Source organism: Ranitomeya imitator, chromosome 9, assembly GCF_032444005.1.
Source record: "Ranitomeya imitator isolate aRanImi1 chromosome 9, aRanImi1.pri, whole genome shotgun sequence".
Classification (NCBI taxonomy): domain Eukaryota; kingdom Metazoa; phylum Chordata; class Amphibia; order Anura; family Dendrobatidae; genus Ranitomeya; species Ranitomeya imitator.
Window position 1 is genome coordinate 155,744,250 of NC_091290.1, and position 142,476 is coordinate 155,886,725.

Below are 142,476 nucleotides of genomic sequence, written 5' to 3' on the forward strand. Positions count from 1 at the left end.
CTCTGTTTGGTTGCTGTGTACCTCTGTGAGGTTAACAGGGCACAGCATCTTGTTTCTAGCGAATCTGTGGAGTTAACAGAGTTCGCTTATACCACCATATAGTGCCGCCATTTGCCAGCAGCAGGTTCCTCTCCTGCACGTTGGACCCCGGGTTGCGAACGCACCTATTAATACATATATATATATATATACACTCTGCGTTCCGCCAAGCCTAACAAGAGATCACAAACAATTGGAGAGTGGACCCTAATCTCTTCATTCAAATGACCAGAAGAAACAAAGGGAAGAAGGTGTCCAAAGCTGCTCTAGCTAGATGGATTGTCAACTATCAGGGCAGCCTATATCTCCGCAGGGTGACCCCCACCAGAAAGTCTCAAAGTGCACTCGCTGAGAGCAGTCTCGGCCTCATGGGCAGAAAGCGATGGGGCTTCAATGGACCAAATATGCAGAGCTGCAACTCTGTCTAGATCAAATTCTTTCTGTAGGCATTATAAATTGGACGTTACAGCAAACCAACAAACTACATTTGGGAGGAAAGTCCTCCAAGCTGCAATCCCGCCCTAAAATAGGAGTTATTTGGTATTTCTCCTGGTGGTGCTGTCAGGAGGGACGTCCTGGAAAGTAGGAATTAGTCCTACCGGTAATAGTGTTTCCAGGAGTCCATCATGACAGCATATACCCTCCCTTGAGTTCCTGTCTGATATGTGATGTAAGTATGTGTAGAAAGGAATTTCAATAAAATAGCGTTGCATCCATCCTGTGTGGTACTTGGGAAAACCACTGAAGGGTAGAGGTGGGGAGGGGCTATTTAACCTCTTCTGTGTTTCCTGTCCCTATCAAGGATACGAAGGACAACCTCCTGGTGGTGCTGTCATGATGGACTCCTGGAAACACTATTACCGGTAGGACTAATTCCTACTTTTTATCGCGTCTTATTCCACTTTTTATTTCGCGGTATGATAATAAAGCATCGTTTTTTGCCTCTTTTTTTTATGGTGTTCACTGAAGGGGTTAACTAATGGGACAGTTTTACAGGTCGGGTCGTTACGGACGCGGCGATACTAAATATGTGTACTTTTATTCTGTTTTTTTATTTAGATAAAGAAATGTATTTATTGGAACAATATATATTTTCTTTATTTAGAATTTTTTTTTTTTACACATGTAAATATTTATTTTTTTACTTTTTTACATTGCCCCGGGGGGGGGGGGGGGGACGGGGACATCACATTATAGTGACAGATCTCTGATCTGCCACTTTGCAGTGCACTGTGTCAGATCAGTGATCACACAGGCACTGCAGAGAGGCTTCCCGGCACCTGCTCTGAGCAGGCACTTGGAAGCCACCTCCCTGCAGGACCTGGAAGACCCCCTGCAGCCATTTTGGATCCGAGCCTGCAGGGAGGAGGAGGTAGGAGACCCTTGGAGCAACGCAATCACATCACGTTGCTCCGAGGTTCTCAGGAAAGCCCGCAGGGAGCCCCCTCCCTGCGCAATTCTTCCCTATGCCGCCGGAACACTGCGATCATCTTTGATAACAGTGTTCCGGGGGTTAATGTGCCAGGAGCGGTCTGTGACCGCTCCTGGCACATAGTGCCGGATGTCAGCTGCGATAGTCAGCAGACACACGGCCACGATCGTCCGCGCTCACGGGGGAGCGCGGCTGATCGCAGTATACGTACTATCCCTTCGGTGGTCATACGGGCCCATACCACCTCGACGGGATAGTACGTCTCCTGTCAGAAAGGGGTTAAAAACAACATCCAATCTATTGTCGTGAGTGGAGCGATCCGGGTCAGATGTTTATCAGCGACAATAAATCATCTAGAAAACAACAAAGGAGACAGAAGCTGTCCCTCCGTCCCCTACCTGACAGCGGAGGTTGGCACCCTAGGGGATTGGTTACGGTGCTCTGCTCCTTGTAGGCTGTTCCTAACTGACCCTAAACGGACCTCCCTCACCATAGTAAACAATGTACACATCTTATGAGAAAACTTTGGGCATTAATACAGGTTGTATGGCCGTCTATATAGCGTGAGAACATTGCGCTCACTGCATATAATGGATTAGCGTAGCTACTGGGAGGCAGAGCAAGAGGTCGCTCTTGTGCTCTGAGGGGTCCACTCTGAGCAACTGTATTGGTGTGTACAGTGCTCCCATACAGTTACTCTGCGGCAGAGCAGGGAGACTATCTTTCTGCTCTGCTACTTGGCCACTATGGGCCCGTGACCTGGAGGACCCATCATCAAAAGTTCAATGGTGTTGGCTGGATGCCTATGTAGAGTGCATTATACTGTAGAATCCGCCTATGGGGGTGCAGTATACTATATAGAGTCTGCCTATGGGGGGTGCATTATGCTGTATGGAGTCTGCCTATGTGGGTGCATTATGCTGTATGGAGTCTGCCTATGCGTGTGCATTATACTATATAGAGTCTGCCTATGGGGAGTGCATTATACTATATAGAGTCTGCCTATGGGGCATGCATTATACTGTATAGTCTGCCTGTGGGGAGTGCATTATACTATATATAGAGTCTGCCTATGTGGAGTTTGTGTTGGACAATGTGCCTCTGAGGTGGCTGAGGGAGAAGAAGGGTAAGAATGCCCGGGTGACTAGGCAGTTCTTAGCCCTTCAAGACTTCATGTTCCATGGTCTGGCCCAGGAGGATACATGGTAATGCAGATGCCCTCTTCCGAATTCCCTGTCTGAAGGTGCCAAAACCTCTGGCTTTGGGCAGAGGGGGGGAATATGTGACAGGGTCACAGCACAGTATGTGGAGGAAGATACGTGTCGCTACACATACTGCGGTCAGTGATGTAAAACTAGAGTGTTTTCTCCCCCAGCACACTAAGTGCTGAGAGGGTTAATAGTAACCTATGTTATGGTCTGGGTTTAGCAAACATTCATAGATCGGGTGGGCGGAGGTCCACCATATCCCCACATGAAGAGTCCTGCCAGGGCATGTGTGAGGTCAAGGTCATGTGACCATCACATGGGCGTTAAATACCTGGCCATGAGAGTCAGTGGGGTGTTGTGTGTTGAGAGAGCCGAAACTCCCACATAGCTCCTGGAGGAGCTAAGGACTGTACAGGATAACTGCAGGTGAACCCTGCAGGGAATGGACTCCTAAGGACTTTGCAGGATAACTGCAGGTGAACCATGCAGGGAATAGACTCATAAGGACTGTGCAGGATAAGAGCGGAAGAACCCTGCAAGGAATGGACTCATAAGGACTGTGCAGGATAACTGTGGATGAACCCTGCAGGGAATGGACTCCTAAGGACTGTGCAGGATAACTGCAGGTGAACCCTGCAGGGAATGGACTCCTAAGGACTTTGCAGGATAACTGCAGGTGAACCATGCAGGGAATAGACTCATAAGGACTGTGCAGGATAAGAGCGGAAGAACCCTGCAAGGAATGGACTCATAAGGACTGTGCAGGATAACTGTGGATGAACCCTGCAGGGAATGGACTCCTAAGGACTGTGCAGGATAACTGCAGGTGAACCCTGCAGGGAATGGACTCCTAAGGACTTTGCAGGATAACTGCAGATGAACCATGCAGGGAATAGACTCATAAGGACTGTGCAGGATAAGAGCGGAAGAACCCTGCAAGGAATGGACTCCTAAGGACTGTGCAGGATAACTGCAGGTGAACCCTGCAGGCAATGGACTCCTAAGGACTGTGCAGGATAACGGTGGATGAACCCTGCAGGGAATGGACTCCTAAGGACTGTGCAGGATAACTGCAGGTGAACCCTGCAGGGAATGGAGTCATAAGGACTGTGCAGGATAACAGCAGATGAACCCTGCAGGGAATGGATTCATAAGGACTGTGCAGGATAAGAGCGGATGAACCCTGCAGGGAATGGACTCATAAGGACTGTGCAGGATAACAGCAGGTGAACCCGGCAGGGAATGGACCCATAAGGACTGTGCAGGATAACTGCAGGTGAACCCTGCAGGGACTTGACTCCTAAGGACTGTGCAGGATAAAAGCAGATGAACCCTGGAGAGAATGGACTCCTAAGGACTGTGCAAGATAACAGCGGATGAACCCTGCAGGGAATGGACTCCTAAGGACTGTGCGAGATAACAGCAGGTGAACCCGGCAGAGAATGGACTCCTGCAGGATAACAGCGGATGAACCCTGCAGGGAATGGACTCTACAGGAAAACTGCAGGTGAACCATGCAGGGAATAGACTCAAGGACTGTGCAGGATAACAGCAGATGAACCCTGCAGGGAATGGACGCCTAAGGACTGTGCAGGATAACAGCAGATGAACCCTGCAGGGAATGGACGCCTAAGGACTGTGCAGGATAAGAGCGGATGAACCCTGCAGGGAATGGACTCAAGGACTGTGCAGGATAACTGCAGGTGAACCCTGCAGGGAATGGACTCATAAGGACTGTGCAGGATAACAGCAGGTTAACCCTTCACAGTCCTTAGGAGTCCATTCCCTGCAGGGTTCATCCACAGTTATCCTGCACAGTCCTTAGGGGGTGACTCTGTATTTTGCGGTGGATGCTGTATTATTATTATTATTATTATTATTACAGCACCATTTATTCCATGGCACTTTACATGTAAGGAGGGGTATACATAATAAAAACAAGTACAATAATCTTAAACAATACAAGTCATAACTGGTACAGGAGGAGAGAGGACCCTGCCCACGAGGGCTCACAATCTACAAGGGATGGGTGAGGATACAGGAGGAGAGAGGACCCTGCCCACGAGGGCTCACAATCTACAAGGGATGGGTGAGAATACAGGAGGAGAGAGGACCCTGCCCGCGAGGGCTCACAGTCTACAAGGGATGGGTGAGGATACAGGAGGAGAGATGACCCTGCCCGCGAGGGCTCACAATCTACAAGGGATGGGTGAGGATACAGGAGGAGAGAGGACCCTGCCCGCGAAGGCTCAATCTACAAGGGATGGGTGAGAATACAGGAGGAGAGAGGACCCTGCCTGCGAGGGCTCACAATCTACAAGGGATGGGTGAGGATACAGGAGGAGAGAGGACCCTGCCCGCGAGGGCTCACAATCTACAAGGGATGGGTGAGGATACAGAAGGAGAGAGGACCCTGCCCGCGAGGGCTCACAATCTGCAAGGGATGGGTGAGGATACAGGAGGAGAGAGGACCCTGCCCGCGAGGGCTCACAATCTACAAGGGATGGGTGAGGATACAGGAGGAGAGAGGACCCTGCCCGCGAAGGCTCACAATCTACAAGGGATGGGTGAGGATACAGGAGGAGAGAGGACCCTGCCCACGAGGGCTCACAATCTACAAGGGATGGGTGAGGATACAGGAGGAGAGAGGACCCTGCCCACGAGGGCTCACAATCTACAATGGATGGGTGAGGATACAGGAGGAGAGAGGACCCTGCCCGCGAAGGCTGACAATCTACAAGGCATGGGTGAGGATACAGGAGGAGAGAGGACCCTGCCCGCGAGGGCTCACAATCTACAAGGGATGGGTGAGGATAGAGGAGGAGAGAGGACCCTGCCCACGAAGGGTCACAATCTGCAAGGGATGGGTGAGGATACAGGAGGAGAGAGGACCCTGCCCACGAGGGCTCACAATCTACAAGGGATGGGTGAGGATACAGGAGGAGAGAGGACCCTGCCCGTGAGGGCTCACAATCTACAAGGGATGGGTGAGGATACAGGTGGAGAGAGGACCCTGCCCACGAGGGCTCACAATCTACAAGGGATGGGTGAGGATACAGGAGGAGAGAGGACCCTGCCCACGAGGGCTCACAATCTACAAGGGATGGGTGAGGATACAGGAGGAGAGAGCACCCTGCCCGCGAGGGCTCACAATCTACAAGTGATGGGTGAGGATACAGGAGGAGAGAGGACCCTGCCCGCGAGGGCTCACAATCTACAAGGGATGGGTGAGGATACAGGAGGAGAGAGGACCCTGCCTGCGAAGGGTCACAATCTACAAGGGATGGGTGAGGATACAGGAGGAGAGAGGACCCTGCCCGCGAGGGCTCACAATCTACAAGGGATGGGTGAGGATACAGGAGGAGAGAGGACCCTGCCTGCGAAGGGTCACAATCTACAAGGGATGGGTGAGGATACAGAAGGAGAGAGGACCCTGCCCGCGAAGGCTCACAATCTACAAGGGATGGGTGAGGATACAGGAGGAGAGAGGACCCTGCCCGCGAAGGCTCACAATCTACAAGGGATGGGTGAGGATACAGGAGGAGAGAGGACCCTGCCCACGAGGGCTCACAATCTACAAGGGATGGGTGAGGATACAGGAGGAGAGAGGACCCTGCCCGCGAAGGCTCACAATCTACAAGGGATGGGTGAGAATACAGGAGGAGAGAGGACCCAGCCCGCGAGGGCTCACAATCTACAAGGGATGGGTGAGGATACAGGAGGAGAGAGGACCCTGCCCGCGAGGGCTCACAATCTACAAGGGATGGGTGAGGATACAGGAGGAGAGAGGACCCTGCCCGCGAAGGCTCACAATCTACAAGGGATGGGTGAGGATACAGGAGGAGAGAGGACCCTGCCCACGAGGGCTCACAATCTACAAGGGATGGGTGAGGATACAGGAGGAGAGAGGACCCTGCCCACGAGGGCTCACAATCTACAATGGATGGGTGAGGATACAGGAGGAGAGAGGACCCTGCCTGCGAAGGCTGACAATCTACAAGGCATGGGTGAGGATACAGGAGGAGAGAGGACCCTGCCCGCGAGGGCTCACAATCTACAAGGGATGGGTGAGGATAGAGGAGGAGAGAGGACCCTGCCCACGAAGGGTCACAATCTACAAGGGATGGGTGAGGATACAGGAGGAGAGAGGACCCTGCCCACGAGGGCTCACAATCTACAAGGGATGGGTGAGGATACAGGAGGAGAGAGGACCCTGCCCGTGAGGGCTCACAATCTACAAGGGATGGGTGAGGATACAGGAGGAGAAAGGACCCTGCCCACGAGGGCTCACAATCTACAAGGGATGGGTGAGGATACAGTAGGTGAGGGTAGAGCTGGTCATGCAGCGGTTTGGTCGATCGGTGGTTACTGCAGGTTGTACTCTTGTCGGAAGAGGTGGGTCTTCAGGCTCTTTTTGAAGGTTTCAATGGTAGGCGAGAGTCTGATATGTTGTGGTCGCAGCTCTGTGTATAGGGGCAGCTCTGTGTGCGGTGGTCTCTGTGTATAGGTGCGGCTCTGTATATCAGGGTCTCTGTATAGAGGCGGCTCTGTATTTCGGGGTGGACTCTGTATGGTCGCAGCTCTGTGTTTAGGGGCGGCTCTGTATGCGGGGGGCTCTGTGTATAGGTGTGGCTGTGTATATCAGGGTCACTGTGTAGGGGCGGGTCGAGCAGTGATGGGATTACTGGGGGGGTTGCACACACCGGACTCTCTGGCTACTACTGTGAAATCCATTTATCACAGGATCAGACTTTGCTGCTTCAGCAGAAGAAGGATTTGGTCAAGGACTGTGCAGCTCTTGAAGACGACGAAGATAAACGAGCCCCCCAGTGCCAGGAGGTAAATGTAGGGGCACACAGACTCCAGACAATGACACAGGACAACTAAACCAAAGGAGCATCACAGAGACCCCCGACTGTAACTGATAGGACCACCAGAGGTAGGAGCATCACAGAGACCCCCCGACAGTGACTGATAAGACCACCAGAGGTAGGAGCATTACAGAGACCCCCGACCTTCACTGAAAAGACCACCAGAGGTAGCAGCATCACAGAGACCCCCGACTGTGACTGATGAGACCACCTGAGGTAGGAGCATCACAGATAACGCCGACCGTGACTGATAAGACCACCAGAGGTAGCAGCATCACAGAGACCCCCGACCGTGACTGATGAGACCACCAGAGGTAGGAGCATCACAGAGACCCCCGACCGTGACTGATGAGACCACCAGAGGTAGGAGCTTCACAGAGACCCCCGACCGTGACTGATGAGACCACCAGAGGTAGGAGCATCATAGAGACCCCCGACCGTGACTGATAAGACCACCAGAGGTAGGAGCATCACAGAGACCCCCGACCGTGACTGATAAGACCACCAGAGGTAGGAGCATCACAGAGACCCCCGACCGTGACTGATAAGACCACCAGAGGTAGGAGCATCACAGAGACCCCCGACCGTGACTGATAAGACCACCAGAGGTAGGAGCATCACAGAGACCCCCGACTGTGACTGATAAGACCACCAGAGGTAGGAGCAACACAGAGACCCCGACCGTGACTGATAAGACCACCAGAGATATGAGCATCACAGAGACCCCCGACTGTGACTGATAAGACCACCAGAGGTAGGAACATCACAGAGACCCCCGACCGTGACTGATAAGACCACCAGAGGTAGGAGCAACACAGAGACCCCCGACCGTGACTGATAAGACCACTAGAGGTAGGAGCATAAGAGATAACCCCGACCGTGACTGATAATACCACCAGAGGTAGAGGCATCACAGAGACCCCCGACCGTGACTGATGAGACCACCAGAGGTAGGAGCATCAATGATAACCCCGACCGTGACTGATAAGACCACCAGAGGTAGGAGCATCACAGAGACCCCCGACCGTGACTGATAAGACCACCAGAGGTAGGAGCAACACAGAGACCCCCGACCGTGACTGATAAGACCACCAGAGGTAGGAGCATCACAGAGACCCCCGACCGTGACTGATAAGACCACCAGAGGAAGGAGCATCACAGATAACCCCGACCGTGACTGATAAGACCACCAGAGGTAGGAGCATCACAGATAACCCTGACCGTGACTGATAAGACCACCAGAGGTAGGAGCATCACAGATAACCCCGACCGTGACTGATAAGACCACCAGAGGTAGGAGCATCACAGAGACCCCCGACCGTGACTGATAAGACCACCAGAGGTAGGAGCATCACAGAGACCCCCGACCGTGACTGATGAGACCACCAGAGGTAGGAGCATCACAGAGACCCCCGACCGTGACTGATGAGACCACCAGAGGTAGGAGCATCACAGAGACCCCCGACCGTGATTGATAAGACCACCAGAGGTAGGAGCATCACAGAGACCCCCGACCGTGACTGATAAGACCACCTGAGGTAGGAGCATCACAGAGACCCCTGACCGTGACTGATGAGACCACCAGAGGTAGGAGCATCACAGAGACCCCCGACCATGACTGATGAGACCACCAGAGGTAGGAGCATCACAGAGACCCCCGACCGTGACTGATAAGACCACCAGAGGTAGGAGCATCACAGAGACCCCCGACCGTCACTGATGAGACCATCAGTGGTAGGAGCATCACAGAGACCCCCGACCGTGACTGATGAGACCACCAGAGGTAGGAGCATCACAGAGACCCCCGACCGTGACTGATGAGACCACCAGAGGTAGGAGCATCACAGAGACCCCCGACCGTGACTGATGAGACCATCAGTGGTAGGAGCATCACAGAGCTGCTGTATCTAATCCTCTCCTGTGTGATACTGACTGCTGAGCCGTGTATCTAATCCTATCCTGTGTGATACTGACTGCTGAGCTGTGTATCTAATCCTATCCTGTGTGATACTGTCTGCTGAGCTGTGTATCTAATCCTCCCCTGTGTGATACTGACTGCTGAGCCGTGTATCTAATCCTCTCCTGTGTGATACTGTCTGCTGAGCTGTGTATCTAATCCTCTCCTGTGTGATACTGACTGCTGAGCCGTGTATCTCATCCTCTCCTGTGTGATACTGACTGCTGAGCTGTGTATCTAATCCTCCCCTGTGTGATACTGACTGCTGAGCTGTGTATCTAATCCTATCCTGAGTGATACTGACTGCTGAGCTGTGTATCTAATCCTATCCTGTGTGATACTGACTGCTGAGCCGTGTATCTAATCCTATCCTGTGTGATACTGTCTGCTGTGCCGTGTATCTAATCCTATCCTGTGTGATACTGACTGCTGAGCTGTGTATCTAATCCTATCCTGTGTGATACTGACTGCTGAGCCGTGTATCTAATCCTATCCTGTGTGATACTGACTGCTGAGCCGTGTATCTAATCCTATCCTGTGTGATACTGACTGCTGAGCCGTGTATCTAATCCTCTCCTGTGTGATACTGACTGCTGAGCCGTGTATCTAATCCTATCCTGTGTGATACTGACTGCTGAGCTGTGTATCTAATCCTATCCTGTGTGATACTGTCTGCTGAGCCGTGTATCTAATCCTCCCCTGTGTGATACTGACTGCTGAGCCGTGTATCTAATCCTCTCCTGTGTGATACTGTCTGCTGAGCTGGGTATCTAATCCTCTCCTGTGTGATACTGACTGCTGAGCCGTGTATCTCATCCTCTCCTGTGTGATACTGACTGCTGAGCTGTGTATCTAATCCTCCCCTGTGTGATACTGACTGCTGAGCTGTGTATCTAATCCTATCCTGAGTGATACTGACTGCTGAGCTGTGTATCTAATCCTATCCTGTGTGATACTGACTGCTGAGCCGTGTATCTAATCCTATCCTGTGTGATACTGTCTGCTGTGCCGTGTATCTAATCCTATCCTGTGTGATACTGACTGCTGAGCTGTGTATCTAATCCTATCCTGTGTGATACTGACTGCTGAGCCGTGTATCTAATCCTATCCTGTGTGATACTGACTGCTGAGCCGTGTATCTAATCCTATCCTGTGTGATACTGACTGCTGAGCCGTGTATCTAATCCTCTCCTGTGTGATACTGACTGCTGAGCCGTGTATCTAATCCTATCCTGTGTGATACTGACTGCTGAGCTGTGTATCTAATCCTATCCTGTGTGATACTGTCTGCTGAGCCGTGTATCTAATCCTCCCCTGTGTGATACTGACTGCTGAGCCGTGTATCTAATCCTCTCCTGTGTGATACTGTCTGCTGAGCTGTGTATCTAATCCTCTCCTGTGTGATACTGACTGCTGAGCCGTGTATCTCATCCTCTCCTGTGTGATACTGACTGCTGAGCTGTGTATCTAATCCTCCCCTGTGTGATACTGACTGCTGAGCTGTGTATCTAATCCTATCCTGAGTGATACTGACTGCTGAGCCGTGTATCTAATCCTCTCCTGTGTGATACTGACTGCTGAGCCGTGTATCTAATCCTCTCCTGTGTAATACTGACTGCTGAGCTGTGTATCTAATCCTATCCTGTGTGATACTGACTGCTGAGCCGTGTATCTAATCCTATCCTGTGTGATACTGTCTGCTGAGCCGTGTATCTAATCCTATCCTGTGTGATACTGTCTGCTGTGCCGTGTATCTAATCCTATCCTGTGTGATACTGACTGCTGAGCTGTGTCTCTAATCCTATCCTGTGTGATACTGACTGCTGAGCCGTGTATCTAATCCTATCCTGTGTGATACTGACTGCTGAGCCGTGTATCTAATCCTCTCCTGTGTGATACTGACTGCTGAGCCGTGTATCTAATCCTCTCCTGTGTGATACTGTCTGCTGAGCCGTGTATCTAATCCTCTCCTGTGTGATACTGACTGCTGAGCCGTGTATCTAATCCTATCCTGCGTGATACTGTCTGCTGAGCCGTGTATCTAATCCTCTCCTGTGTGATACTGACTGCTGAGCCGTGTATCTAATCCTATCCTGTGTGATACTGTCTGCTGAGCCGTGTATCTAATCCTCTCCTGTGTGATACTGACTGCTGAGCTGTGTATCTAATCCTATCCTGTGTGATACTGTCTGCTGAGCCGTGTATCTAATCCTATCCTGAGTGATACTGTCTGCTGAGCCGTGTATCTAATCCTACCCTGTGTGATACTGACTGCTGAGCCGTGTATCTAATCCTCTCCTGTGTGATACTGACTGCTGAGCTGTGTATCTAATCCTATCCTGTGTGATACTGACTGCTGAGCTGTGTATCTAATCCTATCCTGTGTGATACTGACTGCTGAGCCGTGTATCTAATCCTATCCTGTGTGATACTGACTGCTGAGCCGTCTATCTAATCCTATCCTGTGTGATACTGACTGCTGAGCCGTGTATCTAATCCTCTCCTGTGTGATACTGACTGCTGAGCCGTGTATCTAATCCTATCCTGTGTGATACTGTCTGCTGAGCCGTGTATCTAATCCTCTCCTGTGTGATACTGACTGCTGAGCCGTGTATCTAATCCTATCCTGTGTGATACTGACTGCTGAGCCGTGTATCTAATCCTATCCTGTGTGATACTGACTGCTGAGCCGTGTATCTAATCCTATCCTGTGTGATACTGACTGCTGAGCCGTGTATCTAATCCTCTACTGTGTGATACTGTCTGCTGAGCCGTGTATCTAATCCTCTCCTGTGTGATACTGACTGCTGAGCCGTGTATCTAATCCTCTCCTGTGTGATACTGACTGCTGAGCCGTGTATCTAATCCTATCCTGTGTGATACTGACTGCTGAGCCGTGTATCTAATCCTCTCCTGTGTGATACTGACTGCTGAGCCGTGTATCTAATCCTCTCCTGTGTGATACTGACTGCTGAGCTGTGCATCTAATCCTCTCCTGTGTGATACTGACTGCTGAGCTGTGTATCTAATCCTATCCTGTGTGATACTGACTGCTGAGCTGTGCATCTAATCCTCTCCTGTGTGATACTGACTGCTGAGCTGTGTATCTAATCCTATCCTGTGTGATACTGACTGCTGAGCCGTGTATCTAATCCTATCCTGTGTGATACTGACTGCTGAGCCGTGTATCTAATCCTCTCCTGTGTGATACTGTCTGCTGAGCCGTGTATCTAATCCTCTCCTGTGTGATACTGACTGCTGAGCCGTGTATCTAATCCTATCCTGTGTGATACTGACTGCTGAGCTGTATCTAATCCTCTCCTGTGTGATACTGTCTGCTGAGCCGTGTATCTAATCCTATCCTGTGTGATACTGTCTGCTGAGCTGTGTATCTAATCCTCTCCTGTGTGATACTGACTGCTGAGCCGTGTATCTAATCCTCCCCTGTGTGATACTGTCTGCTGAGCCGTGTATCTAATCCTCTCCTGTGTGATACTGACTGCTGAGCCGTGTATCTAATCCTCTCCTGTGTGATACTGACTGCTGAGCTGTGTATCTAATCCGCTCCTGTGTGATACTGTCTGCTGAGCTGTGTATCTAATCCTCTCCTGTGTGATACTGTCTGCTGAGCTGTGTATCTAATCCTCTCCTGTGTGATACTGACTGCTGAGCCGTGTATCTAATCCTCTCCTGTGTGATACTGACTGCTGAGCCGTGTATCTAATCCTATCCTGTGTGATACTGTCTGCTGTGCCGTGTATCTAATCCTATCCTGTGTGATACTGACTGCTGAGCCGTGTATCTAATCCTCCCCTGTGTGATACTGACTGCTGAGCCGTGTATCTAATCCTATCCTGTGTGATACTGTCTGCTGAGCCGTGTATCTAATCCTCCCCTGTGTGATACTGACTGCTGAGCCGTGTATCTAATCCTCTCCTGTGTGATACTGACTGCTGAGCCGTGTATCTAATCCTATCCTGTGTGATACTGTCTGCTGAGCCGTGTATCTAATCCTCTCCTGTGTGATACTGACTGCTGAGCCGTGTATCTAATCCTCTCCTGTGTGATACTGACTGCTGAGCTGTGTATCTAATCCTCTCCTGTTTGATACTGACTGCTGAGCCGTGTATCTAATCCTATCCTGTGTGATACTGTCTGCTGAGCCGTGTATCTAAACCTATCCTGTGTGATCCTGTCTGCTGAGCCGTGTATCTAATCCTCTCCTGTGTGATACTGACTGCTGAGCTGTATCTAATCCTCTCCTGTGTGATACTGACTGCTGAGCCGTGTATCTAATCCTCTCCTGTGTGATACTGACTGCTGAGCCGTGTATCTAATCCTATCCTGTGTGATACTGACTGCTGAGCCGTGTATCTAATCCTCTCCTGTGTGATACTGACTGCTGAGCCGTGTATCTAATCCTATCCTGTGTGATACTGACTGCTGAGCCGTGTATCTAATCCTCTCCTGTGTGATACTGACTGCTGAGCCGTGTATCTAATCCTATCCTGTGTGATACTGTCTGCTGAGCCGTGTATCTAATCCTCTCCTGTGTGATACTGACTGCTGAGCCGTGTATCTAATCCTATCCTGTGTGATACTGTCTCCTGAGCCGTGTATCTAATCCTCTCCTGTGTGATACTGACTGCTGAGCCGTGTATCTAATCCTATCCTGTGTGATACTGTCTGCTGAGCTGTGTATCTAATCCTCTCCTGTGTGATACTGTCTGCTGAGCCGTGTATCTAATCCTATCCTGTGTGATACTGACTGCTGAGCTGTGTATCTAATCTTATCCTGTGTGATACTGACTGCTGAGCTGTGTATCTAATCCTATCCTGTGTGATACTGTCTCCTGAGCCGTGTATCTAATCCTCTCCTGTGTGATACTGACTGCTGAGCCGTGTATCTAATCCTATCCTGTGTGATACTGTCTGCTGAGCTGTGTATCTAATCCTCTCCTGTGTGATACTGTCTGCTGAGCCGTGTATCTAATCCTATCCTGTGTGATACTGACTGCTGAGCCGTGTATCTAATCCTATCCTGTGTGATACTGACTGCTGAGCCGTGTATCTAATCCTCTCCTGTGTGATACTGACTGCTGAGCCGTGTATCTAATCCTATCCTGTGTGATACTGACTGCTGAGCCGTGTATCTAATCCTCTCCTGTGTGATACTGACTGCTGAGCCGTGTATCTAATCCTATCCTGTGTGATACTGACTGCTGAGCCGTGTATCTAATCCTCTCCTGTGTGATACTGACTGCTGAGCCGTGTATCTAATCCTATCCTGTGTGATACTGTCTGCTGAGCCGTGTATCTAATCCTCTCCTGTGTGATACTGACTGCTGAGCTGTGTATCTAATCCTATCCTGTGTGATACTGTCTCCTGAGCCGTGTATCTAATCCTCTCCTGTGTGATACTGACTGCTGAGCCGTGTATCTAATCCTATCCTGTGTGATACTGTCTGCTGAGCCGTGTATCTAATCCTCTCCTGTGTGATACTGACTGCTGTGCCGTGTATCTAATCCTATCCTGTGTGATACTGACTGCTGAGCCGTGTATCTAATCCTCCCCTGTGTGATACTGACTGCTGAGCCGTGTATCTAATCCTATCCTGTGTGATACTGTCTGCTGAGCCGTGTATCTAATCCTCCCCTGTGTGATACTGACTGCTGAGCCGTGTATCTAATCCTATCCTGTGTGATACTGTCTGCTGAGCCGTGTATCTAATCCTCTCCTGTGTGATACTGACTGCTGAGCTGTGTATCTAATCCTATCCTGTGTGATACTGTCTCCTGAGCCGTGTATCTAATCCTCTCCTGTGTGATACTGACTGCTGAGCCGTGTATCTAATCCTATCCTGTGTGATACTGTCTGCTGTGCCGTGTATCTAATCCTATCCTGTGTGATACTGACTGCTGAGCCGTGTATCTAATCCTCCCCTGTGTGATACTGACTGCTGAGCCGTGTATCTAATCCTATCCTGTGTGATACTGTCTGCTGAGCCGTGTATCTAATCCTATCCTGTGTGATACTGACTGCTGAGCCGTGTATCTAATCCTCTCCTGTGTGATACTGACTGCTGAGCCGTGTATCTAATCCTATCCTGTGTGATACTGACTGCTGAGCCGTGTATCTAATCCTATCCTGTGTGATACTGTCTGCTGAGCCGTGTATCTAATCCTCTCCTGTGTGATACTGACTGCTGAGCCGTGTATCTAATCCTCCCCTGTGTGATACTGACTGCTGAGCCGTGTATCTAATCCTATCCTGTGTGATACTGACTGCTGAGCCGTGTATCTAATCCTCTCCTGTGTGATACTGTCTGCTGAGCCGTGTATCTAATCCTCTCCTGTGTGATACTGACTGCTGAGCTGTGTATCTAATCCTATCCTGTGTGATACTGTCTCCTGAGCCGTGTATCTAATCCTCTCCTGTGTGATACTGACTGCTGAGCTGTGTATCTAATCCTATCCTGTGTGATACTGTCTCCTGAGCCGTGTATCTAATCCTCTCCTGTGTGATACTGTCTCCTGAGCCGTGTATCTAATCCTATCCTGTGTGATACTGACTGCTGAGCCGTGTATCTAATCCTATCCTGTGTGATACTGTCTCCTGAGCCGTGTATCTAATCCTATCCTGTGTGATACTGTCTCCTGAGCCGTGTATCTAATCCTATCCTGTGTGATACTGTCTCCTGAGCCGTGTATCTAATCCTCTCCTGTGTGATACTGTCTGCTGAGCCGTGTATCTAATCCTCTCCTGTGTGATACTGTCTGCTGAGCCGTATATCTAATCCTATCCTGTGTGATACTGTCTGCTGAGCCGTGTATCTAATCCTATCCTGTGTGATACTGACTGCTGAGCCGTGTATCTAATCCTCTCCTGTGTGATACTGTCTGCTGAGCTGTGTATCTAATCCCCTGTGTGATACTGACTGCTGAGCTGTGTATCTAATCCCATCCTGTGTGATACTGACTGCTGAGCTGTGTATCTAATCCTCTCCTGTGTGATACTGACTGCTGATCCGTGTATCTAATTCTCTCCTGTGTGATACTGTCTGCTGAGCCGTGTATCTAATCCTCTCCTGTGTGATACTGACTGCTGAGCCGTGTATCTAATCCTCTCCTGTGTGATACTGACTGCTGAGCCGTGTATCTAATCCTCTCCTGTGTGATACTGACTGCTGAGCCGTGTATCTAATCCTCTCCTGTGTGATACTGACTGCTGAGCCGTGTATCTAATCCTCTCCTGTGTGATACTGACTGCTGAGCCGTGTATCTAATCCTCTCCTGTGTGATACTGTCTGCTGAGCTGTGTATCTAATCCCCTGTGTGATACTGACTGCTGAGCCGTGTATCTAATATACCCTGTGTGATAACTTCAGCTGCGTCATGTATCTAATCCCATCCCGTGTGCTACCGTCTGCTGCGCTGTGTATCTAATCCTCTCCTGTGTGATACTGACTGCTGAGCCGTGTATCTAATCCTCTCCTGTGTGATACTGACTGCTGAGCCGTGTATCTAATCCTCTCCTGTGTGATACTGACTGCTGAGCCGTGTATCTAATCCTCTCCTGTGTGATACTGTCTGCTGAGCTGTGTATCTAATCCCCTGTGTGATACTGACTGCTGAGCCGTGTATCTAATATACCCTGTGTGATAACTTCAGCTGCGTCATGTATCTAATCCCATCCCGTGTGCTACCGTCTGCTGCGCTGTGTATCTAATACCTCCTTATTCCGGTCCTGTCCGTGGGTCGTGATCTCTCACAGGTTACAGGATGCTTAGCTGGATTGATAAATTAATTCCCCAACCTCCGGAGACCCCCAAGAAGGCTCCTCCTGATGGTGCGGATGTGGTCCCTGCGGCCCCTTCCTGTTATGATGAGGTGAGTACAGTGGTGGACACTATGGGGCCATCGGTGGGCGTAGGGGGCTCTGGAAGGAAAAGTATACATCTCCCCTATTATTATCAGTGTGATGAGACGTCCGTACCTGTTTTATGTTTCAGAACGTGACCTGTACAAAGAAAGAGGCCACAGACGCCCCCAAGGGTAAGCGCGGCCCCTGCTCCCCCACTATCGGACCACTGCCGCTGGTCATGTTATGTGGATAGTTGGATGGACGGTCACTACAGTAGGGGTTATTGGTAACATCTTGGTGGCATGGTTGGCTCTGGGCCCCTTTCCTCTTTGTGGTTCAGGGGTTACTTGGTGGCACGGCTAGCTCTGGGCCCCCGTCCTCCTGGTGGTTCGGAGGGTTACTTGATGGCACGGCTGGCTCTGGGCCCCCCGTTCTCTTGGTGGTTACTTGATGGCACGGCTGGCTCTGGGCCCCTGTCCTCTTGATGGCGTGGCTGGCTCTGAACCCCCCATTCTCTTGGTGGTTTGGGTGGTTACTTGATGGCATGGTTGGCTTTGGGCCCCTGCCCTCTTTTTGGTTTGGCTGGTTCTGGGGGTTACTTGATGGCTTGGCTGGCTCTGGGCCCCTGTCCTCTTGATGACTTGGCTGGCTCTGGGTCCCCTGTTCTCTTGGTGGTTTGGGTGGTTACTTGATGGCATGGTTGGCTCTGGGCCCCTGTGCACTTTTTGGTTTGGCTGGTTCTGGGGGTTACTTGATGGCTTGGCTGGCTCTGGGCCCCTGTCCTCTTGATGGTTCGGGGGTTACTTGATGGAACAACTGGCTCTGGGTTCCCGTCCTGTTGATGGCACGGCTGGCTCTGGGCCCCCATTTTCTTGGTGGTTCGGGGGTTAATTGATGGCATGGCTAGCTCTGGGCCCCCATCCTCATGGTGGTTTGGCTAGTTCTATCAAGGCCTCTGTTCTCTTGATGGCGTGGCTGGCTCTGGGCCCCCCGTTCTCTTGGTGGTTACTTGATGGCATGGTTGGCTTTGGGCCCCTGTCCTCTTTTTGGTTTGGCTGGTTCTGGGGGTTACTTGATGGCACGGCTGGCTCTGGGCCCCTGTACTCTTGATGGCGTGGCTGGCTCTGGGCCCCCCGTTCTCTTGGTGGTTACTTGATGGCATGGTTGGCTTTGGGCCCCTGTTCTCTTGATGGTTCGGGGGTTACTTGATGGCACAACTGGCTCTGGGTTCCCGTCCTGTTGATGGCACGGCTGGCTCTGGGCCCCCATTTTCTTGGTGGTTCGGGGGTTAATTGATGGCATGGCTAGCTCTGGGCCCCCATCCTCATGGTGGTTTGGCTAGTTCTATCAAGGCCCCTGTTCTCTTGATGGCACGGCTGGCTCTGGGCCCCGGTTCTCGGTGGTTCAGAGGGTTACTTGATTTCACGGCTAGCTATGGTCCCCTGTTCTCTTGGTGGTTCGGGTGGTTACTTGATGGCATGGTTGGCTCTGGGCCCCTGTCCTCTTTTTGGTTTGGCTGGTTCTGGGGGTTACTTGATGGCTTGGTTGGCTCTGGGCCCCCGTCCTCTTGATAGTTCGGGGGTTACTTGATGGCACAGCTGGCTCTGGGTCCCCGTCCTGTTGATGGCACGACTGGCTCTGGGCCCCCATTTTCTTGGTGGTTCAGGGGTTAATTGATGGCATGGCTAGCTCTGGGCCCCCATCCTTGTGGTGGTTCGGGGGTTACTTGATGGCACAGCTGGCTCTGGGTCCCCGTCCTGTTGATGGCACGGCTGGCTCTGGGCCCCCATTTTCTTGGTGGTTCGGGGGTTAATTGATGGCATGGCTAGCTCTGGGCCCCCATCCTCGTGGTGGTTTGGCTAGTTCTATCAAGGCCCCTGTTCTCTTGATGGCACGGCTGGCTCTGGGCCCCCGTTCTCTCGGTGGTTCAGTGGGTTACTTGATTGCACGGCTAGCTATGATCCCCCATCCTCTTGGTGGGTCGGAGGGTTACTTGATGGCAAGGCTGGCTCTGGGCCCCTGTCCTCTTGGTGGTTTGGGGGGTTACTTGATGGCACGGCTGGCTTTGGGCCCCTGTCCTCTTTTTGGTTCGGCTGTTTCTGGGGGTTACTTGGAGGCTTGGCTGGCTCTGGGCATCCATTTTCTTGGTGGTTCAGGGATTACTTGATGGCACGGCTGTTTCTGAGCCACACGTCCTCTTGATGGTACAGCTGGCTCTGGGCCCCCGTCCTTTTGATGGTACAGCTGGCTCTGGGCCCCCGTCCTTTTGATGGTATGGCTGGCTCTGGGCCCTTGTTCTCTTGGTAGTTCGGACTCCGGAGCATACTTAATGGCACGGCTGGCTCTTGGCCCCTGTGTTGTTGGTGGTTCAGCTGGTTTAGGGGGTTACTTGATGGAGAGCCTGGCTCTGGGCCCCGTTCTCTTGGTGGATCGGGGTGTTACTTGATGGCATGGCTGGCTCTGGGCCCCTTGTCCTCTTTTTGGTTCGGCTGGTTCTGGGGGTTACTTGATGGCTTGGCTGGCTCTGGGACTCCCGTCCTCTTGATGGTTCGGGGGTTATTTGATGGCACAGCTGGCTCTGGGTTCCATTTCTGTTGATGGCAAGGCTGGATCTGGGCCCCCATTCTCTTGGTGGTTTGGGGGTTACTTGATGGCTCTGCTGGCTCTGGGCCCCCGTCCTCTTGGTGGCTCGGGTGGCTGTGGGCCCCTGTCCTTTTGATGGCACCGCTGGCTCTGAGCCCCCATCCTCTTGAAGGTACAGCTGGCTCTGGGCCCCTGTTCTCTTGGTGGTTTGGAGGGATACCTAATGGCACAGCTGGCTCTGGGCCCCTGTGCTGTTGGTGGTTCAGGGGGTTACTTGCTGGCTCTGGGTCCCCATCCTCTTGGTGTTTCGAGGGGTTGCTTGATTGCACGGCTGGCTCTGGGTCCCTGTCCTCTTGGTGGTTCGGGGGTTACTTAGATCAGAGGTGTCAAACTGCATTCCTGGAGGGCTGCAAACAGGTCATGTTTTCAGGATTTCCTTTTATTGCACAGGTGATAATTTAATCACCTGCACAGAATGATTCCAGCACCTTGTGCAATGCTAAGGAAATCCTGAAAACATGACCTGTTTGCAGCCCTCGAGGAATGCAGTTTGACACCTCTGACTTAGATGGTACGGCTCGCTCTGGGCCCCCATCCTCTTGGTGGTTTGGCTGGTTCTGGGGGTTACTTGATGGCACGGCTGGCTCTGGGCCCCCATCCTGTTGATTGCACGGGTTGTTCAGGGCCCCTGTCCTCTTGGTGGCATGGCTTCCTCGGGGCTCCGTCCTCTTGGTGTAATGGCTTCCTCAGGGTCCTGTCCTTTTGGTGTCATGGCTTCCACAGGGCCCCATCCTCTTGGTGAGATGGCTTCCTTGGGGACCCGTCTTGGTGACATGGCTTCCTCAGGGCTCCGTCCTCTTGGTGGCATGGCTTCCTCGGGGCTCCATCCTCTTGGTATCATGGCTTCCTCAGGGTCCTGTCCTTTTGCTGACATGGCTTCCACAGGGCCCCATCCTCTTGGTAAGATGGCTTCCTTGGGGACCCGTCTTGGTGACATGGCTTCCTCAGGGCTCCGTCCTCTTGGTGAGATGGCTTCCTTAGGGACCCATCTTGGTGACATGGCTTCCTCAGGGCCCCATCCTCTTTCTGACATGGCTTCCTTTGGGGCCCTGTCCTCTTGGTGTTATGGCTTCCTTGGGGCCCCGTCCTCTTGGTGGTGTGGCTTCCTCAGGGCCCCGTCCTCTTGGTGGTGTGGCTTTCTCAGGGCCCCGAACTCTTGGTGACATGGCTTCCTCGGGGCCTCATCCTCTTTGTGACATAGCTTCCTTTGGGGCCCTGTCCTCTTGGTGACGTGGCTTCCTTTGGGGCCCCGTCCTCTTGGTGCCATGGTTTCCTTGGGCCCCCCATATTAGTGACATGGCTTCCTTGGGGCCCCTGTCTGGGTGACATGGTTTCCTTGGGGCCCCATCCTCTTGGTGTCATGGCTTCTTTGGGGTCCCTGTCTTGGTGTCATGGCTTCCTCAGGGCCCCGTCCTCTTGGTGTCATGGCTTCCTTGGGGCCCTGTCCTCATGGTCTCATGGCTTCCTCGGGGCCCCATTCTCTTGGTGTCATGGCTTCCTCGGGGCCACCTCTATAGACCGACATTGCCATGTGGGTGTAAGTGTCGCTCCATGTTGGAGGCTGCCACATCTCACCTGGGCTTGAGGGTCTCACGCTGGCCCTGGGAGCAGCTGACTGTTATACATGATTTGGCCTCGGCGGCCATCACTGAGGCCATTAACCCTTCGTTCACGGGTGATTTTCCATTTTTGTGTGTTGGCTTTTTGCTGTTTCCTAGAGCCATGGCTTCATTTCTCCACGGACGAGGCCGGACCAGGATCATATTATGTGCTGAAAGCAGGAAAAAGCTTCTACGTGCAGGAAAATAAATTCAGAAATTTAAAAAAGCACAATCTTGCAATTTGTTTTTTGGTTTTGGGTTTTGCAGCCGTCATCATACGGTAGAAATAACTGATATCCAGGTCAGTATGATCACAGCCATACTAAACGTGCAGAGGTTTTTGTTTTTGCTTTTATTAAAATTTCAGTTGTGAAAAAATAATTTGGAAATTCATTTTTTTTTTAAATTTGCTTTTTTGAGACCCAAAATATTTTTAATTTTCGGTTGATGGGGTTGCATGAGGGCTCTCAGGCGCCATCTAGACCACACCACACCCCAGGCCGCATGTTCGCTCTACTGTGAGTGCGTGTGGCCTAAACCTGCTCCCACGGCTGCAGTGTCACCATTGAGCACATCGAGGACGCCATTGGTCGGTGATTACACAAGCGCTGCCGGCAGCGTCTCCAGACTTGTTTCCATCGAGTACATGTGGACATCGTTGGTCAGTGATCACACAGGAGCTGCCAGCAGCGAAGCCTGATGATTTCCTCCCTCAGATGACCATTAATGACCTTAGTGTCCGCGGCCCAAGCCAGAGCTGGATACAACCAGATGTGATGATTGTTGCTTCCATTGTTCACAGATCAGTGACATCTCCATCCGATGATTCCACCTCCTCCCTCTTTCTGTGACATCATTGGTGAGAGGGCATACATAGACTTTATGGGGTGGTGGTCATGTCATTCATGGCAGATCTTTGTGGGGTATGGTCGGGTCATACATAGCAGATCTTTGGGTGGGTGGTCATGTCGTATATAGCAGATCTTTGTGGGGTGGTGGTCATGTCATACATAGCAGATCTTTGTGGGGTGGTGGTCATGTCATACATAGCAGATCTTTGTGGGGTGGTGGTCAGGTCGGACATGGCAAATCATTGCGGGGGTGGTCATGTCGTACATGGCAGTTCTTTGGGGGGGTGGTCATGTCATACATGGCAGTTCTTTGGGGGGTTGGTCATGTCATACATAGCAGATCTTTGGGGGTGGTGGTCATGTCGTACATGGCAGATCTTTGAGGGGTGGTCATGTCGTACATAGCAGATCTTTGTGGGGTGGTGGTCGGGTCATACATGGCAGATCTTTGTGGGGTGGTGGTCGGGTCATACATGGCAGATCTTTGTGGCGTGGTGGTAGGGTCGTACTTGCCAGATCTTTGGAGGTGGTGGTCATGTCGTACATGGCAAATGTTTGTGGGGTGGTCATGTCATACATAGCAGATCTTTGTGGGGTGGTCATGTCATACATAGCAGATCTTTGTGGCGTGGTGGTCGGGTCGTACTTGGCAGATCTTTGGGGGTGGTCATGTCGTACATGGCAGTTCTTTGGAGGGGTGGTCATGTCGTGCATGGCAGATCTTTGTGTGGTGGTCATGTCATATATAGCAGACATTGTGGGGTGGTGTTCGGGTCATACATGACAAATCTTTGTGGGTTGGTGGTCATGTCATACATGCCAGATCTTTGTGGGGTGGTCATGTCATACATGGCAGTTCTTTGGGGGGGTCATGTCATACATAGCAGATCTTTGGGGGGTGTTAGTCATGTCATACATAGCAGATCTTTGGGGGGGGGGTCATGTTGTACATAGCAGATCTTTGGGGGGGGGTCATGTTGTACATGGCAGATCTTTGGGGAGTGGTCATGTTGTACATAGCAGATCTTTGTGGGGTGGTGGTCATGTCATGCATGGCAGATCTTTGTGGGGTATCGTCGGGTCATACATAGCAGATCTTTGGGTGGGTGGTCATGTCGTACATGGCAAATCTTTGTGGGGTGTTGGTCATGTCATATATGGCAGATCTTTGTGGGGTGGTCATATTGTACATAGCAGATCTTTGTTGGGTGGTGGTCCGGTCATACATGGCAGATGTTTGGGGTGGTCATGTCGTACATGGCAGATCTTTGGGGGTGGTCATGTCATACATAGCAGATCTTTGTGGGGTGGTGGTCATGTCTTAAATAGCAGATCTTTGGGGGGTGGTCATGTTGTACATGGCAGATCTTTGGGGGGTGGTCATGTCGTACATAGCAGATCTTTGTGGGGTGGTGGTCGGGTCATACATGGCAGATCTTTGTGGGGTGGTGGTCGGGTCATACATGGCAGATCTTTGTGCGGTGGTGGTCGGGTCGTACATGGCAGTTCTTTGGGGGAGGGTCATGTTATACATAGCAGATCTTTGGGGAGTAGTCATGTCGTACATGGCAGATCTTTGGGGTTGGTCATGTCATACATGTCAGATCTTTGGGGGAGTGGTCATGTCATATATGGCAGATCTTTGGGGGGGTGGTCATGTCGTACATGGCAGATCTATGTGAGGTGGTGGTCATGTCATACATGGCAAATCTTTGTGGGGTGGTGGTCATGTCATACATGGCAGGTCTTTGTGGGGTTGCATGTTGTGCATAGCAGATCTTTGTGGGGTGATGGTCGGGTCGTACATATCATATCTTTGTGGGACAGTTGTTTCTTCTGATTCTCTGTGTCTTTTCAGTTGATGTCGGCACTCAGGATGGGGGTACAGCAACTGACAAGAGGTACGATGTCTTCCGTTTGATCTTGGCCTCCTCTACTCATCCTCCATAACTAGGGGTCCTTTGTTGGCTTGCAGTTCTGGGAGTGTTCTTGGCTGGCTAACACAAGGACTGGGGAAGGTGGTCCCTAAACCTGTGGACAATGCATTCTTGGCAAGAGGAAACCAGGAGGTGACGGAGTCGGTTGTGGAACAAATATTGGACACCCCTAAATCGAGCTTGGTAATAATGCGTCTGGTTTTGCTGAAGTGCTCTGTACTGCTGTTGCCCCTCCTCGGTTTGACGGTCATTCGTACTCCTATCATGTGGTGTGTTTGGCTGGGTGTCAGTAATCGTTGCCTGTGATGTTGCTGCAGCCCCTCAGTTATCACTTTTTTGTTTCGGTTTCAGATGGTGGTGGCGGTCAGTGACTCAAGTAAGGAGCGATGGACATGGCGAAGGTCTGCTCTTCCACTGGGAAGCACCACCAATCACACTTCTTTTTGCTTTCTTTCTCAGTGGACAATATGGTGGAGAGCAGAACCCCCGTGGAACACAGTGACAGGTACAGGCACACAGCAGGACACCCCACAGTAAACACATGGCCTCCTGTCATCCATGACCTCAGTTCCATGGGGGGTACAATGTCTGCCCCCACCTCTTAGTGATATAGGAGCGCTGTGCTCGTGGCCCTATTAGCCGTCAGCCACCATTCCCATGACCTCACACTGTCACCGCCACTCACCAGCCTCTTCGTGCCACTGCAGCTCCTCACACCGCGTCCTGTCCTGGTTGTCCCACGGCCTGGAGAAGGTCATCCCTCAACCAACATGGAGCCTGAGGGCGAGTCCAGGTGCCGGTCCTGAGCCAAGTGCTGCCACTGAAGAGCAGGTACATGGCGTTGTATGCAGGCTGGACCTGGGGAATCTTTTGCGCCCCTCTAACTGTCCTCTCTTCTGATTAATCAACAGAAACCACAACCAGAAAAAGTGGAAGGTGGGTGCTCCGGACCCTCAGAAGTGGCGGAAAGAGTGTATGGATGGAGCATAGACCGCGAAGGACCTAACATGGGACCAAGGGGAGGTTATAATTTGACGGAGGAGACTGGAAGTTATAATGTGATGGTGGAGACTGGAGGTTATAATGTGGTGGTGGAGACTGGAGGTTATAATGTGATGGTGGAGACTCGAGGTTATAATTTGACAGTGGAGGCTGGATGTTGTAATGTGACGGGTGGATGTTGTAATGTGGCGGGTGGATGTTGTAATGTGACATATCACTGGTGACAGTTTTTTTCACCAGAAGTGATTGTTGCTCCGGTGACCCAGGCTGTCAGTCCCGTTCCACCACCTCCACCTGTCACCGCAGAGGTACAATCAGTGGTCATCTCAGAAGTGGAGGCTGCCTTAGTGGACAAAACGCCAGAATCAAGGTATGCCCTTAACGGCTCCTAAGAGGAGCCCCGCGTTCCTGCACGGTGAGGGCTCTGAAGAGAACGTCCCCTTGCACTGGTCTCCGCCCTCTTACACCACATGTCACACCCCTCTCTTCTTTGCTGCCCCCGGTGGTTTAATAGGGAATGACCTTGTCTTGCAGTGCTGGTAGCGGAGTATTAAACTGGCTCAAGCTGGGATTTGGAAAAGTGGTGCCACAACCAGAGATGGCAGCTGTGGCCCCAAAGAACGTGAAGGTAAGTGATGGCCACCAGAGCGTGAGAAGCAGCACCACTCCATGGTGTGTGCACAGCTCCTCTTCACTGTATGCGTGGCACCACACTTGTGTGGCTATAACACCCTGATGAGCAGAAAGGTAACCATGTTCTGAGGGTCTGACTCTCAGGCTCCTCGTCTCACCATCTACGACTGCTTCTAACGTGAGGCGCCATCATTTTATACAAACACACATCTCATTAATGAAGTGCCAGTGCAGAAGAAAACCTCGTTCAGACACCTGTCCTCAGATTCACCCCCAGAAGAAGCGAGCAGTGAAACGCCATCCATGGGGTGGACACAGCCTCCTGTCGGCATCTCTGACTCCCCTTCAGGTAATATACCGCAGATCATCAGTGCCGGGTAATGTCCGGGATCTTCTCTTCCCTTTTGTCTCTGATCTGATGTCTAAGGTGGAAAGATGGAGAGACAGTGTGTGGTTGGTTGTAGGATCCATCCTCTAACCCAGCCATGTCCTCACACCTGACCCTGCTCCATGGAGCATGCCTTGTGTCTGAGGACGAGTGTCTGAATGAGGGTTGCTTTTGCACTGGCATTTCACCAGTTAATGTGTCTAATGGTATATTTCGGCATTTCTTCTACTGTTGACTTTTTGTATTTGTTTGTAAACTCAAGCCGACACTTCTTGTGACGATATTGAAGTGGAGTCGTCTTCACCTTTTCTCGGGCCACCATTCCCGACTTGTGTAACGCGCGTCGCAGGTTGCTTGCATGGAAGTCTGTGATCTCACTATTATGAAGCATACGACCCACCTCCACTGCCGTGTTTGTTGCCCCAGAACTTATAGACCTTCTGATGAGCCGACTTGGTGACTCCGTTATTTTGCCTAGATGGCCACCTCTTGGCTTCTGAATGGATGGACGGACTTCATTTCATCTTCTCCCGTCTGGTCTGTAATGGCGCTCACATCATGCAGTTTGGTAATTTTCTTGGCCGAGAGACTGCTATCGATGAGCTGGATGATGCGTTTCTCTTTTCTTGGGAAATCGTCTTCATTTCGGCTCCTCGATTCCAACCAGTGACCTTTCACTTGAGAATCGACCTAATAACACACGGAGCTATTATGGAAGGTGAGGACAGGTTGTATGTTGTAGTATTCTAGAAGAAAAAGATTCTTCCACCACCAGGAGCAAAACAGTAAAAATGACATGACGAGAATCTGCAGAACTAATCATGCTAAATAGCTGCAAGTCATGTTTATATCCGAGATATCCAAGATGGGTGTCTATGAGATGATGGCGGTCTCACGTCAGAAGCAGCAGTGGATTTTGAGATATGGAGCCTGAGGGTCAGGTCACAATGTATCTCTGTAGTGTCCCCCTCTATAAGATGATGGTGGTCTCACGTCCGAAGCAGCAGTGGATGGTGAGATATGGAGCCTGAGAGTCTGGTCACAATGTATGTCTGTGGTGTCCCGGTCATGGATCCCACCGTGCTGCCACCAATATGTCATGGATCCCTCCGTATATGTCAGGGATCCCACCACTATGTCACAGTTCATGGGAAAGATACCTTTATCATCCCCACCACTCACACCAATTTGTCACGAATCGGGGTTGTTTCGTTGCCCCTGGTTCCTTCTGAAGGGGATTTATCTATATCCCACTTCCGGTTTGGAACTTGCAGCTCTCTGGCCCCCTCTTACCCTCAGGTCAGTCAGGGTACTCCACCTAGGGTAATTAGTCGCCAAAAAGGCTGCCTGCTATGTACTGGCTATTGGACTCGCTGCAGCAAGGGAGATATAACTACTCCAACTCAGGCGGGAACAATAATTATCAATGCCGCCGTCACTACAAAGCCCCCCAAATGCACAGAACAAATTCTGCTGCCACCAGCTACGATTTTCAAAGTATTGACGGGTCCAGAGCCAACCCAATCAGTAGCGTAATTCACTTCAGAGGACGCAACAGTTCATTTAGAGCATGGAGAGACAAGCTAATAATTTTATATTTTACTCCAAAAAAAGGTAGGCAGTGTTTACAAGGTATAAAAAAATATTATAAAGAAGACAAAATCATGTGTACATTACAATTACAAATAAAAGAAGGATTAAAATTGAAAAAACACTTACATAGCGTTCAGATCATTTCATCTCCTGTTTGCCCATGTGCTCAGGAGATACATCAAGATGCATGTCACATCTATAGAGCAGCTGGACCCTGGGCAAAAAGACTTCAGAAGACTGCTCGCTTCACAACTTGTTTCTTAGCCTAAAACCCAGGCACCCCCCCCTGCAGTGACATCACTAAGGGGCTGAAACCTCCCCTTTACTTAGACTTGGGAATTCACCCGGATCACGAGGTGCGCCATATCAGTGCGATTCTTTTAAGTGTAAACACAGAGCAATTACCTGAACCGTTTACTTTGCCCTCATTGCGTTTAGCTGCTAGCGGTTTCAGGGAGTGCTAGATCTATCAATGGACATCCAGAATATACAATTCTTATATCTCTAGCCCGGATCGGTGCCAGAATATATCACATTAATAGAACAAAGAATCTCAACAAAGAAAGTACCAGTTTGGGCCAGTTTTCAAATAATTTTTTATAGCTCTATGCTGGGCATACAATTTTCCCTAGACAAAAGAATCCGTACACCCTTATTACAGCTAATAAGGGTGCACGGATTCTTTTGTGTCTAGAGCCAGCACCTTCCTTCCATCCATTTGTGCTGGCCAATTCTTAACTGTTTCTTTTCACTCACCATTTTTTGTTCATTTATTATGCGTTTATATGTTTAGTATTTGATGTACATTTGATATTTGAATAAACATACATTTATTACTTGCCGATACCTCTATTTCTTTCAGCGTGCATTTCTGGGCATTATGGTTAACCAGTTATCTGATACTGGTGATTCTTCCACAGCCTAGAACATTATAGGTTTATATCTAGTACAACACTAGTTGACCTTCAGGTCTTACAGAAATGGCCTGAGGTGCCTCTTAGTTAAATGTTTCTTGCCATATTGCGGCTCACGGCAGTTGTAGACTTGGCTCATTGCTGTCATCAGCTGTGCACCTTCACTGCCCCTGCAATACACCTGCTGGGTGCAGACTATTTTGGAGGCTAGGGATCCCACACGTGATGTATGGGGCATGCAAATCCGTCTATTGGAGCCACTCAAGGTGATGACCAATAAAGCCACTGGGAGAAACTTAGGGGAGCACAACGGGGGGGTGCAGTAGGGGCCTGAGGGGGCGCTGGAGGGGTCTGAGGGGGCATAGTTTGCTCTGGGTCCACATCTGTTCCTTTACTCCTTGTTTTTTGTTGTTTTGCTGCTCTGTTTGAATCTACAATGTGCACATGCCCAAACAGGATGGGCATGTACACTAGACGTTTTAGATAGTAAAGATGTGTTTTCATGTGAACAGGTGGAGAAGCCATCAGAAGAGGAGGCGCCATCAGAAGAGGAGGCGCCCTCTGAAGGTGAGGATCCTCACACAGGTCAGTCTCATTGCTGGAAAGGGTTTGCACTCAGACTCTGTCTTTTGCTTGCAGTGACCCGGAAGGACTCTAATCGCAGGTGAGTGACCCTGCCATATGTGGCTGACAGCTCCTGAGCCTGATCACATGTGTGACCTGACGCTTCTTTCCCTTCTTGTTCCATGTGCGGGATGCAGTTCTGACAGCATCAGGTATTCACCACACTCGTTTATCACAATTGCTGCCCTCATCATTTGTGTGATTGGATAATGATTATTCACACTCACGTCCTTGGTGACTGATGCCATCATTCCCCACACACAGGAGACTCGACTATTTACATGTCTTGGGAATTTAGGTTTATTACCTCTCTGTCACGAGGTGTGGTGAGGTCACAAGTTGCGTGGATGGCGTTGGGTGAGGTCAAACGGTTTGCTGGTGTCGTTGGGTGAGTTCACAAGATGTGCTGATGTCACGAGGTGTATTGATGCCATTGGGTCATGAGATGTGGTGAGGTCACGAGGTGTGCTGATGTCACAAAGTGTGACAAGGTGTGCTAATGCCATTGGGTGAGGTCATGAGGTGTGCTGATGCCGTTGAGTGAGGTGTGGTGAAATCATGAGGGGTGTTGAGATTGTTGGGTGGGGTCACTTGGTATGGTGAGGTCATGAGGTGTGCTGATGTCACAAAGTGTTAAGAGGTGTGCTGATGTCATTGGGTGGGGTCATGAAGTGTGCTGATGTTGTTAGGTGAGGTAGCGAGGTGTGTTGAGGTCACTATGTGTGGCGAGTTGGCGAGGTGTGCCAATGCCATTGGGTGAGGTCACGAGATGTGGTGATGTCATTGGGTGAGGTAACGAGTAGTGATGAGTGAATATACTGGTTACTCGAGATTTCCCGAGCACGCTCGGGTGTCCTCCAAGTATTATTTAGTGCTCAGAGATTTAGTTTTCATTGCCTCAGCTGAATGATTTACAGCTATTAGCCAGGCTAAGTACATATGGGGGTTGTCTGGTTGCTAGGGAATCCCCACATGTAATCAAGCTGGCTAGTAGCTGTAAAACATCCAGCTGTGGCAAAAAAAAATAAATCTCCGAGCACTAAAAAATACTCAGAGGACACCCGAGCATGCTCGGGAAATCTCGAGTAATGAGTATATTCGCTCATCACTAGTAACGAGATATGGTTGTCACGATAATATAAAATACCATGGTCTGAGAGATTTTTGCACATGTGACCATGGTCCTAGACACACGCTGCAGCTTCGACCCCCCCCTTCCCTTCCAACCCCTCTGCATTCGCTGGTATAGATACAAAGCCCTATGGCAGATACATTGTGTAACTGGAGACTCCAGTGTGGGGCTCTGACCCCCCTCCTTTTCAAAGCCAGGAATGTGTGTACGTATCCTTTGTCTGAAACCCATGTGCTTGCTGTATGCGGGGGAGATATTAAAGAATCCATAATGCGACTCCAGTGTATGATAGAGTTATGACAGTTACATATTTGGAACATGCTTTGACAGAGCTTCGCTACAGCGCCTTTTGCTAAATTCTAGCACTATAAGAACCCGAGAAATGGATTTCTCCTGAACAGAGTGGAAGAGCTAGTCTGAGTTTGGAATAATTAGAAAGCTAATTTCAATATAAGATGAGTGATGTGTGTGCCGTTATTCTGCTAGGTTCTCAAGCCCAGTTATGAGTATTATAAGTTTTCTTACCAAAATGTGCACCCTGGCAGCTAGGGGAGGGTGCAGGTAAACCAGCCCCTTTAGTGATTTCACAAGCCCAGAAGTATAAGTTACTGCACTCAGCCCAGCCTTCATTCTTGCCTGTGACTGCAACAAGACCCTCTGTAATGCATTGTGATGTCTGGCTCCTCCCACCAGCATGGTTAGCCTGGAATGATCTAAGCAAAATGTGAGTGTTCATTTGTTTTAATCCTCTTTTATTTGTAGTTGCAATGTATATATGATTGTCTCCTTTATAATATCTTTTTATACTTTGTAAACACTGCCTAATTTTTATGGTGTAAAATATATAATTGCTAGCTTGTCTCTCTCTGCTTTATAACGAACTGCGTGTTCTCTGAGGTGAAGTGCGTTACTGATTTGGGTTGGCTCTGGACCTGTTAACCTTTGGTGCAATCGGAGCTGGTGGCAGCATACTTTGTTCTGTGCGATTGGGAATCTTTGTAGCGACGGTGGCGTTTATAATTATTGTTCCCGCCTGTGTGGGAGTAGTTATCGCCCTCGCTGCAGAGCCCAATATCCAGTATATTAGCAGGCAGCCTTTCTGGCGACTAATTACCCTAGGTGCAGTACCTAGTCTGAGCTGAGGGTAAGGGGGCGCCAGAGAGCTGCAAGTTCAAAACCGGAAGTGGGATATAGATAAATCCCCTTCAGAAGGAACCAGGAGCAACCCCGGTTTGTGACACATTGGTATGAGTTGTGGGGACGATAAAGATATCCTCCCTGGGATCCCTGACATATTGTTGGGATCCCTGATATATTGTTGGCAGCACGGTGTGAACCGTGACAGTGGTGATGTCATGAGATGTGTTGATGCCATTGGGTCACGAGATGTGGGGAGGTCACAAGTTGTCTTTGGGTGAGGTAACTAGGTGTGCTGATGTCGTTGGGTTAGGTGACGAGATGTGCTGATGTCTTTGGGTTAGGTCACGAGGTGTGCTAACGTCGTTGGATGAATGTGTGCTGATGTCACATTTCCTTGCAGGGTCCTGAGCTGGATCAGTCAGGGTCTGGAGAAAGTTATTCCACAACCAGTAATTACAGCAAAGCAGGTACCATCAGCCAGCACAGGGTGTGTAGCCAGCAGTCTGGGAACCAGAGGGTTAACTCCTGGGATCCAATGCAAAGTCTGTACCAGCCCCATCCATTCCCAGCATAAGTCCCTTATAATAGTCTTCTCCTGGGGCTCCCCAGACATCAGGGCCCAGTTTCTCTTCCTCACGCCCCCGATACTTATACCATGGATGCAGCACTGCGCCCATCACCACTTGGCCATCACTGGTGACACCGCCTCTCCTAGCCATGATGGCTGCAACTATTGCAATGGTCACTACACCCCTCTCGAGTCCCTATCTCCATTGACCACAACATCCATTCACACTACCCCTAGCACTGGCCTCTGTCCCTGTCTCCTCTCTACGTTGTGACGCCCCCTACTGTGTGATGCTCCCTACTGTGGTATGCCCCTTACTGTGTAATGCTTCCTACTGTGGTATGCCCCCTACTGGGTGATGCCCTCCTACTGTGTGATGCCCCCTACTGTGGGGTGCCCTTTACTGTGTTTTGCCCCCTACTCTGGTATGCCCCCTACTGTGTGATGCTTTTTACTGTGGTATGCCCCTTACTGTGTGGTGCCCTCCTACTGCTCGATTCCCCCGTGTGTGCCCGTAGTCGTGCGTGCAGACTGTGCACATGCTGTACATTTACATGACTTTAACAAATGTTTCCTCTCTCACAGGACTCTCACAACCTCACACTGTGTCAGGTGGAAGGAAGTAAGTGCCCCCCGTGCCCGCGTCTCTTCTGTTCAGTCATGTTTACTCTTTATACTTGTTATGAAACACTTTCATATAGACCTAGCAACCGACAAATCTTGCCCGTGTTATAGCGGCGGTGGTTACGTGTCGGCAGATGTGCCCGTTTATTACAGCAGTGGTTATGTGCAGGCAGATATGCCCATGTTATAGCGGCAGTGGTTACGTGTCGACAGATGTGTCCGTCTTATAGCGTTGGTGGTTACGTGCCGGCAGATGTGCCCGTGTTATAGGGGCGGTGGTTACGTGTCAACAGATGTGTCCGTCTTATAGCGGCAGTGGTTACGTGCTGGCAGATGTGCCCATGTTATAGCGGCGGTGGTTACGTGTCGACAGATGTGCCCGTGTTATAACGGTGGTGGTTACGTGCCGGCAGATGTGCCCGTGTTATAGCGGCGGTGGTTACGTGTCGACAGATGTGCCCGTGTTATAACGGTGGTGGTTACATGCCGGCAGATGTGCCCATGTTATAACGGTGGTGGTTACATGCCGGCAGATGTGCCCATGTTATTACGGCGGTAGTTACGTGTCGACAGATGTGCCCGTGTTATAGCGGCAGTGGTTACGTGCTGGCAGATGTGCCCATGTTATGACGGTGGTGGTTACATGCCGGCAGATGTGCCCATGTTATTACGGCGGTAGTTACGTGTCGACAGATGTGTCCGTCTTATAGCGGCAGTGGTTATTCAGTGTTGTCACACATCTCACTGGACCGAGGGGGAAGCGTTCTCTCTGTGGATGGACGGACATATTCATGGGGTGTGATGCAGAGCGTCTCGCCAGCTCATGGCCCGAGACGGCGTCTCTCTTGGCAGCACATTCTCTATTAATCGTTTTCTCTTCTCCTTTGTTTCAGGGGGGAGTGGGGTTTAATTATCCCTGAAACAAATGGAAAACAGAAGATGAAGGAGCCGCTTCCGATCACCGGCCGCCCGTCTCTGCCTTCAGCTGTAGTCTGTTGTATGTAGTCAGGCTTCACCAATATCACCAGTGTGCACTGCACCACAGATGTGACTCCACTACTGCTTCTGATCAAATTATATGTAGCCCCCTCCTAGTCACGGCTGCGTCCCTTCCTAGTCATGGCTGTGCTCCCTCCTAGTCATGGCTGCGCTCCCTCCTAGTCATGGCTGCGCCCCTTCCTAGTCATCGCTGTGCCCCCTCCTAGTCAAGGCTGCGCCCCCTCCTAGTCATGGCTGCGCCCCTTCCTAGTCATGGCTGCATCCCTTCCTAGTCATGGCTGCGCTCCCTCCTAGTCATGGCTGCGCCCATTCCTAGTCATGGCTGCGCCCCCTCCTAGTCAAGGCTGCGCCCCCTACTAGTCATGGCTGCACCCCTTCCTAGTCATGGCTGCACCCCTTCCTAGTCATGGCTGCACCCCTTCCTAGTCATGGCTGCGCCCCTTCCTAGTCATGGCTGTGCCCCCTCCTAGTCATGACTGCGCCCCCTCCTAGTCATGGCTGCGCCCCCTCCTAGTCATGGCTGCGCCCCCTCCTAGTCATGGCTGCGCCCCCTCCTAGTCATGGCTGCGCCCCCTCCTAGTCATGGCTGCGCCCCCTCCTGTGCATGGCTGCGCCCCTTCCTAGTCATGGCTGTGCCCCCTCCTAATAATGGCTGCGCCCCCTCCTAGTCATGGCTGCGCCCCCTCCTAGTCATGGCTGCGCTCCCTCCTAGTCATGGCTGCGCCCCCTCCTAGTCATGGCTGCGCCCCCTCCTAGTCATGGCTGCGCCCCCTCCTAGTCATGGCTACGCCCCCTCCTAGTCATGGCTAGGTTGGGCCTGCGTGCGCCACCATTTTCTCCGTTCCGACCTGTGTGAGCCCCCCTATTCCCCGGTCGGGCCTGCGCGCCCTCTTTTCACCGGTCGGGCCTGCGCGCCCCTTTTCCTTTGCGCGCCCTCTTTTCGCCAGTCGGGCCTGCGCGACCCCTTTCTCTTTGCACGCCCCCTATTCCCCAGTCGGGCCTGCGCGCCCCCCTATTCCCCGGTCGGGCCTGCGCACCCTCTTTTCGCTGGTCGGGCCTGAGCACCCTCTTTTCGCCGGTCGGGCCTGCGTGCCCCTTTCCCTTTGCGCGCCCTCTTTCCCCGGTCGGGCCTGCGCGTCCTCTTTTCGCCGGTCAGGCCTGCGTGTCCCTTTCCCTTTGCGCGCCCCCTATTCCCCAGTCGGGCCTGCGTGTCCCCTATTGCCCAGTCGGGCCTGCGAGCCCTCTTTTCGCTGGTCGGGCCTGCGCATCCCTTTGCGCACCCCCTAATCCCTGGTCGGGCCTACGCGCCCTCTTTTCGCTGGTCGGGCCTGCGTGTCCCTTTTTCCTTTGTGCGCACCCTAATCCCCGGTCGGGCCTGTGCGCCCTCTTTTCGCCGGTTGGGCCTGTGCGTCCCTTTCCCTTTGCGCACCCCCTATTCCCCGGTCGGGCCTGCGTGCCCCCTATTGCCCAGTCGGGCCTGCGAGCCCTCTTTTCGCCGGTCGGGCCTGCGCACCCCTTTGCGCGCCCCCTAATCCCTGGTCGGGCCTACGCGCCCTCTTTTCGCTGGTCAGGCCTGCGTGTCCCTTTCCCTTTGTGCGCACCCTAATCCCCGGTCGGGCCTGCACGCCCTCTTTTCGCTGGTCGGGCCTGCGTGTCCCTTTCCCTTTGCTTCCCTGAATCAGGCCATAGAGAGCACATGTGAGTGAGAGTTTTTCACTTTGGTGATTTTGGAATAAAGTTTTGCGTTGTCCTTGTGGTTCTGTTTCCTCCGTCAGAGGCTGCAGTTACACTGGGGGCCAGAGCGAGCCCAGGATTATATGATGCACATGGTTGGCGTCCATATTTTGCCTCTGCTCCATTGTGTGGCGCTGGGCTCCTCTTTTGCCCCTTGGGCGGGGGTCTCAGGGTCAGGACCTGGACTGTGCACAGTCTCCACAGTCTTCTGTATTCTGTACACCCAGGTCAAGTGTTCTTACCCCACCAGTCATATGAACCTTCAGAATTCCGACAATGGCGGCCAAACCAAACAAAGAGACACAAAGATGACGTTCCAACACATAACTGTATGGAAATTAACTACAAGATCCAAACTTAGGAGAGAGAGACTCAGATGATACAACATGTCAAACCACTGACCACAAGCGGTCATCATATGATGAGGACACACCAGCCCAAACCAAAGAACGGCACACTCAGACCACACCACCAGCAGAAATAGAGGTCCAGCATGATGAAGTGGACATTTTCAAGGCACACCTTTAGGAGGAGGCCACCAATAGCCAAAGTCAGCAGTTAACCCATGGCAAAATTATTCTTAATAAAGATTATAGTATACAGGAGGAACATTGGAAATGGTGGAGAAGAAACGCTGACCCCACCTGAGGAGACAACTGTGCCAGATAGAAGAGGGCATGACATCAGTCACTGCCTTCTACCCTGTGACCTCTATAATATTGTACACAAGGCCTCATTGTATATTGAGGTGCTCATCCTTGAGGGGGCTGCACTAGACTTCCCTGAAAGGTTACAAGAAAGGAAGGGTGCAGACAATGGGGAGACCATGTTGTTGCAATATTCTGCCCACACATCCTTGTGGTCCACAGGTGCCCATGATCAACTCTCAGGATCATCACCTGTGGTCATCTGCAATGTTAAGAGTTGCATGTTTCTAAGAGTCAGTGGAGGAGTCCTAATGATGGAGCAGTGAGACATTTCTGTACAGTGAGAGGAGTCCTCAATAACCCTATACGTGAAGGAATGAGCGAAAGCAGATACCTGAGGGAGCAGATGGCAGACAACGATCTGTATTGTGAAGTGGTGTGATCCAACTTACCCCATATGTTAAAGAATATTATGTAAATGTATCCCTGACTAAAGCATAACGGAAGACATCCCCACAATTCTGACTGTAAGGACATACACTTCCTACGCACAGCCCCGTCCTTCACAATAACTGGGTTCTTCCATCTCTCTCCAGCAATGGAGCAGTCAGAAGATGAGAGCCTGGAGATGGCTGACGTGAAATCCCAGCTACAAGATGAGGCTGCAACAGACGTAATCCTAGAAGTCCAAACACAACCTGAGGTTTCTGCCCTGCTCCCAGGACCACAGGAACACGAGGAAGCAAAATGGTGAGGAGTACAATGTCACCACTAGAGGTGATTGAACTCAAATTGTAAAGTTCGGAGTCTTTACTGGACACCCAGTTTCTGGTGCTGAACACCAAACACAGACTTCTCCTGGAAGTCCATTTTACCATTTGGGGAGGAGAGAGAGATCCAAAGTTTGAATCCCCATTTATTTCTATGGGGTCCAGGTTCAAGTTCGGGTACAGTTCTGGTGTCCAGACTGATCTTTGAATTAAAGTTCGGTCGAACGCGACGAACACGAACTTCCACAGGTCCACTCATCCCGAGTCACCACTTATCTCCAAAATAAACAGAATCTTTAGATCACCTGTAGTCACTGGCAGTGATGGCATTTAAACCCGAAAATGATTCCCCAGAAAATAAGATCCAGGCAGAGTATAGAGCTGGGACTGCCTGGTGCTCCAGCAACATTCACTGCCTAAAAGGCTGGCTTTAGTGCAGCTTCCACACACTATCGCTGAAATGCTCATTATTCGCCAAGTGCCGGTCTATTCCCCCTGTGTGTGTGCGCTGATTCTGTCTTTTCTAATCCAGGGTAGAAAAAGAAGTGGCGTCTGAGAATGAGTAAGTAATGGGTGCTCTACATGCTGTCTCCTTGTGTCTGCCTATTAGATGGCATCTCTTTATGATGAACATTGGAAGAGCCCAGTAGGCGGCAGGTGAAAAGTAACCGATATTTATATATACAATATTATCAACACTGCAAACTACCTAGATTTCTGCTCTGTTAAGGCGGTTAATGTGAGGCGTGCCGCACACGAATATCAAACAAACATCAAAGTTCCCTCACTATCATGTTTCACCAAAGACCCTGCTTCATCAGGGGCGATGAGTCAATATATGTGCAGTCTCCTGGATACAGAGTATCTGTCATACGACAGCTCCGGCACCAGAACCAAGCTTCGTACAGAGACAAGGTTCCAGAGCAAAGCTTTGTACATAGATAAGGTACCAGAACCAAGCCAAGCTTTGTACATAAAGTACCCGAACCAAGTTTGCTACACATATATTGTCAGAACCAAGATTTGTATATAGATAAGGTGTAGGGATACAGGGTTAATGGGTGTTCTCGTCTGCTGGCCCGGCTGTCTTTAGAAAGACTGCATGGACCAGTGCACATACCACTGAACGCCCGATCTATCTCCCTGTGGGCAGAACACTACACAGACAACACCGGGTGAGGGTAACACAGTGTGGCAATAGTTTATTGACCCACGACGACACAACGGCAAACAGAACACTCCCAGCAAATATCGAAGATGGTGCAAATTACCGGGTCTCACCCTTCCCCTGTCACGCTGGGATTAGAGCTGCTTCCGGGGCCCAGTACCTCCAGTAGTGGCTCCCTGTGTTTGGTGGGCCCCCACAGTGAGGAGGTAACCACAAGCTTAGGAAGCGGACACTCCATTAGTGTATGAGGCCAGGTGACCGATTGTCCCAACCTGGGTTCTCTAAAGGTCTTTGAGGGTTCAGTGATGGTCAGTGAGGCAGCTCTGTATTTCTTCAGTTGGAGCCATGATGCCATGACTTCTGTAATGTAGAGTCTCTGAAAACAGGCAGATCCTCCTTTATATAGGTCACAACTTCTCATTCAGTCATTCCACCACCAGCCTGGGGGTAGGAGGCCGTCCCTCACTGCTGGAGTGTGCAAACAACTACATAGATTGTCCTTCATATTGCAGAGCACCAATGGGGCATCAACATATTAACAACATTCACACATTGTGCCTTTGTTTCCCAAAGATAGTAGAACAACACTAGGACAGATACAATAGCTAATCAGCAGTCAATAAATGGCAGCCAGTGATAATTACTTCAATGACATTAAGCTCATGTCCCTGGGCCTACTGAAATAATATGTCTGGATAATTCAGATTAAATGTGGTGCTGCCACACATAGGCTACGTTCACATTAGCGTCTTTGGGCGCAGCGTCGTCGACGGATACCAACGCATGCGTCATGCGCCCCTATCTTTAACATGGGGGGTGCATGGACATGCGCCGGTATGCGTTGTCAAGCGTTGTACAACGCATGCGTCATTTCGTTGCACCAGACAGGGCGCGGCCGAAGATACATGTTGCATTTTTCCTGCGCCAAATTTCCGGTAAACAATGCATGCAACGCACTTGCGTCGTAAATGTGCCAAAAAAACACATTGGTGTCTAAATAAAACGCATAGGGGGCAGGTGCTTGCGTTGACCCGCATGGTTCGACGCATGCGCCTTTTGAGTAAAAAACAAGTGATGAAGTGTCTAGAGAGTGACAAGAGCATAAGCATTAGCCAAGGCAAAATCCAACTCCATATGCATGTAGATACTCTCCATGGGACGCTCCATCTTGATGCTGGAAACACAAGCAAAATGGGAGGAATTCATCTCTGCAAGGGTATATATACACAAATTCCATTACACCCACCCTCTTCTATCCCATTGGTGGTCTTTCTCTTATAGTGTCTAGACACTTTTTTGGGGCATTTTTTTATCTGCAATTGTGTCAAGAATAATAACATTTTAGGACAACGCATCCGTCAAAAAACGCTGCGTTGTATATGTGGATTGACATGCGTTTTGGGTTGCGTCGACGACGCTGCGCCCAAAGACGCTAATGTGAACGTAGCCATACATAGACACACTGTTATATACAGTGGGGGAAAAAAAGTATTTAGTCAGTCACCAATTGTATAAGTTCTCCCACTTAAAAAGATGAGAGAGGCCTGTAATTGACATCATAGGTAGACCTCAACTATGAGAGTCACAATGAGAAAACAAATCCAGAAAATCACATTGTCTGATTTGGAAGATTTATTTTGAAGTTATGGTGGAAAATAAGTGTTTGGTCATTAACAAAAGTTAATCTCAATATTTTGTTATATATCCTTTTTTGGGCCTGTCGCTGGGCTCCCTCCAATGGTTTTCTATGGGGTTGAGAGCTGGAGACTGGGTAGGCTTCTCCAGGACCTCATATGCTTCTTCATTGCCCTGGCGGTGTGCTTGGGATCATTATTAGTGATGAGCGAATATACTCGTTACTCGAGATTTCCTGAGCATTCTCGGGTGTCCTCCGAGTATTTGTAAGTGATCGGAGATTTAGTTTTTCCTTGCAGCAGCTGAATGATTTACATCTGTCAGCCAGCTTGATTACATGTGGGGATTCCCTAGCAACCAGGCAACCCCCACTTGTGTGAGGGTGATCTCTTAAAGTGAGATCTATATGATTGCTTGTACCTGACCAAATATAAGCTGAGTGCTAGCTTAGAGGCTAAGAATGCATAAGATACACACAGAAATATACACACTTCCTCTCTCATTAGCCATTTTCTCCTTCACACTTGTACTTATGCTGGCTCGTACTGTAGCTGTAAATCATTCAGCTGCGATGATAAAAACTAAATCTCCGAGCACTTACAAATACTCGGAGGACACCCGAGCATGCTCGGGAAATCTCGAGTAATGAGTATACTCGCTCATCACTAATCATTATCATGCTGAAAGACCCATCCACATTTCATCTTCAATGTGCTTGCTGATGGAAGGAGGTTTGCACTCAAAATCTCACGATACATGGCCCCATTCAATCTTTCATGTACACGGATCAGTCGTCCTGGTCCCTTTGCAGAGAAATGGCCCCAAAGCATGATGTTTCCACCACCATGCTTCACAGCAGGCATGGTGATTTTTTGGATGCAACTCAGCATTCTGTCTCCTCCAAACACGACGAGTTTTGTTTCTACCAAACAATTCTACTTTGGTTTCATCAGACCACATGACATTCTCCCAATACTCTTCTGGATAATCCAAATGTTCTCTAGCAAACTTCAGATGGGCCCAGACATGTACTGGCTTAAGCAGGGGGACACATCTGACACTGCAGGATCTGAGTTCCTGGCAGCGTAGTGTGTTACTGATGGTAGCCTTTGTTACGGTGGTCCCAGCTCTATGCAGGTTACTAGGTCCCTTGTGTGGTTCAGGGATTTTTGCTCACCGTTCTTGTGATCATTTTGACCCCATGGGATGAGCTCTTTTGTGGAGCCCCAGATCGAGGGAGATTATCAGTGGTCTTGTATGTCTTCCATTTTCTTATTATTGCTCCCACAGTTGATTTGATCACACCAAACTGCTTGCCTATCGCACATTCAGTCTTCCCAGCCTGGTGCAGGGCTACAATTTTGTTTCTGGTGGCCTTCGACAGCTCTTTGGTCATCACCTTAGTGGAGTTTGGAGTCCGACTGTTTGAGGGTGTGGACAGGGGTCTTTTATACTGATTACAAGTTCAAACAGGAGCTATTACTACAGGTAATGAGTGGAGGACAGAGGAGCCTCTTAAAGAAGTTACAGGTCTGTGAGAGCCAGAAATCTTGATTGTTTTTAGGTGACCAAACACTTATTTTCCACCATAATTTACAAAATAAATGTTGCCAAATCAGACAAGGTGATTTTATGGATTTGTTTTCTCATTGTGACCCTCATATTTGTGCTCTGCCTATCATATCAATTACATGCCTCTCTCATCTTTTTAAGTGGGAGAACTTGCACAATTGGTGGTTGACTAAATACTTTTTTTTACCCACTGTAGGTGGGGCCACATTCTGGGTACAGTGATCAGAGGAGCACACAATCTCACTCCAGGCAAGGTTACGATCCAAAAACTGTTTCCACTTCTTTAGTCCTGTCTAAGTTCTACAGGAGTGCGGAGGTTCAGTACTGTTGGTTCACTTGGGATAAAGAAACATTGTAATGGACTTCAGGGAACATGTATCCTAGAGTGGCCTGTGATCCTGGGAGTGTGTTCTGTGCCCTGGGAGCAGTCTGTGTGCTGGGAGTGGTTTGTGTCTTGGGAGTGGTCTGTGCCTTGGAAGTGTGGTCTGTTCCAAGGCATGGTCTGTGCCCTGAGAGTATGGTCTGTGCCCTGAGAGTGGTCTGTGCGCTGGGGGTGGTCTGTGCCTTTGGGGTGGTGTTTGCCCTGGTGGTGGTCTGTGCCCTGGGAGTGGTTTCTGTCTTGGGAGTGTCCTGGAGTAGCCTGATCCTTGGAAGTGTGGCCTGTTCCAAGGTACGGTCTGTGCCCCGGGAGTAGTTAGTGTTCTGGTGTGGTCTGTGCCCAAGCCAAAATGCCCAGAGCTCATCCAGCCGACCCTTGGCGTCCCTACAGTCCCTGTCTGATAATCTACGGCTGGTGTACAGGTGTAGAGCTTCGGCGCATTCCCGACATTATGTCATTGTGTTAAACTGGAATCCTCAACTTATTTCTAGATTGAGGAGAACAAATGTAGAGACAAACGCTCTTCTCTCCACAGGAGACTGTCCTGGATCCTGGAGGAAGATGAAGAGGAGTCAGAGTAAGTGTTATTGTCAAGGATACATAGCCGGGATTTAGGGTACTACAGAACCAACCACTCTTACCACTTTACCACAGATAACACTGGGGAGATGGCAGAGATCCCACTGCTGCCACCAGTTTGTCAGAGGGCAAAACTCCGCTGCCTTCAATCGTCAGGACAAGTACATGACTGATGAGTGATGGACCAGACCGCGGCTGCTTCTACTACTGGGCTGGTTATTGGGGGCTCACAGTGAGGGTATGCTACATACACCTCCGATTCCAACACATGGAATATATATACATTGCCCGCTCCCCAATAACAACAGTAACTACTTGCTGCCACCACCAATCATTTATACAGGTGGATTGGACGCCCGTTACAGGGAGAGTATGGCGACAGGGAGCGGTTTACAGAGCAAAAGGAACAGAAGTTTTAAATTTATATATTTTATCCAGAAAGATGGAAAGTGTGTATAAAATAATACAAGATGATACAGAATGGGAACAAAACACGATATATACAAGTACATAAAATAAAGAGGAAGAACGAAAGAGAATGACTAAACCTTATGTCACAGAAATGGCTTTGACCTTAGCACTCTTAGGTCGATGTGCGAGTGTCCATTTTACTATGTCTTCCAGAATGATCAACGACTCAACCCAGATTCTTCTTTTTATTAGCTAAGTTACGCCCTCACATCTCCACTTGATGAGCTCATATGGGGCTGATTGTGAATTGTGCTGGGTCTGTAAGAATTTTATGATATTCCAAATTTGCAGAATATGTTCGCCTCTGAAGGTTCCAGGAGGCAGATATTGACGTCATGTTTCTTATCATGGTTTTACCGTTACATAGAGATCAAACATGGCCTGTGTTACATCATCATGTTATTAAGTTGGGGGGGGGGGTTCTACTGGTCCCATGAACGACAATGTGAGTGTGGCAAATTTCTGTCGCTACAATGCTGAAAATCTATATCCAATAAATACCGTAACCTATATACATAAGTATTTGATACACTGCCGATTTGGCAATTTTTCCCACCTACACCGAATGGAGAGGTCTGTAACTGTTATAGTAGATACACTTCCCCTCTGAGAGACCGAATCTAAAAATAAAATCCAGAAAATCACATTGTAAGATTATTACATAATTAATTAGCATTTTATTACATTAAATAAGTATTTGATACAATAGAGAAGCAGAACTTAATATTTGGACCAGAAACCTTTGCTTGCAATTAGAGGTCAGATTTTTCCCGTAGTTCTTGACAAATTTTGCACACCCTGCATCAGGGATTTTGTCCCACTCCTCCATACAGATCTTCTCCACATCTTTCAGGTTTCAGGGCTGTTGCTGGACAACATTGAGTTTCAGCTCCTGCCAAAGATTTTCTATTGGGTTCAGCTCTGGAGACTGGCTGGGCCACTCCAGGACAATGAAATACTTCTTACGCAGCTGCTCCTTTTGTGCAGTGACTGTGTGTTTAGGGTCACTGTCATGCTTAAAAACCCATCTTCAATGCTGTTACTGAGGGAAAGTTGGTGGCCAAAATCTGACTAAACATGACCCCATCCATCCTCCCTTTAATACGGAGCAGTCGTTCTGTCCCTTTTGTAGAAAAGCACTGCCACAAATATGACATTTCCCCCACCATGCTTCACGGTTGGGACAGTGTTCTTGGGGTTGTACTCATCCTTCTTCCTCCTCCAATCACAGACAGTGCAGTTGATACCAGAAAGCTGTACTTTGGTCTCATCTGACCACATGACTTTCTCCCATGCCTCCTCTGGATCATCCAGATGGTCATTGGCAAGCTTCAAATGGGCCTGGACATGTGGTGGGTGAGCAGGGGAACCTTGCGTGCCCTGCAGGATTTTAATCCATGACAGCATAGTGCGTTCCTAACGGTGATGTTTGAGTCTGTGGTCCCAGCTCTCTTCAGGTCATTGACCAGGTCCTCCCATGTAGTTGAAGACTGATTCCTGACCTTTCTCAAAAACATCCATACCCCACGAGACGAGATCCTGCATGGAGCACCAAACCGAGGAAGATTGACAGTCATCTTGTGTTTCTTCCATTTTCCCTTCTTTTGCGCTTTTGTCTCTCTTTTCCCCGTGTCTTTCTCTCTCTCTCTCCCGTGTCTCTCGATATCTCTCCCCCGTGTCTCTCGATCTCTCCCCGTGTTTCTCTCCCCCCGTGTCTCTTCTCCCCGTGTCTCTTCTCCCCGTGTCTCTTCTCCCCGTGTCTCTTCTCCCCGTTTCTCTTCTCCCGGTCTCTCTTCTCCCCGTGTCTCTCTTCTCCCCGTGTTTCTCTTCTCCCCGTGTCTCTTCTCCCCGTGTCTCTTCTCCCCGTGTCTCTTCTCCCCGTGTCTCTTCTCCCCGTGTCTCTTCTCCCCGTGTCTCTTCTCCCCATGTTTCTCTTCTTCTGGTCTCTCTTCTCCTGGTCTCTCTTCTCCCGGTGTCTCTTCTCCCCGTGTTTCTCTTCTCCCGGTCTCTCTTCTCCCCGTGTCTCTCTTCTCCCCGTGTCTCTCTTCTCCCCGTGTCTCTCTTCTCCCCGTCTCTCTTCTCCCCGTGTCTCTCTTCTCCCCGTCTCTCTCTTCTCCCCGTCTCTCACTTCTCCCCGTCTCTCTTCTCCCCGTGTCTCTCTTCTCCCCGTGTCTCTCTTCTCCCCGTGTCTCTCTTCTCCCCGTTTCTCTCTTCTCCCCCGTCTCTTTTCTCCCCGTGTCTCTCTTCTCCCCGTGTCTCTCATCTCCCGGTGTCTCTTCTCCCCGTGTCTCTCCTCCCCGTGTCTCTCTTCTCCCCGTGTCTCTCTTCTCCCGGTGTCTCTCTTCTCCCCGTGTCTCTCTTCTCCCGGTGTCTCTCTTCTCCCGGTGTCTCTCTTCTCCCGGTGTCTCTCTTCTCCCCGTGTCTCTCTTCTCCCCGTGTCTCTCTTCTCCCCGTGTCTCTCTTCTCCCCGTGTCTCTCTTCTCCCCGTGTCTCTCTTCTCCCCGTGTCTCTCTTCTCCCCGTGTCTCTCTTCTCCCCGTGTCTCTCTTCTCCCCGTGTCTCTCTTCTCCCCGTCTCTCTTCTCCCCGTGTCTCTCTTCTCCCCGTGTCTCTCTTCTCCCCGTCTCTCACTTCTCCCCGTCTCTCTTCTCCCCGTGTCTCTCTTCTCCCCGTGTCTCTCTTCTCCCCGTGTCTCTCTTCTCCCCGTGTCTCTCTTCTCCCCGTTTCTCTCTTCTCCCCCGTCTCTTTTCTCCCCGTGTCTCTCTTCTCCCCGTGTCTCTCATCTCCCGGTGTCTCTTCTCCCCGTGTCTCTCTTCTCCCCGTGTCTCTCTTCTCCCCGTGTCTCTCTTCTCCCGGTGTCTCTCTTCTCCCGGTGTCTCTCTTCTCCCGGTGTCTCTCTTCTCCCGGTGTCTCTCTTCTCCCCGTGTCTCTCTTCTCCCCGTGTCTCTCTTCTCCCCGTGTCTCTCTTCTCCCCGTGTCTCTCTTCTCCCCGTGTCTCTCTTCTCCCCGTGTCTCTCTTCTCCCTGTGTCTCTCTTCGCCCGGTGTCTCTCTTCTCCCGGTGTCTCTCTTCTCCCGGTCTCTCTTCTCCCGGTGTCTCTCTTCTCCCGGTCTCTCTTCTCCCGGTCTCTCTTTTCCCGGTCTCTCTTCTCCTGGTCTCTCTTCTCCCCGTGTCTCCCCCCGGTCTCTCTTCTCCCCGGTCTCTCTTCTCCCCGGTCTCTCTTCTCCCCGGTCTCTCTTCTCCCGGTGTCTCTCTTCTCCCGGTGTCTCTCTTCTCCCGGTGTCTCTCTTCTCCCGGTGTCTCTCTTCTCCCCGTGTCTCTCTTCTCCCCGTGTCTCTCTTCTCCCGGTCTCTCTTCTCCCCGTGTCTCTCTTCTCCCCGTGTCTCTCTTCTCCCCGTGTCTCTCTTCTCCCCGTGTCTCTCTTCTCCCCATCTCTCTTCTCCCCGTGTCTCTCTTCTCCCCGTGTCTCTCTTCTCCCCGTGTCTCTCTTCTCCCGGTGTCTCTCTTCTCCCGGTGTCTCTCTTCTCCCCGTGTCTCTCTTCTCCCCGTGTCTCTCTTCTCCCGGTCTCTCTTCTCCCCGTGTCTCTCTTCTCCCGGTCTCTCTTCTCCCCGTGTCTCTCTTCTCCCGGTCTCTCTTCTCCCCGTGTCTCTCTTCTCCCCGTGTCTCTCTTCTCCCCGTGTCTCTCTTCTCCCCGTGTCTCTCTTCTCCCCGTGTCTCTCTTCTCCCCGTGTCTCTCTTCTCCCGGTGTCTCTTCTCCCCATGTCTCTCTTCTCCCCGGGTCTCTCTTCTCCCGGTCTCTCTTCTCCCGGTCTCTCTTCTCCCGGTCTCTCTTCTCCCGGTCTCTCTTCTCCCGGTCTCTCTTCTCCCGGTCTCTCTTCTCCCGGTCTCTATTTTCCCGGTCTCTCTTCTCCCGGTCTCTCTTTTCCCGGTCTCTCTTCTCCCCGTGTCTCCCCCCGGTCTCTCTTCTCCCCGGTCTCTCTTCTCCCCGTGTCTCCCCCCGGTCTCTCTTCTCCCCGTGTCTCTCTTCTACCCGGTCTCTCTTCTCCCCGTGTCTCCCCCCGGTCTCTCTTCTCCCCGTGTCTCTCTTCTCCCCGTGTCTCTCTTCTCTCCGGTCTCTCTTCTCCCCATGTCTCCCCCCGGTCTCTCTTCTCCCCGTGTCTCTCTTCTACCCGGTCTCTCTTCTCCCCGTGTCTCCCCCCGGTCTCTCTTCTCCCCGTGTCTCTCTTCTCCCCGTGTCTCTCTTCTCCCGGTCTCTCTTCTCCCCGTGTCTCTCTTCTCCCGGTCTCTCTTCTCCCCGTGTCTCTCTTCTCCCCGTGTCTCTCTTCTCCCCGTGTCTCTCTTCTCCCCGGTCTCTCTTCTCCCGGTCCCTCTTCTCCCCGGTCTCTCTTCTCCCCGTGTCTCTTCTCCCTGTCTCTCTTCTCTCCCCGTCTCTCTTCTCCCGGTGTCTCTTCTCCCGGTCTCTCTTCTCCCCGGTCTCTCTTCTCCCGGTCTCTCTTCTCCCGGTCTCTCTTCTCCCGGTCTCTCTTCTCCCGGTCTCTCTTCTCCCCGTGTCTCTCTTCTCCCCGTGTCTCTTCTCCCGGTGTCTCTCTTCTCCCGGTCTCTCTTCTCCCCGTGTCTCTCTTCTCCCCGTGTCTCTTCTCCCGGTGTTTCTCTTCTCCCGGTTTCTCTTCTCCCCGGTCTCTCTTCTCCCCCGTGTCTCTCTTCTCCCCGTGTCTCTTCTCCCGGTGTTTCTCTTCTCCCGGTCTCTCTTCTCCCCGGTCTCTCTTCTCCCCGTGTCTCTCTTCTCCCCGGTCTCTCTTCTCCCCGTGTCTCTCTTCTCCCCGTGTCTCTTCTCCCGGTGTTTCTCTTCTCCCGGTCTCTCTTCTCCCCGGTCTCTCTTCTCCCCGTGTCTCTCTTCTCCCCGGTCTCTCTTCTCCCCGTGTCTCTTCTCCCTGTCTCTCTTCTCCCGGTCTCTCTTCTCCCCGTGTCTCTTCTCCCGGTGTCTCTCTTCTCCCCGTGTCTCTTCTCCCTGTCTCTCTTCTCCCGGTCTCTCTTCTCCCCGTGTCTCTTCTCCCGGTGTTTCTCTTCTCCCGGTCTCTCTTCTCCCGGTCTCTCTTCTCCCGGTCTCTCTTCTCCCCGTGTCTCTTCTCCCGGTGTTTCTCTTCTTCCGGTCTCTCTTCTCCCCGTGTCTCTCTTCTCCCCGTGTCTCTTCTCCCGGTGTTTCTCTTCTCCCGGTCTCTCTTCTCCCGGTCTCTCTTCTCCCCGGTCTCTCTTCTCCCCGTGTCTCTTCTCCCGGTGTCTCTCTTCTCCCGGTCTCTCTTCTCCCGGTCTCTCTTCTCCCCTTGTCTCTCTTCTCCCGGTGTCTCTCTTCTCCCCGTGTCTCTTCTCCCGGTGTTTCTCTTCTCCCCGGTCTCTCTTCTCCCCGGTCTCTCTTCTCCCCGTGTCTCTTCTCCCTGTCTCTCTTCTCTCCCCGTCTCTCTTCTCCCGGTCTCTCTTCTCCCCGTCTCTCTTCTCCCGGTCTTTCTTCTCCCCGGTCTCTCTTCTCCCCGGTGTTTCTCTTCTCCCGGTCTCTCTTCTCCCCGGTCTCTCTTCTCCCCGGTCTCTCTTCTCCCGGTGTCTCTTCTCCCGGTCTCTCTTCTCCCCGTGTCTCTCTTCTCCCCGGTCTCTCTTCTCCCGGTGTCTCTTCTCCCCGTCTCTCTTCTCCCGGTCTCTCTTCTCCCGGTCTCTCTTCTCCCCGGTGTTTCTCTTCTCCCGGTCTCTCTTCTCCCCGGTCTCTCTTCTCCCCGGTCTCTCTTCTACCGGTGTCTCTTCTCCCGGTCTCTCTTCTCCCCGTGCTCTTCTCCCCGTGTCTCTCTTCTCCCCGGTCTCTCTTCTCCCCGTGTCTCTTCTCCCGGTGTCTCTCTTCTCTCCGTCTCTCTTCTCCCGGTCTCTCTTCTCCCCGGTCTCTCTTCTCCCCGGTGTTTCTCTTCTCCCGGTCTCTCTTCTCCCCGGTCTCTCTTCTCCCCGTGTCTCTTCTCCCGGTCTCTCTTCTCCCGGTCTCTCTTCTCCCCGTGTCTCTCTTCTCCCCGTGTCTCTCTTCTCCCCGTGTCTCTTCTCCCGGTGTCTCTCTTCTCCCGGTCTCTCTTCTCCCCGGTCTCTCTTCTCCCCGTCTCTCTTCTCCCGGTGTCTCTCTTCTCCCGGTCTCTCTTCTCCCCGTCTCTCTTCTCCCCGTGTCTCTCTTCTCCCCGTGTCTCTCTTCTCCCCGTGTCTCTTCTCCCGGTGTCTCTCTTCTCCCGGTCTCTCTTCTCCCCGGTCTCTCTTCTCCCTGTGTCTCTTCTCCCTGTCTCTCTTCTCTCCCCGTCTCTCTTCTCCCGGTGTCTCTCTTCTCCCGGTCTCTCTTCTCCCCGTCTCTCTTCTCCCGGTGTCTCTCTTCTCCCGGTCTCTCTTCTCCCCGGTCTCTCTTCTCCCCGTGTCTCTCTTCTCCCGGTGTCTCTCTTCTCCCGGTCTCTCTTCTCCCCGGTCTCTCTTCTCCCTGTGTCTCTTCTCCCTGTCTCTCTTCTCTCCCCGTCTCTCTTCTCCCGGTGTCTCTCTTCTCCCGGTCTCTCTTCTCCCCGTCTCTCTTCTCCCGGTGTCTCTCTTCTCCCGGTCTCTCTTCTCCCCGGTCTCTCTTCTCCCCGTGTCTCTTCTCCCGGTCTCTCTTCTCCCCGGTGTTTCTCTTCTCCCGGTCTCTCTTCTCCCCGGTCTCTCTTCTCCCCGTGTCTCTTCTCCCGGTCTCTCTTCTCCCCGGTCTCTCTTCTCCCCGTGTCTCTTCTCCCGGTCTCTCTTCTCCCGGTCTCTCTTCTCCCCGTGTCTCTCTTCTCCCCGGTCTCTCTTCTCCCCGTGTCTCTTCTCCCGGTCTCTCTTCTCCCGGTCTCTCTTCTCCCCGTGTCTCTCTTCTCCCCGGTCTCTCTTCTCCCCGTGTCTCTCTTCTCCCGGTGTCTCTCTTCTCCCGGTCTCTCTTCTCCCCGGTCTCTCTTCTCCCTGTGTCTCTTCTCCCTGTCTCTCTTCTCTCCCCGTCTCTCTTCTCCCGGTGTCTCTCTTCTCCCGGTCTCTCTTCTCCCCGTCTCTCTTCTCCCGGTGTTTCTCTTCTCCCGGTCTCTCTTCTCCCCGGTCTCTCTTCTCCCCGTGTCTCTTCTCCCGGTCTCTCTTCTCCCCGGTGTTTCTCTTCTCCCGGTCTCTCTTCTCCCCGGTCTCTCTTCTCCCCGTGTCTCTTCTCCCCGTGTCTCTTCTCCCCGTGTCTCTTCTCCCGGTGTTTCTCTTCTCCCCGGTCTCTCTTCTCCCCGGTGTTTCTCTTCTCCCGGTCTCTCTTCTCCCCGGTCTCTCTTCTCCCCGTGTCTCTTCTCCCGGTCTCTCTTCTCCCGGTCTCTCTTCTCCCCGTGTCTCTCTTCTCCCCGGTCTCTCTTCTCCCCGTGTCTCTTCTCCCGGTCTCTCTTCTCCCGGTCTCTCTTCTCCCCGTGTCTCTCTTCTCCCCGGTCTCTCTTCTCCCCGTGTCTCTCTTCTCCCGGTGTCTCTCTTCTCCCGGTCTCTCTTCTCCCCGGTCTCTCTTCTCCCTGTGTCTCTTCTCCCTGTCTCTCTTCTCTCCCCGTCTCTCTTCTCCCGGTGTCTCTCTTCTCCCGGTCTCTCTTCTCCCCGTCTCTCTTCTCCCGGTGTTTCTCTTCTCCCGGTCTCTCTTCTCCCCGGTCTCTCTTCTCCCCGTGTCTCTTCTCCCGGTCTCTCTTCTCCCCGGTCTCTCTTCTCCCCGTGTCTCTTCTCCCCGTGTCTCTTCTCCCCGTGTCTCTTCTCCCGGTGTTTCTCTTCTCCCGGTGTTTCTCTTCTCCCCGGTCTCTCTTCTCCCCCGTGTCTCTCTTCTCCCCGTGTCTCTTCTCCCGGTGTTTCTCTTCTCCCGGTCTCTCTTCTCCCGGTCTCTCTTCTCCCGGTGTCTCTCTTCTCCCGGTCTCTCTTCTCCCGTGTCTCTCTTCTCCCCGGTCTCTCTTCTCCCTGTGTCTCTTCTCCCTGTCTCTCTTCTCTCCCCGTCTCTCTTCTCCCGGTGTCTCTCTTCTCCCCGTGTCTCTTCTCCCCGGTCTCTCTTCTCCCGGTGTCTCTCTTCTCCCGGTCTCTCTTCTCCCCGGTCTCTCTTCTCCCCGTGTCTCTTCTCCCCGTGTCTCTTCTCCCGGTCTCTCTTCTCCCGGTGTTTCTCTTCTCCCCGGTCTCTCTTCTCCCCCGTGTCTCTCTTCTCCCCGTGTCTCTTCTCCCGGTGTTTCTCTTCTCCCGGTCTCTCTTCTCCCGGTCTCTCTTCTCCCGGTGTCTCTCTTCTCCCGGTCTCTCTTCTCCCCGGTCTCTCTTCTCCCTGTGTCTCTTCTCCCTGTCTCTCTTCTCTCCCCGTCTCTCTTCTCCCGGTGTCTCTCTTCTCCCGGTCTCTCTTCTCCCCGGTCTCTCTTCTCCCGGTGTCTCTCTTCTCCCCGTCTCTCTTCTCCCGGTGTCTCTCTTCTCCCGGTCTCTCTTCTCCCCGGTCTCTCTTCTCCCCGGTCTCTCTTCTCCCGGTGTCTCTCTTCTCTCCCCGGTCTCTCTTCTCCCCGGTCTCTCTTCTCCCGGTGTCTCTCTTCTCCCCGGTCTCTCTTCTCCCCGGTCTCTCTTCTCCCCGGTCTCTCTTCTCTCCCCGTGTCTCTCTCTTCTCCCGATCTCTCTTCTCCCCGTGTCTCTTCTCCCTGTCTCTCTTCTCTCCCCGTCTCTCTTCTCGCGGTGTCTCTCTTCTCCCGGTCTCTCTTCTCCCCGTGTCTCTCTCTTCTCCCGGTCTCTCTTCTCCCCGTCTCTCTTCTCCCCGTGTCTCTCTTCTCCCGATGTCTCTCTTCTCCCGGTCTCTCTTCTCCCCGGTCTCTCTTCTCCCCGGTCTCTCTTCTCCCCGTGTCTCTCTCTTCTCCCGGTCTCTCTTCTCCCGATGTCTCTCTTCTCCCCTTCTCTCTTCTCCCCGGTCTCTCTTCTCTCCCCGTGTCTCTCTCTTCTCCCGATCTCTCTTCTCCCCGTGTCTCTTCTCCCCGTCTCTCTTCTCCCCGTCTCTCTTCTCCCCGTGTCTCTCTTCTCCCCGTGTCTCTCTTCTCCCGGTGTCTCTCTTCTCCCGGTCTCTCTTCTCCCCGTGTATCTCTTCTCCCGGTGTCTCTCTTCTCCCGGTGTCTCTCTTCTCCCGGTCTCTCTTCTCCCGGTCTCTCTTCTCCCGGTCTCTCTTTTCCCGGTCTCTCTTCTCCCGGTCTCTCTTTTCCCGGTCTCTCTTCTCCCGGTCTCTCTTCTCCCGGTCTCTCTTCTCCCCGTGTCTCTCTTCTCCCCGTTTCTCTCTTCTCCCCGTGTCTCTCTTCTCCCCGTGTCTCTCTTCTCCCCGTGTCTCTCTTCTCCCCGTTTCTCTCTTCTCACCGTGTCTCTCTTCTCCCCGTGTCTCTCTTCTCCCCGTTTCTCTCTTCTCCCCCGTCTCTTTTCTCCCCGTGTCTCTCTTCTCCCCGTGTCTCTCTTCTCCCCGTGTCTCTCTTCTCCCCGTTTATCTCTTCTCACCGTGTCTCTCTTCTCCCCGTGTCTCTCTTCTCCCCGTTTCTCTCTTCTCCCCGTGTCTCTCTTCTCCCCGTGTCTCTCTTCTCCCGGTGTCTCTCTTCTCCCGGTGTCTCTCTTCTCCCCGTGTCTCTCTTCTCCCGGTGTCTCTCTTCTCCCGGTGTCTCTCTTCTCCCCGTGTCTCTCTTCTCCCCGTGTCTCTCTTCTCCCGGTCTCTCTTCTCCCCGTGTCTCTCTTCTCCCGGTCTCTCTTCTCCCCGTGTCTCTCTTCTCCCCGTGTCTCTCTTCTCCCCGTGTCTCTCTTCTCCCCGTGTCTCTCTTCTCCCCGGGTCTCTCTTCTCCCCGGGTCTCTCTTCTCCCCGGGTCTCTCTTCTCCCCGGGTCTCTCTTCTCCCCGGGTCTCTCTTCTCCCGGTCTCTCTTCTCCCGGTCTCTCTTCTCCCGGTCTCTCTTCTCCCGGTCTCTCTTCTCCCGGTCTCTCTTTTCCCGGTCTCTATTTTCCCGGTCTCTCTTCTCCCGGTCTCTCTTTTCCCGGTCTCTCTTCTCCCCGTGTCTCCCCCCGGTCTCTCTTCTCCCCGGTCTCTCTTCTCCCCGTGTCTCCCCCCGGTCTCTCTTCTCCCCGTGTCTCTCTTCTACCCGGTCTCTCTTCTCCCCGTGTCTCCCCCCGGTCTCTCTTCTCCCCGTGTCTCTCTTCTCCCCGTGTCTCTCTTCTCTCCGGTCTCTCTTCTCCCCGTGTCTCCCCCCGGTCTCTCTTCTCCCCGTGTCTCTCTTCTACCCGGTCTCTCTTCTCCCCGTGTCTCCCCCCGGTCTCTCTTCTCCCCGTGTCTCTCTTCTCCCCGTGTCTCTCTTCTCCCGGTCTCTCTTCTCCCCGTGTCTCTCTTCTCCCGGTCTCTCTTCTCCCCGTGTCTCTCTTCTCCCCGTGTCTCTCTTCTCCCCGTGTCTCTCTTCTCCCCGTGTCTCTCTTCTCCCCGGTCTCTCTTCTCCCGGTCTCTCTTCTCCCCGTGTCTCTCTTCTCCCGGTCTCTCTTCTCCCCGTGTCTCTCTTCTCCCCGTGTCTCTCTTCTCCCCGTGTCCCTCTTCTCCCCGGTCTCTCTTCTCCCGGTGTCTCTTCTCCCGGTCTCTCTTCTCCCCGGTCTCTCTTCTCCCGGTCTCTCTTCTCCCGGTCTCTCTTCTCCCGGTCTCTCTTCTCCCGGTCTCTCTTCTCCCGGTCTCTCTTCTCCCCGTGTCTCTCTTCTCCCCGTGTCTCTCTTCTCCCCGTGTCTCTTCTCCCGGTGTCTCTCTTCTCCCGGTCTCTCTTCTCCCCGTGTCTCTCTTCTCCCCGTGTCTCTTCTCCCGGTGTTTCTCTTCTCCCGGTTTCTCTTCTCCCCGGTCTCTCTTCTCCCCCGTGTCTCTCTTCTCCCCGTGTCTCTTCTCCCGGTGTTTCTCTTCTCCCTGTCTCTCTTCTCCCCGGTCTCTCTTCTCCCCGTGTCTCTCTTCTCCCCGGTCTCTCTTCTCCCCGTGTCTCTCTTCTCCCCGTGTCTCTTCTCCCGGTGTTTCTCTTCTCCCGGTCTCTCTTCTCCCCGGTCTCTCTTCTCCCCGTGTCTCTCTTCTCCCCGGTCTCTCTTCTCCCCGTGTCTCTTCTCCCGATGTCTCTCTTCTCCCGGTCTCTCTTCTCCCCGGTCTCTCTTCTCCCCGTGTCTCTTCTCCCTGTCTCTCTTCTCCCGGTCTCTCTTCTCCCCGTCTCTCTTCTCCCGGTGTCTCTCTTCTCCCGGTCTCTCTTCTCCCCGTGTCTCTTCTCCCCGGTGTCTCTCTTCTCCCCGTCTCTCTTCTCCCGGTCTCTCTTCTCCCTGGTCTCTCTTCTCCCCGGTGTTTCTCTTCTCCCGGTCTCTCTTCTCCCCGGTCTCTCTTCTCCCCGTGTCTCTTCTCCCGGTCTCTCTTCTCCCCGTGTCTCTTCTCCCTGTCTCTCTTCTCCCGGTGTCTCTCTTCTCCCGGTGTCTCTCTTCTCCCTGTCTCTCTTCTCCCGGTGTCTCTCTTCTCCCGGTCTCTCTTCTCCCCGTCTCTCTTCTCCCCGTGTCTCTTTTCTCCCCGTGTCTCTCTTCTCCCCGTGTCTCTTCTCCCGGTGTCTCTCTTCTCCCGGTCTCTCTTCTCCCCGGTCTCTCTTCTCCCTGTGTCTCTTCTCCCTGTCTCTCTTCTCTCCCCGTCTCTCTTCTCCCGGTGTCTCTCTTCTCCCGGTCTCTCTTCTCCCCGTCTCTTCTCCCGGTGTCTCTCTTCTCCCGGTCTCTCTTCTCCCCGGTCTCTCTTCTCCCCGTGTCTCTCTTCTCCCGGTGTCTCTCTTCTCCCGGTCTCTCTTCTCCCCGGTCTCTCTTCTCCCTGTGTCTCTTCTCCCTGTCTCTCTTCTCTCCCCGTCTCTCTTCTCCCGGTGTCTCTCTTCTCCCGGTCTCTCTTCTCCCCGTCTCTCTTCTCCCGGTGTCTCTCTTCTCCCGGTCTCTCTTCTCCCCGGTCTCTCTTCTCCCCGTGTCTCTTCTCCCGGTCTCTCTTCTCCCCGGTGTTTCTCTTCTCCCGGTCTCTCTTCTCCCCGGTCTCTCTTCTCCCCGTGTCTCTTCTCCCGGTCTCTCTTCTCCCGGTCTCTCTTCTCCCCGTGTCTCTCTTCTCCCCGGTCTCTCTTCTCCCCGTGTCTCTTCTCCCGGTCTCTCTTCTCCCGGTCTCTCTTCTCCCCGTGTCTCTCTTCTCCCCGGTCTCTCTTCTCCCCGTGTCTCTCTTCTCCCGGTGTCTCTCTTCTCCCGGTCTCTCTTCTCCCCGGTCTCTCTTCTCCCTGTGTCTCTTCTCCCTGTCTCTCTTCTCTCCCCGTCTCTCTTCTCCCGGTGTCTCTCTTCTCCCGGTCTCTCTTCTCCCCGTCTCTCTTCTCCCGGTGTTTCTCTTCTCCCGGTCTCTCTTCTCCCCGGTCTCTCTTCTCCCCGTGTCTCTTCTCCCGGTCTCTCTTCTCCCCGGTGTTTCTCTTCTCCCGGTCTCTCTTCTCCCCGGTCTCTCTTCTCCCCGTGTCTCTTCTCCCCGTGTCTCTTCTCCCCGTGTCTCTTCTCCCGGTGTTTCTCTTCTCCCCGGTCTCTCTTCTCCCCCGTGTCTCTCTTCTCCCCGTGTCTCTTCTCCCGGTGTTTCTCTTCTCCCGGTCTCTCTTCTCCCGGTCTCTCTTCTCCCGGTGTCTCTCTTCTCCCGGTCTCTCTTCTCCCGTGTCTCTCTTCTCCCCGGTCTCTCTTCTCCCTGTGTCTCTTCTCCCTGTCTCTCTTCTCTCCCCGTCTCTCTTCTCCCGGTGTCTCTCTTCTCCCCGTGTCTCTTCTCCCCGGTCTCTCTTCTCCCGGTGTCTCTCTTCTCCCCGGTCTCTCTTCTCCCCGGTCTCTCTTCTCCCCGTGTCTCTTCTCCCCGTGTCTCTTCTCCCGGTCTCTCTTCTCCCGGTGTTTCTCTTCTCCCCGGTCTCTCTTCTCCCCCGTGTCTCTCTTCTCCCCGTGTCTCTTCTCCCGGTGTTTCTCTTCTCCCGGTCTCTCTTCTCCCGGTCTCTCTTCTCCCGGTGTCTCTCTTCTCCCGGTCTCTCTTCTCCCCGGTCTCTCTTCTCCCTGTGTCTCTTCTCCCTGTCTCTCTTCTCTCCCCGTCTCTCTTCTCCCGGTGTCTCTCTTCTCCCCGTGTCTCTTCTCCCCGGTCTCTCTTCTCCCGGTGTCTCTCTTCTCCCGGTCTCTCTTCTCCCCGGTCTCTCTTCTCCCCGTGTCTCTTCTCCCCGTGTCTCTTCTCCCGGTCTCTCTTCTCCCGGTGTTTCTCTTCTCCCCGGTCTCTCTTCTCCCCCGTGTCTCTCTTCTCCCCGTGTCTCTTCTCCCGGTGTTTCTCTTCTCCCGGTCTCTCTTCTCCCGGTCTCTCTTCTCCCGGTGTCTCTCTTCTCCCGGTCTCTCTTCTCCCCGGTCTCTCTTCTCCCTGTGTCTCTTCTCCCTGTCTCTCTTCTCTCCCCGTCTCTCTTCTCCCGGTGTCTCTCTTCTCCCGGTCTCTCTTCTCCCCGGTCTCTCTTCTCCCGGTGTCTCTCTTCTCCCCGTCTCTCTTCTCCCGGTGTCTCTCTTCTCCCGGTCTCTCTTCTCCCCGGTCTCTCTTCTCCCCGGTCTCTCTTCTCCCGGTGTCTCTCTTCTCTCCCCGGTCTCTCTTCTCCCCGGTCTCTCTTCTCCCGGTGTCTCTCTTCTCCCCGGTCTCTCTTCTCCCCGGTCTCTCTTCTCCCCGGTCTCTCTTCTCTCCCCGTGTCTCTCTCTTCTCCCGATCTCTCTTCTCCCCGTGTCTCTTCTCCCTGTCTCTCTTCTCTCCCCGTCTCTCTTCTCGCGGTGTCTCTCTTCTCCCGGTCTCTCTTCTCCCCGTGTCTCTCTCTTCTCCCGGTCTCTCTTCTCCCCGTCTCTCTTCTCCCCGTGTCTCTCTTCTCCCGATGTCTCTCTTCTCCCGGTCTCTCTTCTCCCCGGTCTCTCTTCTCCCCGGTCTCTCTTCTCCCCGTGTCTCTCTCTTCTCCCGGTCTCTCTTCTCCCGATGTCTCTCTTCTCCCCTTCTCTCTTCTCCCCGGTCTCTCTTCTCTCCCCGTGTCTCTCTCTTCTCCCGATCTCTCTTCTCCCCGTGTCTCTTCTCCCCGTCTCTCTTCTCCCCGTCTCTCTTCTCCCCGTGTCTCTCTTCTCCCCGTGTCTCTCTTCTCCCGGTGTCTCTCTTCTCCCGGTCTCTCTTCTCCCCGTGTATCTCTTCTCCCGGTGTCTCTCTTCTCCCGGTGTCTCTCTTCTCCCGGTCTCTCTTCTCCCGGTCTCTCTTCTCCCGGTCTCTCTTTTCCCGGTCTCTCTTCTCCCGGTCTCTCTTTTCCCGGTCTCTCTTCTCCCGGTCTCTCTTCTCCCGGTCTCTCTTCTCCCCGTGTCTCTCTTCTCCCCGTTTCTCTCTTCTCCCCGTGTCTCTCTTCTCCCCGTGTCTCTCTTCTCCCCGTGTCTCTCTTCTCCCCGTTTCTCTCTTCTCACCGTGTCTCTCTTCTCCCCGTGTCTCTCTTCTCCCCGTTTCTCTCTTCTCCCCCGTCTCTTCTCCCGGTGTTTCTCTTCTCCCGGTCTCTCTTCTCCCCGGTCTCTCTTCTCCCCGTGTCTCTCTTCTCCCCGGTCTCTCTTCTCCCCGTGTCTCTTCTCCCGATGTCTCTCTTCTCCCGGTCTCTCTTCTCCCCGGTCTCTCTTCTCCCCGTGTCTCTTCTCCCTGTCTCTCTTCTCCCGGTCTCTCTTCTCCCCGTCTCTCTTCTCCCGGTGTCTCTCTTCTCCCGGTCTCTCTTCTCCCCGTGTCTCTTCTCCCCGGTGTCTCTCTTCTCCCCGTCTCTCTTCTCCCGGTCTCTCTTCTCCCTGGTCTCTCTTCTCCCCGGTGTTTCTCTTCTCCCGGTCTCTCTTCTCCCCGGTCTCTCTTCTCCCCGTGTCTCTTCTCCCGGTCTCTCTTCTCCCCGTGTCTCTTCTCCCTGTCTCTCTTCTCCCGGTGTCTCTCTTCTCCCGGTGTCTCTCTTCTCCCTGTCTCTCTTCTCCCGGTGTCTCTCTTCTCCCGGTCTCTCTTCTCCCCGTCTCTCTTCTCCCCGTGTCTCTTTTCTCCCCGTGTCTCTCTTCTCCCCGTGTCTCTTCTCCCGGTGTCTCTCTTCTCCCGGTCTCTCTTCTCCCCGGTCTCTCTTCTCCCTGTGTCTCTTCTCCCTGTCTCTCTTCTCTCCCCGTCTCTCTTCTCCCGGTGTCTCTCTTCTCCCGGTCTCTCTTCTCCCCGTCTCTTCTCCCGATGTCTCTCTTCTCCCGGTCTCTCTTCTCCCCGGTCTCTCTTCTCCCCGTGTCTCTCTTCTCCCGGTGTCTCTCTTCTCCCGGTCTCTCTTCTCCCCGGTCTCTCTTCTCCCTGTGTCTCTTCTCCCTGTCTCTCTTCTCTCCCCGTCTCTCTTCTCCCGGTGTCTCTCTTCTCCCGGTCTCTCTTCTCCCCGTCTCTCTTCTCCCGGTGTCTCTCTTCTCCCGGTCTCTCTTCTCCCCGGTCTCTCTTCTCCCCGTGTCTCTTCTCCCGGTCTCTCTTCTCCCCGGTGTTTCTCTTCTCCCGGTCTCTCTTCTCCCCGGTCTCTCTTCTCCCCGTGTCTCTTCTCCCGGTCTCTCTTCTCCCGGTCTCTCTTCTCCCCGTGTCTCTCTTCTCCCCGGTCTCTCTTCTCCCCGTGTCTCTTCTCCCGGTCTCTCTTCTCCCGGTCTCTCTTCTCCCCGTGTCTCTCTTCTCCCCGGTCTCTCTTCTCCCCGTGTCTCTCTTCTCCCGGTGTCTCTCTTCTCCCGGTCTCTCTTCTCCCCGGTCTCTCTTCTCCCTGTGTCTCTTCTCCCTGTCTCTCTTCTCTCCCCGTCTCTCTTCTCCCGGTGTCTCTCTTCTCCCGGTCTCTCTTCTCCCCGTCTCTCTTCTCCCGGTGTTTCTCTTCTCCCGGTCTCTCTTCTCCCCGGTCTCTCTTCTCCCCGTGTCTCTTCTCCCGGTCTCTCTTCTCCCCGGTGTTTCTCTTCTCCCGGTCTCTCTTCTCCCCGGTCTCTCTTCTCCCCGTGTCTCTTCTCCCCGTGTCTCTTCTCCCCGTGTCTCTTCTCCCGGTGTTTCTCTTCTCCCCGGTCTCTCTTCTCCCCCGTGTCTCTCTTCTCCCCGTGTCTCTTCTCCCGGTGTTTCTCTTCTCCCGGTCTCTCTTCTCCCGGTCTCTCTTCTCCCGGTGTCTCTCTTCTCCCGGTCTCTCTTCTCCCGTGTCTCTCTTCTCCCCGGTCTCTCTTCTCCCTGTGTCTCTTCTCCCTGTCTCTCTTCTCTCCCCGTCTCTCTTCTCCCGGTGTCTCTCTTCTCCCCGTGTCTCTTCTCCCCGGTCTCTCTTCTCCCGGTGTCTCTCTTCTCCCGGTCTCTCTTCTCCCCGGTCTCTCTTCTCCCCGTGTCTCTTCTCCCCGTGTCTCTTCTCCCGGTCTCTCTTCTCCCGGTGTTTCTCTTCTCCCCGGTCTCTCTTCTCCCCCGTGTCTCTCTTCTCCCCGTGTCTCTTCTCCCGGTGTTTCTCTTCTCCCGGTCTCTCTTCTCCCGGTCTCTCTTCTCCCGGTGTCTCTCTTCTCCCGGTCTCTCTTCTCCCCGGTCTCTCTTCTCCCTGTGTCTCTTCTCCCTGTCTCTCTTCTCTCCCCGTCTCTCTTCTCCCGGTGTCTCTCTTCTCTCCCCGTCTCTCTTCTCCCGGTGTCTCTCTTCTCTCCCCGTCTCTCTTCTCCCGGTGTCTCTCTTCTCCCGGTCTCTCTTCTCCCCGTCTCTCTTCTCCCGGTGTTTCTCTTCTCCCGGTCTCTCTTCTCCCCGGTCTCTCTTCTCCCCGTGTCTCTTCTCCCGGTCTCTCTTCTCCCCGGTGTTTCTCTTCTCCCGGTCTCTCTTCTCCCTGGTCTCTCTTCTCCCCGTGTCTCTTCTCCCCGTGTCTCTTCTCCCCGTGTCTCTTCTCCCGGTGTTTCTCTTCTCCCCGGTCTCTCTTCTCCCCCGTGTCTCTCTTCTCCCCGTGTCTCTTCTCCCGGTGTTTCTCTTCTCCCGGTCTCTCTTCTCCCGGTCTCTCTTCTCCCGGTGTCTCTCTTCTCCTGGTCTCTCTTCTCCCGTGTCTCTCTTCTCCCCGGTCTCTCTTCTCCCTGTGTCTCTTCTCCCTGTCTCTCTTCTCTCCCCGTCTCTCTTCTCCCGGTGTCTCTCTTCTCCCGGTCTCTCTTCTCCCCGGTCTCCTCCCGGTGTCTCTCTTCTCCCCGTCTCTCTTCTCCCGGTGTCTCTCTTCTCCCGGTCTCTCTTCTCCCCGGTCTCTCTTCTCCCCGGTCTCTCTTCTCCCGGTGTCTCTCTTCTCTCCCCGGTCTCTCTTCTCCCCGGTCTCTCTTCTCCCGGTGTCTCTCTTCTCCCCGCTCTCTCTTCTCCCCGGTCTCTCTTCTCCCCGGTCTCTCTTCTCCCCGGTCTCTCTTCTCTCCCCGTGTCTCTCTCTTCTCCCGATCTCTCTTCTCCCCGTGTCTCTTCTCCCTGTCTCTCTTCTCTCCCCGTCTCTCTTCTCCCGGTGTCTCTCTTCTCCCGGTCTCTCTTCTCCCCGTGTCTCTCTCTTCTCCCGGTCTCTCTTCTCCCCGTCTCTCTTCTCCCCGTCTCTCTTCTCCCCGTGTCTCTCTTCTCCCGATGTCTCTCTTCTCCCGGTCTCTCTTCTCCCCGGTCTCTCTTCTCCCCGTGTCTCTCTCTTCTCCCGGTCTCTCTTCTCCCGATGTCTCTCTTCTCCCCTTCTCTCTTCTCCCCGGTCTCTCTTCTCTCCCCGTGTCTCTCTCTTCTCCCGATCTCTCTTCTCCCCGTGTCTCTCTTCTCCCCGTCTCTCTTCTCCCCGTGTCTCTCTTCTCTCCCCGTGTCTCTCTTCTCCCCGGTCTCTCTTCTCTCCCCGTCTCTCTTCTCCCGGTGTCTCTCTTCTCCCGGTCTCTCTTCTCCCCGTGTCTCTCTCTTCTCCCGGTCTCTCTTCTCCCCGTCTCTCTTCTCCCGGTGTCTCTTCTCCCCGTGTCTCTTCTCCCCGTCTCTCTTCTCCCCGTGTCTCTCTTCTCTCCCCGTGTCTCTCTTCTCCCTGGTCTCTCTTCTCCCGGTGTCTCTCTTCTCTCCCCGTCTCTCTTCTCCCGGTGTCTCTCTTCTCCCGGTCTCTCTTCTCCCCGTCTCTCTTCTCCCGGTGTTTCTCTTCTCCCGGTCTCTCTTCTCCCCGGTCTCTCTTCTCCCCGTGTCTCTTCTCCCGGTCTCTCTTCTCCCCGGTGTTTCTCTTCTCCCGGTCTCTCTTCTCCCCGGTCTCTCTTCTCCCCGTGTCTCTTCTCCCCGTGTCTCTTCTCCCCGTGTCTCTTCTCCCCGTGTCTCTTCTCCCGGTGTTTCTCTTCTCCCCGGTCTCTCTTCTCCCCCGTGTCTCTCTTCTCCCCGTGTCTCTTCTCCCGGTGTTTCTCTTCTCCCGGTCTCTCTTCTCCCGGTCTCTCTTCTCCCGGTGTCTCTCTTCTCCCGGTCTCTCTTCTCCCGTGTCTCTCTTCTCCCCGGTCTCTCTTCTCCCTGTGTCTCTTCTCCCTGTCTCTCTTCTCTCCCCGTCTCTCTTCTCCCGGTGTCTCTCTTCTCCCCGTGTCTCTTCTCCCCGGTCTCTCTTCTCCCGGTGTCTCTCTTCTCCCGGTCTCTCTTCTCCCCGGTCTCTCTTCTCCCCGTGTCTCTTCTCCCCGTGTCTCTTCTCCCGGTCTCTCTTCTCCCGGTGTTTCTCTTCTCCCCGGTCTCTCTTCTCCCCCGTGTCTCTCTTCTCCCCGTGTCTCTTCTCCCGGTGTTTCTCTTCTCCCGGTCTCTCTTCTCCCGGTCTCTCTTCTCCCGGTGTCTCTCTTCTCCCGGTCTCTCTTCTCCCCGGTCTCTCTTCTCCCTGTGTCTCTTCTCCCTGTCTCTCTTCTCTCCCCGTCTCTCTTCTCCCGGTGTCTCTCTTCTCCCGGTCTCTCTTCTCCCCGGTCTCTCTTCTCCCGGTGTCTCTCTTCTCCCCGTCTCTCTTCTCCCGGTGTCTCTCTTCTCCCGGTCTCTCTTCTCCCGGTCTCTCTTCTCCCCGGTCTCTCTTCTCCCCGGTCTCTCTTCTCCCGGTGTCTCTCTTCTCTCCCCGGTCTCTCTTCTCCCCGGTCTCTCTTCTCCCCGGTCTCTCTTCTCCCCGGTCTCTCTTCTCCCCGGTCTCTCTTCTCCCCGGTCTCTCTTCTCCCCGGTCTCTCTTCTCTCCCCGTGTCTCTCTCTTCTCCCGATCTCTCTTCTCCCCGTGTCTCTTCTCCCTGTCTCTCTTCTCTCCCCGTCTCTCTTCTCCCGGTGTCTCTCTTCTCCCGGTCTCTCTTCTCCCCGTGTCTCTCTCTTCTCCCGGTCTCTCTTCTCCCCGTCTCTCTTCTCCCCGTGTCTCTCTTCTCCCGATGTCTCTCTTCTCCCGGTCTCTCTTCTCCCCGGTCTCTCTTCTCCCCGGTCTCTCTTCTCCCCGTGTCTCTCTCTTCTCCCGGTCTCTCTTCTCCCGATGTCTCTCTTCTCCCCTTCTCTCTTCTCCCCGGTCTCTCTTCTCTCCCCGTGTCTCTCTCTTCTCCCGATCTCTCTTCTCCCCGTGTCTCTTCTCCCTGTCTCTCTTCTCCCCGTCTCTCTTCTCCCCGTGTCTCTCTTCTCTCCCCGTGTCTCTCTTCTCCCCGGTCTCTCTTCTCTCCCCGTCTCTCTTCTCCCGGTGTCTCTCTTCTCCCGGTCTCTCTTCTCCCCGTGTCTCTCTCTTCTCCCGGTCTCTCTTCTCCCCGTCTCTCTTCTCCCGGTGTCTCTTCTCCCCGTGTCTCTTCTCCCCGTCTCTCTTCTCCCCGTGTCTCTCTTCTCTCCCCGTGTCTCTCTTCTCCCTGGTCTCTCTTCTCCCGGTGTCTCTCTTCTCTCCCCGTCTCTCTTCTCCCGGTGTCTCTCTTCTCCCGGTCTCTCTTCTCCCCGTGTCTCCCTCTTCTCCCGGTCTCTCTTCTCCCCGTCTCTCTTCTCCCGGTCTCTCTTCTCCCGGTCTCTCTTCTCTCTTCTCCCGGTGTCTCTCTTCTCCCGGTCTCTCTTCTCCCCGTGTCTCTCTCTTCTCCCGGTCTCTCTTCTCCCCGTCTCTCTTCTCTCGGTCTCTCTTCTCTCTTCTCCCGGTGTCTCTCTTCTCCCGGTCTCTCTTCTCCCGGTCTCTCTTCTCCCGGTCTCTCTTCTCCCGGTGTCTCTCTTCTCCCGGTCTCTCTTCTCCCCGTGTCTCTCTCTTCTCCCGGTCTCTCTTCTCCCGGTCTCTCTTCTCCCGGTCTCTCTTCTCCCGGTGTCTCTCTTCACCCGGTCTCTCTTCTCCCCGTGTCTCTCTCTTCTCCCGGTCTCTCTTCTCCCTGTCTCTCTTCTCCCGGTGTCTCTTCTCCCCGGTCTCTCTTCTCCCGGTCTCTCTTCTCCCCGTGTCTCTTCTCCCCGGTCTCTCTTCTCCCGGTGTCTCTTCTCCCCGGTCTCTCTTCTCCCGGTCTCTCTTCTCCCGGTGTCTCTCTTCTCCCGGTCTCTCTTCTCCCCGTGTCTCTCTCTTCTCCCGGTCTCTCTTCTCCCCGTCTCTCTTCTCCCGGTCTCTCTTCTCCCCGTGTCTCTCTCTTCTCCCGGTCTCTCTTCTCCCCGTCTCTCTTCTCCCGGTCTCTCTTCTCTCCCCGTCTCTCTTCTCCCGGTCTCTCTTCTCTCTTCTCCCGGTCTCTCTTCTCCCCGTGTCTCTCTCTTCTCCCGGTCTCTCTTCTCCCCGTCTCTCTTCTCTCGGTCTCTCTTCTCCCGGTGTCTCTCTTCTCCCGGTCTCTCTTCTCCCGGTCTCTCTTCTCCCGGTCTCTCTTCTCCCGGTGTCTCTCTTCTCCCGGTCTCTCTTCTCCCCGGTCTCTCTTCTCCCCGTGTCTCTTCTCCCTGTCTCTCTTCTCCCCGTCTCTCTTCTCCCCGTGTCTCTCTTCTCTCCCCGTGTCTCTCTTCTCCCCGGTCTCTCTTCTCTCCCCGTCTCTCTTCTCCCGGTGTCTCTCTTCTCCCGGTCTCTCTTCTCCCCGTGTCTCTCTCTTCTCCCGGTCTCTCTTCTCCCCGTCTCTCTTCTCCCGGTGTCTCTTCTCCCCGTGTCTCTTCTCCCCGTCTCTCTTCTCCCCGTGTCTCTCTTCTCTCCCCGTGTCTCTCTTCTCCCTGGTCTCTCTTCTCCCGGTGTCTCTCTTCTCTCCCCGTCTCTCTTCTCCCGGTGTCTCTCTTCTCCCGGTCTCTCTTCTCCCCGTGTCTCTCTCTTCTCCCGGTCTCTCTTCTCCCCGTCTCTCTTCTCCCGGTCTCTCTTCTCTCCCCGTCTCTCTTCTCCCGGTCTCTCTTCTCTCTTCTCCCGGTCTCTCTTCTCTCCCCGTCTCTCTTCTCCCGGTCTCTCTTCTCTCTTCTCCCGGTCTCTCTTCTCCCGGTCTCTCTTCTCCCCGTGTCTCTCTCTTCTCCCGGTCTCTCTTCTTCCCGTCTCTCTTCTCTCGGTCTCTCTTCTCTCTTCTCCCGGTGTCTCTCTTCTCCCCGTGTCTCTCTTCTCCCGGTCTCTCTTCTCCCGGTCTCTCTTCTCCCGGTCTCTCTTCTCCCGGTGTCTCTCTTCTCCCGGTCTCTCTTCTCCCCGTGTCTCTCTCTTCTCCCGGTCTCTCTTCTCCCCGTCTCTCTTCTCCCCGTGTCTCTTCTCCCCGGTCTCTCTTCTCCCGGTCTCTCTTCTCCCCGGTCTCTCTTCTCCCGGTCTCTCTTCTCCCGGTGTCTCTCTTCTCCCGGTCTCTCTTCTCCCCGTGTCTCTCTCTTCTCCCGGTGTCTCTCTTCTCCCCGGTCTCTCTTCTCCCGGTCTCTCTTCTCCCGGTGTCTTTCTTCTCCCGGTCTCTCTTCTCCCCGTCTCTCTTCTCCCCGGTCTCTCTTCTCCCCGTCTCTCTTCTCCCGGTCTCTCTTCTCCCGGTCTCTCTTCTCCCTGTCTCTCTTCTCCCGGTCTCTCTTCTCCCTGTCTCTCTTCTCCCTGTCTCTCTTCTCCCGGTCTCTCTTCTCCCGGTCTCTCTTCTCCCGGTCTCTCTTCTCCCTGTCTCTCTTCTCCCGGTCTCTCTTCTCCCGGTGTCTCTCTTCTCCCCGGTCTCTCTTCTCCCGGTCTCTCTTCTCCCGGTGTCTCTCTTCTCCCCGGTCTCTCTTCTCCCGGTCTCTCTTCTCCCGGTGTCTCTCTTCTCCCGGTCTCTCTTCTCCCCGTCTCTCTTCTCCCCGGTCTCTCTTCTCCCCGTCTCTCTTCTCCCGGTCTCTCTTCTCCCGGTCTCTCTTCTCCCTGTCTCTCTTCTCCCGGTCTCTCTTCTCCCGGTGTCTCTCTTCTCCCTGTCTCTCTTCTCCCGGTCTCTCTTCTCCCGGTGTCTCTCTTCTCCCCGGTCTCTCTTCTCCCCGGTCTCTCTTCTCCCGGTGTCTCTCTTCTCCCCGGTCTCTCTTCTCCCGGTCTCTCTTCTCCCGGTGTCTCTCTTCTCCCGGTCTCTCTTCTCCCCGTCTCTCTTCTCCCCGGTCTCTCTTCTCCCCGGTCTCTCTTCTCCCGGTCTCTCTTCTCCCGGTCTCTCTTCTCCCTGTCTCTCTTCTCCCGGTCTCTCTTCTCCCGGTCTCTCTTCTCCCGGTCTCTCTTCTCCCTGTCTCTCTTCTCCCGGTCTCTCTTCTCCCGGTCTCTCTTCTCCCGGTGTCTCTCTTCTCCCTGTCTCTCTTCTCCCGGTCTCTCTTCTCCCGGTGTCTCTCTTCTCCCCGGTCTCTCTTCTCCCCGGTCTCTCTTCTCCCGGTGTCTCTCTTCTCCCCGGTCTCTCTTCTCCCGGTCTCTCTTCTCCCGGTGTCTCTCTTCTCCCGGTCTCTCTTCTCCCCGTCTCTCTTCTCCCCGGTCTCTCTTCTCCCCGGTCTCTCTTCTCCCGGTCTCTCTTCTCCCGGTCTCTCTTCTCCCTGTCTCTCTTCTCCCGGTCTCTCTTCTCCCGGTGTCTCTCTTCTCCCCGTCTCTCTTCTCCCGGTGTCTCTCTTCTCCCGGTCTCTCTTCTCCCGGTCTCTCTTCTCCCCGTCTCTCTTCTCCCGGTCTCTCTTCTCCCGGTCTCTCTTCTCCCCGTCTCTCTTCTCCCGGTGTCTCTCTTCTCCCGGTGTCTCTTCTCCCCGTGTCTCCCCCCGGTCTCGCAGGCTGCAGATCTCGGACACTGACTCTGAGGACTCGCAGGAGACGCAGTGAGTATCTGCCGCCGGCAACGTCACCACCTGCAGTTCCCTAGCACCCGTCTCCTAGCAACCAATGCCTTCCCCTAGTTACAGATGCTTTCCTTAGTTACAGTCTTTAGCTGAGAACCGATCACATGCGACGTGCCGAATGCAACACCGAGAACGAGACAGCGGCAAAACCCGGAGGAGGTACCTGGGGTGAGAACAGGAGGAGGAGGAGGAGGTTCAGGGGGTGAAGACAGGAGGAGGAGGAGGCACAGGGGGTGAGGACAGGAGGAGGAGGAGGTACAGGGGTGAGAACAGGAGGAGGAGGAGGAGGTTCAGGGGGTGAAGACAGGAGGAGGAGGAGGTACAGGGGTGAGGACAGGAGGAGGAGGAGGTACAGGGGTGAGGACAGGAGGAGGAGGAGGTACAGGGGTGAGGAGAAGGAGGTACAGGGGTGAGGACAGGAGGAGGAGGAGGTACAGGGGTGAGGACAGGAGGAGGAGGAGGTACAGGGGTGAGGACAGGAGGAGGAGGTACAGGGGTGAGGAGAAGGAGGTACAGGGGTGAGGACAGGAGGAGGAGGTACAGGGGTGAGGACAGGAGGAGAAGGAGGTACAGGGGTGAGGACAGGAGGAGAAGGAGGTACAGGGGTGAGGAGAAGGAGGTACAGGGGTGAGGACAGGAGAAGAAGGAGGTACAGGGGTGAGGACAGGAGGAGGAGGAGGAGGTACAGGGGTGAGGACAGGAGGAGGAGAAGGAGATTCAGGGGGTGAAAACAGGAGGAGGAGGAGGCACAGGGGGTGAGGACAGGAGGAGGAGGAGGTACAGGGGTGAGGACAGGAGGAGGAGGAGGTACAGGGGTGAGGAGAAGGAGGTACAGGGGTGAGGACAGGAGGAGGAGGAGGTACAGGGGTGAGGACAGGAGGAGAAGGAGGTACAGGGGTGAGGAGAAGGAGGTACAGGGGTGAGGACAGGAGAAGAAGGAGGTACAGGGGTGAGGACAGGAGGAGGAGGAGGTACAGGGGTGAGGACAGGAGGAGGAGAAGGAGATTCAGGGGGTGAAAACAGGAGGAGGAGGAGGCACAGGGGGTGAGGACAGGAGGAGGAGGTACAGGGGTGAGGACAGGAGGAGGAGGAGGTACAGGGGTGAGGAGAAGGAGGTACAGGGGTGAGGACAGGAGGAGGAGGAGGTACAGGGGTGAGGACAGGAGGAGGAGGTACAGGGGTGAGGAGAAGGAGGTACAGGGGTGAGGACAGGAGGAGAAGGAGGTACAGGGGGTGAGGACAGGAGGAGAAGGAGGTACAGGGGTGAGGACAGGAGGAGAAGGAGGTACAGGGGGTGAGGACAGGAGGAGAAGGAGGTACAGGGGGTGAGGACAGGAGGAGAAGGAGGTACAGGGGTGAGGACAGGAGGAGAAGGAGGTACAGGGGTGAGGACAGGAGGAGAAGGAGGTACAGGGGTGAGGACAGGAGGAGAAGGAGGTACAGGGGGTGAGGACAGGAGGAGAAGGAGGTACAGGGGTGAGGACAGGAGGAGAAGGAGGTACAGGGGGTGAGGACAGGAGGAGGAGAAGGAGGTACAGGGGGTGAGGACAGGAGGAGGAGAAGGAGGTACAGGGGGTGAGGACAGGAGGAGGAGAAGGAGGTACAGGGGGTGAGGACAGGAGGAGGAGAAGGAGGTACAGGGGGTGAGGACAGGAGGAGATACAGGGGTGAGGACAGGAGGAGGAGGTACAGGGGGTGAGGACAGGAGGAGGTTCAGTGGGTGAGGACAGGAGGAGGAGGTTCAGTGGGTGAGGACAGGAAGGGGAGGTACAAGGGGTGAGGACAGGAAGGGGAGGTACAAGGGGTGAGGACAGGAGGAGGTTCAGTCGGTGAGGACAGGAGGGGGAGGTACAGGGGTGAGGACAGGAGGAGGAGGAAGAGGAACAGGGGGTGAGCTCAGGAGGAGGAGGAGGTTCAGTGGGTGAGGACAGGAGGAGGAGGTACAGGGGGTGAGGACAGGAGGAGTAGGAGGTTCAGTGGGTGAGGACAGGAGGAAGAGGTTCAGTGGGTGAGGACAGGAAGGGGAGGTACAGGGAGTGAGGACAGGAGGAGGAGGTACAGGGGTGAGGACAGGAGGAGGAGGTACAGGGGTGAGGACAGGAGGAGGAGGTTCAGTGGGTGAGGACAGGAGGGTTCCCCCCTGGGATGTGTAGGGAGCTGATTTTAGGGTCTTTGGTTAGTGTATTGTTTTGTCAGTCAGGTGACTGGAGCCCCCGGATGTCTCGAGACGACAGCTCTGCATCCCCCACTGGTTGAAGATGTGTTGAGCATCCAGTGCATACAGGTAATGCAGTGCTATGTGTCAGTAGTGGCGGTGATGTACCTCTGCTGTGGCGATGCTGTCTCTCTGTTGTGGCGGTGATCTCCCTTATTCATGGTGGCGACGTTGATGTCCTCCTGTTGTGGTGACAGCAATGATGTCTCTCTGTCTCGGTGGAATGATGTCTCTCTGTCATCACAGTGATGGTGATGTCTCTGTCGTGGCGACGGCAGTGATGTTTCTCTATCATGATGACGGTTACCTTATACCACTTTCTGCTCGTTTCAGGGTCTGGGAGACGCTGCGGACGTTTTGGTGGCCAGAGATTCTGGTGAGTGTTAGGAGCTTCTGACTCTGGGTGCTGCTGCATGGATGTGGGGCACATAGTCATCTGTGGCGCGACTCTGATGTCATGCTCTTGGCTCCTGTGACATCATGCGCTCGGCTTCTCCTCTTACTCATGCTCTCGTCTCCTCCTCTGACTTCATGCGCTCGGCTCCTCCTCTTACTCATACTCTCATCTCCTCTGATGTCATGCGCTTGGCTCCTCCTTTGACGTCATGCGCTCATCTCCTCTGACGTCATGCGCTCTGCTTCTCCTCTGATGTCATGCCCTCGGCTCCTCCTTTTACTCATGCTCTCATCTCCTCCTCTGACGTTGTGTGCTCAGCTCCTCCTCTGATGTCATGCCCTCAGCTCCTCCTCTGATGTCATGCGCTCGGTTCCTCCTCTTACTCATGCCCTCATCTCCTCTGATGTCATGCGCTCGGCTCCTCCTCTTACTCGTGCTCTCATCTCCTCCTTTGACGTCATGCGCTCGTCTCCTCCTCTTACTCATGCTCTCATCTCTCCCTCTGATGTCATATGCTCGGCTTCTTCTCTGACCTCATGCGCTCTGCTCCTCCTTTTACTTATGCTCTCATCTCCTCTGACGTCGTCTGCTTAGCTCCTCCTCTTACTCATACTTTCATCTCCTCCTCTGATGTCATGCACTCTGCTCCTCCTCTTAGTCATGCTCTCATCTCCTCCTTTGACGTCATGCACTTGTCTCCTCCTCTTACTCATTCTCTCATCTCCTCCTCTGACATCATGTGCTCAGCTCCTCCTCTTACTCATGCTCTCATCTCCTCCTCTGATGTCATGCGCCTGGCTCCTCCTCTTAATCATGCTCTCATCTCCTCCTCTGACATCATGCGCTTGGCTCCTCCTTTGACATCATGCGCTCGTCTCCTCCTCTTACTTATGCGCTCATCTCCTCCTCTGACGTCATGTGCTCGGCTTCTCCTCTTACTCATGCTCTCATCTCCTCCTTTGATGTCATGCGCTCATCTCCTTTTTTTACTCATGCTCTCATCTCCTCCTTTGACGTCATGCGCTCATCTCCTCCTCTGACGTCATGTGCTCGGCTACTCTGACATCAGGTGCTCGGCTCCTCCTTTTACTTATTCTCTCATCTCCTCCTCTGACGTCGTGTGCTCAGCTCCTCCTCTTACTCATGTTTTCATCTCCTCCTGTGACGTCATGTGCTCGGCTCCTCCTCTGATGTCATGCGCTCGGCTCCTCCTCTTACTTATGCTTTCATCTCCTCTGACGTCATGCGCTCGGCTCCTCCTCTTACTCATGCGCTTGGCTTCTCCTTTGACGTCATGTGCTTGTCTCCTCCTCTTACTCATGCGCTCATTTCGTCCTCTGACGTCATGTGCTCGGCTTAGCCTCTAATGTCATGCTCGGCTTTTCCTCTGACATCATGCTCTCATCTCCTCCTCTTATTCATGCTCTCATCTCCTCTGACATTGTGTGCTCCGCTTCTCCTCTTACTCATGTGCTCAGCTCCTCCTCTTACTCATTCTCTCATCCCCTCCTTTGACGTCATGCGCTCGTCTCCTCCTCTTACTCATGCGCTCCTCCCCTCCTCTGACGTCATGTGCTCGGCTTCTCCTCTGATGTCATGCTCGGCTTTTCCTCTGACATCATGCTCTCATCTCCTCCTCTTGCTCATGCGCACATCTCCTCCTCTGATGTCCTCGGCTCCTGCTCTGTTGTCATTCGCTTGGCTACTCCTCTGACATCATCCTATCATCTCCTCTTCTTACTCATATGCTCAGCTCTTCCTTTTACTCATGCGCTCGGCTCCTCTCATGTATTGCGCTCTGCTCACCTCTGACATCATGCACCCAGTGTGGAGATACATGGGTCGGCAAGTCGCCCAGGTCCTATTGCCGAAACCACATGGACCAGGGATCTTCCCCCAAAACGCCCAATCTACCTTTTTGATGTGGGCATAACGCAAATCAGACAGCGCAGGGTGAGGGTAAAACAGTGTGGCAATGCTTTATTGAACCACAAAACAGGCAGATAACACATAGATCACTCCCAGCACAGTACCCACGATGGTGCACATTAGAGTCTCACCCTTCCGCTGACCCACCGGGATATTGGCAGCTGTTACATCAGAGCTCCCAGGGTCGGCTACGCCACCTGTGGCACGCATAGAGAGGAGGTAATGACAAGCGTAGGAAGATGACAGTCCATCGAGGTACAGGGTCTGTTAACCCAAGAGACATAACCTGGCTTCTCCAAACATCTCCATGGAGCCAGATGATCAGCGAGTCCCAATCCTGGCTTTCTCCAAACGTATCCATGGTCTAGCAATGGTCAATGGAGCAGATCTATTTTCTTCCAACCCAGAACTCCTAGGTTGTTTCCTGAAGAATGGTAGATCTGTGTCCCTCGTAATGGAGCCATGATGCAAAATGGCTGCTGTCCTGTCTCTGGTCTTTAGGACGTATGAATGTCTTGGCAGAATCTCTGGCTGTCTCACTCAGTCTCTCTGTCTCAGAGTCTCTTTATATAGTGGCATATAACCTATGTTTAGATTTAACAAGTGTCCATCAGTCCAGCATCACAGACAAGGGGAATAATGGTGATGAGATCAAGTACCTTTACTTAAATATTTAATCTATTTGCATAGTTTTCCCCCTCTGCTTTTGGAATCAACAAACTGACTCTCTTCACACTCAGCTCCTGCTCTTACACATGCTCTCATCTCCTCCTCTTACTCATGCTCTCATCTCCTCTGACTTCATGCGCTCGTCTCCTCCTCTGATGTCATGCACTTGTCTCCTCCTCTGATGTCATGCACTTGTCTCCTCCTCTGATATCAAGAGCTTGTCTCCTCCTCTGACATCATGCTCTTGGCTCCTCTACTGACATCATGCTTTCGGCTCCTCTTCTGATGTTATTCACTCAGCTCCTCTCTGACATCATGCATTTGGCTCCTCCTCTGAGGTCAATAGCTTGTCACCTCCTCTGACGTCATGCGCTGGGCTCCTCCGACATCATGCGCCCGGCTTCTCTTTTGACGTCATGCGCTCGGCTACTCTTCTGACATCATGCGCTCGGCTACTCTTCTGACATCATGCGCTCGGCTTCTCCACTGATATCATTCACTCGGCTCCTCTTCTGACGTCATGCACTCGGCTCCTCTTACTCATGCTCTTGGTTCCTCTTCTGACGTCATGCTTTTGTTTCCTTTTCTTTCAGACGTCATGCACTCAGCTCCTGTGGCGTCATGCGCTTGTCTCCTCTTCTGACGTCATGGGCTCGTCTTCTCTTTTGACGTCATGCGCTCGTCTTCTCTTTTGACACCACGCGCAGGGCTCCTCCTCTGACATCATGCGCTCTGCTCCTCCTCTGACGTCATGCGCTCTGCTCCTCTTCTGACGTCATGCGCTCTGCTCCTCCTCTGACGTCATGCGCTCTGCTCCTCCTCTGACGTCATGCGCTCTGCTCCTCCTCTGACGTCATGCGCTCTGCTCCTCCTCTGACGTCATGCGCTCTGCTCCTCCTCTGACGTCATGCGCTCTGCTCCTCCTCTGACGTCATGCGCTCTGCTCCTCCTCTGACGTCATGCGCTCTGCTCCTCTTCTGATGTCATGCGCTCGTCTTCTCTTTTGACACCACGCGCAGGGCTCCTCCTCTGACATCATGCGCTCTGCTCCTCCTCTGACGTCATGCGCTCTGCTCCTCCTCTGATGTCATGCGCTCTTCTCCTCCTCTGACGTCATGCGCTCGGCTCCTGTGATGTCATGCGCTCTGCTCCTCCTCTGACGTCATGCGCTCGGCTCCTCCTCTGACGTCATGCGCTCGGCTCCTGTGATGTCATGCGCTCGGCTCCTCTGATGTCATGCGCTCGGCTCCTGTGATGTCATGCGCTCTGCTCCTCTGACATCATGCGCTCAGCTCCTCTTCTGACGTCATGCGCTCTGGTCCTCTGACGTCATGCGCTCTGCTCCTCCTCTGATGTCATGCGCTCGGCTCCTGTGATGTCATGCGCTCTGCTCCTCTGACATCATGTGCTCTGCTCCTCCTCTGACGTCATGCGCTCGGCTCCTGTGATGTCATGCGCTCGGCTCCTCTTCTGACGTCATGCGCTCTGGTCCTCTGACGTCATGCACTCGGCTCCTGTGACGTCATGCGCTCGGCTCCTGTGATGTCATGCGGTCGGCTCCTGTGATGTCATGCGCTCAGCTCCTCTTCTGACGTCATGCGCTCGGCTCCTGTGATGTCATGCACTCGGCTCCTGTGATGTCATGCGCTCGGCTCCTGTGATGTCATGCGCTCGGCTCCTCTTCTGACGTCATGCGCTCGGCTCCTGTGATGTCATGCGCTCTGCTCCTGTGATGTCATGCGCTCGGCTCCTGTGATGTCATGCGCTCGGCTCCTGTGATGTCATGCGCTCGGCTCCTGTGATGTCATGCGCTCGACTCCTGTGATGTCATGCGCTCGGCTCCTCTTCTGACGTCATGCGCTCGGCTCCTGTGATGTCATGCGCTCGGCTCCTGTGATGTCATGCGCTCGGCTCCTGTGATGTCATGCGCTCGGCTCCTGTGATGTCATGCGCTCGGCTTGTCCTCTCACTCTTTCTCCTCCTTGTTGCAGGTCCACGCTTTGCCTGTAGCTGCAGCCCTCATGTCCCGCCGCAGCGCTGACGTAGAGCTGTCTCGGCTGATGCCTGCCCGCGGTGCTGCTGGTGGGCGACGCTCACAATCCGCTTTGTCAGACGCTGTAGAGGAGCTTCCGAATGTCCCGCACTACCGTGTCCCCTCACTACCGCTCAGCCTCAGAGATGGGGTGCTGAATCCCAGCTTCCAGGGGGACAGTGACTCCCCCCGCCATGCCGTAGGTAGACCCCCAGTGCTGTATATGCGTCCATCACATGTAACAGCAGCAGATTCTATGAGTTGTAGTGCTTTCACATATCTAATATTCCCAAGGTTTTGTGGAACAATAACTCTCAGCTTGTCCCGAAAACAAAACACTGTCTGTGATGCTGGGAGTTGTAGTATCTCTACTCGTGTGTGATTATTATCTGATGGTGTGGTCACATGTGAGGAGCCGTGTTACGGTATCACCCTCATCCTCCTCCATCATCACTACCCACATTATCCTCGCCTCGCTCTAGGGCAGGAGGCTCACCCCCATCATCCCCCTTCCCTACCGTTCCTCCAGCTTCATTATGATGTGCTCAGTGCGATGCTCCCATCATTAGTCTGCAGCAATCGGTGAGGAGACCCTGCTGATGGTTTCCCTCTGGTCAGTCACCTGTTCGGAGCATCGCTTCACCTCTGAATCCATTGATGTCTGCGGTGACCGTCCCATGTGTAGGGTGTAATGGGTGCATGCGTCTGCCCCCAGATGCCATGTCCTTCTGTCGCCCAGTGGTCAGCATCCAGGACGTGGACTCCGGCAGCCTCGCAGACGCTCACGGACCCGAGGCGACGGAGAAGCCACCAGACTCCCCCTACAACCACAGGACTCTGACTGTGCCAGGGACTTCACTGACTGCAAAGAGGTAATGGCTCCCCCAAGTCTGCCACTCCCACCTCTGACACCCTCTGGCCTGATGCCCCACATCTGCCACCCCCTTTGTCTGATGCCCCCACGTCAGGTCTGACCAGGACTTCTGGTCGTCATTCGGCCCTCATTTTGCCTAATTTATATTTTACAGCAGGAAGAGAAGGCAGTCTGAGGCAGAAAACATGGAAGAGGTATCAGAAGCTCTGGAGGAGGAAGAGTAAGTGATCTCTAACCTGCGCACCTTCATCCTCATCACCCCCAGTGGCATCTGCCAGAAATGTTTAGGGTCTTCGCGCGCTTCACTGTCGTCTTCCCATCTCTTGCTGCATATTGGCTGCGCGTGGTTCTCAGCTAGAGGAGGAGAGCGATTGACGAAGAGGAGAGATATGGACGATGGAGAGGAGGAGAGCGATGAAGGAGAGCGATGGATGAGGAAAGAGAGGGGTGCAGATTGGTTACCTTGTGGTGATGGTTGCTCATGGTTATTGTGTCATACCTATGTGGTAGATGGATTACTCCGTAGTGATGACTCATGGTGGTAGCGTTGTGTCTCTGGGTTGGGTGGATTGTCCTGTGGTGTTGACTCATGGTGGGCGTGTTGTGTCTCTGGTTTGGGTGGATTATCCTGTGGTGTTGGCTCGTGGTGGGCCTGTTGTGTCTCTGATGTGGATTGGTTACCTTGTGGTGATGGCTTGTTGTGGGTGTGTTTTTGCATGGGTAGATTACACTTTTGTGATGGCTCATGGTGGTCGTGTTATGTCTGATGTGGATTGGTTACCCTGTGGTGATGGCATCTCATGGTGGTCATGTCTCTGGTGTGGGTAGTTTATCCTGTGGTGGTGGCTCATGGTGGTCATATCTCTGGATTATCCTGTGTTGATGACTCGTGGTGGTCATGTCAGGTCTCTGGTGCAAATTGTATACCGTGTGGTGATGGCTCATGGTGGTCATGCCTTTGGTGCAGATTGGTTTCCCTGTGGTGTTAGCTTGTGGTGGTTGTGTCTTGACTCTCGTCCTGTGTCTGTGGATTTAGAGTCATGGAGCGCTCGGCATCCACCGTCAGCCATAGCAGTGCAGTCGTCACTGAGCGTCTGCAGGAGTTGGTGCGGCTGTTCAAGGATAGGACGGAGCGGGTGAAGGAGCGACTCATAGACCCGGAGCTGTCTTCTGAGGAAGAGAGTCCATCTTCATGTGAGACTTCTCAGGATTGGGGGGGGGGGGGGGGGCAAGAGAGTATTTGGTGCATTATTAACCCTTCTAACTTCTCACTGCTTTCCTTCTAGCACCATCCAAAAAAGCTGCTGCAGCACCTCCACCTTCTCCTCCCCGTCCCGAGGTGAATAAGCCAGAGTGCAAGGGGTCCACAGTGGAAGAACATTACTGTGAGATGCTCTGCTGCAAGTTCAAGAGCCGACCCTGGGGAGAATGTCTGCAGAAGTACAAGTTCCCAGCCAGCATCGATCCACTAACCAGTAAGGGGGATGTTCTGTCCAATTTTGCAGTTCATGATGAGATCACAGAGAGCATAGGACCATACACGGGTCTGCTGTGCCTGATATTGTAGGACACCCACTCGAGAAACCCTAGACATAGGATAGACATCCAAATATTTGTACTGACTGGAGCGCCACCCTCCTAGACTTTCCCACCACACAATCCTGGCGGGACTGACCCCTTACCTGACTCTCCCCCCACACACTCCTAATAAGACTGACCACTTACTAGACTTTACCCCCACACACTCCTGGCGGGCCGAACCCTTACCAGACTGTCCAAGTCACACACTCCTGACGGGTCTGACTCCTTACCTGACTGTCCCTCCACACACTCCTAACTGGGGCGATACCATCCTAGACTGTCCCTCCACACCCTCATAGACTGTCCCTCCACACACTCCTGATGGTGAAGACACCCCCCTAGCTTCCTTGTGGAGGGCCCTGCTTCTCACTTCTCTCTCTTCACGCAGACCTCATGTATGTCCTGTGGCTTTTCTTTGTGGTTTTGGCGTGGAACTGGAACTGCTGGCTTATCCCGGTGCGCTGGGCCTTCCCCTACCAGATGCCAGAAAACGTCCATTACTGGCTGTTCATGGACTATCTGTGTGATCTCATCTACCTGCTGGACATCGTCGTCTTCCAGGTCCGCTTGCAGTTTGTGCGAGGTGGTGACATCATCGTAAGTAACAGGGGTAGGCTATGACATCATTATAGGTAGCGGGCACAGTGGTGACATCACCGTAAGTAACAGGTTAGGCAATGACATCATCATAGGTAGCAGGCGAGGTGGTGACATCATGATAAGTAACGGGCGAGGCGATGACATCATCATAGGTAGCAGGCGAGGTGGTGACATCATCATAGGTAGCTCTGTAACGGTGCTAGGTCTCCATTTCGTGGCTGAGTTGCTGCGGTTCCTTCCACTTCTCAATAATATCACTCACAGGTGATGGAGAAGATTGCAGAGGAAGAAATGTCAGGAATAGACGTTACCCCGGTGGCTCCTATTGCAGGGCACTACACGGGTGTCCGTGAATCTGCACCACCAGCCATTCTGTCACATGGTAGTAATGGCAGATGAAATGTGAGGGGCTGGGGGCATTAAAGGATGGAGGTTCTATAGTGAGGGAAGGCGGCCGGGGGTTATATACCGGTGGGAAAGGGGCCGAAGGCTATACACCAAGTGCTGGAGGTTATACACCGGGGGAGGGAGAGGGGCAGACAGGTATACACTGGATATAAAGAAACTACGGAGTATCAAAGAACCCAAACAAAGTGGTGCCAGTGTGTGTCCGGCGGCCCCGACGCGCGTTTCGCGTGGGCTTCCTCGGGGGGAACCACTTTGTTTCGGGTAAGATGGGCAGAGCTGTGGTTATTCTTACATTTACCGACCTTAGGTCTGATCTGCATTAATGTTTTTGGAGGTAGGAGGTATATATAGATCCCTTAGGAGCACTACATTTGTTATGGATTAATATGCTTCCTATATGCCATCTCTAGTTACTGCCCTTTCGATACCCGAGGTGTTACTTGCAGTGGTAGTTGTCTGCCGTACATGTACTAGACGTGTCCCTTGTATGTTATGTCTGTTATTATTTTTTTGATTATGATATTTAATAAAATTTGTTAAATTTTTTAGATTGTTACGTTTGGGTTCTTTGATACTCCGTAGTTTCTTTGTAGGATTTATTGCATAGTGGAGTTGTTCCCTGTTATTCCTTATGTCCAGTATAGGGTGTTTCCCTAAGAATAGGCCGTATTCATATGCATCAGTGGCATTTGTATTAGGTATACACTGGATGCTGGAAGTTTTATACCTGGGGAAGAGGGTTTGGAGGATATACACCATGGGCTGGAGGTTATACACCAGAGGCTGGACGTTATACACCGGGGGGAGATGGGCCGCAGGATCTACATTGGAGATAGAGGGGCAGGAGGTTATACCTTTATATCTCTGTATCTGCTCTATATCCGCTCTATATCTCTATCTGCTTGTCACGATTCACACCGTGACCATCACCCCTACGTCACGGGTCGGGGTGACTTTAGGCCAACAGACGGCTATCACATGTGCAGGGGGGCTTATCTTAGTTATCCCTCCACTGCTACAATGTGATGAAAAACACACACAAGGCTATTGACCTCTTAGTTTACAGCAGGGGCTTATTCTAGGTATCCCACTGCTTTCAATATACCACGAACTGCAGGGATTTATGTATATTCCGCTTTATAGTTCCACTTGAAAACTTGCAGCTCTCTGGCGCCCCCCTCTCACCCTCAGGTCAGACTAGGTACTGCACCTAGGGTAATTAGTCGCCAGAAAGGCTGCCTGCTATGTACTGGCTATTGGGCACGCTGCAGCGAGGCGATATAACTACTCCCACTCAGGTAGGAACAATAATTATCAACGCCGCAGTCGCTACAACGACTCCCAAAGGCACAGCACACGGTATGCTGCCACCAGCTTCGATTAAACGTGTCCGAAGCTAACCCAAAACAGTAGCGTAATTCCCTTCAGAAGACTTAGGGTACGTTTTAGAGCAGGAAGAACGAAACTAGTAATTTATATATTTTACTCTGAAAGTTTAAGGCAGTGTTTATAAAAAGGCATATAAAGATGTTACAAAAGAGACAATTTAAATATGTACAAAGTAATTATAAAATAAAGGGATTAAATGAGAAAAGGTAAAACTCACATGTTCTCAGGTCATTTCAGGCAAAACCATGCTGATAGGCAGTGCTCCCAAATATCCCAATGCATAGTACAGCTCCTCAGGCAAAAAACTCAGAATAAGACTCTGCAGGCTGGGTAAAGTGGAGTCACTTAAATAACCACAGCCTCATGACCTCACAATAGGGCTGGTTAATGATATTCAATGAGGTCAGAGATCTTTACGTTCTCAGACCCTGGAGACAAAGAAATTCCTGACTGAGAAGGGAGGGACCACAGGTGGCTTTGCAGGATTGGTCACCTGCAGTTTAACGCCCCACCCTGCTCACACACAAGCTTCAGGTTACCCAGTGTCTGCCATAGGGCTGGTTTGTTGTATTCAGGGGGGGGAGAGGGGGGGGGTTACAGCTGCCATGTGTTTTTCAGGACCATGGTTGAAAGTGCAAATATCCCTCAGCACGCCCACCCTATATGTGCTGGCAGAGAAACTAAAACTTATAGAGCAGTGTGAGGAAAATGTATAATATATCTCTGTATCCGCTCTATATCTCTGTCTCCGCTCTATATCTCTGTTTCTGTGCGATGTTTCTGGTTTCTTCTTTCCTTTGTAGACAGACAGGAAGGCGATGCGTGACAAGTATGTTCGGTCTGAGCGCTTTAAGGTAAGTCTGCCTCTGACCGGCCAGCGCTGCAGCGTTGTACAGTGTAACAGGGGGGTGACGATTTCTGTCTCTGCTAGATGGACATCATCTCTCTTCTGCCTCTGGATCTTCTTTACTTGAAGTTCGGTGTGAAGTCCATCCTGCGCTTCCCACGTGTTTTGAAGGTGAGTGGTAGCGGGTGTGCGGGGCTGTGGCCGGTCCGTGGCCCCCAGTAACCCGACCGTCCTCTATTCCAGTACATGGCTTTCTTTGAATTCAACAACCGTCTGGAGGCGATTCTGAGTAAAGCGTACATCTACAGGTCAGTACCTGCCGTCCATTGTTGCTGCCATGACCAGTGACAGCAGTTTACATGTGCTGTCTGTTGTGTTATCAGAGTCATCCGCACCACCGCCTACCTGCTGTACTGTCTGCACGTCAACGCCTGCCTCTACTACTGGGCCTCCGACTACGAGGGGCTGAGCTCCACCAAATGGGTGTATGATGGGGAAGGCAACAGGTGAGCAACGCACGCAGGAGACATGGCACCTCGCTCCATCCGTCCCTGCATGGTAGATGCTTCACCTCGCTCCATCCGTCCCTGCATGGTAGATGCTTCACCTCGCTCCATCCATTCCTGCATGGTAGATGCTTCACCTCGCTCCATCCGTCCCTGCACAGCAGATGCTTCACCTCGCTCCATCCGTCCCTGCACAGCAGATGCTTCACCTCGCTCCATCCGTCCCTGCATGGTAGATGCTTCACCTCGCTCCATCCGTCCCTGCATGGTAGATGCTTCACCTCGCTCCATCCGTCCCTGCACAGCAGATGCTTCACCTCGCTCCATCCGTCCCTGCACAGCAGATGCTTCACCTCGCTCCATCCGTCCCTGCATGGTAGATGCTTCACCTCGCTCCATCCATCCCTGCATGGTAGATGCTTCACCTCGCTCCATCCATCCCTGCACAGTAGATGCTTCACCTCGCTCCATCCGTCCTTGCACAGTAGATGCTTCACCTCGCTCCATCCGTCCTTGCACAGTAGATGCTTCACCTCGCTCCATCCGTCCCTGCATGGTAGATGCTTCACCTCGCTCCATCCGTCCCTGCACAGTAGATGCTTCACCTCGCTCCATCCGTCCTTGCACAGTAGATGCTTCACCTCGCTCCATCCGTCCCTGCATGGGTAGATGCTTCACCTCGCTCCATCCGTCCTTGCACAGTAGATGCTTCACCTCGCTCCATCCGTCCCTGCATGGGTAGATGCTTCACCTCGCTCCATCCGTCCCTGCACGGTAGATGCTTCACCTCGCTCCATCCATCCCTGCACAGCAGATGCTTCACCTCGCTCCATCCGTCCTTGCACAGCAGATGCTTCACCTCGCTCCATCCGTCCCTGCATGGTAGATGCTTCACCTCGCTCCATCCATCCCTGCATGGTAGATGCTTCACCTCGCTCCATCCGTCCCTGCACAGTAGATGCTTCACCTCGCTCCATCCATCCCTGCACAGCAGATGCTTCACCTCGCTCCATCCATCCCTGCATGGTAGATGCTTCACCTCGCTCCATCCGTCCCTGCATGGGTAGATGCTTCACCTCGCTCCATCCGTCCCTGCACAGTAGATGCTTCACCTCGCTCCATCCATCCCTGCACAGCAGATGCTTCACCTCGCTCCATCCATCCCTGCATGGTAGATGCTTCACCTCGCTCCATCCGTCCCTGCATGGGTAGATGCTTCACCTCGCTCCATCCGTCCCTGCACAGTAGATGCTTCACCTCGCTCCATCCGTCCCTGCACAGTAGATGCTTCACCTCGCTCCATCCGTCCTTGCACAGTAGATGCTTCACCTCGCTCCATCCGTCCCTGCATGGGTAGATGCTTCACCTCGCTCCATCCGTCCTTGCACAGTAGATGCTTCACCTCGCTCCATCCGTCCCTGCATGGGTAGATGCTTCACCTCGCTCCATCCGTCCCTGCACGGTAGATGCTTCACCTCGCTCCATCCATCCCTGCACAGCAGATGCTTCACCTCGCTCCATCCGTCCTTGCACAGCAGATGCTTCACCTCGCTCCATCCGTCCCTGCATGGTAGATGCTTCACCTCGCTCCATCCGTCCCTGCATGGTAGATGCTTCACCTCGCTCCATCCGTCCCTGCATGGTAGATGCTTCACCTCGCTCCATCCGTCCCTGCACAGTAGATGCTTCACCTCGCTCCATCCATCCCTGCACAGCAGATGCTTCACCTCGCTCCATCCATCCCTGCATGGTAGATGCTTCACCTCGCTCCATCCGTCCCTGCATGGGTAGATGCTTCACCTCGCTCCATCCGTCCCTGCACAGTAGATGCTTCACCTCGCTCCATCCATCCCTGCACAGCAGATGCTTCACCTCGCTCCATCCATCCCTGCATGGTAGATGCTTCACCTCGCTCCATCCGTCCCTGCATGGTAGATGCTTCACCTCGCTCCATCCATCCCTGCATGGTAGATGCTTCACCTCGCTCCATCCGTCCCTGCACAGTAGATGCTTCACCTCGCTCCATCCATCCCTGCACAGCAGATGCTTCACCTCGCTCCATCCGTCCCTGCACAGCAGATGCTTCACCTCGCTCCATCCGTCCCTGCATGGTAGATGCTTCACCTCGCTCCATCCATCCCTGCATGGTAGATGCTTCACCTCGCTCCATCCGTCCCTGCACAGTAGATGCTTCACCTCGCTCCATCCGTCCCTGCACAGTAGATGCGGCGCCTCGCTCCATCCGTCCCTGCACAGTAGATGCTTCACCTCGCTCCATCCGTCCTTGCACAGTAGATGCTTCACCTCGCTCCATCCGTCCTTGCACAGTAGATGCTTCACCTCGCTCCATCCGTCCCTGCACAGTAGATGCTTCACCTTGCTCCATCCGTCCCTGCACAGTAGATGCGGCGCCTCGCTCCATCCGTCCCTGCACAGTAGATGCTTTACCTCGTTCCATCCGTCCCTGCACGGTAGATGCTTCACCTCGCTCCATTTGTCCCTGCACGGTAGATGCTTCACCTCGCTCCATCCGTCCCTGCACAGTAGATGCGGCGCCTCGCTCCATCCGTCCCTGCACAGTAGATGCTTCACCTCGTTCCATCCGTCCCTGCACGGTAGATGCTTCACCTCGCTCCATCTGTCCCTGCACAGTAGATGCAGCGCCTCGCTCCATCCGTCTGGTGGCCTCACTGTCACCTTCTACTTGTTTCCCTCTGTCATGTTGCACAGTTATATCCGCTGCTATTACTGGGCTGTGAAGACCCTCATCACTATTGGTGGCCTCCCGGACCCTCAGACGCTATTTGAGCTTTGTTTCCAGCTGCTGAATTACTTCATGGGTGTGTTCGCCTTCTCTGTGATGATTGGTCAGGTAAGTGCTGTAAAGCTGCAGTAGCATCATACGCAGTGAAGAAGCAGTGACCCACAAATTCAAACACAAAAGTCTCTTTTAATGTGTTTCTTCACAGCATTAAAGTCCAATTCACATAAATGCATATAAGTTCAGTGGATATTATCAGTGACCAGTTTACACCAGTTCAAAGTACTGCATATCACATGGCTTTAGATTTGCGGTCCCTAAACAGGCCAGACTTCCCTTGTCCAGTTTCCCTGGGCGACCGCACGACATCTCACAGTCTCTATACGTCTCCGTACACACAGCCTCATATGTTGCAGACACTACTCACGCCAGCCCTCCACTGACTAGTTCCCGTGGGTGTCCTGCATCGCTGTATCACAGTCTGTTACAGACTCATTACTCACACAGTCGTACACAGTTCAGGATATTCCCCGGATAGCAGCCGGGCACCATATCCACCTGTTTGCAATCGTTGCACATGCTAGTCCTCTTTCGGGCACAGGACATCCACCTCCGGGCACAGGACTATCCACATCCGACTCCTACGGGCACAGGACATCCACCTCCGGGCACAGGACTGTCCACATCCAACTCGTACGGGCACAGGACATCCACCTCCGGGCACAGGACTGTCCACATCCGACTCGTACGGGCACAGGACATCCACCTCCGGGCACAGGACTGTCCACATCTGACTCATATGGGCACAGGACATCCACCTCCGGGCACAGGACTATCCACATCCGACTTCTTCGGGTACAGGACATCCACCTCCGGGCACAGGACTGTGCACATCCGAGACCAGTACCATGGACGACTTGCATCTCTGTGTACGCTGCGGGTGCCAGGCTATTCAGCTGCCCTGGGTGCTGGCTCTGCTGGCCTCCATGCACTCTGCAGACCAGCACACACCAGACTGACACTGACGTGCAACTCGCACACCTGGCCTGACCTGGCCAGATACCTGACACGGCCTGCACGGCCTGACACACCCATACCCCTTACTGCAGGGCTTTTAAACACACACAAACCTGTGGCCTTCAGCCACCTGGAAAACCCAGACGGGAAATCCGTGACTCCCATGCACACCTATGGACTTCATCCGTCTGCGTGCACATTCTGGGGAGAACAAACAGCGCCCCCTAGCTGTATCAGAGGCCACAGCCTCACAGTGCACAGATCAGGGGATGGACATAGTTGTCTCCGCACCTCACTGAGCGCCCTCCATGTGTTACAGATGAGAGATGTTGTGGGCGCAGCGACCGCCGGGCAGACATATTACCGCAGCTGCATGGACAGCACCATAAAGTACATGAACTGTTACAAGATACCGCGATCTGTCCAGAATCGTGTGAAGATGTGGTATGAATACACCTGGCAGTCCCAGGGCATGCTGGGTAAGAGTTGACACCTGCCCGTATCTGCTCCGCCACCGCAGTGGTCACTCAGTGATGGGCGGATGTCTACTTCCATGACGTCACCACTGGAATATTATAACCTCTTAATCTTCCAGATGAGTCGGAGCTGATGGTGCAACTTCCTGATAAGATGAGGTTGGATCTCGCCATTGACGTCAATTACAACATTGTCAGTAAAGTGGTTCTGTTCCAGGTATACTTGTCTGCACAGTCACTGCCCCCGCGCTCTCCAAGGTTACTGCCCCTGCTCTGTCAGCAGTCCTATTCCCCCACTGTCCAGTCTGCTCCATCTTTTGCCCCCACTGTCCAATCTCACCACCACCCTACTGTCCCCATCTGACCCATTTCACTACAGTCTTCCCTGACCAGTGCCTCTCCCCAACTGTTCAGTCTAATATTGTCTTGCTCTTACCCCCACCAGTCTACACACCCCCTATCCAGTCTTGGCTTCACTCTATCTAGTCTGGCCTGACCCCCTCTCCAATATGGGTCATGTCCCTGTCTAGTCTGGCCCACCACTCCTCTCCAGTCTGGGCCGCCCCCTCTCTCTCCATGCTGGGCTGTGCCCCCGTGTAGTCCGGCCCACAATCCTTCCCTCTGCAATCTTGGACTCGCCCCTCCCTCTCCAGTTTGAGCCACATCCCTGTCTAGTCTAGCCCACCACTCCCAGTTTGAGCCACTCCTCTACAAGCTGGGTTGTGCCCTCTTTGTAGTCTGGCCCGCTTCCCCATTCCAATCTGGACCACGTCCCTGTCTGGTCTAGGCTGCTCCCGCTGTCTAGTGTGGACCACAACCCCTGCCTCTGCAGTCTGGGTCTTGCTCCATCTAGTCTGGCCCACCGCCTTCTCCAATCTGGGCGTGCAGACTTCCCTCTCCCATTTGGGCCACGTCTGATCTGGCCTGACACTCCCCTGTGGCCTAAGCTGTCCCCCCTCCTTTTCCAGTCTGGCCTGCATCCCCTGTCTTGTCTAGCCTAGCCCTCTAACATTCTGGTCTGCATTCTTGTCTAGTCTGGGTAGCACCCATCTCTAGTCCGGCCACTACCCTTCTCTAGTCTGGCCACTACCCCTCTCCAATCTGGGCAACCCCCCATCAACTCTGGTCATCCACCTCCCCCAACTCTCAAGACGGGACTGCATCCCTCCATCTTGTCTTGCCCCCTGTCTCTAGTCTGGGTCATGCCTCCCATCCAGTCTGGGCCCTGCCTGCAGTCTGGGCCATGACCCTGTCTAGTCTGGCCTGCCACCTCCCTCATCTCCAGCAACCCATCTAGTCTTGCTCACCATCCCGATCCAATCTGGGCCGTGTCCCTCATCTAACTGGCCCACTTCCCTTTCCAGGTGAGCTGGGCCCCCGTTTACTCTATCTTCTCCCCTTTACTGTATTGCCCCCTCTAGTCTGACCCTCCTCCATCTAGTCATTACCACTCCCATCTAGTCAGGTCAGCCCCCTGTCTAGTATGGCTGCGCCCCCTTCAGTCTGTGCCATGCCCCCTTCTATTCTGGCCTGCCACCCCCTCCTTTCAGTCTGGGCCATAACTCCCATCTAGTCATGCTCACCATCCCCTTCCAGTCTAGGCCCCCATTTCCATCCTAGGCTGTGTCCCTCATCTAATTGACCCACCAACCCTTTCTAGGTGGGCTGTGCCCCCGTCTACTCCAGCCTTTCCCATTTACTATCATGCCACCTTTAGTCTGGCCAACCACCCATCTAGTATGGCTGCACTCTCCATCTAGTCTGGACCGCCTCCCCATCTAGGCTGATCCGCCTCATGGTCTAGGTTGGCCCGCTCCATCTCTCCTGTCTAGTCTGGCCCACCCCCCATTTAGTCTGGCCTGCTCCATCTCTCTAGTCTGGCCCACCTGCCATCTAGTCTGGCCCACCTCCCATCTTGTTTGGTCCACCTCCCATCTAGTTTGGTCCACCTCCCATCTAGTTTTGCCCACCTCCCATCTAGTTTGGCCCACCTCCCATCTAGTTTGGTCCACCTCCCATCTAGTTTGGCCCACCTCCCATCTAGTTTGGTCCACCTCCCATCTAGTTTGGCCCACCTCCCATCTAGTTTGGTCCACCTCTCATCTAGTTTGGTCCACCTCCCATCTAGTTTGGTCCACCTCCCATCTAGTTTGGTCCACCTCCCATCTAGTTTGGTCCACCTCCCATCTAGTTTTGCCCACCTCCCATCTAGTTTGGTCCACCTCCCATCTAGTTTAGTCCACCTCCCATCTAGTTTGGCCCACCTCCCATCTAGTTTGGTCCACCTCCCATCTAGTTTGGTCCACCTCCCATCTAGTTTGGTCCACCTCTCATCTAGTTTGGTCCACCTCCCATCTAGTTTGGTCCACCTCCCATCTAGTTTGGCCCACCTCCCATCTAGTTTGGTCCACCTCCCATCTAGTTTGGCCCACCTCCCATCTAGTTTGGCCCACCTCCCATCTAGTTTGGTCCACCTCCCATCTAGTTTAGTCCACCTCCCATCTAGTTTGGTGCACCTCCCATCTAGTTTGGTCCACCTCCCATCTAGTTTGGTCCACCTCCCATCTAGTTTGGCCCACCTCCCATCTAGTTTGGTCCACCTTCCATCTAGTTTGGCCCACCCTCCATCTAGTTTGGCCCACCCCCTATCTAGTTTGGCCCACCTCCCATCTAGTTTGGTCCACCTCGCATCTAGTCTGGCCTACTCTGGCTACATTAGATAATTGATGGCATTGTTTTTCTCAGGGCTGTGACCGTCAGATGATTTACGACATGCTGAAAAGACTGCACTCTGTAGTTTACCTGCCTGGAGACTACGTGTGTAAGAAGGTGAGAGTGCAGCCCCACACTTGTATGATGTCACTGCAGGGTCGTGATGTCATCAGATCATACATCACAGAGAATTCTGGGAGTTCTTGTACAATGTATCTTTCAGGGAGAGATTGGGCGCGAAATGTACATCATAAAAGCTGGAGAAGTGCGGGTCCTGGGTGGCCTGGACGGACAGACTGTGCTGGTCAGCCTGAAGGCTGGCGCAGTGTTTGGAGAAATAAGGTAAGTGAAGTCATAAAGGAGTGCTGACCGCTGTTGTCCACTTGCAGCCATTCATTACACTCTATATGCGCCTCGTGAGGGGTCCATGTGGCTGAGTGGTTTGTATTAACATCCGGCAGCACAGGGGCCGGAATCTGAGGGACACACCCTGATGGTTCCCTCCCGCTGTCCTTCAGACAGACCTCTGAATCCTTGTGCCCAGGCTGTGCACCTGCACTTTCAGGCGCTGTCTCCGCAGGTGGGGCACATCTGGGATTTACCTGTTTGCCATCTTTCAGTTTGCTGGCAATTGGTGGAGGAAACAGGCGAACGGCGAATGTAGTCGCTCATGGATTTACCAATCTGTTCATCCTGGACAAGAAGGACCTGAACGACATCCTCACCCACTACCCCGAATCTCAGAAGCTTCTCCGACGGAAGGCCAAGTGAGTAATGGCGAGCACAGCTACGGGTACCAGTGCCGCCACTCCGTCATGGTGCCAGAGAGAGCAATGGAAAAAGCGGCATTAGTCACAGGCAGGGAGATGGAAGCGGCGGTGCCAGTCACAGGCAGAGAGAGATGGAAGCAGCGGTGCCAGTCACAGGCAGAGAGATGGAAGCAGCGGTGCCAGTCACAGGCAGAGAGATGGAAGCAGCGGTGCCAGTCACAGGTAGAGAGATGGAAGCAGCGCTGCCAGTCACAGGTAGAGAGATGGAAGCAGCGGTGCCAGTCACAGGCAGAGAGAGATGGAAGCAGCGGTGCCAGTCACAGGCAGAGAGATGGAAGCAGCGGTGCCAGTCACAGGCAGAGAGATGGAAGCAGCGGTGCCAGTCACAGGTAGAGAGATGGAAGCAGCGGTGCCAGTCACAGGCAGAGAGATGGAAGCAGCGGTGCCAGTCACAGGCAGAGAGAGATGGAAGCAGCGGTGCCAGTCACAGGCAGAGAGATGGAAGCAGCGGTGCCAGTCACAGGCAGAGAGATGGAAGCAGCGGTGCCAGTCACAGGTAGAGAGATGGAAGCAGCGGTGCCAGTCACAGGTAGAGAGATGGAAGCAGCGGTGCCAGTCACAGGTAGAGAGATGGAAGCAGCGGTGCCAGTCACAGGCAGAGAGATGGAAGCAGCGGTGCCAGTCACAGGTAGAGAGGTGGAAGCAGCGGTGCCAGTCACAGGTAGAGAGATGGAAGCAGCGGTGCCAGTCACAGGCAGAGAGATGGAAGCAGCGGTGCCAGTCACAGGTAGAGAGATGGAAGCAGCGGTGCCAGTCACAGGTAGAGAGGTGGAAGCAGCGGTGCCAGTCACAGGTAGAGAGATGGAAGCAGCGGTGCCAGTCACAGGTAGAGAGATGGAAGCAGCGGTGCCAGTCACAGGCAGAGAGATGGAAGCAGCGGTGCCAGTCACAGGTAGAGAGATGGAAGCAGCGGTGCCAGTCACAGGTAGAGAGATGGAAGCAGCGGTGCCAGTCACAGGCAGAGAGATGGAAGCAGCGGTGCCAGTCACAGGTAGAGAGATGGAAGCAGCGGTGCCAGTCACAGGTAGAGAGATGGAAGCAGCGGTGCCAGTCACAGGTAGAGAGATGGAAGCAGCGGTGCCAGTCACAGGTAGAGAGATGGAAGCAGCGGTGCCAGTCACAGGCAGAGAGATGGAAGCAGCGGTGCCAGTCACAGGCAGAGAGATGGAAGCAGCGGTGCCAGTCACAGGTAGAGAGATGGAAGCAGCGGTGCCAGTCACAGGTAGAGAGATGGAAGCAGCGGTGCCAGTCACAGGCAGAGAGATGGAAGCAGCGGTGCCAGTCACAGGCAGAGAGATGGAAGCAGCGGTGCCAGTCACAGGTAGAGAGATGGAAGCAGCGGTGCCAGTCACAGGTAGAGAGATGGAAGCAGCGGTGCCAGTCACAGGTAGAGAGATGGAAGCAGCGGTGCCAGTCACAGGTAGAGAGATGGAAGCAGCGGTGCCAGTCACAGGTAGAGAGATGGAAGCAGCGGTGCCAGTCACAGGTAGAGAGATGGAAGCAGCGGTGCCAGTCACAGGTAGAGAGATGGAAGCAGCGGTGCCAGTCACAGGCAGAGAGATGGAAACAGCGGTGCCAGTCACAGGCAGAGAGATGGAAGCAGCGGTGCCAGTCACAGGCAGAGAGATGGAAGCAGCGGTGCCAGTCACAGGTAGAGAGGTGGAAGCAGCGGTGCCAGTCACAGGTAGAGATGGAAGCAGCGGTGCCAGTCACAGGTAGAGAGATGGAAGCAGCGGTGCCAGTCACAGGCAGAGAGATGGAAGCAGCGGTGCCAGTCACAGATAGAGAGATGGAAGCAGCGGTGCCAGTCACAGGCAGAGAGATGGAAGCAGCGGTGCCAGTCACAGGCAGAGAGATGGAAGCAGCGGTGCCAGTCACAGGCAGAGAGATGGAAGCAGCGGTGCCAGTCACAGATAGAGAGATGGAAGCAGCGGTGCCAGTCACAGGCAGAGAGATGGAAACAGCGGTGCCAGTCACAGGCAGAGAGATGGAAGCAGCGGTGCCAGTCACAGATAGAGAGATGGAAGCAGCGGTGCCAGTCACAGGCAGAGAGATGGAAGCAGCGGTGCCAGTCACAGGCAGAGAGATGGAAACAGCGGTGCCAGTCACAGGCAGAGAGATGGAAGCAGCGGTGCCAGTCACAGATAGAGAGATGGAAGCAGCGGTGCCAGTCACAGGCAGAGAGATGGAAACAGCGGTGCCAGTCACAGGCAGAGAGATGGAAGCAGCGGTGCCAGTCACAGATAGAGAGATGGAAGCAGCGGTGCCAGTCACAGGCAGAGAGATGGAAGCAGCGGTGCCAGTCACAGGCAGAGAGATGGAAGCAGCGGTGCCAGTCACAGGCAGAGAGATGGAAGCAGCGGTGCCAGTCACAGATAGAGAGATGGAAGCAGCGGTGCCAGTCACAGGCAGAGAGATGGAAGCAGCGGTGCCAGTCACAGGCAGAGAGATGGAAGCAGCGGTGCCAGTCACAGGCAGAGAGATGGAAGCAGCGGTGCCAGTCACAGGCAGAGAGATGGAAGCAGCGGTGCCAGTCACAGGTAGAGATGGAAGCAGCGGTGCCAGTCACAGGCAGAGAGATGGAAGCAGCGATGCCAGTCACAGGTAGATGGAAGCAGCGGTGCCAGTCACAGGTAGAGATGGAAGCAGCGGTGCCAGTCACAGGCAGAGAGATGGAAGCAGCGGTGCCAGTCACAGATAGAGAGATGGAAGCAGCGGTGCCAGTCACAGGCAGAGAGATGGAAGCAGCGGTGCCAGTCACAGGTAGATGGAAGCAGCGGTGCCAGTCACAGGCAGAGAGATGGAAGCAGCGGTGCCAGTCACAGATAGAGAGATGGAAGCAGCGGTGCCAGTCACAGGTAGATGGAAGCAGCGGTGCCAGTCACAGGTAGAGATGGAAGCAGCGGTGCCAGTCACAGGCAGAGAGATGGAAGCAGCGGTGCCAGTCACAGGTAGAGATGGAAGCAGCGGTGCCAGTCACAGGCAGAGAGATGGAAGCAGCGGTGCCAGTCACAGATAGAGAGATGGAAGCAGCGGTGCCAGTCACAGGTAGAGATGGAAGCAGCGGTGCCAGTCACAGGTAGAGATGGAAGCAGCGGTGCCAGTCACAGGCAGAGAGATGGAAGCAGCGGTGCCAGTCACAGGCAGAGAGATGGAAGCAGCGGTGCCAGTGACAGGTAGATGGAAGCAGCGGTGCCAGTCACAGGTAGAGATGGAAGCAGCGGTGCCAGTCACAGGTAGAGATGGAAGCAGCGGTGCCAGTCACAGGTAGAGATGGAAGCAGCGGTGCCAGTCACAGGCAGAGAGATGGAAGCAGCGGTGCCAGTCACAGGCAGAGAGATGGAAGCAGCGGTGCCAGTCACAGGTAGAGAGATGGAAGCAGCGGTACCAGTCACAGGTAGATGGAAGCAGCGGTGCCAGTCACAGGTAGATGGAAGCAGCGGTGCCAGTCACAGGTAGATGGAAGCAGCGGTGCCAGTCACAGGTAGAGAGATGGAAGCAGCGGTGCCAGTCACAGGTAGATGGAAGCAGCGGTGCCAGTCACAGGTAGATGGAAGCAGCGGTGCCAGTCACAGGTAGAGAGATGGAAGCAGCGGTGCCAGTCACAGGCAGAGAGATGGAAGCAGCGGTGCCAGTCACAGGTAGAGATGGAAGCAGCGGTGCCAGTCACAGGTAGATGGAAGCAGCGGTGCCAGTCACAGGTAGATGGAAGCAGCGGTGCCAGTCACAGGTAGAGATGGAAGCAGCGGTGCCAGTCACAGGTAGAGATGGAAGCAGCGGTGCCAGTCACAGGTAGAGATGGAAGCAGCGGTGCCAGTCACAGGCAGAGAGATGGAAGCAGCGGTGCCAGTCACAGGCAGAGAGATGGAAGCAGCGGTGCCAGTCACAGGTAGAGAGATGGAAGCAGCGGTACCAGTCACAGGTAGATGGAAGCAGCGGTGCCAGTCACAGGTAGATGGAAGCAGCGGTGCCAGTCACAGGTAGATGGAAGCAGCGGTGCCAGTCACAGGTAGAGAGATGGAAGCAGCGGTGCCAGTCACAGGTAGATGGAAGCAGCGGTGCCAGTCACAGGTAGATGGAAGCAGCGGTGCCAGTCACAGGTAGATGGAAGCAGCGGTGCCAGTCACAGGTAGAGAGATGGAAGCAGCGGTGCCAGTCACAGGCAGAGAGATGGAAGCAGCGGTGCCAGTCACAGGTAGAGATGGAAGCAGCGGTGCCAGTCACAGGTAGATGGAAGCAGCGGTGCCAGTCACAGGTAGAGATGGAAGCAGCGGTGCCAGTCACAGGTAGATGGAAGCAGCGGTGCCAGTCACAGGCAGAGAGATGTAGACAGCATCAGTCATGAATAAAGATGGATAGGAGGGTTTATACTGTTAATGAAAAAAAGCGTTGGTGTCGGTGGATGGGCGGTGGGGCGGCATCTGTCGTGAACTTCATCATTCATTAATCTGATGATTTTCTGTTTTTTGTTTTATTTTGACTTGTAGAAAAATGCTTAAAAACAGCAATAAACCAAAGGAGGAGAGTCAGCAGGAGAAGGGCTTCCAACACATCATCCCCCCAAAACCAGAGACCCCAAAGCTTCTGAAAGCTGCAGTCGCTGCCACAGAAAGGATGGGCTTCAAAGGATTATCTAAAATAAGACGCCACCTTAAAGTGAAAAAATCAGTGGAGGTAAGGAAAGGATGTGAGTGGTCATAACGATCAGGGGCAGGTAAGAGGAGGTCATAACGGGCAGGTAAGGGGAGGTCATATCGGGCAGGGGCAGGTAAGGGGAGGTCATAACGGGCAGGGGCAGGTAAGGGGAGGTCATAACGGGCAGGGGCAGGTAAGGGGAGGTCATAACTGGCAGGGGCAGGTAAGGGGAGGTCATAACTGGCAGGGGCAGGTAAGGGGAGGTCATATCGGGCAGGGGCAGGTAAGGGGAGGTCATAACGGGCAGGGGCAGGTAAGGGGAGGTCATAACTGGCAGGGGCAGGTAAGGGGAGGTCATAACGGGCAGGTAAGGGGAGGTCATATCGGGCAGGGGCAGGTAAGGGGAGGTCATAACTGGCAGGGGCAGGTAAGGGGAGGTCATAACGGGCAGGTAAGGGGAGGTCATATCGGGCAGGGGCAGGTAAGGGGAGGTCATAACGGGCAGGGGCAGGTAAGGGGAGGTCATAACGGGCAGGGGCAGGTAAGGGGAGGTCATAACGGGCAGGGGCAGGTAAGGGGAGGTCATAACGGGCAGGGGCAGGTAAGGGGAGGTCATAACGGGCAGAGGCAGGTAAGGGGAGGTCATAACGGGCAGGGACAGGTAAGGGGAGGTCATAACGGGCAGGGACAGGTAATGGGAGGTCATAACGGGCAGGGACAGGTAATGGGAGGTCATGCAATTTGCTGAAAAAGAGAATGGATAGCCCTTCCAAAAATCCTACATTGATCTAATGCCACTAGGCAAAAATATATATAACTGAACATGAGTGTCACAATCAGCTGCAGCCGCTGATGCGGCCCAGCCCCATAGACGCCCCCAAGTCGACCGACCTCAGAAGGCGTGGGGCGCGCGTCCCCCGGGGACGCAATACAGACCCTTTATACCGCAGAGGGGGACCCGGCCTACCCGAACTAGGGGAAGGGAGAGACCGGGATTCTGTGGCAGCTGAGCATGTGGACAAAGAAAGAGACACGTAGGACTTGATTACACCGCACAACGTCAGGTGTAGAGAAAGTAAAGTTTACTAAAGTAAAATCACACAGTACATAAACAAAACATGACGATGTCAGGCTCCAGATTCCACATCTCCAGAAGGCACCAACGGATCACTGAGGCACCAACGGATCACTGAGGCACACATAGGCGGGACATCAGGACACAGGCAGGACATCTGGACCCAGGGTCACCGGCAGACATCAGACAGGAGTCGTTCGGTTCTGGACATCCGACACGACCTATAGGCACCACCAGAGTCATCAGGCTCCAAGCTCCAGGCAGCGGTCATCAGGCTCCGGGCATCGGACCTAGGAAGGAACTCAAGCGTGATGGTGCAAGCACCGCCGTACTGGACGTGGGCACAACAGGGTTAACCCCGCATAGTAGTCACAGCACAGAGTAGTAGATGCTCAGCAGAAACACCAGTTTCAGGAGACTCAAAGTCACTGGGAGTGGGGCTCCAGATGCAGAGGGCTTCCAGGAACATAATCACAGCAGACACAGTTCAGGTACAGGACAGGTACAGGATCAAGGATTCGGGCCTGGATATACCGCCTCCAGGACAGGCGCCATAACAGTACAAAACAGGAATCAAGGCAAGGACTTTGGTACCAAAACATAGACAGGAGAGGTGCAGGAACACAAAGACACATAGCAAAGTTCAGGAGCTTTGTGAGTGTAGCTCAGGCCCCGCCCATAGTGCAGGGGAACTTTATACATGAGCTGCCCCTAAGCAATTTGGCTGGGGACAGCATTTGAAGTACACACCCTCACCCTGATAAAAGCAGGGGAGATGTGGCCGCGCACGCCCTAAGCACAAACAGAAACCATTACAGCACAATCAGTGCAGGATCTGAGGCTCAGGGCACCAGGCTGTGACTGCAAGCACTGACACACATGGAAAGTCATGCACCAGCTGCAAATGACCTCACAACCCGCGGACAGCTTCACAGCAGCAACCAGGGACCGCACATGAGGAAGGTATGCAGCAGGGCAAATACCTAAACACCCATGTACGACTGCACAGCAGAGCAGGGAACTGAGAAGGCTCCATCCAAGTAACAGCCAACAGTATCCCAGCTCAAATTAGGGGGAAAGAGTAAAGGGTTAAAGCAAACATATGCATTGTCACGCCGAAAACCAGATACAGACAGAACGGCGTGACAGTGAGGTTCTTAGTTTAACATTCTGATCAGACTGTATGAAGCCCACTGCCACGTCACGGCAAACCTCATAATGGGTAGTGGGGGGTCATAACAAGCAGGGGCAGGTAAGGGGAGGTCATAACAAGCAGGGGCAGGTAAGGGGAGGTCATAACAAGCAGGGGCAGGTAAGGGGGGTGTCTGAGAAACAGCTGGGAGATCACGCAGATCCCATTGCTTCAACCAGTATGTCAGGAGAATACTGTCAACTGCCTCCTATCATTAGGACAATTACACAATTGTCTGAAGAGTGATGGACGAGGTCGCGGCAGTTTCCACTACTAGGCCAGATATTGCGAAGCCAACAGCGTATGGAATATTCACCTCCGATTCCAACACATGGAATATATACATGTATAGTTGTATGAAAGTGTTTGCCCTTCCTGATTTCCTGTTCTTTTCCATGTTTGTCACACTCAAATGTTTCAGATCACTAAACAAATGTAAATATTAGACAAAGATAACACAAGTAATCACAAAATGCAGTTTATAAAAGAAAAGAAATCCAAACCTACAGGGCCCAGTGTGAAAAAGTGATTGCCCCCTAAACCTAATAACTGTTTGGGCTGCCATTAGCGGCGACAACTGCAATCAAGCGTTTGCGATTACTGGTAATGAGGCTTTTAAAATGCTCTTGAGGAATTTTGGCCACTCACTTCTGCAGAATTGCGGTAATTCAGCCACATTGGAGGTTTCCGAGCACAAACCACCTTTTTAAGGTCATTACAGCATCTCAGTCGGATTAAGGTCATGACTTTGACTAGGCCACTCCAAAGTCTTAATTTTGTTTTTCTTGAGCCATTCAGAGGTGGACTTGCTGGTATGTTTTGGATCATTGTCCTGCTGCATAACACAAGGGCGCTTCAGCTTGAGCTCATGAGCAGATGGCCGGATATTCTCCTTCAGGATTTTTTGGTAGACAGCGGAATTCATGGTTCAATTTACTACAGCAAGTTTTACAGGTCCTGAAGCAGCACAACAGCCCCAGATCGGCACACTACCACCACCATATTTTACTGTTGGTATGATGTTCCTTTTCTGAAATACTGTGTTACTTCTATACCAGATGTATTGGGAAATACACCTTCCAAAAAGTTCCATTTTTGTATTGTCAGTCCCCACAGAGTATTCTCCCAAAAGTCTTGGGAATCATCTAGATGTTTTCTTGCAAAACTAAGACAAGCTTTAATGTTAATTGCTCAGCAGTGGTTTTCGTCTTGGAACTCTGCCACGCAGGCCATTTTTCTCAGTCTCTTTCTTATGATGGAGTCATGAACACTGACCTTAACTGAGTGAGTGAGGCAAGTGAGGCCTGCAGTTCATTGGATGTTGTTTTGGGGTCTTTGGTGACCTCTTGGATCAGTCGTTGCTGAGCTTTTGAGGTAATTTTGGTCGGCCGGCCACTCCTGGGAAGGTTCACCTCTGTTCCCTGTTTTCACCATTTGTAGATAGTTGCTCTCACTGTGGTTTGCTGGAGTCCAAAAACTTTATAAATGGCTTTAACACCTTTTTTCCAGACTGGAAAATTTCGATTACTTTGTCTCTCATTTGTTAGAGAATTTCTTTGAATCGTGGCATGATGTCCAGCATTTGAGGGCCTTTTAGTCCACTTCACTTTCTCAGGCAGGTCCCATTTAAGTGATTTCTTGATTGAGAACAGGTGTGTCAGTAATCAGGCCTGGGTGTGGCTTGGGAATGTGAACTCAAATTATCTGTGGTTTATTGTTATTTGGGAATCTATGTTATAAGATGTGCGGGCAATCACTTTTTCACACAGGGCCCCATAGGTTTGGATTTCTTTTTCCCTTAATATTGAAGACCTTCATTTATAAACTGTATTTTGTAGTTACTTGTGTTATCTTTGTCTAATATTTACATTTCTTTTGTGATCAAAATATTAAAGTATGACAAACATACAAACGAATAGGACATCCGAAAGGGAGCAAACACTTTTTTCACCCAAATGTATGTACCTCCTCCCAATAGACATTGACAGTTCCACAATAACAAAAATAACTACTTGATGCCCCCACCAATCGTTTATACAGGCCAATAGGATGCCCCTTACAGGTAGTGAATGGGAACAAAATAGTACAAATAGATAAGTCACGTCTGTCCTTGCGCTATGATGCTGAAAATTTATCTCGTAAATATCGGATCCATACATATGAATATTGGGGATATCTGGGCAATGGAGGCACAAAGGCTGGAACATTCTTAACAAAGTCCTTTAAACCCAGGATGCTTCTTCCTTGGAACAACTTCCTGTAAACAGATCTGAATTTTGGTATCTGTTTCCCAGAGAATCTTCCTGTCTTAGGATCTCTATGGGGAGGGGTCTCTAGGGGAGGAAATGTAGGGTGAGGGGTCATTATGGGGGGGGGTTGTAGCTGGAGGGATTTCTATGGGGAGGGGTTGAAGGGTGATAGCTCTATGGGGAGGAGATGTAGGGCGAGAGGTCTCTCTGGGGAGGCATTGTAGGTTGAGGGGTTGTAGGGTGGGAGGTCTATGGGGAGGGGTTGTAGGGCGAGAGGTCTATGGGGAGGGGTTGAAGGGTGATGGCTCTATGGGGAGGAGATGTCGGGCGAGAGGTCTCTCTGGGGAGGCATTGTAGGTTGAGGGGTTGTAGGGTGGGAGGTCTCTATGGGGAGGAGATGTAGGGTGAGAGGTCTCTATGGGGAGATGTAGGGCTGTTCGCATTGTACAGGATCACAGTCTGTGGCTCCTCATAGGAGTATTACATGGGGGCCTGTCCCCAGCTACACAATATAATTACAGGCTACAATTGCCCACCCCCATACATATTCCACAACATGCGGAAACCTTACCTTTTCTTGTAACCCCTACAGCCCACGAGGAGCAGCCCTGTCCCCCCAGGATCTCCTGTGCATCGTCGCTCTCCTGTGCCCACCCTTAAATCAGAAGAAGATGAGGCAGCAGAGATTATCGCGGAGTCTACAGACAACACGGTGGTTATAAGGGTCAGCCCGTCCCCGCGAGGTGATGAGCAGATCCTGTCTGTGGAGGTCACGGCCCCCGAGGAGGAGGAGAAGTAACGTGAGGAGCGATGGCGGCTTCTCTGCTAGTAGTATTTCCTTCTCCGTAGCCTCGATATGAGGATGGTGGACGTGACTGTGTCCGGATCTCGCCGTTGATGGATCCACATGTGGACCGCTTGTAGTCTTTTCACCCTGCTTTGTGTCTTGTAGACCTGGGCATGCTGGTTGATGTAGTCCTGCCAGCGTTGGTGGCTGTAAAGAGACTTCTGCTTGTGTATTAGGGATAGTCTTTGTGACAGCGGCTACTACTGGCTATTGACCACTGACTGGATGTGTGCACAGCCGTATATACCAGAAGCTCCTAGACACAACATCCTATGGGGTTCTTCACCGCGCCCTGGATGACCTCCATCCACCCAACGCATAAAGATGGCAGTGCCCTTCCCCCCAAGATCAGTGACACACGCTGGGAACAGGACGGAATCCCCCGTACCAGCAGTCGCTCTGCAGTAGCCAGATGTATCCGAGTGTAGCTGAGATTGGAGTCTTATCACGTCCATTTATTAGATGCTGAAGTTCTAGCTCTCAAATAAAAGCAATGGCTGCGGTCCGCTCTCATTGTCATCATCCTGCGGGACCACTGAATGATCACACTGCCACAAGCAAGAGAAGCTGTCACACTCTGTATATATAGAGTACAGGAGGAGTGGTACTGTCACGAATCACAGGGGGATAACTTTATCATCTCACCCCGCTGACCCCAGTATGTCATGAACCGGGGTTGTTTGGTTGCCCCAGTTCTTTTCTGAAGGGGATTTATCTATATCCTACTTCCCAGTTCCGTTTTTTTCACTTGCAGGTCTCTGGCGCCCCCCTTACCCTCAGGTCAGACCGGGTACTGCACCTAGGATAATTAGTCGCCAGAAAGGCTGCCTTACTATGTACTGGCTAATGGGCACACTGCAGCGAGGGTAATATAACTACTCCCACTCAGGTGGGGACAATAATTATGAACACCATCCGTCGCTACCAGGTTTCTCAAAGGCGCTGGACAAATCTGCTGCCACCAGCTCCGATTTCTTAGTTAATTACAGGTCTGGAGCCAAGTCAGATTAGTAGCGTGATTTCACTTTAGAGGACGTGACAGTACGTAATAGAGCAAGGAGAAACAAAGCTGGTAATTTTATATATTTTACTCCAATAGGGAGGCAGTGTTTACAAAAGGGTAAAAGGATATTATAAAAGAAAAGTGTCATATGTACAGAACAATTACAAATAAAAAGGGATTAATGGTGAAAATCGACTTACGGTTCTTTCATATCATTCAATAATACGCCGTGTGGTGGCGGGGGAGGGGACCTTCCCAAAATCTTCAGGTCAGATTGCACAGCCTGACGTAGCTGAATCCCCCTGCAAAAGATCCCCCTTGTCTGGGCCTCTGACTTTTATACCTTTGCCCAAAACTAAGAGTCTCTCCCCCTGGATGACCTCATGGGGTGGGCAGAGCTATGGAATGTACTCCTTTCTTGAGTATATGAAAAACCATCATCCCGCATATCTTGGAGCATGAACTTCGTAGAAAGACGACACCCGTGTCCTTATGCTCAGCGTGACACAGGGGTTCGTTTAAGTATAGACATGGGGTAGCTAGGTGACCCAGTTACGTAGTAATCTGTTTCTTAATTGTGCTGGTTCTGGAACCTAGAAAACTCACTGGCTGGTAGTTCTACTGAGGCACATGTCAAAAATGTATTTGTCCCACCTCTATCATTAACCTGTGCTATGATATTTATGTTTGCAACGACAAAGAAACCTTGGTTGTTCCATGTGCTTCTATTTGTCCTTTCAGTTTAAGACCATAAAAGTCCTCAGTGAAGGCTGCTGGCGCACTGGTCTCACATTACAGCTGTATAGCAGGCGGAGAGGTAGGGGGAGTGAAATTGCAGCGTGTGTCTAGAACCATGGACCTTCTAGAAAATTACTGAGACCATGGCATATTTACATTATTGTGACAGGTACTGTGCAGTGTATATATACAGGACAGGAGGAGTGGTACTGTGCAGTGTATATATACAGGAGGAGTGGTACTGTGCAGTGTATATATACAGGACAGGAGGAGTGGTACTGTGCAGTGTATATATATAGGACAGGAGGAGTGGTACTGTGCAGTGTATATATACAGGAGGAGTGGTACTGTGCAGTGTATATATACAGGAGGAGCGGTACTGTGCAGTGTATATATACAGGACAGGAGGAGTGGTACTGTGCAGTGTATATATACAGGAGGAGTGGTAATGTGCAGTGTATATATACAGGACAGGAGGAGTGGTACTGTGCAGTGTATATATACAGGAGGAGTGGTACTGTGCAGTGTATATATACAGGACAGGAGGAGTGGTACTGTGCAGTGTATATATACAGGACAGGAGGAGTGGTACTGTGCAGTGTATATATACAGGACAGGAGGAGTGGTACTGTGCAGTGTATATATACAGGACAGGAGGAGTGGTACTGTGCGGTGTATATATACAGGACAGGAGGAGTGGTACTGTGCAGTGTATATATACAGGACAGGAGGAGTGGTACTGTGCAGTGTATATATACAGGAGGAGTGGTACTGTGCAGTGTATATATACAGGACAGGAGGAGTGGTACTGTGCAGTGTATATATATAGGACAGGAGGAGTGGTACTGTGCAGTGTATATATACAGGACAGGAGGAGTGGTACTGTGCAGTGTATATATATAGGACAGGAGGAGTGGTACTGTGCAGTGTATATATACAGGAGGAGTGGTACTGTGCAGTGTATATATACAGGACAGGAGGAGTGGTACTGTGCAGTGTATATATATAGGACAGGAGGAGTGGTACTGTGCAGTGTATATATACAGGAGGAGTGGTACTGTGCAGTGTATATATACAGGACAGGAGGAGTGGTACTGTGCAGTGTATATATACAGGACAGGAGGAGTGGTACTGTGCAGTGTATATATACAGGACAGGAGGAGCGGTACTGTGCAGTGTATATATACAGGACAGGAGGAGTGGTACTGTGCAGTGTATATATACAGGACAGGAGGAGTGGTACTGTGCAGTGTATATATACAGGAGGAGTGGTACTGTGCAGTGTATATATACAGGACAGGAGGAGTGGTACTGTGCAGTGTATATATACAGGACAGGAGGAGTGGTACTGTGCAGTGTATATATACAGGACAGGAGGAGCGGTACTGTGCAGTGTATATATACAGGAGGAGCGGTACTGTGCAGTGTATATATACAGGAGGAGTGGTACTGTGCAGTGTATATATACAGGACAGGAGGAGTGGTACTGTGCAGTGTATATATACAGGACAGGAGGAGTGGTACTGTGCAGTGTATATATACAGGACAGGAGGAGCGGTACTGTGCAGTGTATATATACAGGACAGGAGGAGCGGTGCTGTGCAGTATATATATACAGGACAGGAGGAGTGGTGCTGTGCAGTGTATATATACAGGACAGGAGGAGCGGCACTGTGCATTGTATATATACAGGAGGAGTGGTACTGTGCAGTGTATATATACAGGAGGAGCGGTACTGTGCAGTGTATATATACAGGAGGAGCGGTACTGTGCAGTGTATATATACAGGAGGAGTGGTACTGTGCAGTGTATATATACAGGACAGGAGGAGTGGTACTGTGCAGTGTATATATACAGGACAGGAGGAGTGGTACTGTTCAGTGTATATATACAGGACAGGAGGAGTGGTACTGTGCAGTGTATATATACAGGACAGGAGGAGCGGTACTGTGCAGTGTATATATACAGGACAGGAGGAGTGGTACTGTGCAGTGTATATATACAGGAGGAGTGGTACTGTGCAGTGTATATATACAGGAGGAGTGGTACTGTGCAGTGTATATATACAGGAGGAGTGGTACTGTGCAGTGTATATATACAGGAGGAGCGGTACTGTGCAGTGTATATATACAGGAGGAGCGGTACTGTGCAGTGTATATATACAGGAGGAGCGGTACTGTGCAGTGTATATATACAGGACAGGAGGAGTGGTACTGTGCAGTGTATATATACAGGAGAGGAGGAGTGGTACTGTGCAGTGTATATATACAGGAGGAGTGGTACTGTGCAGTGTATATATACAGGACAGGAGGAGTGGTACTGTGCAGTGTATATATACAGGAGGAGTGGTACTGTGCGGTGTATATATACAGGACAGGAGGAGCGGTACTGTGCAGTGTATATATACAGGACAGGAGGAGTGGTGCTGTGCAGTGTATATATATAGGACAGGAGGAGTGGTACTGTGCAGTGTATATATACAGGAGGAGTGGTACTGGGCAGTGTATATATACAGGAGGAGTGGTACTGTGCAGTGTATATATACAGGAGGAGTGGTACTGTGCAGTGTATATATACAGGACAGGAGGAGTGGTACTGTGCAGTGTATATATATAGGACAGGAGGAGTGGTACTGTGCAGTGTATATATACAGGAGGAGTGGTACTGTGCAGTGTATATATACAGGACAGGAGGAGTGGTACTGTGCAGTGTATATATACAGGAGGAGTGGTACTGTGCCGTGTATATATACAGGAGGAGCGGTACTGTGCAGTGTATATATACAGGAGGAGTGGTACTGTGCAGTGTATATATACAGGACAGGAGGAGTGGTACTGTGCAGTGTATATATACAGGACAGGAGGAGCGGTGCTGTGCAGTGTATATATACAGGACAGGAGGAGCGGTACTGTGCAGTGTATATATACAGGAGGAGTGGTAATGTGCAGTGTATATATACAGGAGGAGCGGTACTATGCAGTGTATATATACAGGAGGAGTGGTACTATGCAGTGTATATATACAGGAGGAGTGGTACTGTGCAGTGTATATATACAGGAGGAGTGGTACTGTGCAGTGTATATATACAGGACAGGAGGAGTGGTACTGTGCAGTGTATATATACAGGACAGGAGGAGTGGTACTGTGCAGTGTATATATACAGGAGGAGTGGTAATGTGCAGTGTATATATACAGGAGGAGTGGTACTGTGCAGTGTATATATACAGGACAGGAGGAATGGTACTGTGCAGTGTATATATACAGGACAGGAGGAGCGGTACTGTGCAGTGTGTATATACAGGACAGGAGGAGTGGTACTGTGCAGTGTATATATACAGGAGGAGTGGTACTGTGCAGTGTATATATACAGGACAGGAGTAGTGGTACTGTGCAGTGTATATATACAGGACAGGAGGAATGGTACTGTGCAGTGTATATATACAGGACAGGAGTAGTGGTACTGTGCAGTGTATATATACAGGAGAGGAGTAGTGGTACTGTGCAGTGTATATATACAGGACAGGAGGAGTGGTACTGTGCAGTGTATATATACAGGACAGGAGGAGTGGTACTGTGCAGTATATATATACAGGAGGAGCGGTACTGTGCAGTGTATATATACAGGAGGAGCGGTACTGTGCAGTGTATATATACAGGAGGAGTGGTACTGTGCAGTGTATATATACAGGAGGAGCGGTACTGTGCAGTGTATATATACAGGAAGAGTGGTACTGTGCAGTGTATATATACAGGACAGGAGGAATGGTACTGTGCAGTGTATATATACAGGACAGGAGGAGCGGTACTGTGCAGTGTGTATATACAGGACAGGAGGAGTGGTACTGTGCAGTGTATATATACAGGAGGAGTGGTACTGTGCAGTGTATATATACAGGACAGGAGTAGTGGTACTGTGCAGTGTATATATACAGGACAGGAGGAATGGTACTGTGCAGTGTATATATACAGGACAGGAGGAGTGGTATGTGCAGTGTATATATACAGGAGAGGAGTAGTGGTACTGTGCAGTGTATATATACAGGAGAGGAGTAGTGGTACTGTGCAGTGTATATATACAGGACAGGAGGAGTGGTACTGTGCAGTGTATATATACAGGACAGGAGGAGTGGTACTGTGCAGTGTATATATACAGGACAGGAGGAGCGGTACTGTGCAGTGTGTATATACAGGACAGGAGAAGTGGTACTGTGCAGTGTATATATACAGGACAGGAGAAGTGGTACTGTGCAGTGTATATATACAGGAGGAGTGGTACTGTGCGGTGTATATATACAGGAGGAGTGGTACTGTGCAGTGTATATATACAGGAGGAGTGGTACTGTGCAGTGTATATATACAGGACAGGAGACGTGGTACTGTGCAGTGTATATATACAGGACAGGAGGAGTGGTACTGTGCAGTGTATATATACAGGAGGAGTGGTACTGTGCAGTGTATATATACAGGACAGGAGGAATGGTACTGTGCAGTGTATATATACAGGACAGGAGGAGTGGTATTGTGCAGTGTATATATACAGGACAGGAGGAGTGGTACTGTGCAGTGTATATATACAGGAGGAGTGGTACTGTGCAGTGTATATATACAGGACAGGAGGAGTGGTACTGTGCAGTGTATATATACAGGACAGGAGGAGTGGGGCTGTGCAGTGTATATATACAGGACAGGAGGAGCGGTGCTGTGCAGTGTATATATACAGGACAGGAAGAGCGGTACTGTGCAGTGTATATATACAGGACAGGAGGACTGGTACTGTGCAGTGTATATATACAGGACAGGAGGAGTGGTACTGTGCAGTGTATATATACAGGACAGGAGGAGCGGTGCTGTGCAGTGTATATATACAGGACAGGAGGAGCGGTACTGTGCAGTGTATATATACAGGACAGGAGGAGTGGTAGTGTGCAGTGTATATATATACAGGAGGAGTGGTACTGTGCAGTGTATATATACAGGAGGAGTGGTACTGTGCAGTGTATATATACAGGAGGAGTGGTACTGTGCAGTGTATATATACAGGACAGGAGGAATGGTACTGTGCAGTGTATATATACAGGACAGGAGGAGTGGTATTGTGCAGTGTATATATACAGGACAGGAGGAGTGGTACTGTGCAGTGTATATATACAGGAGGAGTGGTACTGTGCAGTGTATATATACAGGACAGGAGGAGTGGTACTGTGCAGTGTATATATACAGGACAGGAGGAGCGGTGCTGTGCAGTGTATATATACAGGACAGGAGGAGCGGTACTGTGCAGTGTATATATACAGGACAGGAGGAGTGGTACTGTGCAGTGTATATATACAGGACAGGAGGAGCGGTGCTGTGCAGTGTATATATACAGGACAGGAGGAGCGGTACTGTGCAGTGTATATATACAGGACAGGAGGAGCGGTACTGTGCAGTGTATATATACAGGACAGGAGGAGTGGTACTGTGCAGTGTATATATACAGGACAGGAGGAGTGGTAGTGTGCAGTGTATATATATACAGGAGGAGTGGTACTGTGCAGTGTATATATACAGGAGGAGTGGTACTGTGCAGTTTATATATACAGGACAGGAGGAATGGTACTGTGCAGTGTATATATACAGGACAGGAGGAATGGTACTGTGCAGTGTATATATACAGGACAGGAGGAGTGGTATTGTGCAGTGTATATATACAGGACAGGAGGAGTGGTACTGTGCAGTGTATATATACAGGAGGAGTGGTACTGTGCAGTGTATATATACAGGACAGGAGGAGTGGTACTGTGCAGTGTATATATACAGGACAGGAGGAGTGGGGCTGTGCAGTGTATATATACAGGACAGGAGGAGCGGTGCTGTGCAGTGTATATATACAGGACAGGAGGAGCGGTACTGTGCAGTGTATATATACAGGACAGGAGGAGTGGTACTGTGCAGTGTATATATACAGGACAGGAGGAGCGGTGCTGTGCAGTGTATATATACAGGACAGGAGGAGCGGTACTGTGCAGTGTATATATACAGGACAGGAGGAGTGGTACTGTGCAGTGTATATATACAGGACAGGAGGAGTGGTAGTGTGCAGTGTATATATATACAGGAGGAGTGGTACTGTGCAGTGTATATATACAGGAGGAGTGGTACTGTGCAGTGTATATATACAGGAGGAGTGGTACTGTGCAGTGTATATATACAGGACAGGAGGAGCGGTACTGTGCAGTGTATATATACAGGACAGGAGGAGCGGTGCTGTGCAGTGTATATATACAGGACAGGAGGAGCGGTACTGTGCAGTGTATATATACAGGACAGGAGGAGTGGTACTGTGCAGTGTATATATACAGGACAGGAGGAGTGGTACTGTGCAGTGTATATATACAGGACAGGAGGAGTGGTACTGTGCAGTGTATATATACAGGACAGGAGGAGTGGTACTGTGCAGTGTATATATACAGGACAGGAGGAGTGGTACTGTGCAGTGTATATATACAGGAGGAGTGGTACTGTGCAGTGTATATATACAGGACAGGAGGACTGGTACTGTGCAGTGTATATATACAGGAGGAGTGGTACTGTGCAGTGTATATATACAGGACAGGAGGACTGGTACTGTGCAGTGTATATATACAGGACAGGAGGACTGGTACTGTGCAGTGTATATATACAGGACAGGAGGACTGGTACTGTGCAGTGTATATATACAGGACAGGAGGAGCGGTACTGTGCAGTGTATATATACAAGACAGGAGGAGCGGTACTGTGCAGTGTACATGTACATAAGGGTCTGAACCTATCCCTGGAGCTGGGACCTTAACTATCCCTGTCCCGGGGGACTTTTAAAGTTAGAGAGGCCCGAGGGACGGTAATGAAAGGTAAACCAGATACAAAGACAAAACAGGGAGAACAGAAAACCTCTATCATACAAAACCACTAACCAACAATATGGAGGAGGATAGGGACAGAGAGGAGTAAACTAAATGGGAACAGGGACCAAGAGATTAACACACACGTACAACAGGAACCTACAGAACACTCCAACTCCTAACTTCAACCACTTAGCTTTAGCACGGGAAGACTAATCTTTCACCAGCAGGGACTAAATGCCCAGAGCCTGTATATACATAGGTAGTAAATGATAAGCACTTGCAGCTGAGAACAACCAGGTTGTATGGTCTCAGTCAGCATGGATAGAGTCTTTAATCCTCTCAGCAAGGAAGGGAAATCCATTTAAATTAGGATATGAATCACATCATCTCTAAAAACGACTTTGATTTATTACTTGACGTGACCAACTATCTCCAAGTCTTCCAGGTGATGTGAAACCCTCATGACAGTGGTACTGTGCAGTGTATATGCAGTTCCTTCAAAAAGTCTTCATACCCAGTGAACTTTTCTACATCTTTCATGTTGCACCCATAAATTTAAATGTATATTATTGGCATTTTCTGTGACACAAAGACAAAGTAGCAAATATTTGTGAAGCGTAAAGGAAATGATACAAGGTTCTCTAAATATTGTGAAAATATTAATCTGAAAATTGTTCCCTGCATTTGCTGAACAGCCCTCCGGAGTCAATACTTTGTAGGACCACCTTTCCCTGCACTTACTGCTGCAGTCTCTTGGGGTCTGTCCCTCCAGCTTTGCACATCTAGAGGTGGCATTTTGCCCCTTCTTTGTACATCTAGGTGACATTTTACCCTTCTTTGCTCATCTTGAGGTGATATTTTGCCCCTTCTTTACACATCTAGCGGTGACATTTTCCCCTTTCTTCTTTGCACATCTAGAGGTGACATTTTGCTCCTTCTTTTTTTCCTCCAGGATTGCCCTGTATTTTGTGTCATCCATCTTCCCATCACCTCTGACTAGCTTTCCTGCACCTGCTGAAGAAACATCTGCTGCCTCCACCATGTGTGATGGAGTGGATGGTGTTTTCAGGGTACTGTGCAGTGTTAGTTTTCTACCATACATAGCGTTTTACTTTTAGCTTATAAAGTTTTCCTTTGCTCTCATCTGACCAGAGCCCCTTCCTACACATGCTCACTCTGTCACCTTCATGAAGCTTCTTATGGCTTCCAAAAATGTCTTCCTTCTTGCCCCTTGTCGCAGGTTTACCGCAACAGAGAAGAGCCAGAAGACCGCAGCGTCTCCTGCGCTGATTAGAAGCACTTTACCGTCTAATTAAATGGTGCTGGTTTCTGTTAGCAGTGCAGGAGTTAAACTGGCTCAAATAAAAGCTTAACTTTCATTTTTCCTGTCCAAACACAGAAGCCACAGCCTCTCATGTCCGAGAACATTCACTAATGACAAGTCCTGTAGGTCACATCTGGGTGATCCATGTAGACATCACACAGCGCAGTGATCTAAGTAGTAATCATATAAGGAGGTGATCCATCTAGACACCACACAATGGGACTGTCATGAATCACAGGGGGATATTTTTGATTATCCCACTGCTGCCACGAATATGTCATGAACCGGGGGTGTTTGGTTGCCCCAGTTCTTCAGGGATTTATTTATATCCCACTTCCCAGTACCGGTTTGGAACTTGCAGCTCTCTCATGTACTGGCTATTGGGCACGCTACCGTGAGGGTGATATACCTATTCCCCGTCACAGCGGGGCCATAATCTTATAAACCCCTTTCTGTCACGGCCAGCTATACCCAACAAGCTCAGTAAGCTCTGCTGCCACCAGCACCTATTCCTATGATTAATAGCGGGTCAGGAGCCAACCCAATCATTAGTGTAATTTACTTCAGAGGGCGTCGGAGGTACATTTTAGAGCAAGGAAAACAGAGCTAGTAAATATTATAACTTTTACTCCAAAGAGAAATAGGCAGTGCTTACAAAAGGTGTAAAAAATATTACAAGACAAGACACTTATAGTATGTACAAGGCAATTACAAATAAAAAGGGTTTAAAAGAAGAAAAAGCACTTAGTCCTTTCAGATCATGGCAAACAATGGTGGTGGAGGGGTGACATCAAAATGCATCAGAGCAGCTTGCAGAGCTGCTGTTAGCCTTTTTCCTGGGCAAAGACTAAAGACTTCCCCTCTCGTCCCACCTGAGTTTTATACCTGTGCCCAAAACCAAGGCACTCCCACTTTGCTGACCTCACTGGGTGGTTGGGGAACTCCCCTTTCTGAACAGTTATGAAATACTCATATCTCTTAGGGTGAACCTCGTAGAAAGAAGACTAAATTATCATTATGCTCAGCATGACATCGGGGTTCGTTTAAGTATAAACATGAATTGGATACATGACCTGCTTACGGAGAAATCCATTCCTTGAATAACCCTCATACACAAATGAAAGCACATGGCTGCAAACAAAAAACTGGTTTTCTGCTAACCAACACATTCTTGAGTGAGGCGGATGAGTCGTTTAGAATTACACAAGCAGGCAGAGTTAGGGGGAAAAGCTATTTAGTGCAGGGAGAATGAGGGTCTGTGAGAGGAACCGTACTCCTCCATGCACACCTCGGCAGGTTTGCCCCAGCGGGTCACCCCATCTGCGTTGCCATGCTCCCTGCCCTTTTTGTGCTTCACGGTAAAGTCGTACTGCTGGAGGGCAAGGCTCCAGCATAGCAACCTTCCGTTGGTACCGGACACAGTATGCAACCAGCTCAGGGGGTTGTGGTCGGTCACCATGGGGAAGGTGCATCCGTACAGGTAGGGCTGCAAATGTTGCAGGGCCCAGACCATGACCAGGCACTCTCTCGATGGTGGAATAGGCCACTTCCCTTGGCAGAAGCTTCCCGCTCAGATACCACACAGGGTGCTCTTGGTCCCCCGAGTCCACCTGGCTGAGCAAAGCACCGAGGCCAAACTCACGTCGGTCTGTAATAAGAACGGCCGACTGCTGTCGATGGCTTTCAACACCAGAGAACTGCTCAGGGCTGTTTTCAAAGCCCAGAAAGCCACCTCACAGCTGTACATCCAGTCGACTGGGGTAGCTTCTTCCTGATGAGGTCCGTCAAGGGTTTTGCCAGGCTACTATAGTTCTGTACTAAGCGCCTACAGTACCCTGCAGTGCCCATGAAAAAAATCGCCTGTTTCTTGGTCCTGGGGGTGGTCCAGGATGCGATAGCGTCCACTTTCCCAGGCTCTGGCTTCATGGAGCCCCCGCCTACCCGGTGCCCCAGGTAGAGGACCTCGCTTATGCCCATCTGGCACTTTCCGGGCTTGATGGTCAGACCTACTTGGTGAATTCGTCTCAGCACCTCCTGGAGATACTGCAGGTGTTCCTCCCAGGAGAGACTGAAGATGGCAATGTCATCCAGGTACACCACCATATACTTCTCCAGTCCCTGAAGCAGGTGGTTGACCATCCGCTGGAAAGTGGCAGGGGCAGTCTTCATGCCGAATGGCATGACCGTGGACTCATACAGTCCGAAGGGGGTGATAAAGGCGGACTTCTCCTTCGCCTCAGGGCTCAGGGGAATCTGCCAATATCCCCGACTCAGAACCAATATGGACAAATATTTCGCACCAGCTAACCGCTCAAGCAGCTCCTTGATGTGATAGCGGTGAGCCCCCTGTAGTACACACAGAACCAGGTGGTCCGACCATTCTTTGGCACAAGGACTACAGGTGAGGCCCATGCGCTTTTGTACTGTTGAATCACCCCCAGCTGTTAACATCTCATTGATCTCCTGGTGCATAACCTGCTGCGCCTTGTTGGAGATCCGATTGGGTGTTCACCATAGTGGGGCATGATTCCCGGTGTCCACCTCATGGACCGCTAACTCAGTCCTTCCAGGTCGGTTGGAGTACACGGCCTGGAAGGGTTCCAGCGTGGTCCGCAACTGCTACCGCTGGGGTTTGGATACCAAGGCGCTTACCTCCATGTCATCGATAGACTCATCGGCCTTGGATTGGGCCAGCATGTCCAGGATGAGGTCTTCCTCCCCATCTTCGGGCAGGTTGCAGACCGGTAAGATGCAGGTTTCATGTTCGTGATGAGCCTTCATAATATTGAAGTGAAAGGCCTTTCGCCTACCCCGAGCATGATCAAGCGTGCCCACGTGACTGGGTTGAGCTGGAACTCCTGGCTGGAGGCAGCCAGAAGTGACGTCATAGTCCCTTCCCCACGGGAACCCTCTGGGATTTGCTCTGGGCCCATCTCTGGTTCAGTCACCCTTGTGACTGAGGAGGGTCCAGAAGGCAGACAGTTATCTGCGTTTCGGGCACTCTGACTGCGGGTGACAGCAGCTACATAGGCTTTCTTCCCAGGGATTTCCACAGACCCATCAGCCGGCGCTGTGATGGGTTCTACCTCCCCAGCCACCCTCAACATCTCAGGAGCAGTGCTATATATGGGGCAGTTAATATCCTCTATGGCACTGGTCAGTTGCACGGCATCACCTTCCTCACGGTTCCCATGCATCTCCCCATTTCCCTCAGCACCATCGCTTGCTCCTGTTGAGGGTTCCTCAGCCATCCCACTCCACAGAGTGACATGGCTGAGCACTCCTGCACCTGTAGACACATCATTCTTAGGAAATAAATGGTTAGCAGGTAAAACATGCACATTTTCATCATCATCATCATCAGTATGAGATAAATCACTCTTAGGTAACGCATGCAATTTCCCGTCATTATCATCAGCATTAGCATCTCTTAGCATCAGATTGGGTAGGGGATCAGGGATTTAATATGGAAGTATTCTCCTCAAATCCCTCTCCAATAAAACATCAGTGGCCAAGTTATCGGACAACCCCACTTCTATCACCCTGCTCCTGACACCCCAATCTATAAACACCCTGATCATTGGCAAGGGACAGCGCATGCCCCCAATCCTGGTGACAGTCAGGGTTTTCTCCAAAATAATCTCTTCAGGGGCCGCCAGTTCAGGTCGGATGAGGGTTCGTTCAGCCCCGGTGTCCTTGAGGCTTCTAGTGACATGGCCCCCACGGTGACGCGCTGCACGTTGTCATAGACCCTCCTAACTGCCCCACCCACCAAAAGAACTGCCACATTAGGCCCTGGGGCCCTGGCTGGGGGGGTTCTTCTGCTTCTCTGGACAGTTGGCGCTGATATGCATTGTGTTATTGCAGGCAAAACACTTGCGAAGGTCGGTAGTAGGTCTAGTGCTGGCAACGGGGACTTGTTCTGAGTAATTTTTTAGAAGGTACCATGGTGGCAGACACATTGTGGGCTCTCTGCACCCTCCTCTTCACACTGCCTACAAAGCTCTTCTTCTCTCTTGGCCTGCAGGCAACTCCCTCCCCCCTGCATGCAGCTGTAATGTAAAACCAGTGTGCCTGCAAAAAGCACATGGCCTGGGGGGGTCTTCCCTTTGTTCTCTTAAACTGGAATATAATCGCGCAGCTTAGGTCTGGAAGCAGTGCAAATACATTTTTGGCCTTTGCATCGGCCGAGCCATCACACAGTGTGTTTTCTAGGCTCAGCACCTAGTGGAAAAGGAGAAACGGATTGTTGCTTAACGGGCACATAACCACGTCATGTTTGGGCTCAAAGTACCGCCCAGCTCATGCCCGGAAGAATGGTATATCTTGACCCTGCTGAGTTGTGAGTGAGTCTTTGCCCAGGAAAAGAGCTAACAGCAGCTCTGCAAGCTACTCTAATGTATTTTGATGTCGCCCCTCCCCCATCCACATGGTTTGCCATGATCTGAAATGCTATGGGAGAACTGTAGGTGGTTTTTTCAACTTTAATACCATTTTATTTGTAATCGTCTGTATATGCATAATCATCTCATTTTGTAATATCTTTTTATACTTTTGTAAACACTGCCTACCTTTTTGGAGTTAAATATATAAAATTATTAGCTTCGTTTACGCTCTATAATGTACTGTCATGTCCTCTGAAGTGAATTATGCTACTTATTTGGGTTGGCTCCAGACCCATTATTAATTAAGAAATCAGAGCTGGTGGCTGCCGATTTGTCCTGCGCATTTGGGAAACCTGGCAGCGACGGACGGCGTTGATAATTATTGTACTCGCCTGAGTGGGAATAGTTATATCGCCGTCGCTGCAGCGTGCCCATTAGTCAGTACAAAGTAAGGCAGCCTTTCTGGCAACTAATTATCTTAGGTACAGCACCCTGTCTGACCTGAGGATAAGGGAGGGGTGCCAGAGAGCTTCATGTTCCAAACCGGAAGTGGGATATAGATAAATCTCCTTCAGAAAAGAATATGGGCAATCAAACAACCCTGGTTCAGGACATATTGGTGTGAGCGATGGGGATGATAAAGATATCCTCCCTGTGATTCGTGACAGGGCCACATTGGAGGTTCCGTAACTTTAAACGGTAAACCTCAGGTCAGTTGGTACTTCTTTACAAGCGCCTGCTTGATGGCCTCATAGTATCCATTTTGGTCTGATGGGAGAGAAGCAAACGCCTCCAGAGCTTTGCCTTTGAGGCCTGGGGTCAGGTATGGGGCCCATTGGTCCTTAGGCAGCCTGTACTGTCTGCAAGCTTTCTCAAAGGCCCTCAGAAAAGTGTCCAAGTCCCCATCCTTTTCCATCATATGAAAGTGCTCTGGCTGGGGTTTAGGAGACTGAGCGTTGCTGGACTCGTTGCCCTGGGTGGTGGATGGTACTGCCCCAAGTTGGGCCATCTACAGTTCATGGGCCCTCTGAGCATGGGCCTCCCGCTCAGCTCTCTTTACCTACCGCTCAGCTTGGCGCTCAGCTCTCTCTGCCTTCCGCTGGCCTCTCTCCGCCTCCTGATACTCTGCTTTCTCTTGGTATTGCCGGATCAGCCTCAGACATCCATCACTGTCGGCTGGGAGTTGTTAAAAGGCCACCTGCAGGTGGGGGTCCAATCCGCCCTTGTTGCAAGTAGTGCCGGCATTCAGTGGTTCGACCTCTGATGCAGCACCATTTGTGCTTGGGCCAGCGATTTCCAGTTGCACCGGAGCCGTGACCAGTTGGCTATTGTTTTTGCCCCTGGTGTCAACTGTCTCAGCCCGCAAAGGTCAATAAGAGTGTCCTTGTTATGCTGCTTATACCAGCCTTCTCCAAGCATAGCTATAGTTGCCAAATAAAAGATAGGATAGAAAACGAAGAGAAAGGGAGGGGTAACAGCCTATACACACTATTGTCTCTGGACTATTAAGCATTGAGTACGTTCTCCAAAACTTTTTGCGCAGGGTCCTCGCAAGAACCGTGCAAGTTTTTAGCGAGAGGAATTGTTGTTCATACCAGATCACTAATGCTCTATTGTCCCACCGCTCTGCCACCAATATGTCATGAATTACAGGGGGGATCTATTTGTTTATCCCACTGCTGCCACCAATATGTCATGAATCACAGGGGGGATATTTTTGATTATCCCACTGCTGCCACCAATATGTCATGAACCGGGGGTGTTTGGTTGCCCCAGTTCTTCAGGGATTTATTTATATCCCACTTCCCAGTTCTGGCTTGGAACTTGCAACTCTCTGGCGCCCCCTTACCCTCAGGTCAGTCAGGGAACTGCACCTAGGATAATTAGTCACCAGAAAGGCTGCCCTTGAGGGTGATATACCTATTCCCAACTGCAGTCGGGCAATAATCTTATAAATAGTGATGAGCGAGTGTACTTGTTGCTCAAGTTTTCCAGAGCATGCTCGGGTGATCTCCGAGTATTTGTTAGTGTTCAGAGATTTAGTTTTCATCGCAGCAGCTGAATGATTTACAGCTATTATCCAGCCTGAGTACATGTGGGGGTTCCCTGGTTGCTAGGGAATCCCCACATGTAATCAAGCTGGCTAACAGCTGTAAATCATTCAGCTGCCGCAATGAAAACTTAATCTCCAGATACTAGGAGATCACCCGAGCAATGAGTATTCCCGCTCATCCCTACTTATAAACCCTTTTACGTCATGGCCAGCTATACCCAACAAGCTTAGCACGCTCTGCTGCCACCAGCTCCTATCTATTCCTATGATTAATAGCGGGTCAGGAGGCAACCAAATCAGTAGTGTAATTTACTTCATAGGATGTTGGAGGTACGTTTTAGAGCAAGGAAAACAGAGCTAGTAATTATTATAACTGTTACTCCAAAAAGAAACAGGCAGTGTTTACAAAAGGTATAAAAAAATATATTACAAGATGAGACAATTATAGTATGTACAAGGCAATTACAAATAAAAAAGGATTAAAAGAAGAAAATGCACTTAGTCCTTTCAGATCATGTTTTATACCTGGGCCCAAAACAAAGGCACTCCCACTGTGCTGACCTCACTGATTGGTTGTGGAACTCCCCTTTCTGAACAGGTATGAAATACTCTATTACCCATATCTTTTAGGGTGAACCTCGTAGAGGGAAGAGAAAATTATCATTATGCTTAGTATGACATGGGGGTTCATTTAAGTATAAACACGAAGTGGATACATGACCTGCTTATGGAGAAATCCATTCCTTGGATTTTGTTGGGTTTGGATCTTTGAGATTTCTCTGGGTTTTAGATCTATCAGTGGACATCCAAAATATGTAACTTTTATATCTCTATGACTAACAGGGGCCAAGTTATTCCCTCTTGAATAACTGATACACAAATGGAAGCACATGGCTGCAAACAAAGAACTGGTTTTCTGCTAACCAACACATTCTTGAGTGATGAGTGGTTTAGAATTACACAAGCCGGCAGAGTGAGGGGGAAAAGCTATTTAGTGCAGGGAGAAGGAGGGACTGTGAGGGGGACCACGGCTGCAGCAAGGGTACCTTACACAGACCTAATGGATGTAGCAGAGCTCAGTTTGCATCATAATATGGAATCAAATATGTCCTTGTGAAGGATTACCCCTTCCTCCCACGTCACCAATCCGTGACATCACTACACAGGTCCAGCTCTCCGGCGCCCCCTTTGTCTCTCAGGTCAGTAAAGGGACTGCACCTAGAGCAAATGGCTGCCGGGGAGACTGCCCTGTTACCCACCCTGGGTATTCTAAGATTCGCAATCAGAGTAAAAGGATCAGCCCAAAATTAATTTATGATTTAATTGCCTTAAGGGCGCACTAGATAATTACAAGAAATATACAATCACAATATATCAAGAGTTACAGTCAGAGTACAATATAACAACAATAATACAAGGCTTAAAGGTATAAAGCTGGAGGTCAATTTACCAGGTCGAAGGTCGCTTGGGGAAGGCGGGGGGCATAGCATTCCGCAGGTCCAAAAACTTAGTTGCCGGGCAGCCCCCAGAAAGCATGTGCTTGCTCCCCTCTGGCTGGCATACCCTGTTCCTTAAGATGTCATCATCATCATCTTCTTCTGTGGAGTGAGACCCTCCCAGTGACCTCAGCGTCTTCTTATACCTGGCTGAGCCCCCCTGCCTGCAGCTGGGTGGGCTTAGCAATCTCCACCCCCTCTGTCTCCCTGCAAGATTTATTCCAATATCTAATAAATGGGATAACTTCTCTCAGGATGATCGGATCAGCACACGGGCAGTACCAGCGCCTGTGGTTTGTTCTGCCGGTCGTACTGGGATCAAACCTGGACCCATTCGGTCCCTGTGGGAGGCTGATCCCTATATCTCCGGTTTCAGACCTTCCACCGTCACGGGAGTCACACTGTTGGATGCACAATTTCTTTAGGGTAAGGAGAATATTTTTTATGAGCCTGTACCTCGGACGATGCGTCCATAATTCACAATTCCATGTTGGAGACGGTTTGGCTGGGCTGCCATAATAGATGTGTATCCAGTGGCCACTTGGCATGCGTGTTTTAATTAAGCCCCCAAGCATTTCCAAGCCCCCTGGTGGCGTGGTTTCCTCATGGGGCTTTGAACTACCGTCTACAGTTTACACTGAGCTCAGCCCGTTAGCATACTAATAGGAACTCTATTCATTAGCAAAGGTGGGGGCCAGGAGCACTCCTGTGTCCAGGAGACAAAATGGAGTCACGCCAATCTGATAGCATGCCTGTTCCAAGATGGCGGCTGTTCCCTCATCACACCTCCCTGCTTTAGAGGGCGCTAGGGGGCATCACATTCCTGTGTTCCCCCATGCGCCCTTCCACACCTTCTCCTTGCCGTGACAACCCATCAGCATTACCATGGTCTCTGCCACTTCTGTGGCGGATGCTGAAGTGATACTGCTGGAGAGCCAGGCTCCAGCGTAGCAACCTCCCATTCGTCCCAGAGACCGAGTGTAACCAGCTGAGGGGGTTGTGGTCTGTTTCCACGGTGAAGTGGCGTCCGTACAAGTATGGCTGCAGACGTTGCAGGGCCCATACAATTGCCAGACATTCCTTCTCCATCGTGGAATAGGCCACTTCCCTCGGCAGGAGCTTCCGGCTCAGGTACAAAACGGGGTGTTCATGTCCCGTAGTGTCGACCTGGCTGAGCACAGCACCGAGGCCAAAGTCACTGGCGTCGGTCTGTACTACGAACGGCCGCGTGAAGTCGGCTGCCTGTAGTACAGGAGAGCTAGACAAGGCGGTTTTGAGCGCCTGGAAAGCTGTCTCGCAGGCGACCGTCCAGTCGACTGCGACGGGCAGCTTCTTCTTGGTGAGGTCCGTCAGGGGCTTGGCCAGGGTGCTATAGTGTGGAACAAACCTATAGTACCCGGCCGTCCCCAAGAAGGACATCACCTGCTTCTTGGTCCTGGGGGAGGGCCAGGAGGTGATGGCATCCACCTTCCCGGGCTCTGGCTTCAGAGCTCCCCCACCTACCCGGTGTCCCAGGTACTGGACCTCACTCATACCCAGCTGGCACTTTTCCGGCTTAATGGTCAACCCTGCCCTCTGGATCCTCCCCAATACCTGCGCCAGGTGCTGTAGGTGATCTTCCCAGGTGGGACTGAAGATGGCAATGTCATCCAGGTACGCAGTCGCATACCCTTCCAGTCCCTTGAGCAGCGTGTTGACCATCCGCTGAAAAGTGGCAGGGGCATTCTTCATGTCGAAGGGCATCACCGTGGACTCGTACAGTCCAAATGGGGTGATAAAGGCAGAGCGTTCCCGTGCCTCAGGGGTCAGGGGAATCTGCCAATATCCCCTGCTCAGATCCATGATGGTCAGGTACTTGGCCCCGGCCAGCTGATCGAGCAGGTCATCGATGCGCGGCATTGGGTACGCATCGGTGACCGTCACAGCGTTGAGCCCCCGGTAGTCCACGCAGAACCGCGTAGTCCGGTCCTTTTTAGGGACGAGGACTACCGGCGAAACCCACGCGCTGTTGGATGCTTGGATCACCCCCAGCTTCAGCATCTCGTCTATCTCTTGGCGCATGTGCTGCTGCACCTCGAGAGAGACCCGATATGCTGAACGCCGGATCGGGGGGTGATTGCCGGTGTCCACATCGTGGACGGCTGCCTCAGTCCTTCCGGTCAGGCTGCTAAACAGCTCCCGAAAGGGGTGTAGGGTGACTCCCAGCTGGGAACGTTGGTCCTCCGAAAGCTGGTGGCCAACCTCCACATCCTCGATGGATCCACCCGCCTTGACTTGGGTAAGCAGATCCAGGAGGGTTTCTACCTCCACTTCCTCCGGGAGGTTGCACACTGGGTGGGCACAAGCCTCCCGCTCATGATGTGCTTTCATCATGTTCACGTGGAAGGCCTTCCTCCTTCCACGGGCGTGGTCCAGGGTGACCAGATAGGTGACGCCGTTGAGCTGCTGGTGCACGAGGTATGGACCCTCCCAGGCTGCCTGAAGCTTGTTTTGTGGGACGGGGACCAGTACCCACACCTTTTGACCCACCTGGTAGGTCCTCTCACAAGCATTCTGGTCGTACCACCGCTTCTGGTCAGCTTGGGCCTGGGCCATATTGTCATGCACCAGCTGCGTCAAGGCCGTCATTCTGTCCCGGAAGCGCACAACATACTCAATGGCCGACACTCCAGGGGTGGCCAAATCTCCTTCCCATGCTTCCTTCACTAGAGCAAGGGGCCCCCGTACACGTCGCCCATACAGGAGCTCAAAGGGGGAGAACCCCGTTGAGGCCTGTGGAACCTCCCGGTAGGCAAATAGAAGGTGTGGGAGATACCGCTCCCAATCTCTCCCGTGGGAGTCGACCAACATCTTAAGCATCTGCTTTAAGGTGCCGTTGAACCGCTCACACAGGCCATTGGTCTGTGGGTGATACGGGCTGGCTACCAGATGTTGCACCTGGATCTGCTTACAGAGAGACTCCATCAGCTGGGACATGAACTGGGTCCCTCGGTCGGTGAGCATTTCCTGGGGAAACCCCACTCTGGAGAAGATCTCCAGTAAGGCAGTGGCCACTTTGTCAGCCCGAATGGATGACAAAGCGACCGCCTCCGGGTACCGAGTGGCATAGTCCACTACCGTTAATATGAAGCATTTCCCGGAGCGACTGGGAGTGGACAGAGGTCCAATGAGATCCACAGCCACCCTCGAGAAAGGCTCTTCAATGATGGGCAGAGTTACCAGTGGGGCTTTGGGGCGCTGCCCCGCCTTCCCCACCCTCTGGCAGGTGTCACACGAACGGCAGTAGGCAATTACCTCGGTCCTCATTCCAGGCCAGTAGAAATGCTGCGCTAGCCTGGCCCTGGTCTTAGCGATCCCTAGGTGTCCGGCCATGGGAATCTCGTGGGCTATCCGCAACAATTCCGCCCTGAACGGATAGGGTACCACTAACTGTCGGTCCCTGGGCCACGCCTCCGGTGAACCCTGCTGGACCGATACCCGGTACAGCCGTCCCTGGTCCCAGACCACCCGCTCGCGGTCTGACTCCCCAGGAGGCTGTGCCGCCTGCTCCTTGAGAGCTTTCAGGCTAGCGTCGGCTTCCAACGCTGCCTGAAATCCCTGACTCGATGTGGCGAGAATGGACGACACCGCCACATCCGCTGTCAGCTCCCCGGGATCTGTCTCCTGGCCGCTGTCTGACTCGGCAGCCACTTGGTCAGAGAGGGGGAAGCCGTCGGACCTCTGCAAGGCTCCTTGGGTTCCGGCGCTCCCACTCCGGGTGACAGCGGCCACGACCGCTGTGCCCATGGGTAGCACCTGCTTCCCCCCGGCCCCTGACCAAGTCGCCGGGTCAGGCAGACTTTCCTGCCCTCCTGACATCCCGGGGGTGGGGAACTCCTGCCCTGGGGTCTTACCTGGTGGCTCCTCTCCCGGGACGCCTCCTCCCCCCATGGCCTGTTCCTCTTCCTGCAGGGGTTCTAGACTCAGCAGGCTGGATTCACTTAGGGGCCCTACACTGCCCATAGCAGCCCCTCCCTCCACCTCTGAGCTCTCCCCTACAGTCTCCTCACCTGTCCTCCCCGTGAGCCCCGTGTGTGTGGTGTCAGTGTATGGAGTACCCTCAGGTTTCACTCCCTCCCCCACTGTTGGAGGCACATTCAACACATCAACATTCACAGTGGAGTCATGACATTCTTGGGGAGCCGAACTTGGGGGTTCAGTGGCCACATACTGAGACACTAGCCGCCCCAAATCGGTCCCAAGTAATACATTAGCAGGAATATTTGACGTTACTCCCACCTCCCGCATTCCCCTCCCGGCGCCCCAGTCCAAAAACACCTTTGCGACAGGCAGCGCCGGTTCCACGCCTCCAATTCCGGAGACGGAAAGGGTTTTCCCCGGTACCAAGTCTTGAGGGGACACCACCTCAGGACGTACTAGGGTTCGTTCAGCGCCTGTGTCCCGCAGTCCCATGACCGCGGAGCGGCCGATAGTGACGGGTTGGTAATTGTCCAGGGACCTCCCACCACCCCCTCCCACACATAAAACAGTGGACGGTTTCGGGGACATGGATGGGGCCTTAAGACGCTGGGGACATGCTGTCTTGAAGTGCCCCAGCTGCTTGCAGTGATGACAACGTCTGGGTTCTGCGCCTGGCCTGGAGAGGGCAGCAGGGGGGTACACCCCTTGCACTCTGGGGGCTGGGGAAACAGGGGCAGGATTGGGCTTACCCCCTCTCCAGGTGCTGCTGGCAGGCTTCTTCGGCTCAGGCGCCCTGTTATTGGCATACTCATCTGCCAGGGCGGCTGTAGCAGAAGCCCCCTTCGGTTTCCGGTCACGGAGGAACTGCTGGAGGTCCTCTGGGCAGTTCCACAAGAACTGCTCCATGACGAACAGTTCCTGGACCTCCTGGCGGGTGGTGAGCGCTAGACCCGAGGTCCAGTGCTCTGCAGCTCTCAGCAACGCCCGCATGTGGTCGGTCCAGGTGTCCTTTGGGCCCCGCTGCAGGCTCCGGAACTTCTTGCGGTAGGACTCTGGGGTGAGGTTGTAGTGCTGGATCAGCGCCCGCTTGATGCTGCTGTAGTCCTGCTCCGCCCCGGCAGGTAAGTCCCCCAAAACTTCCAGGGACTTACCCCTCAAACGGGGGGTCAGGTATCTTGCCCACTGATCCGGGGCCAGATGGTGTTGAAGGCAGGTCCTTTCAAAGGCCAGCAAGAAGGAATCCAGGTCTCCATCCTTCTCAAGCAGAGGGAAGTCCTCGGCCCGGACTTTGGAAGCCCTGGACTCTGGTGGTGCTGGGGCGTCCAGCAGGAGCCCGCGTTGAGCCATCTCCAGTCGGTGCTGGCGCTCCGCTGCTCTCTCTGCCGCTGCTTGCTCCGCTGCCCGCTCAGCAGCTCTCTCTGCCCGCTCCGCTGCCTCACGGCGTTCTGCCCTCTCTCGCTCTGTCGCTTCACGGCGTTCTGCCCTCTCCCGCTCCTCTGCTTCATGGCGTTCTGCACGCTCGGCCTCCGCTGCTTTCTCTGCAGCTGCCATGAGTCTCATATAGGCGTCTTCATTACCCGCCTCGAGACGTGCTACTGCCGCTGCAACAAGGGCCGCTGATGTGGACAGGCTGGGGCGGGTAGGTGGTGGGTAGTCCCTTGCCGGACTAAGCACGGGTGGCTGGCTCCTTGGGGAGTCTGGGCTGAGCTCCCCCTCGCCTGGAACAGTACCGTCCACCACCACCTCCTCATAGGCCATAGCACTGGCCTGCGCCCTCACTGCACTCCTGGTGCCATCCGCCATCTTTGGAACCTCTGGTTACTGACACAGCTGTACCCCTGACCTTGCACACAACTTATTATATCTACACTCTGACCGTCTAGTGCTGGGCTGACCTTAAGACCCCAGCAGTGAAAGTTACCACTGGTAGTCTTTAGTGTCTGGGAGTAGGGGTCCCACGCACACTATTACTCTGATCCCACGTACGCTGCCACCACTGTGAAGGATTACCCCTTCCTCCCACGTCACCAATCCGTGACGTCACTACACAGGTCCAGCTCTCCGGCGCCCCCTTTGTCTCTCAGGTCAGTAAAGGGACTGCACCTAGAGCAAATGGCCGCCGGGGAGACTGCCCTGTTACCCACCCTGGGTATTCTAAGATTCGCAATCAGAGTAAAAGGATCAGCCCAAAATTAATTTATGATTTAATTGCCTTAAGGGCGCACTATATAATTACAAGAAATATACAATCACAATATATCAAGAGTTACAGTCAGAGTACAATATAACAACAATAATACAAGGCTTAAAGGTATAAAGCTGGAGGTCAATTTACCAGGTCGAAGGTCGCTTGGGGAAGCCGGGGGGCATAGCATTCCGCAGGTCCAAAAACTTAGTTGCCGGGCAGCCCCCAGAAAGCATGTGCTTGCTCCCCTCTGGCTGGCATACCCTGTTCCTTAAGATGTCATCATCATCATCTTCTTCTGTGGAGTGAGACCCTCCCAGTGACCTCAGCGTCTTCTTATACCTGGCTGAGCCCCCTGCCTGCAGCTGGGTGGGCTTAGCAATCTCCACCCCCTCTGTCTCCCTGCAAGATTTATTCCAATATCTAATAAATGGGATAACTTCTCTCAGGATGATCGGATCAGCACACGGGCAGTACCAGCGCCTGTGGTTTGTTCTGCCGGTCGTACTGGGATCAAACCTGGACCCATTCGGTCCCTGTGGGAGGCTGATCCCTATATCTCGGGTTTCAGACCTTCCACCGTCACGGGAGTCACACTGTTGGATGCACAATTTCTTTAGGGTAAGGAGAATATTTTTTATGAGCCTGTACCTCGGACGATGCGTCCATAATTCACAATTCCATGTTGGAGACGGTTTGGCTGGGCTGCCATAATAGATGTGTATCCAGTGGCCACTTGGCATGCGTGTTTTAATTAAGCCCCCAAGCATTTCCAAGCCCCCTGGTGGCGTGGTTTCCTCATGGGGCTTTGAACTACCGTCTACAGTTTACACTGAGCTCAGCCCGTTAGCATACTAATAGGAACTTTATTCATTAGCAAAGGTGGGGGCCAGGAGCACTCCTGTGTCCAGGAGACAAAATGGAGTCACGCCAATCTGATAGCATGCCTGTTCCAAGATGGCGGCTGTTCCCTCATCACAGTCCTATTTCCTGACAAGGACTGTGATGGGTGATCCATATAGCTAGGTGATTCATGCTGATGTCAGACAGATGGGGTGATCTATGTAGGCGTCGAACAACTGGGTGATCCATGTAGATATAACATATAGGTGATCTATGTAGACATCACACAACCAGGTCCACTGGAGTGATGTTATGGCAGCACGGCGGGGGCGGTCCTCCTGTACAGGGCATGTCGGGGGCGGTCCTCCTGTACAGGGCATGGCGAGGGTGGTCCTCCTGGACAGGGCATGGCGGGGAGCATTCTTCCTGTTCGTTGCACGGTGGGGGCGGTCCTCCTGTTTGTTGCATGGCGGGGGCGGTCCTCTTGTTTTTTGCAAGGCAGGGGTTGTCCTCCTGTACAGGGCATGGCGGGGAGCATTCTTCCTGTTCGTTGCATGGTGGGGGGCGGTCCTCCTGTTCATTGCACGGTGGGGGGCGATCCTCCTGTTCGTTGCATGGTGGGGGGCGGTCCTCCTGTTCGTTGCATGGTGGGGGGCGATCCTCCTGTTCATTGCACGGTGGGGGGCGATCCTCCTGTTCATTGCACGGTAGGGGCGATCCTCCTCTTCATTGCACGGTGGGGAGCGATCCTCCTGTTCGTTGCATGGTGGGGGGCGATCCTCCTCTTCATTGCACGGTGAGGGGTGATCCTCCTGTTCGTTGCATGGTGGGGGGCGATCCTCCTGTTCGTTGCATGGTGGGGGGCGGTCCTCCTGTTCGTTGCATGGTGGGGGACGGTCCTCCTGTTCGTTGCACGGTGGGGAGCGATACTCCTGTTCATTGCACGGTGGGGGGCGATCCTCCTGTTCGTTGCATGGTGGGGGGCGGTCCTCCTGTTCGTTGCATGGTGGGGGACGGTCCTCCTGTTCGTTGCACGGTGGGGAGCGATACTCCTGTTCGTTGCACGGTGGGGGGCGATCCTCCTGTTCATTGCACGGTGGTGGACGGTCCTCCTGTTCGTTGCATGGTGGGGGGCGATCCTCCTGTTCGTTGCACGGTGGGGGGCGATCCTCCTGTTCATTGCATGGTGGGGGGCGATCCTCCTGTTCGTTGCACGGTGGGGGACGGTCCTCCTGTTCATTGCACGGTGGGGGCGATCCTCCTGTTCGTTGCACGGTGGGGGCGATCCTCCTGTTCGTTGCATGGTGGGGGCGATCCTCCTGTTCGTTGCACGGTGGGGGCGATTCTCCTGTTCGTTGCATGGTGGGGGGCGATCCTCCTGTTCATTGCACGGTGGGGGGCGATCCTCCTGTTCATTGCACGGTGGGGGCGATTCTCCTGTTCGTTGCATGGTGGGGGGCGATCCTCCTGTTCATTGCACGGTGGGGGGCGATCCTCCTGTTCATTGCACGGTAGGGGCGATCCTCCTCTTCATTGCACAGTGGGGGGCGATCCTCCTGTTCATTGCACGGTGGGGGCGATTCTCCTGTTCGTTGCATGGTGGGGGGCGATCCTCCTGTTCATTGCACGGTGGGGGGCGATCCTCCTGTTCGTTGCACGGTGGGGGGCGATCCTCCTGTTCGTTGCACGGTGGGGGCGATCTTCTCATATGTCACTTGTGATTTCCTGGCTGCTTCCATCTTCAGTGTCAGTGTGTGATCTGTGTTGGTCCTGAGAGGTCTCCATCCTCTAACCATGGACAGATGGCGGTGGGGGAGACTGGGATTAATGGCTGCCGGGATTACACAGGAGACGCAGCTTAGCCCCATAATTGGGTCACCTGCGTGCTCGGATCCGGCCATCTCTCAGACAGCGAGGACCAGAATGGACGCCCTGTGCTCCCTCCTCATTACTGCCATCCACAACCTTCTCCGAGACCCTGGGGCCCAAAATCCTCACAATATGGAGGGAGGACGAGCGCGGTGCCTACAATCACACACCGTGCAAGGAGAGTCTGACCGGGGGCTGCAGGTAAGGGGGTCCGTCCACTGACCACACCATCACCTGACCCTCCCTCAGCCAATCACAGGCTGCACGGAACACACAATTCACATGATGGGAGTAGTGATACATTGTGTGATAGGAGATTAGATTGTGAGCTCCGGGGTCAGGGATGATGGGAGTAGTGATACACTGTGTGATAGGAGATTAGATTGTGAGCTCTGGGGTCGGGGATGATGGGAGTAGTGATACATTGTGTGATAGATTAGATTGTGAGGTCCGGGGTCGGGGATGATGGGAGTAGTGATACATTGTGTGATAGGAGATTAGATTGTGAGCTCCGCGGTCAGGGATGATGGGAGTAGTGATACACTGTGTGATAGGAGATTAGATTGTGAGCTCTGGGGTCAGGGATGATGGGAGTAGTGATACATTGTGTGATAGATTAGATTGTGAGCTCCGGGGTCAGGGATGATGGGAGTAGTGATACATTGTGTGATAGGAGATTAGATTGTGAGCTCTGGGGTCAGGGATGATGGGAGTAGTGATACACTGTATGATAGGAGATTAGATTGTGAGCTCTGGGGTCGGGGATGATGGGAGTAGTGATACATTGTGTGATAGGAGATTAGATTGTGAGCTCTGTGGTCAGGGATGATGGGAGTAGTGATACACTGTGTGATAGGAGATTAGATTGTGAGCTCCGGGGTCGGGGATGATGGGAGTAGTGATACATTGTGTGATAGGAGATTAGATTGTGAGCTCCGGGGTCGGGGATGATGGGAGTAGTGATACATTGTATGATAGGAGATTAGATTGTGAGCTCTGGGGTCAGGGATGATGGGAGTAGTGATACATTGTGTGATAGGAGATTAGATTGTGAGCTCTGGGGTCGGGGATGATGGGAGTAGTGATACATTGTGTGATAGGAGATTAGATTGTGAGCTCTGGGGTCGGGGATGATGGGAGTAGTGATACATTGTGTGATAGGAGATTAGATTGTGAGCTCTGGGGTCAGGGATGATGGGAGTAGTGATACATTGTGTGATAGGAGATTAGATTGTGAGCTCTGGGGTCGGGGATGATGGGAGTAGTGATACATTGTGTGATAGGAGATTAGATTGTGAGCTCTGGGGTCGGGGATGATGGGAGTAGTGATACATTGTGTGATAGGAGATTAGATTGTGAGCTCTGGGGTCGGGGATGATGGGAGTAGTGATACATTGTGTGATAGGAGATTAGATTGTGAGCTCTGGGGTCGGGGATGATGGGAGTAGTGATACACTGTGTGATAGGAGATTAGATTGTGAGCTCCGGGGTCAGGGATGATGGGAGTAGTGATACATTGTGTGATAGGAGATTAGATTGTGATCTCCGGGGTCGGGGATGATGGGAGTAGTGATACATTGTATGATAGGAGATTAGATTGTGAGCTCTGGGGTCGGGGATGATGGGAGTAGTGATACACTGTGTGATAGGAGATTAGATTGTGAGCTCTGTGGTCGGGGATGATGGGAGTAGTGATACATTGTGTGATAGGAGATTAGATTGTGAGCTCTGGGGTCAGGGATGATGGGAGTAGTGATACATTGTGTGATAGGAGATTAGATTGTGAGCTCCGGGGTCGGGGATGATGGGAGTAGTGATACATTGTGTGATAGGAGATTAGATTGTGAGCTCCGGGGTCAGGGATGATGGGAGTAGTGATACATTGTGTGATAGGAGATTAGATTGTGAGCTCCGGGGTCAGGGATGATGGGAGTAGTGATACATTGTGTGATAGGAGATTAGATTGTGAGCTCCGGGGTCAGGGATGATGGGAGTAGTGATACACTGTGTGATAGGAGATTAGATTGTGAGCTCCGGGGTCGGGGATGATGGGAGTAGTGATACACGGTGTGATAGGAGATTAGATTGTGAGCTCCGGGGTCAGGGATGATGGGAGTAGTGATACACTGTGTGATAGGAGATTAGATTGTGAGCTCCGGGGTCGGGGATGATGGGAGTAGTAATACACTGTGTGATAGGAGATTAGATTGTGAGCTCCGGGGTCAGGGATGATGGGAGTAGTGATACACTGTGTGATAGGAGATTAGATTGTGAGCTCTGGGATCAGGGATGATGGGAGTAGTGATACACTGTGTGATAGGAGATTAGATTGTGAGCTCTGGGGTCGGGGATGATGGGAGTAGTGATACATTGTGTGATAGGAGATTAGATTGTGAGCTCCGGGGTCGGGGATGATGGGAGTAGTGATACATTGTGTGATAGGAGATTAGATTGTGAGCTCCGGGGTCAGGGATGATGGGAGTAGTGATACATTGTGTGATAGGAGATTAGATTGTGAGCTCCGGGGTCAGGGATGATGGGAGTAGTGATACATTGTGTGATAGGAGATTAGATTGTGAGCTCCGGGGTCAGGGATGATGGGAGTAGTGATACATTGTGTGATAGGAGATTAGATTGTGAGCTCCGGGGTCAGGGATGATGGGAGTAGTGATACACTGTGTGATAGGAGATTAGATTGTGATCTCCGGGGTCGGGGATGATGGGAGTAGTGATACATTGTGTGATAGGAGATTAGATTGTGAGCTCCGGGGTCAGGGATGATGGGAGTAGTGATACACGGTGTGATAGGAGATTAGATTGTGAGCTCCGGGGTCAGGGATGATGGGAGTAGTGATACATTGTGTGATAGGAGATTAGATTGTGAGCTCCGGGGTCAGGGATGATGGGAGTAGTGATACACTGTGTGATAGGAGATTAGATTGTGATCTCCGGGGTCGGGGATGATGGGAGTAGTGATACATTGTGTGATAGGAGATTAGATTGTGAGCTCCGGGGTCGGGGATGATGGGAGTAGTGATACATTGTGTGATAGGAGATTAGATTGTGAGCTCCGGGGTCGGGGATGATGGGAGTAGTGATACATTGTGTGATAGGAGATTAGATTGTGAGCTCCGGGGTCGGGGATGATGGGAGTAGTGATACATTGTGTGATAGGAGATTAGATTGTGAGCTCTGGGGTCGGGGATGATGGGAGTAGTGATACATTGTGTGATAGGAGATTAGATTGTGAGCTCCGGGGTCGGGGATGATGGGAGTAGTGATACATTGTGTGATAGGAGATTAGATTGTGAGCTCTGGGGTCGGGGATGATGGGAGTAGTGATACATTGTGTGATAGGAGATTAGATTGTGAGCTCCGGGGTCGGGGATGATGGGAGTAGTGATACATTGTGTGATAGGAGATTAGATTGTGAGCTCTGGGGTCGGGGATGATGGGAGTAGTGATACATTGTGTGATAGGAGATTAGATTGTGAGCTCCGGGGTCAGGGATGATGGGAGTAGTGATACATTGTATGATAGGAGATTAGATTGTGAGCTCCGGGGTCGGGGATGATGGGAGTAGTGATACACGGTGTGATAGGAGATTAGATTGTGAGCTCCGGGGTCAGGGATGATGGGAGTAGTGATACATTGTGTGATAGGTGATTAGATTGTGAGCTCCGGGGTCAGGGATGATGGGAGTAGTGATACATTGTGTGATAGGTGATTAGATTGTGAGCTCCGGGGTCAGGGATGATGGGAGTAGTGATACACTGTGTGATAGGAGATTAGATTGTGAGCTCCGGGGTCAGGGATGATGGGAGTAGTGATACACTGTGTGATAGGAGATTAGATTGTGAGCTCTGGGGTCGGGGATGATGGGAGTAGTGATACACTGTGTGATAGGAGATTAGATTGTGAGCTCTGGGGTTGGGGATGATGGGAGTAGTGATACATTGTATGATAGGAGATTAGATTGTGAGCTCCGGGGTCAGGGATGATGGGAGTAGTGATACATTGTGTGATAGGAGATTAGATTGTGAGCTCCGGGGTCAGGGATGATGGGAGTAGTGATACACTGTGTGATAGGAGATTAGATTGTGAGCTCTGGGGTCGGGGATGATGGGAGTAGTGATACATTGTGTGATAGGAGATTAGATTGTGAGCTCCGGGGTCGGGGATGATGGGAGTAGTGATACATTGTGTGATAGGAGATTAGATTGTGAGCTCTGGGGTCGGGGATGATGGGAGTAGTGATACACTGTGTGATAGGAGATTAGATTGTGAGCTCTGGGGTCGGGGATGATGGGAGTAGTGATACATTGTGTGATAGGAGATTAGACTGTGAGCTCTGGGGTTGGGGATGATGGGAGTAGTGATACATTGTGTGATAGGAGATTAGATTGTGAGCTCCGGGATCAGGGATGATGGGAGTAGTGATACACTGTGTGATAGGAGATTAGATTGTGAGCTCCGGGGTCGGGGATGATGGGAGTAGTGATTGACTGTGTGATAGGAGATTAGATTGTGAGCTCTGGGGTCGGGGATGATGGGAGTAGTGATACATTGTGTGATAGGAGATTAGATTGTGAGCTCTGGGGTCGGGGATGATGGGAGTAGTGATACACTGTGTGATAGGAGATTAGATTGTGAGCTCTGGGGTCGGGGATGATGGGAGTAGTGATACACTGTGTGATAGGAGATTAGATTGTGAGCTCCGGGGTCGGGGATGATGGGAGTAGTGATACATTGTGTGATAGGAGATTAGATTGTGAGCTCCGGGGTCGGGGATGATGGGAGTAGTGATACACTGTGTGATAGGAGATTAGATTGTGAGCTCTGGGGTCGGGGATGATGGGAGTAGTGATACATTGTGTGATAGGAGATTAGATTGTGAGCTCCGGGGTCGGGGATGATGGGAGTAGTGATACATTGTGTGATAGGAGATTAGATTGTGAGCTCCGGGGTCGGGGATGATGGGAGTAGTGATACATTGTGTGATAGGAGATTAGATTGTGAGCTCCGGGGTCAGGGATGATGGGAGTAGTGATACATTGTGTGATAGGAGATTAGATTGTGAGCTCTGGGGTCGGGGATGATGGGAGTAGTGATACATTGTGTGATAGGAGATTAGATTGTGAGCTCTGGGGTCAGAGATGATGGGAGTAGTGATACACTGTGTGATAGATTAGATTGTGAGCTCCGGGGTCGGGGATGATGGGAGTAGTGATACATTGTGTGATAGGAGATTACATTGTGAGCTCTGGGGTCGGGGATGATGGGAGTAGTGATACACGGTGTGATAGGAGATTAGATTGTGAGCTCCGGGGTCAGGGATGATGGGAGTAGTGATACATTGTGTGATAGGAGATTAGATTGTGAGCTCCGGGATCAGGGATGATGGGAGTAGTGATACATTGTGTGATAGGAGATTAGATTGTGAGCTCTGGGGTCGGGGATGATGGGAGTAGTGATACATTGTGTGATAGGAGATTAGATTGTGAGCTCTGGGGTCGGGGATGATGGGAGTAGTGATACACTGTGTGATAGGAGATTAGATTGTGAGCTCTGGTGTCAGGGATGATGGGAGTAGTGATACATTGTGTGATAGGAGATTAGATTGTGAGCTCTGGGGTCAGGGATGATGGGAGTAGTGATACATTGTGTGATAGGAGATTAGATTGTGAGCTCTGGGGTCGGGGATGATGGGAGTAGTGATACACTGTGTGATAGGAGATTAGATTGTGAGCTCTGGTGTCAGGGATGATGGGAGTAGTGATACATTGTGTGATAGGAGATTAGATTGTGAGCTCCGGGGTCAGGGATGATGGGAGTAGTGATACACTGTGTGATAGGAGATTAGATTGTGAGCTCTGGGGTCAGGGATGATGGGAGTAGTGATACACTGTGTGATAGGAGATTAGATTGTGAGCTCTGGGGTCGGGGATGATGGGAGTAGTGATACACTGTGTGATAGGAGATTAGATTGTGAGCTCCGGGGTCAGGGATGATGAGAGTAGTGATACATTGTGTGATAGGTGATTAGATTGTGAGCTCCGGGGTCAGGGATGATGAGAGTAGTGATACATTGTGTGATAGGAGATTAGATTGTGAGCTCTGGTGTCAGGGATGATGGGAGTAGTGATACATTGTGTGATAGGAGATTAGATTGTGAGCTCTGGTGTCAGGGATGATGGGAGTAGTGATACATTGTGTGATAGGAGATTAGATTGTGAGCTCCGGGGTCAGGGATGATGGGAGTAGTGATACACTGTGTGATAGGAGATTAGATTGTGAGCTCTGGGGTCGGGGATGATGAGAGTAGTGATACATTGTGTGATAGGTGATTAGATTGTGAGCTCCGGGGTCAGGGATGATGAGAGTAGTGATACATTGTGTGATAGGAGATTAGATTGTGAGCTCTGGGGTCGGGGATGATGAGAGTAGTGATACATTGTGTGATAGGTGATTAGATTGTGAGCTCCGGGGTCAGGGATGATGAGAGTAGTGATACATTGTGTGATAGGAGATTAGATTGTGAGCTCCGGGGTCAGGGATGATGAGAGTAGTGATACATTGTGTGATAGGTGATTAGATTGTGAGCTCCGGGGTCGGGGATGATGGGAGTAGTGATACATTGTGTGATAGGAGATTAGATTGTGAGCTCTGGGGTGGGGATGATGGGAGTAGTGATACATTGTGTGATAGATTAGATTGTGAGCTCCGGGGTCAGGGATGATGAGAGTAGTGATACATTGTGTGATAGGTGATTAGATTGTGAGCTCCGGGGTCGGGGATGATGGGAGTAGTGATACATTGTGTGATAGGAGATTAGATTGTGAGCTCTGGGGTCGGGGATGATGGGAGTAGTGATACATTGTGTGATAGGAGATTAGATTGTGAGCTCTGGGGTCAGGGATGATGGGAGTAGTGATACATTGTGTGATAGGAGATTAGATTGTGAGCTCTGGGGTCAGGGATGATGGGAGTAGTGATACATTGTGTGATAGGAGATTAGATTGTGATCTCCGGGGTCAGAGATGATGGGAGTAGTGATACATTGTGTGATAGGAGATTAGATTGTGAGCTCTGGGGTCAGAGATGATGGGAGTAGTGATACACTGTGTGATAGGAGATTAGATTGTGAGCTCTGGGGTCGGGGATGATGGGAGTAGTGATACACTGTGTGATAGGAGATTAGATTGTGAGCTCCGGGGTCAGGGATGATGGGAGTAGTGATACATTGTGTGATAGGAGATTAGATTGTGAGCTCCGGGGTCAGGGATGATGGGAGTAGTGATACATTGTGTGATAGGTGATTAGATTGTGAGCTCCGGGGTCAGGGATGATGGGAGTAGTGATACACTGTGTGATAGGAGATTAGATTGTGAGCTCCGGGGTCAGGGATGATGGGAGTAGTGATACATTGTGTGATAGGAGATTAGATTGTGAGCTCCGGGGTCGGGGATGATGGGAGTAGTGATACATTGTGTGATAGGAGATTAGATTGTGAGCTCTGGGGTCGGGGATGATGGGAGTAGTGATACATTGTGTGATAGGAGATTAGATTGTGAGCTCTGGGGTCGGGGATGATGGGAGTAGTGATACATTGTGTGATAGGAGATTAGATTGTGAGCTCCGGGGTCAGGGATGATGGGAGTAGTGATACATTGTGTGATAGGAGATTAGATTGTGAGCTCCGGGGTCGGGGATGATGGGAGTAGTGATACATTGTGTGATAGGAGATTAGATTGTGAGCTCTGGGGTCAGGGATGATGGGAGTAGTGATACATTGTGTGATAGGAGATTAGATTGTGAGCTCTGGGGTCGGGGATGATGGGAGTAGTGATACATTGTATGATAGGAGATTAGATTGTGAGCTCTGGGGTCAGGGATGATGGGAGTAGTGATACACTGTGTGATAGGAGATTAGATTGTGAGCTCTGGGGTCAGGGATGATGGGAGTAGTGATACATTGTATGATAGGAGATTAGATTGTGAGCTCTGGGGTCAGGGATGATGGGAGTAGTGATACATTGTGTGATAGGAGATTAGATTGTGAGCTCCGGGGTCAGGGATGATGGGAGTAGTGATACACTGTGTGATAGGAGATTAGATTGTGAGCTCCGGGGTCAGGGATGATGGGAGTAGTGATACACTGTGTGATAGGAGATTAGATTGTGAGCTCTGGGGTCAGGGATGATGGGAGTAGTGATACATTGTGTGATAGGAGATTAGATTGTGAGCTCCGGGGTCAGGGATGATGGGAGTAGTGATACACTGTGTGATAGGAGATTAGATTGTGAGCTCCGGGGTCAGGGATGATGGGAGTAGTGATACACTGTGTGATAGGAGATTAGATTGTGAGCTCTGGGGTCAGGGATGATGGGAGTAGTGATACATTGTGTGATAGGAGATTAGATTGTGAGCTCTGGGGTCGGGGATGATGGGAGTAGTGATACACTGTGTGATAGGAGATTAGATTGTGAGCTCTGGGGTCAGGGATGATGGGAGTAGTGATACATTGTGTGATAGGAGATTAGATTGTGAGCTCTGGGGTCAGGGATGATGGGAGTAGTGATACATTGTGTGATAGGAGATTAGATTGTGAGCTCTGGGGTCAGGGATGATGGGAGTAGTGATACATTGTGTGATAGGAGATTAGATTGTGAGCTCCGGGGTCAGGGATGATGGGAGTAGTGATACATTGTGTGATAGGAGATTAGATTGTGAGCTCTGGGGTCAGGGATGATGGGAGTAGTGATACATTGTGTGATAGGAGATTAGATTGTGAGCTCCGGGGTCAGGGATGATGGGAGTAGTGATACACTGTGTGATAGGAGATTAGATTGTGAGCTCTGGGGTCGGGGATGATGGGAGTAGTGATACATTGTATGATAGGAGATTAGATTGTGAGCTCTGGGGTCAGGGATGATGGGAGTAGTGATACACTGTGTGATAGGAGATTAGATTGTGAGCTCTGGGGTCAGGTATGATGGGAGTAGTGATACATTGTATGATAGGAGATTAGATTGTGAGCTCCGGGGTCAGGGATGATGGGAGTAGTGATACATTGTGTGATAGGAGATTAGATTGTGAGCTCCGGGGTCAGGGATGATGGGAGTAGTGATACACTGTGTGATAGGAGATTAGATTGTGAGCTCTGGGGTCAGGGATGATGGGAGTAGTGATACATTGTATGATAGGAGATTAGATTGTGAGCTCCGGGGTCAGGGATGATGGGAGTAGTGATACATTGTGTGATAGGAGATTAGATTGTGAGCTCCGGGGTCAGGGATGATGGGAGTAGTGATACACTGTGTGATAGGAGATTAGATTGTGAGCTCCGGGGTCAGGGATGATGGGAGTAGTGATACACTGTGTGATAGGAGATTAGATTGTGAGCTCTGGGGTCAGGGATGATGGGAGTAGTGATACATTGTGTGATAGGAGATTAGATTGTGAGCTCTGGGGTCGGGGATGATGGGAGTAGTGATACATTGTGTGATAGGAGATTAGATTGTGAGCTCTGGGGTCAGGGATGATGGGAGTAGTGATACACTGTGTGATAGGAGATTAGATTGTGAGCTCTGGGGTCAGGGATGATGGGAGTAGTGATACATTGTGTGATAGGAGATTAGATTGTGAGCTCTGGGGTCAGGGATGATGGGAGTAGTGATACATTGTGTGATAGGAGATTAGATTGTGAGCTCCGGGGTCGGGGATGATGGGAGTAGTGATACACTGTGTGATAGGAGATTAGATTGTGAGCTCTGGGGTCAGGGATGATGGGAGTAGTGATACATTGTGTGATAGGAGATTAGATTGTGAGCTCCGGGGTCGGGATGATGGGAGTAGTGATACACTGTGTGATAGGAGATTAGATTGTGAGCTCTGGGGTCAGGGATGATGGGAGTAGTGATACATTGTGTGATAGGAGATTAGATTGTGAGCTCTGGGGTCAGGGATGATGGGAGTAGTGATACATTGTGTGATAGGAGATTAGATTGTGAGCTCTGGGGTCAGGGATGATGGGAGTAGTGATACATTGTATGATAGGAGATTAGATTGTGAGCTCCGGGGTCAGGGATGATGGGAGTAGTGATACACTGTGTGATAGGAGATTAGATTGTGAGCTCCGCGGTCAGGGATGATGGGAGTAGTGATACATTGTGTGATAGGAGATTAGATTGTGAGCTCTGGGGTCAGGGATGATGGGAGTAGTGATACATTGTGTGATAGGAGATTAGATTGTGAGCTCTGGGGTCGGGGATGATGGGAGTAGTGATACATTGTGTGATAGGAGATTAGATTGTGAGCTCTGGGGTCGGGGATGATGGGAGTAGTGATACATTGTGTGATAGGAGATTAGATTGTGAGCTCCGGGGTCGGGGATGATGGGAGTAGTGATACATTGTGTGATAGGAGATTAGATTGTGAGCTCTGGGGTCAGGGATGATGGGAGTAGTGATACATTGTGTGATAGGAGATTAGATTGTGAGCTCTGGGGTCGGGGATGATGGGAGTAGTGATACACTGTGTGATAGGAGATTAGATTGTGAGCTCCGGGGTCAGGGATGATGGGAGTAGTGATACATTGTGTGATAGGAGATTAGATTGTGAGCTCTGGGGTCGGGGATGATGGGAGTAGTGATACATTGTGTGATAGGAGATTAGATTGTGAGCTCCGGGGTCAGGGATGATGGGAGTAGTGATACACTGTGTGATAGGAGATTAGATTGTGAGCTCTGGGGTCAGGGATGATGGGAGTAGTGATACATTGTGTGATAGGAGATTAGATTGTGAGCTCTGGGGTCGGGGATGATGGGAGTAGTGATACACTGTGTGATAGGAGATTAGATTGTGAGCTCTGTGGTCGGGGATGATGGGAGTAGTGATACATTGTGTGATAGGTGATTAGATTGTGAGCTCTGGGGTCAGGGATGATGGGAGTAGTGATACATTGTGTGATAGGAGATTAGATTGTGAGCTCCGGGGTCAGGGATGATGGGAGTAGTGATACACTGTGTGATAGGAGATTAGATTGTGAGCTCTGGGGTCAGGGATGATGGGAGTAGTGATACATTGTGTGATAGGAGATTAGATTGTGAGCTCCGGGGTCAGGGATGATGGGAGTAGTGATACACTGTGTGATAGGAGATTAGATTGTGAGCTCCGGGGTCAGGGATGATGGGAGTAGTGATACATTGTGTGATAGGAGATTAGATTGTGAGCTCTGGGGTCGGGGATGATGGGAGTAGTGATACATTGTGTGATAGGAGATTAGATTGTGAGCTCCGGGGTCGGGGATGATGGGAGTAGTGATACATTGTGTGATAGGAGATTAGATTGTGAGCTCCGGGGTCGGGGATGATGGGAGTAGTGATACATTGTGTGATAGGAGATTAGATTGTGAGCTCTGGGGTCGGGGATGATGGGAGTAGTGATACATTGTGTGATAGGAGATTAGATTGTGAGCTCTGGGGTCGGGGATGATGGGAGTAGTGATACACTGTGTGATAGGAGATTAGATTGTGAGCTCTGGGGTCAGGGATGATGGGAGTAGTGATACACTGTGTGATAGGAGATTAGATTGTGAGCTCCGGGGTCAGGGATGATGGGAGTAGTGATACATTGTGTGATAGGAGATTAGATTGTGAGCTCTGGGGTCGGGGATGATGGGAGTAGTGATACATTGTGTGATAGGTGATTAGATTGTGAGCTCTGGGGTCAGGGATGATGGGAGTAGTGATACATTGTGTGATAGGTGATTAGATTGTGAGCTCTGGGGTCAGGGATGATGGGAGTAGTGATACATTGTGTGATAGGAGATTAGATTGTGAGCTCTGGTGTCGGGGATGATGGGAGTAGTGATACATTGTGTGATAGGAGATTAGATTGTGAGCTCTGGGGTCGGGGATGATGGGAGTAGTGATACACTGTGTGATAGGAGATTAGATTGTGAGCTCTGGGGTCAGGGATGATGGGAGTAGTGATACATTGTGTGATAGGAGATTAGATTGTGCGCTCTGGGGGTCGGGGATGATGGGAGTAGTGATACACTGTGTGATAGGAGATTAGATTGTGAGCTCTGGGGTCAGGGATGATGGGAGTAGTGATACACTGTGTGATAGGAGATTAGATTGTGAGCTCCGGGGTCAGGGATGATGGGAGTAGTGATACATTGTGTGATAGGAGATTAGATTGTGAGCTCTGGTGTCGGGGATGATGGGAGTAGTGATACATTGTGTGATAGGAGATTAGATTGTGAGCTCTGTGGTCGGGGATGATGGGAGTAGTGATACATTGTGTGATAGGAGATTAGATTGTGAGCTCTGGGGTCGGGGATGATGGGAGTAGTGATACACTGTGTGATAGGAGATTAGATTGTGAGCTCTGGTGTCGGGGATGATGGGAGTAGTGATACACTGTGTGATAGGAGATTAGATTGTGAGCTCTGGGGTCAGGGATGATGGGAGTAGTGATACATTGTGTGATAGGAGATTAGATTGTGAGCTCCGGGGTCGGGGATGATGGGAGTAGTGATACACTGTGTGATAGGAGATTAGATTGTGAGCTCTGGGGTCGGGGATGATGGGAGTAGTGATACATTGTGTGATAGGAGATTAGATTGTGAGCTCTGGGGTCAGGTATGATGGGAGTAGTGATACATTGTGTGATAGGAGATTAGATTGTGAGCTCTGGGGTCGGGGATGATGGGAGTAGTGATACATTGTGTGATAGGAGATTAGATTGTGAGCTCCGGGGTCAGGGATGATGGGAGTAGTGATACACTGTGTGATAGGAGATTAGATTGTGAGCTCTGGGGTCGGGGATGATGGGAGTAGTGATACACTGTGTGATAGGAGATTAGATTGTGAGCTCTGGGGTCGGGGATGATGGGAGTAGTGATACACTGTGTGATAGGAGATTAGATTGTGAGCTCCGGGGTCAGGGATGATGGGAGTAGTGATACATTGTGTGATAGGAGATTAGATTGTGAGCTCCGGGGTCGGGGATGATGGGAGTAGTGATACATTGTGTGATAGGAGATTAGATTGTGAGCTCCGGGGTCAGGGATGATGGGAGTAGTGATACATTGTGTGATAGGAGATTAGATTGTGAGCTCTGGGGTCGGGGATGATGGGAGTAGTGATACATTGTGTGATAGGAGATTAGATTGTGAGCTCCGGGGTCGGGGATGATGGGAGTAGTGATACATTGTGTGATAGGAGATTAGATTGTGAGCTCCGGGGTCAGGGATGATGGGAGTAGTGATACATTGTGTGATAGGAGATTAGATTGTGAGCTCTGGGGTCGGGGATGATGGGAGTAGTGATACATTGTGTGATAGGAGATTAGATTGTGAGCTCTGGGGTCGGGGATGATGGGAGTAGTGATACATTGTGTGATAGGAGATTAGATTGTGAGCTCCGGGGTCAGGGATGATGGGAGTAGTGATACACTGTGTGATAGGAGATTAGATTGTGAGCTCTGGGGTCAGGGATGATGGGAGTAGTGATACACGGTGTGATAGGAGATTAGATTGTGAGCTCCGGGGTCAGGGATGATGGGAGTAGTGATACATTGTGTGATAGGAGATTAGATTGTGAGCTCCGGGGTCGGGGATGATGGGAGTAGTGATACATTGTGTGATAGGAGATTAGATTGTGAGCTCTGGGGTCAGGGATGATGGGAGTAGTGATACATTGTGTGATAGGAGATTAGATTGTGAGCTCTGGGGTCAGGGATGATGGGAGTAGTGATACACTGTGTGATAGGAGATTAGATTGTGAGCTCTGGGGTAGGGGATGATGGGAGTAGTGATACACTGTGTGATAGGAGATTAGATTGTGAGCTCTGGGGTCAGGGATGATGGGAGTAGTGATACATTGTGTGATAGGAGATTAGATTGTGAGCTCCGGGGTCGGGGATGATGGGAGTAGTGATACACTGTGTGATAGGAGATTAGATTGTGAGCTCCGGGGTCGGGGATGATGGGAGTAGTGATACATTGTGTGATAGGAGATTAGATTGTGAGGTCCGGGGTCGGGGATGATGGGAGTAGTGATACACTGTGTGATAGGAGATTAGATTGTGAGCTCTGGGGTCGGGGATGATGGGAGTAGTGATACATTGTGTGATAGGAGATTAGATTGTGAGCTCTGGGGTCAGGGATGATGGGAGTAGTGATACATTGTGTGATAGGAGATTAGATTGTGAGCTCTGGGGTCGGGGATGATGGGAGTAGTGATACACTGTGTGATAGGAGATTAGATTGTGAGCTCCGGGGTCAGGGATGATGGGAGTAGTGATACATTGTGTGATAGGAGATTAGATTGTGAGCTCTGGGGTCAGGGATGATGGGAGTAGTGATACACTGTGTGATAGGAGATTAGATTGTGAGCTCTGGGGTCAGAGATGATGGGAGTAGTGATACATTGTGTGATAGGAGATTAGTTTGTGAGCTCCGGGGTCGGGGATGATGGGAGTAGTGATACACTGTGTGATAGGAGATTAGATTGTGAGCTCTGGGGTCAGGGATGATGGGAGTAGTGATACACTGTGTGATAGGAGATTAGATTGTGAGCTCTGGGGTCGGGGATGATGGGAGTAGTGATACATTGTGTGATAGGAGATTAGATTGTGAGCTCTGGGGTCGGGGATGATGGGAGTAGTGATACATTGTGTGATAGGAGATTAGATTGTGAGCTCCGGGGTCAGGGATGATGGGAGTAGTGATACATTGTGTGATAGGAGATTAGATTGTGAGCTCCGGGGTCAGGGATGATGGGAGTAGTGATACACTGTGTGATAGGAGATTAGATTGTGAGCTCCGGGGTCGGGGATGATGGGAGTAGTGATACATTGTATGATAGGAGATTAGATTGTGAGCTCCGGGGTTGGGGATGATGGGAGTAGTGATACATTGTGTGATAGGAGATTAGATTGTGAGCTCCGGGGTCGGGGATGATGGGAGTAGTGATACATTGTGTGATAGGAGATTAGATTGTGAGCTCCGGGGTCAGGGATGATGGGAGTAGTGATACATTGTGTGATAGGAGATTAGATTGTGAGCTCTGGGGTCAGGGATGATGGGAGTAGTGATACATTGTGTGATAGGAGATTAGATTGTGAGCTCTGGGGTCGGGGATGATGGGAGTAGTGATACACGGTGTGATAGGAGATTAGATTGTGAGCTCCGGGGTCAGGGATGATGGGAGTAGTGATACATTGTGTGATAGGAGATTAGATTGTGAGCTCCGGGGTCAGGGATGATGGGAGTAGTGATACACTGTGTGATAGGAGATTAGATTGTGAGCTCCGGGGTCAGGGATGATGGGAGTAGTGATACACTGTGTGATAGGAGATTAGATTGTGAGCTCCGGGGTCAGGGATGATGGGAGTAGTGATACATTGTATGATAGGAGATTAGATTGTGAGCTCCGGGGTTGGGGATGATGGGAGTAGTGATACATTGTGTGATAGGAGATTAGATTGTGAGCTCCGGGGTCGGGGATGATGGGAGTAGTGATACATTGTGTGATAGGAGATTAGATTGTGAGCTCCGGGGTCAGGGATGATGGGAGTAGTGATACATTGTGTGATAGGAGATTAGATTGTGAGCTCCGGGGTCGGGGATGATGGGAGTAGTGATACACTGTGTGATAGGAGATTAGATTGTGAGCTCCGGGGTCAGGGATGATGGGAGTAGTGATACATTGTGTGATAGGAGATTAGATTGTGAGCTCTGGGGTCAGGAATGATGGGAGTAGTGATACACTGTGTGATAGGAGATTAGATTGTGAGCTCTGGGGTCGGGGATGATGGGAGTAGTGATACATTGTGTGATAGGAGATTAGATTGTGAGCTCTGGGGTCGGGGATGATGGGAGTAGTGATACATTGTGTGATAGGAGATTAGATTGTGAGCTCTGGGGTCAGGAATGATGGGAGTAGTGATACACTGTGTGATAGGAGATTAGATTGTGAGCTCTGGGGTCGGGGATGATGGGAGTAGTGATACATTGTGTGATAGGAGATTAGATTGTGAGCTCTGGGGTCGGGGATGATGGGAGTAGTGATACACTGTGTGATAGGAGATTAGATTGTGAGCTCTGGGGTCGGGGATGATGGGAGTAGTGATACACGGTGTGATAGGAGATTAGATTGTGAGCTCTGGGGTCGGGGATGATGGGAGTAGTGATACACTGTGTGATAGATTAGATTGTGAGCTCTGGGGTCGGGGATGATGGGAGTAGTGATACACTGTGTGATAGGAGATTAGATTGTGAGCTCTGGGGTCAGGAATGATGGGAGTAGTGATACACTGTGTGATAGGAGATTAGATTGTGAGCTCCGGGGTCAGGGATGATGGGAGTAGTGATACACTGTGTGATAGGAGATTAGATTGTGAGCTCTGGGGTCGGGGATGATGGGAGTAGTGATACATTGTGTGATAGGAGATTAGATTGTGAGCTCTGGGGTCGGGGATGATGGGAGTAGTGATACACTGTGTGATAGGAGATTAGATTGTGAGCTCTGGGGTCAGGGATGATGGGAGTAGTGATACATTGTGTGATAGGAGATTAGATTGTGAGCTCTGGGGTCGGGGATGATGGGAGTAGTGATACATTGTGTGATAGGAGATTAGATTGTGAGCTCCGGGGTCGGGGATGATGGGAGTAGTGATACACTGTGTGATAGGAGATTAGATTGTGAGCTCCGGGGTCGGGGATGATGGGAGTAGTGATACACTGTGTGATAGGAGATTAGATTGTGAGCTCTGGGGTCGGGGATGATGGGAGTAGTGATACATTGTGTGATAGGAGATTAGATTGTGAGCTCTGGGGTCAGGGATGATGGGAGTAGTGATACATTGTGTGATAGGAGATTAGATTGTGAGCTCCGGGGTCGGGGATGATGGGAGTAGTGATACACTGTGTGATAGGAGATTAGATTGTGAGCTCTGGGGTCGGGGATGATGGGAGTAGTGATACATTGTGTGATAGGAGATTAGATTGTGAGCTCTGGGGTCGGGGATGATGGGAGTAGTGATACATTGTGTGATAGGAGATTAGATTGTGAGCTCTGGGGTCGGGGATGATGGGAGTAGTGATACACTGTGTGATAGGAGATTAGATTGTGAGCTCTGGGGTCGGGGATGATGGGAGTAGTGATACATTGTGTGATAGGAGATTAGATTGTGAGCTCTGGGGTCGGGGATGATGGGAGTAGTGATACACTGTGTGATAGGAGATTAGATTGTGAGCTCTGGGGTCGGGGATGATGGGAGTAGTGATACATTGTGTGATAGGAGATTAGATTGTGAGCTCTGGGGTCGGGGATGATGGGAGTAGTGATACACTGTGTGATAGGAGATTAGATTGTGAGCTCTGGGGTCGGGGATGATGGGAGTAGTGATACATTGTGTGATAGGAGATTAGATTGTGAGCTCTGGGGTCAGGGATGATGGGAGTAGTGATACACTGTGTGATAGGAGATTAGATTGTGAGCTCCGGGGTCAGGGATGATGGGAGTAGTGATACATTGTGTGATAGGAGATTAGATTGTGAGCTCTGGGGTCAGGGATGATGGGAGTAGTGATACACGGTGTGATAGGAGATTAGATTGTGAGCTCTGGGGTCAGGGATGATGGGAGTAGTGATACATTGTGTGATAGGAGATTAGATTGTGAGCTCCGGGGTCGGGGATGATGGGAGTAGTGATACATTGTGTGATAGGAGATTAGATTGTGAGCTCCGGGGTCGGGGATGATGGGAGTAGTGATACATTGTATGATAGGAGATTAGATTGTGAGCTCTGGGGTCGGGGATGATGGGAGTAGTGATACACTGTGTGATAGGAGATTAGATTGTGAGCTCTGGGGTCGGGGATGATGGGAGTAGTGATACATTGTGTGATAGGAGATTAGATTGTGAGCTCCGGGGTCAGGGATGATGGGAGTAGTGATACATTGTGTGATAGGAGATTAGATTGTGAGCTCCGGGGTCAGGGATGATGGGAGTAGTGATACATTGTGTGATAGGAGATTAGATTGTGAGCTCTGGGGTCAGGGATGATGGGAGTAGTGATACATTGTGTGATAGGAGATTAGATTGTGAGCTCTGGGGTCAGGAATGATGGGAGTAGTGATACACTGTGTGATAGGAGATTAGATTGTGAGCTCTGGGGTCGGGGATGATGGGAGTAGTGATACATTGTGTGATAGGAGATTAGATTGTGAGCTCTGGGGTCGGGGATGATGGGAGTAGTGATACACTGTGTGATAGGAGATTAGATTGTGAGCTCTGGGGTCGGGGATGATGGGAGTAGTGAT

The 142,476-nt window shown here is 52.1% G+C and overlaps 1 protein-coding gene across 1 annotated transcript; it reads left to right on the forward strand.

Moving 5' to 3' along the window:
* Window positions 1-7,417: 7,417 nt before the first annotated feature.
* Window positions 7,418-98,616, forward strand: CNGB1 (cyclic nucleotide gated channel subunit beta 1). Its single transcript, XM_069739581.1, has 39 exons — window positions 7,418-7,518; window positions 17,282-17,397; window positions 17,520-17,562; window positions 24,325-24,367; window positions 24,442-24,586; window positions 24,755-24,779; window positions 24,863-24,908; window positions 25,111-25,234; window positions 25,315-25,339; window positions 25,646-25,775; window positions 25,940-26,033; window positions 29,446-29,500; window positions 29,573-29,597; window positions 29,695-29,709; window positions 32,230-32,296; window positions 32,983-33,019; window positions 36,998-37,151; window positions 37,704-37,733; window positions 42,461-42,502; window positions 66,112-66,156; window positions 68,374-68,461; window positions 68,726-68,768; window positions 74,135-74,291; window positions 74,448-74,513; window positions 75,330-75,487; window positions 75,580-75,768; window positions 76,263-76,471; window positions 79,075-79,125; window positions 79,203-79,289; window positions 79,362-79,426; window positions 79,502-79,624; window positions 82,355-82,496; window positions 83,722-83,881; window positions 83,998-84,095; window positions 86,624-86,707; window positions 86,814-86,932; window positions 87,211-87,357; window positions 91,908-92,094; window positions 97,164-98,616. Exons 2-39 carry the CDS (start codon window positions 17,290-17,292, stop codon window positions 97,368-97,370), a joined length of 3,633 nt encoding a protein of 1,210 aa, XP_069595682.1. The 5' UTR covers window positions 7,418-7,518; window positions 17,282-17,289; the 3' UTR covers window positions 97,371-98,616.
* The last annotated feature ends 43,860 nt before the right edge of the window (window positions 98,617-142,476 follow it).

What these genes read in the sequence shown, in the direction of transcription:
- CNGB1 (XM_069739581.1), top strand. Translation starts at nt 17,290, where the DNA reads ATGCTTAGCTGGATTGATAAATTAATTCCCCAACCTCCGGAGACCCCC. An exon ending in GCTTCCCACGTGTTTTGAAG is followed by an intron (nt 79,290 to 79,361) that starts GTGAGTGGTAGC and finishes CCTCTATTCCAG; the next exon opens with TACATGGCTTTCTTTGAATT. An exon ending in TATGATGGGGAAGGCAACAG is followed by an intron (nt 79,625 to 82,354) that starts GTGAGCAACGCA and finishes CATGTTGCACAG; the next exon opens with TTATATCCGCTGCTATTACT.